Below are 122,410 nucleotides of genomic sequence, written 5' to 3' on the forward strand. Positions count from 1 at the left end.
CTTAACTAATAAAAAAACAAAACAAAACAAAAAATCAAGTGAATGGAGAAAATGTTGTTGATTAATATATTTACAGGCTATGTGGGCACTGCTTGTAAAAAAAAAAGAAAAAGGAGAGACTTCATATATTTTGTCAGTAGTATTGCAACTCTCGTTGATTTCTAAATGATAAAGAACCAAGCCTGGTAAAAGACTCCAACCTGAAAATGTGACCTCATTTGAAAAAAAAAGTGGGGGGAGGGGGCTCTTTGCAGATATAATCAAGTTAGGAATCTCGAGATAAAATCATTCTGGACTAGGGCAAGTGGGCCTTACACTCAGTGAGAAGTGTCCTCTGAAGAGAAGAGGAAATAACCTGGAGAAGACAGGGTGAAGATGGAAAAGGTATCCGTTACACTGCTCCAAGCCCAGGCAGGTGCGGAACCACCAGAAGATGGAAGAAGAAAGAAAGGTTTCCCCCCTGTGATTTTCAGAGGGAGTGGGACCCTGCCGATACCTTGATTTTGGACTTCTGGCATCCAAAACCATGAGAAAATAAATTTTCATTGTAGCTTTTTGTTATTGCAGCCCTAGGAAACAAACACAGGTGCCAATATTTCCCGTCTTCCTTTCTTTCTCAGAATGACCTGGAAGGGACAGGTGATGAGATGGAAAGGGTGGGACAAGAGGACTGGTTTAACCCACCCACCCCTCACGGGACACTAGTATTGTCCCACGGGCAGAGCCAATGGTGCCTAGGCCGGGGTTATAAAACCCTCCTGCCAAGTGAAGCATTTCAGAGATACAGTGGTCTCAGGCTCTTGTACATAAATGACTCTTGAGAGACTCTTTGGTTTTAATCAATGCCCTGATTTCCTGGTTTTCCCTGTTGGCCATCATGCAAACAGTCTCTAGTAAATCCCTCAGGAAAATGGTTTCACCTTTGCATTGTTTTATACATCTGCCCATCCCCTGCAGGACGCTGTCCACCTGACTTCAGGCATCTCCAGGCCAGATCACCAGAGAAGAAGGATTTCAGGGTAAGATCTGAGAATAGAGTTTTCCACTCCGGTTCTCTGAAGCAGCATCTACCACCCCAAAGGAACAGAAATCTCTTTTAAAGCAGCCATAAGCCATTCTACTTGAGATCTTCCTGCTCTTGCTGGCTGGCCTTGGGGGACTCTGGGCTCCTCTGGGAGCCCATCAGGAAGTGCTTCCCTCTAGGGAGACATGACAGGGGCCTCAGATGCATCTTCTCTGTGAGGCAGGAGAGCTAGATTAAGGTACCAGGCAACCTCTTCCCTCCCCTCTGTACAAAAGCAGGAAACAGGTTTGCAGGAAGCCAGAGACAAAAAAAAACAATCCTGTCCAGCCCAGCTAGGCACCCAGACTAAAGAATAACCTACAGCTAATTGTAATGCCATTATAATATCATTAGCATTGCAAATAGATCGGTATCCATAATGCCATGCCACTTCTGATCAAAACCAAATAAGGGGGGGAATCCCTCCTCCTGTTGTGAAGGAGGTGCTTTGCCTACCCTGCCCCAGCTCCACCCTGGACCGCCCAAACTTTGCACTTTGACAATGTTATCACCAATAAGGGTTTAATCTCCAACATTTATGGGGAACTCATACAACTTAACGAAAGGAAGATAAACAACCCATTCAAAAAATGGGCAAAGGACCTAAGTAGATACTTTTTGAAAGAAGACAGAAGGAAGGCCAAGTGACATATGAAAACATGCTCAAAGTCACTAATTATCCGAAAGATGCAAATCAAAACGACAATGATGTACCATCCAATACCTGTCAGAATAGCTATCATCAACAAATCAACAAATGACAAGTGCTGGCAAGGATGCAGAGAAAAAGGAACCCTCCTGCACTGCTGGTGGCAATGCAGACTGGTGCAGCCACTGTGGAAAACAGTATGGAGTTTCCTCAAAAAACTAAAAATGGAACTGCCATTTGACCCAGTGATCCCACTTCTAGGAATATATCCCAAGAAACTAGAAACACCAATCAGAAAGGATATATGCACCCCTATGTTCATAACAGCACAATTCACCATAGCTAAGATTTGGAAACAGCCTAAGTGCCCATCAGTAGATGAGTGGATTAGAAAACTGTGTTACATCTACACAATGGAATACTATGCTGTAGTAAAAAAGAAAGAGTTCTTACCATTTGCAACAGTATAAATGGAACTGGAGAGCATTATGCTAAGCGAAATAAGCCAGTCAGAGAAAGATGAGTATCACATGATTTCACTCATTTGTGGAATATAATGAACAACATAAACTGATGAACAAAAACAGATCCAGAGACAGAGAAGCATTGATCGGACCGTCAAACCTCAGAGGGAAGGTAGGGAAGGGTTGGGGGAAGGGGAGAGATCAACCAAGGGACATGTATGCATGCATATAGGCCTAACCAATAGACACAGACAACAGGGGGTGAGGGCATGAGCCGGGGTTAGGGGGGGTAATGTGGGGATAAGGACACATATGTAATCAATAAAGAAATTTTAAAAAAATATACGTGTTAAACAATGAAAAAAACAACAACACAAAAAACCTAGCCCCCAAACTCTGTGGGGCGGCACACTTCTGGAGTCCACCTGCATTCCCGCATCTGAATGTGTACTTTCGCCTTAATAAATGTCCTTGCTTTACTGAGTCTAGCTGCCTCACACTCAAATTCTTTCTTACATGATGACAAGAGCCTGGACACTGTCACTGGCTTGAAACATCCCCTGGCCTCCCCATTCCCTCTGGCATCATCAGCACCCTTGGGAGACTGCTTATAACTGGGGGCAGAACTGTCTTCTGCAGAACACAGATAAGGACAGAGGGTCAAAAGCCCTCTCCTCTAGTGGTGGTGGGGGTGGGTTTCGTTAGTTCAGAGCCTGCCTGTCCGGGAAGATGGGTTCCTCACTGAGAGCATGTGGCACACAGAGCCAAGTGTGGTGTGAGGGAATGAGAGTAATAATCCAGGTAATTAAGAGGCAGGACATCAGAGGATGTGGCTGGATGATGAAGCCAGGACTCCAAGGGGGAAGAGTGAGAGCAAGAGAAATAAAGTCATGTAGGAGAAAGGACTCCATGTACAGAACACGGAGGGAGACTGCTGTCCCAGCCCCAGCCTCCACGCCAGCCTCCGTGTCACAGTGGCCAGCCAGCGAGATTGCAGGCACCAGAGCAGAAGCCAATAGGAGCCTAAGGCCTTCACCTCCTTTCCACCTGAGCTACTGGCATAAGTGTCCAATGACAGGGGCTTGCTCCCCTGTAGTTCTCTGCTTGTCAGACCTTAACCAGACCAAATGTGAAGCTGACTCAGCCGGGAGTCCGTGTTCAGCTGCAGGGGCTGGTTGGAGCAGGCATGTAATTCATATCTTTCTTTGACCCCTTCAAGCCTCAGACTTCTCCAGTGGCAAACAGCACTTTCTCACTGCAAAACTGTTTTTCCCCTTTTTCTGGGAGGGCACTTCCAGCTACATCCCCTCACTTGTTACCTGCCCCTTGTCCTGTTCTTTCACTTTCTCTCCTTCCCTGTAGAAGTGCAAGTCTGTTTCACCTTGGTCTAGATCAGTGGTTCTCAACCTTCTGGCCCTTTAAATACAGTTCCTCATGTGACCCAACCATAAAATTATTTTCGTTGCTACTTCATCACTGTCATGTTGCTACTGTTATGAATCATAATGTAAATATCTGATATGCAGGATGGTCTTAGGCGACCCCTGTGAAAGGGTCCTTCGACCGCCAAAGGGGTCGCGACCCACAGGTTGAGAACCGCTGGTCTAGATCTTCACAGTCCTCTCCAGTAGATCTGAGCTCTACCATGAGAGGGAAGGGAGGAGGGAGGGAGGGAAGGGAGGAAAGAAAGGGAGGAAGGGGAGGAATTCACCTTCATGGGGCATCTCTTCTGGGCAAAGGGCTTTCCCATAGGCTGTCCTGTTGAAGCCTCATAGCAAGCTTGCGCGATAGCTGTTACCAGGATCCTTTCTACAAAGCAACTCGTCCAAAATCACACACGGCTTTGCGGCTCCTGTGCAGATGCTGCTACAATGGTGTGAGCCAGGTAGACACCAGTTTAGTGCTCAGCCCCAATCATGTGGCATGAGATAGGTTTGCTGTTAACAGCATTAATTCTGCTTTATTTCATTGCGTTCAAATGAAAGATTGCAGAACCATCTTCAGGGACAGTTCCTTGTGGACAAATATGCCCAAGGAACATTCTGAAGGCTGTTCTCTCTCCCAAAGCCACTGCTGAGAAGGAGAGACCGACCCCAGCAGGGTTTGACTCATTTCCTGCTCTGAGAGCTTCACTCCGGCTAGAGTCAGAGTTCCAGGGAAATTTTTCAGAGAGCAGAGCAGACGGGCTCCTACCATCTCGATCAATTACACTTAATGGGCTGACTCTTTCAGAGAATGACATGTTTCTCTTTAAATTTGTTTTCATTTTTCCAATTGCCTAACATAAAACAGGGAGCGGGGCGGGCAGCAGGATCAGCCAAAATATTATGTGATGTTGGATATGGAATGACAAGATAGTCCAAAGAGGCTCTCTCCTGAGCAGATGAAAATGACAAAAAATAAGCTCACACATCGCCTCCCTGTAAATCACCACCTCCCCCATTTTCCTTAGCTTCCTGCCACCCCTCCCAACAAGTGCTCATCACATCCAACCACAGTCACTCATGTACTGCCTGTCTGACACCTCCCAATCCTCAATCATTCTTTCTTTATTTTTCCTTTTATATCAACAATGCAACCATACTTCCTAGCCCATTTCATCTATTTCTGACCAAGTGCATAGTTACTGTGAAGAGGAAGAAAGTAGAAACTGTGTTTCAGGGTCTGGTGCCTCCTCCCCCATACTCTCTTTACCCTCCTGTCAGCTGGATACATATAAAGATGAGGCCCAAAGGGGTCCCTAAAGTTCAAACAGGGGACAGTTGCCTGCTACACCCCAAACTCTAATGTAAAGAAGAGACGTGCTTTTGTACTTACCATGTACTGGTTAATGTTACTCAGCCTCCTCAAACTCATAACAATAGAAACATGGGTTAGAGGTGAAATCTGTCACAAACAGCAATCTTCCTCACACCAACCAGGGTTTGTCTCCATGGAACCCGGTCACGCCGCTGGAATTCTAACCCATAACTCTCAGCTTCAGCACTCATTGGGCCCCATTCCAAGGTTTATACCATGGGGAGTTTGAATTTCACCCATGTTTGCAAAGAAGCCATTAAAGCATGTTATGCAGGGAAGTGACATGACCCGAGTCACATTTTAGAATGATCAAGAGCGCAAGACCCAAAGCAGGGAGCCCAGGTGGAATGCTGCTGCTGGCATCTAGGTCCCCGGCAGTGTAGACGGAAAGTAGCAGGTGGGAGCAGGCACTGCAGGTGTGTGTGAACAGGTGAGAGCTGGGTAAGGGACACTGAGCCTGTGACGGAGACTCAGAGAAGCAGGGAGAAAACACAAGGATGTTTTGTGCAAGAAAAGGAGTCCAGGAGAGAGACTTTCTGGAGGTGGGTTGTACATAAACTCATGTAACGCTTAAGGGCAAATGAGCTAAGTAGGAAAAGGTGTTCATCTGAGACAATAAGCAAGAAGCACACCACAAGGCAGTGGGGCAGGTGTGGGGAGCTAATCCGAATTTTTAAAGCTTGAAGAAGGGCTTGGCCAGTGTGGCTCAGTGGTAGAGCATTGACCTATGAACCTGGAGGTCATGGTTCAATTCCCTGACAGGGCACATGCCTGGGTTGCAGGCTTGATCTTCGGTGGGGGGTGTGCAGGAGTCAACCAGTCGGTGATTCTCTCTCATCATGGATGTTTCTTTCTCTATTCCCTTCTCCCTTCCTCTCTAAAATCAATAAAATATATATTAAAAACAAAAACAAAAAAAGCTTGAGGAAGGGATGCAGCATGAAGACGGACATTTTACAAAGCTCCATCTCAGGAGGGTGGTTGTGATAGGAGAGATAGGGAAGTGGTCAGAGGAAAACATGGGCTGAAGGAGGCTGTGTGTTTGTTTTGTTTTGTTTTACATGGGAGAGGCTTGTCCAGGCATCACTGGGAGGGAACACGCAGAGAGGAGGGAGAAGCATGCGGAGCAAGTCTCTGATGAAGACACAGGGGATGCAGGGGACGTGGGAAATGAACTGCTGGCAAGATAGGGAAGGGCTTTCATGGCACAAATGAAAAGGGAAAGAGAAATACAAATGGGATTAACTCATGTTTGGCAGATTAAACATAAATGGGTAATGGAAGCAAGGAAATTTATGTTTTCTGCAGGAAAGAAAGAGAAAACATCTATTAAGTCTATTAGGATTTCTATTAGTTGAAGGAAAAGCAAAATGGCCTGAGATAAGGGTGATTTAGAAAAGAAATACACATGAAAATGGCCTAGGCAGGATGCAGAGTAAAATTTTCAGAAACTGTGCGATCATATAATCTCATGAGGGAAAACATGAGCTTTGGGAAAAAAAACACACACCAAGTTTTGCATTCCAGTTTCATTATTTAATAACTATAAGAGCTTGTATGGCTTGCATGACCTTCTTAAGACTCGAATTCCTAGCCCCTGCCATGGGGTTATATACACAAAACAATGACCGCTAGGGTAGCACATTGTTAGTTATCCATATACTTTTAGCATCATCATCATCACCTGTGCAAAGCACTTAAGAAACTATGATCTTCATGAAACAAGCAGAGAAATGCAAGAGTCACGGGTAATGATGGAGAAATCAGTGGGATAGCCTCCCAGAATATTCAGGAAATAAACAGAGATTGCAACAATAAGAAAGTTGGTGAATATGGAGGACAGATATGAGTGATGGATGTTCCAGAGTGAAAGATCAAAGAGGAACAGAGGCTATACTCAAAGACATACAACCACTCATCTGCTGCCTTTGCAACATTCACACAGTATGCCTGCAGCCTTATAAACCACCCACTTTTGCTATACAATGCAAGATTTGTATTTTTTTTTTTTTTTACTTCTATGCTGAATCTGGTTGTAGTCAGCTCAGAGGCATGTGACAAATTTTACCCATGCATTTTTTTCAATGTTTAAGGTTAAAACACTGTTTTACCTTTAACAGTATTGTAATTTGTTAGAAAATTGTGTCTCAGACACATTTAGCCATCACTTGTAATTTGCAAAAATACACAGAACAAAACAAGAAAAAAACCTGGCAAACACTAGTACCCAATTCCCTTTTACTTTAGGAGTATTTTAGTCGAATGGCATAATGGTAGAGATTATAATTATCTACAGTATGTAATTACCAAGACTCATTATTGATATTAACAGCTTAATGCTTGAACTTTCCTTCCCATTAATAGAAGCACAGCAGTTTTCACATTAACATTAGGATAAAATGCGTGTGCTTCTGCCCACTAGCTAACACTTTGGAGCCGGTGACACTTGTGTGGCTAATTCTATCAGCACACTCTGACGACCCGGAGACACCTGTGTGGCACTGAAGCAGCTCCCTGCAATGCAGACAAGATCAGTGACAAGGGACCCATGCTAGACCTCATCCTGGCAGGTTTTCTAATTACATAAAGGAAAATCCTCTGAACTGTCGAGGTTTGAGGGGAATACAATGAATCAAACCTCTTCCCTGGTCCCCGCTTCTAGGTTGAGAAATCAGACAAAGTAGAAAGGCGGATGGAGGATGCAAGAGCCCTGCTGCTGGCTGCAGGCGGTAGCTCAGAGCTGGTGCCGAAGGGCTATCTGGACCACCTCCTCCGCTCACCGACTCTCAGGACAAAGACTAAACTTGCCAACCTGGCCACCAACAGACCTGGATGACCTTGTGGTTCCCCAGCACAGGTCGATGCTTTACCCATGGCTGAGGAAGAGAGACAGAATGTTCCAGATGGTAGAACGTCACACGCTGGGCACCTCGGCGCTCTTGCACATGACCTCTCCTCTCAGAAGACTAGCTTGGACTTCTCACATGCATCTCAGGGCTTCGGCAGGGAGGAAACAGAAAATGCCAGTCCTCCTAAAGGTCAACCCCAAACCTGGCACATCACTTCTATATGTGCTATTGTTCAAAGTGTTCAGGCCAGCCCAGAATCAAGTGAGTGGAGGAGTAGGCTCCTGGCTCAGTGGAGAAGGGGCGTGAGTGTGCAGAGAGGGACGTGATGGATGGCAGTCAAGCTAACACCCTCTCTGAGGGATCTGAGCTGCCTCCCAGTTGCCTCTGCAACCCAACTTCAAGCCCATCCACTGGTCTATGTGTTCCTATTGAGGGATGCTGCTCTGGGTATGAAATAGAGCCCTGGCGTGCACAAGATTAATAAAATTCTCCCCTGCTCTGGCTTCTTACTGCTCTTCTACTTAGAGAATAACTTATGAAGCTTGTTATGCTCTGCCTAGTCAATGAAAAATGAGTCTCATGAAAGGGGAATCAGTACAGCGTGAAGATTTATTTGTGGTAAGAGTTTCAAATTCTTAATGCTTGAAATAATTGCATGAGTTTGAAAAGATGGAGGAAAACCACCTTCATATATGTCATGAGTTCTTCATTCCTACATTTTAAAAAATTGTTTTCTCATTGAAACTCATCACAGATCTTTGAGATAAAGATATAAGACGTGTTGGCCCTGGAATAGAAATGTAGGTCTTCTCCCTTTAAAATATAACATTTTGTTTGTAAAAATAATAAATGTTCTTGTAGAAAATCTGGCCATTCAAAATGCTTTAAGGATTAAAAAAAAAAAAGTTCTCCATAAAAGCATATCTCAGAGATAAGCATTGTTACTCTTATGATGTAACTTCCAATATACCCTTACCCATTTCTCCTTAAAACCTTCAAAATCACATATGTTGTTTTTCAGCTTTAACCATATCATAAAACAACATCTAGGTATATCTTTCTTTCCTCTGTCATTAACCACTCTTCTAAAAATTCTTCAAAACAACTTGTAAATAATAGGGTTTTTAATCTGACCAAATAAACTGATACATCGTAAAATTTACACAAGTTACAGAGAATAGAAATTTATTTTAAAATTCTCCAAATGCCCACAACACACAGTTAACAATTGCTATATGTTTATTGTTTTTTTCTTCCAGAAATACAGGTCAAGGTATTGAAAGTGATGTATACATATCTATCTATATGTCTCTTTATGTGTGTATATATTCTTAACATATATATGTAGCATATATATACATACATACATACATATACATATGTATATGTGCATTTTATAGTTACAAAATTATGATCATTGTCCACATTGTTTTGTAATCTTCACTTTTCCTGAACAACATATGGTGAATATTTGCCCATGCTTTGTCTTCCACAAAACCATCTCATCCAACATGTTATTAGGACAAATTTCAAACATTCAGAAAAGTATAAAGATGGTGCATTGTATTGCTCAGGTGCCTACCACCTAATTCCACAATGGGTGACACCAGTTCTCATTGCTCTTTGTTTGAGGGTCATTCCTGGAACTGTCTCTGGCACTTCCAACCTGTGTGCAGCAGGGAGGGGTGGGTGCAGAGCACACTCCTGCAGACAGAAAAGACCCTCGGGTAACACAGGACCTCTCTTTAAGTGACGTTGGGGCAGGCAAGAAGGTCAGCTCAGAAAGAACTGATTCATGGTTCAATGGCCCCCAGTCAATGCTCTACTCATCATAGTTCTCCAAAGCCTTTCTCTGAGGTCTGTGTAGCTCTCTTAAGTTTTTAAAGGCAGTTACAGGGCAAAGGTTTGCTGGTTCCAATACCAGTCAGCGTGAGTCATCACTCCCTGACCTACCAGCACTCGTTGCACTGCAAAGAAACTCTTTGTTCTTGAAAATGGTTAGTATTGGTCTTTTAGCATTCACACATACAGTCAGACACCTTTGCTATTTGAGAATGTAATGATCCACTAAAAAGGACAGACATTTATATAAAAAAATATATACATACTGACCATAAAAATTTCAGCAGTTTGGGGAAAAAACACTGCCCTCAAATTTTATAAGAAATTGCTTCAGTGCCTGTGGTGTGAGTGGTACCTTGAAAGAGATGGAAACAGAAAGCTCAGCTGTCTCCTCGGCCATCACTTGCCAGCAAGTGTAACTAAGGGACTCCAGAAGAAGCTGTGCTATCGCTCAGATGGAGACATTCCACACACACTCACTGAGCAATAAAAAGGCCTTAACCGTCACCCCTTCAATCTCAACTCCTCTTTCTCAGGGGTAGGCTGCAGCAGGGAGGAACTTCGAGCTCTCATTGAGAAAAACAAGCAATAATTGTGAGCATTTGAAAATCACCTTCAGCCCAACTGCTGTGGCTCAGGGGTTGAGTGTTGACCCTAAAACTAAGAGGTTGCTAGTTTGATTCCCAGTCAGGGCACATGCCTGGGTTTCGGGCTCAATCCCCAGGAGGGGGTGTGCAGGAGGCAGCCCACCAGTGATGTTTCTCTCTCATGGATGTTTCTATCTCTCCATTTCCCTCCCTTCCTCTCTAAAAATCAATAAAAACATTTGGAACAATCACCTTAAACAGTACTGTCCCTGATCTCTGTCTCACCACTATGAATGTGATAATATGCTCACTCACTCCGCATATTGGAGATCAGGAGTCAGAGGCTCAGACAGGTACTCAAATCTAGGTCTTTTGACATCTAACCCACTGCTCCATCTACTCCGCCGCTCTCACCTCTGCTCACAAGCCTCTAGAAAACTGGTCAAGACAACGGGCTGAACAAAATAGAAGCAACGTGGATTTAGTCAGAAACTACTCTTTCCCAGCATTGATCGTCCCACAACATGGTGCCTACAAAATGTGCATCACCTTCAAGGAATTTGAGAAGCTCTGGCCTCCTCCTTTTCCTAGTACAACTCCCTGCAAATTGAAAGCTATTCTGATGAAATGATTGAAGGGCACTTACATCCAGGTCCCTTAACTCTCATTCTGCTAAAATGGAATTATGAGGTAACTGCCCACCTGAGAAACTGCAGACAAAGAAATGGGGCAGGGCCCGTTAATCAGCAGGGCATTTGTTTACCCCTGTCTGCTTCTGGCTCTCTGAGGATCTCCTTGTCCGCCTTTAGGCCACAAAAGAACTTCCATGATTTATAGTCATAAAAATGAAAAATCACTGCATGGGAGTGAAGTAAATGAATTCTGTGCAACCAATATCCGGGGGTTTTCCCCCTCCCACAAAGCACTCATATCAAAGAAAAGGATGGAATCATGACATTTCCATTGAGCTGGCTCTCACACAAATTCTTAGGCTGTGTCATTGATTTGACTCAGAACCCTATCCGTTGGCTGGGCCCTGCCTCTCATGTAGAGTTTCTATGAGTTCTATGAAAATGTTTGTCCAGAAGAACCAGGGATGTTACCATATTTGGCCAGATCCATTGTGAATCCCTTTTCTTTAACTGTCATTGTGTGAATTATCTCCAGAGTGGTGCACCATCTTGTTTTGAATATTAATTGGCTTCAGCCTCTGGAACTCAACAGTTACTCCTTCCAAGTGAGTGAAAAAAATATAATCATCAGACCACAAGTTAGAAGGTCAGAGAAGCAGACTTTGCAGGATCCAACTACCCTCCCAGCTCTAGGAAATGATTAACCTTTAGAAGTCCCAGTTTTTCAACCATTAAATGTCATGAAAGATTATTATTGGTTTTGTTGCTAAATGTAATAGCTGGGAAGTGTCAGTGTACTGCTATTATTAATATTTCATTTTTAAAATGTATTTCATTTAACAAATACTTATACAGTCCTTACTATATGTAGGAACCATTTTAAAGCCCTATAAATATTAACTTATTTAATGCTCAACCATATGAGGCAAAACATCCCCTTTACAGATGAGCAAACAGAGACACATAAGGGATAAGTAATTTTTTTCAAGTTCACACAACCAGCGAGTTGAAATTCAAACCCGGGTCTCTGACTCCAGATTCCTGTTCTTACCTATTACACTATGCTGCACCATGGAAAGTAAATTATGATTTTTTAAAAAGTTTCTTGACATTGTATAAGTTGGAAATTAAAGCACCAGCCCCAAAGCCAATAATCAAAAGGCGGAATGACTTCCCTCAACTCCTCTTGACTGCTGAATGGAGAACGTGTTTAATCCTCTTCTTTCTGAGTATTAATCTTTAGCAGGTGGATGCCTCCTAAAAATTCTAAGGGATAAACTAAAGTGGGTTTTACAGGCAAAGCCGTGTTTTAATTGCATTCTCTGCATCAGCGGAGTGGTGAGGACGCTGGGGCTACAGTTCCATCCCGTCCAGCTGGCTTCCTCCAGCTTGTCAGAGGCTGTTTGAGCAGAAGCTACACTCAACCCTATCAAAGTAAGGTGGCAATGGCTCCCATTTGGAGGGTATCTCTTTTATGTGGGCGGAAAAGAGCTCTGAAATCTACCATGTCTGTTTGTTTTCTTTGCTGACATTAACAAGAACTGCCCCTCGCTACCATGCTTGTCTGAGAGCCCCAAATCATAAGAACGAAACACAATAAGGCACCACGCCCATGACCCCTACACAGGCCAGGTAACTAGTCTTCTACAACAGCCAGGTGCGGGGGTCCATCCCACCTGAAAATAAGCCAAAGAGTACACCGAACACCTCGTCACTGGAGGTGGCTACCAGAGGCAGGACTGAAGAGCAGAGCCTCTATCTGTCATCAAAGGAGCTTCCAAATTGAGTCGACACCTTTAAAGAAGAAGCATGGAAGAGAGTTAAAGGATCCATGCTCTCTGCAGGAAGATCATCTCTCAGAAGAGTTCAGAGATGGAGAAGTAAACAGGTACCAATCTTGACTCTTTTCACAGAATAGAGAACAATTTCATATACCTTCACGTCCTTAGATTATCTAGATTATCTTTATGTTTGTCCATTGAGTTTAAGATTTCGGTCAACTAGGGGTGTGCCTGCTCCCTTGGGGCTATAGGGAAGAACTGCCCACCTTCATTAGCCTCTGCCCAAGCATCCACTGCTGCTCTTGTATCCTCATAAGACTGCTGATGGACAATATATAATCTGCCTCCATAAGGCTCAGAAATCAATTAATTAGGACAACCCAAGGTCGTTCCGTTCCTGAGACTACTAGTAAAAATTTGCTTTGTATTTCATTTCTCATGCCAAATTACGTCCAGTCAGCATATCAGAGGTTCTGCAATAAAAACAAGTGAATAAATTGCCAACCAGAGAGATACACCCTGAATTTGATTATTCAAACGTCTCCCTTAATCAAATTCCAGGGAGAAATTAAAGTTCAAAAGATTAACAACAGCCTTCCTTGTTAAAGTCCAAAATTTATTTTCTCTAATTTCATATTCTGCTCCTCTCAGCTAAAAGAATTGCCTTTAACCTTCACCCATAATGGCTCCCTGCCAAACTCCCCAGAGCAGTGTAGTGGGAGAGTCCTGTGGCTGACTCCTCTCCCTCCTGTCTCCCAGACCCCACAGAGCAGGGCTGAGGCCCAAGGTTCATTGGTTTGGATTGCCACTACAACAGGTTCTTAGGCTTTCTCATTTTTGGTGTCTCCCCTCCCCTTCCAACACCCAGTTTCCTCCTTCTTCATGACGCCAAACAATGGAGTTAGGATAGAGTGTGGAGGCACAGACGTGAAGCTGTCTCACTCACTGCTTCTGTGTCCCAGCCTTCGTTGGATACTCCCACTTGTTCAGAAAGAACTAGCAACCTGAACATCTGACACACAGGTTTTCTGTCACTAAATAAATATAAAACCCAAACGTTTCTCCTTTACTTTCTGAGAAGCATCGATCTCTACCGCCCATCCCTCTGCCAAGATGTGCCGATGTCTCCTAGCAAGAATCTACCCTCCAGCCTTCTGGGAACTTCTGAGCATTCAATGTGTGTGACCGTCTTTGCTCCACGCGTCATTATGAGAACCTTGGTAACACCGTCCTTAGGGACCATGCCACATAATGAGACCCACTAGGTTTGGGAACACAGCTTCATAAATAAGAAAAGTAGTTTAACTTACCTACAACTCTAATATCAATTTTTGTAATCATTACAACCATTTTTGATAAATAGCTTCTGACATTTAAAATACAGCTCTCAAATATCCCTTCTCATTAAAAAGAAAAATAAGCGGAAGATGTGGAAACAGCCGTTCCTCCTGGCCCTATTAATGGATGGTTGGCTTTTTAAATAAATGCTTTCACTATAAAACTAAAACATGCATATTATAAAACACTTGGAAAACCCAGAAAACTAGACAGAAGGAAAAAAGCACATTTAGCCTCATTACCCAAGAAAAGAACATAGTTAACATTTTAATGTTTTCATTTATGGCTTCTTCATGTATGCTTATGAAGTATTTCTTTGGATAGAAAATGGGTCAATTACCCTATTAAATTAAGCTATTCGTTTAATGTAATTCTAAATGGCTTTTTTTTTTTTTTACTAGAATGCAATTCTAATAAAAATTCCCATGGATTTAGTTTAGAACTAATTCACTCTAAGTTTAACCAAAAGTATAAATGGATCAGACTGCAAAAGAAAAAGTTTTGAAATGGCCAGAAAAGAAGCAACCTGGTAATATATATTAAAATTAAAAATGCATATAATCATTGACCTAACAATCCAACTTAAGGAAACTTTCTTTTAAAAGTATAACACTATGCCCTGGTCGGTGTGGCTCAGTTGTTTGGGCATGATCCTGTGCACTGAAAGGTGGCTGATTTGATTCCCAGTCAGGGCGCATGCCTGGATTGCAGACTCAACCCCTGGTAGGGGGCATGCAGGAGGCGGTTGATCAATGTTTCTCTCTCACATCAACATCCTCCTCTCTCTCTCCCTCTCCCTTCCTTTCTCTCTAAAAATTAATAACAATTTTTTTAAAAAATTACAAATATATTTTTTAAAAAATTTTAAAGACTAACACTAGAACACAGAGACATGTCAAAGGGTACATTGGAGTGGCTTGTTTGCTTGGTTTTGGCATTGCCAGTAAAGTGTGTTGAATTCATCACACTTTTCAATTCATGGAACATTAAGTGACATCATCCACACATGGAAGGACCATGTGTCGTGTTTGGTTTTCTTATTAGTGTGTTTCCTTTAGCTCTCCAACCCTCATTTCCTTCTTCCTCTGTCCCCAGTAATCACACACCATGTTATAATGATCCATGCTCTTAGGAAGGGCACCGAAATTGCCTCCTGGGCCTTTTTACCACAAACAATGCATAATGAACACCCCACACTCTTCCTTATGGATCTGTGTGAAGAAATGACAGCGCAAAGGCTGGGGGATGCATCTAAAGCAGGAGTTAAAGGGGAATTATATATATACTAGAAGCCCGATGCACGAAATTCATGCAAGGGGCTCAGCCCTCACAGCTGCCGTGGCTTGCCTCGGCCCTCACAGCCCCAGCTTCATCTGGAAGGTCTTCCGGAAGGACATCTGGAAGGTTGTTCAGATGTCCGGTCTAATTAGCATATTATGCTTATTATTATGCTAGAAGCCCGGTGCATGATATTTGTGCACTGGGGGGTGTAGGGGTCCCTCAGCCCGACCTGCAATCTCTCCAATTTGGGAGCCCTCAGGGGAGCCCTCTCCAATCCAGGAGTTTCTGTCTGTCTTTGCAATCATATGAGCGAATTGTCTGAGATCTCAACTCAGTTTGGTTTGTTGCTTACAGAATAATAGAGGCTTTTTCTTTGCTTCATTGGTGGAGATTTCCTGGAAGTTTTAGGATATCTTCCCTTTAATTTTTCCTAGAAACTCTGATTTTACTTATGTCTCTCATCTTTGCTTTCCCTCTATCCCCCACCACAACAGGAACTTGCTCCAGGCTCACTTTGCTCTAGTGTGTAGGAGATCCGCCTGCCACCAAAACTACTATTCCCAGAATTCCTGGTGCTCCCCGCGATCTTGGTTTTCCCTTCCTGCTCTGTCTCCGTCCCATGGCCTCCCACACTGCCAAGTCCTCCAAGCTGCCGGCTCTTCCTCTCTGCTCTCCATCTGGGGGCTTGGGGAGCCAATTTCCCCAAGCTGCTCCACTTTCTGCCAGCTCTCCTGCTCTGCTCTCTGCCTGGCACCTGTGTATGCAAATTAACCCACCATCTTTGTTGGGTCAATTTGCATACTCACTCCTGATTGGCTGGTCAGCGTAACAGAGGGATGGTCAATTTACATGTTTCTCTTTTATTATATAGGATGGATGTGTGTGTGTGTGTGTACTGACACACACACACACACACCCATATGAAGAAGAAAGTCTGAAAAAGCAATTATTAACTTTTTAACTTTTTATTTTTTTACTGTCCTAAATTATTAGGTAAACATTTTACAAACATATTAGCAGTAACAGTGGAGCTGGAGAGAATTGCACCTTTTCCAAGGTGCAGGGTGAGAATTGCCCATAGTGTGGTGAGACTAGTGGCCCTTCCCATGGCCATGGCTCTTGGGCCTGAGATGTCAGCCCTCACATCTCCCTCTGCTTGTGGACTGGTTTGGTGATCCACTGGGTGCCAGAATTTCTTCGGACAGCCTTATGGACTGGATCAATGAGCATAACCTCAGAGAATTTGTCCGTGGAATCTCCACCAACCCAGGAGGAATGCAGGACTCTCAGAGCCCACAGTGGCATCCAGCTCACTCCTTGGCAACAGAATGAAGACTTGAGCAAACGTTGGCTGGTTAACACCGTGATGGACAGGCTTGCCTTAGGTCGCCCCCTTAGGAACAGGGCATTTGCGGCCACCACAGTGCACACAAATCCGATATATGGCATAACCTTGCTTGGCCTCATATCCCAGCCTGCGCACTTTGTCGGGCTGGATGGGGCAGGGGCCCTGTGGAGTATAGAGATTTGGCGGTACTGCCAAGAGCACACCCTGAGAAGGAAACGCATTACATCAGCCTGCTCCTGGCTATACTTGTAAGCACCCATCTTGGTTTACCAGATGGCTGCAGCCATACAGGAACAAAAGTCCATTATTAACTCCTTAAGTTCCATCTCAACAAGCTAAAAACAAACAAATAGGGACACAAAATCAGCAAATCAGACCCAATGAATGAGAAGAGAAGAAATAAAAAAGAGCAAAAATCAATAAAACACAAAAAATACAATATAGGAGGTCAAGAAAGGTCAAAGGAGACCCCTGGCATCTCCTGCAGAGGAGGAAGGAGGAGGATGGAAGCCCTTCAGTAAAGTTTCTCCCTGGAAAATACGCCTCAGGGATACTCAGCAAGGCCTGGGGCGGACAGGACTGATCCGACTTGGAGAACAGAGAGGGGAGATGCGCCCCTGGGCTGGCAGGTGTCCCCTGCTTGCTTGTTCACCTTTCAGCTCTCAGCTTTCAGTGAGAGATATGGAGTGAGACTGGTGTACTAGAGAGACACAGGGTGGGTCTTACCGAATTGAGCACCATTTCTTTTGAAATGGTCTTGGTTGGGCTAAAGCCCGAGACCCCTCTGGATTTAGAAATGGCTCCAGGCCACATTGTTCTCTTCCCTTTGGTTACTTGAATCATCTAGGAACTCAGCTCTTTATCCACAAAAGAAAACAAAAGACTTCAGTACCTGAGTTTATGGAAATTTTTAGTCTGCTCAAAAAATTCTATTTCGATACGTCCTTAGGGGAGGAAAGGAACACATTTTCCATGAAACTCTTAAAAATTATTCTCTAGTCTCATTAAGAAATATAACGCAAAAATCCACTAAGGACAATGTTCCCTCTTTATACAAAAGGTTACTGTAGAAAATACCATAATAAGAATGTTGCAAACGAAAGAGAGATGGAGATTACCCTAATACATATTCTTGCAATAAAAACTGAACTGGTAGTTGATTGAAAGTGTAGAGGAAAATGAGTTGTTTTGAAAAATTACACAGACATTATCTCTCATAGAGGTCAACATCATAAAGAGGACATGTTCAAAGTAGTCTGTACTCAGCCTGACAGTTGGTAGTTTGTCTTAATTACCTTTGAGAATAGAGTTTTAAAGAAAACAATGCCTTTAATGGTTTGTTCTGATCTCGTTTTTGTTCTGGTCAATATTTCTGTTAATGACCGGGATGTGGATAGGAATAATATGCTGATCTAATAACCCTAACCAGAGATGATGGGGAGAGGGGTTAGGGAGGGCTCAAGGGTGGCTGCCCCAGCATGAGAAGCAGAGATCATTAATGGTTCAGAGGGCGGGGCCAGGGTCCCATATGGACCAGCCTGTCAGCCAGGAGCCGTCCTCTATCAGCCAGGCATGGGCTTATTTAGTTACAAGGTCAGGGGCAACCCACAATTCTTGCGTGGCATCTGGGACAGGGGAAGCCAGAGCCCCAGGGTATGCTGAGCCCATCATGGACTTGAGCTGCATGGCTCAGGATTTAGTTCTGGGTTCTACTCATGAAATCCTTAACGCAAGCGCACTGGTCCCAGTTCAGAGGAGGACAACTGAGATGGGTGAGGCATCAACATATTGTCACCAGGGAGCTAGTGAAGAAACAAATGGAGAGGAGCTGTATGGAAGACATAATGTGTGTCCTCAAATACTTGAAGGGGGTCACACAGTGACAGGACTAGACTGACTGCTATTGCCAAGGGCTGCTGGCTGCACATCGGTGCGAGGTAGAGGCACCTATGTAGGAAGGATGAGCCCACCGCTGAGGGTTCAAACAGAGGCATCCATTAGGGAGGACTGCGGGGCATTCTTGGGTTAGGAATAGTGGTGGCTGGGGATGGCCAAGGATTAGAAGACTGGCCCAGGTGACCTCCATGGTGACCTCCACACCACAATTCTAGGAGCTCCCAGTGAAGCAGGCTTGCTCTGGTGTACTCCTCCTTCCTCTCACCGTTCGTATGAAAGTTCTTTTTTCTGTGTGCTGCCTTCTTCAGCGAGTCCACACAAAGAGCTTTCCTCTCATGTGTTAAGATCCTTGACAGTGCTCCCCACATCCTGCCCCGTGCCAGGCTGCGTCATTAACGTGTCTTTCTTCCCATGCGACCATGAGCTCTGATAAAGTAGGACAGGCTCTGACTTCCTGTCAATCACACGCCCTTTGCCTTGCCATCATTGTAAACATCCTGTAAGCAACTTGGAAAATAGACAAACCTGCTTTTAAAAAAGGGGGTGAGAGACCTCAAGAACTCAGAGGACAAGCCAAGTCTGAAATGCTCCATTATGTAACTAATTCACGTTGTACTTACAGAAAAAAAGTTCATCACAACTGAAAAATATCTTTTACTCATTGTCAGCTATACGATGGCCCAGGGTTGGAAAGAAGAGGGATTCAGAAACTTCAGAAACACAGAGTCTCATTAAAGCATTTTTGGAAGCCCAGAGCTCTGATTACACCAACTCTCACGTGCAGGATGACCACGCCCCAAACTGACCATTGATTTTTCCAGAATCAGTAAATGGGCCATCCTATCTACCCATTCCCTGGATGTGCAAGTTGGTCTCCTGGTTCTCCTTCGCTGCGCCTAAGGCCCAGAGTTAACTTGCAAATTTGTGGTCTTCACTCTGCAGGGGTAAGTTATGAGCTAGGTCTTTTAGACTCCTCAGCACTGGGGGTGCTATCACCTTGCCCTCCCCCCCCCCCATCACTACATGGGTGGAAGCAAAGAAAAAGGCCACCTATTAAGTCAGAACAGATGTATTTGAGATCAATAATATATTTGAGATGGTCAGAAGTCAAGTTATTAGAATAGCTTCCTGTTGTGGCAAAATTAGGATATGCTTTGATAACATTGTTTAGAATTAAATTTTTCAATAATTTGTGTCAACATTTGTCCATGTGTGTGCTACTCATCGACATCACTTTCTACGAGTAAGGGTTCAAAACAGGCAGAATAAGAAATCATTAACCCCTGGGAGATCATGGCCTCTGTGGGGTCTGGGGTTTAAAACAGCTGATGTCAGGAAATAAGAGACAGAGAAGCCAGGAGAATTGTAATAAGGGGCTCTCTCCTGTGCAGGGCCTGTGCTGGGAAAGCCGGGAGCAGCAGAGGCAGGCTCTGTGAGGGTGCTCGGGGGCAATCCTGGGCTGAGGGCGCTCGGGGGCAATCCTGGGCTGAGGGCCTTAGAGAAAAGGTGCCAGGGCACAGACCAGAGTGCTGCACAAAAGAATCAAGGCTCCCAGGCCTGCCCCTTCCTTCCTTCCTTCCTTCCTTCCTTCCTTCCTTCCTTCCTTCCTTCCTTCCTTCCTTCCTTCCTTCCTTCCTTCCTTCCTTCCCTCCTTCCCTCCTTCCCTCCTTCCTTTCTTTCTTCATCACTCTATCACCTCACAGAAGAGAGGACTGTCTAAGAACTGCCTGAGATTATTACAGGTGAGTCCAATCACCACTCACCACCATCCATCTCCCTGAGAAGGGTGAGAAGATCCGGCCACCATAAGGCCAGGCCCCAGGGAGGCCAATGGGAGCACCAAAGATGTCATGTGATAGGTTCTTCTAAGGCAGCTGTTCTCCACGTTTCTCGCTTGGGCCACGTGTGTTGGCCAATGTTCACTTGCCCAACCTAAACCCATGGGTGTAACTCACCCTTGACAAACATAATTGGCACCCAATTATTTGGCATGACTTTTTTTTAGCATTTCAAATTATGAAAACAATAAAATTAGGCACTTATCTCAAAAAATTGTCCCTTGAAATGAAATGACAATAAAGATAGCCAGCCTCATTTTTTTAAAACTTTCTGGTTTTATTTTGTTTTGTTTTGTTTTTTTAAAGAGTACTGTTTGCTGCCTGTGGGCTTGGCTGAGATAGAGTAAATGGAAGACTTGCAATTCCAATTGTAATAGCTCAGACGCCCTCTCTCTCACTCAGAGTCCAAGTGCTAATGACAGACTGATCTCTCATCTATGTTATTATCTCTAATTGCTGATGAAATTAAAGGATTTGCACACTTTAATGCTGGAGGAGCAGCAATCCCCCTTCATTCATCACAGCAGCCACAGAGCTGACAAGTGTGGGTAATACGGGGTTCTGGAAGCTTATAGACTCTTCTGAAAACTCCCTAAATGAAAGTTTCTCTCAGGTGGAAACATTCTCACATCCAGAGTGCCTTCTCTTCATTCATGTCCCACTGTCCCTAAACATCCAAGAAAAGATAAGACCTTAATCCAGGAATAGGAAGAGGGGGGTGACAGGAGCCCAGTGGGAGAGATACCATCACAGAGAAGGAAAGCTGAGGAGCCTCTTTCTGTCTCTTTCTTGCTTTTCTTTCTTGCTTTTCTTCCTCCCTCCCTTCCTTCCTTCCTTCCTTCCTCCCTTCCTCCCTCCCTTCCTTCCTTCCTTCCTTCCTTCCTTCCTTCCTTCCTCCCTTTTTCACTCTGTCACCTCACAGAGGAGAGGACGGTCTGTGAATGGCCTGAGATTATTACAGATGAGTCCAGTTAACATGTGATAAAAGCACAATCTTGTTTTCTTCCCTACAAGCTTTGCTAGAAACCAAGGACCAGGTTCTTCTTTGCACACAATACTCCGTCCAACACATAACCCAGAAAATTGGGGACTTGTACCTCCCTGGTCCCTTGGTTATTTTCCAAGTAGAGGCAGAATTGTGCAGTGATTAAATACAAAGGCTTTAGCACAGGCCTGACAAGGTTCACATCATGGCCACACTGTTCACCAGCTGTGTCCTGTTGGGCCTCAGTTTTCTCATCTGCTAAGTAGGGGTGATAATAGTACTGCACTGAATTTGTAAAAAGAGACACTACTGTACCTAAACTGATTAGCACGGTACCTGACATGCAGGAGGCACTCACCTTAGGCCACTTGATACCTAACTATTAACAAAAGTGAGAAAAATGGTGGCAAGGTGTGTGGACCATGAAGTCAAATTGGGTCCATAACCTGGATTTAGGGTTTGTTTGTTTTTTTATGTGACATTAAGCAGGTTACTTAATTATCTATGGCTCTGTTTTCATGTCTGTAAAATCGAGATAAAAATAGCCCCTATTTACAGGATCGCTATGAACAGTAAATGTTTTAATCACAAAATGCTTAGAACACAGACCTCATGCATATCAGCTGTCAGTGTGTACTATTCAGCTGGGGAAAGAACCATTTCTACCCTCCCTCCACCAGTCCTATAGCTGGATTGGAAACCAACAAAGGCAGCTTGCTTGGGCTGATTCTAGGTGGCTATTTGGGCCTCTCCTGCCAACTGGTAGCTCATGGGTCCTCCCACTGGCAATGGCAATCCTCCCTAAGCCTTAGTAACTGTGAACTTCCCATCACAACTTTAAATACTCTGGACAGCTGTGAAGGACTCATGCTCTGGGACACTGCACATGAGATGCCTGTAAGGCACGCCTTTCCTGGCCTCATCTCATCCACTGGCCTGCTTACCCAAGACCCAGCCATGAGTTACCTGCTCAATAACTCTCACAGGTAGAGCTGACATTCCCTCCTCTGGGTGGCACAGCTCTTGTTCATAACTATTCTGGGACTTACCATGTGGCATTTGACTACTTGGTTATCATGTGACATCTTCCCAAATAGAAGGGAAGCTCTAGGGCAGTGTTCTCAACCTTCTGGCCCTTTAAATACAGTTCCTCATGTTGTGACCCAACCATAAAATTATTTTCGTTGCTACTTCATCACTGTAATGTTGCTACCGTTATGAATCGTCATGTAAATATCTGATATGCAGGATGGTCTTAGGTGACCCTTGTGAAGGGGTCGTTCGACCGCCAAAGGGGTCACGACCCACAGGTTGAGAACCGCTGCTCTAGGGTGATGACTGTTCCATTCATCCCTGCTTCCTCAAAGCTTTCCTGTGGCCACCACAAAGTATGTGTCTAATATATCTGTTAACCTAAAAACAGTAAACCTTTTGTTTAAAGAATAATTTATTGACTTTTTACAGAGAGGAAGGGAGAGGGATAGAGAGTTAGAAACATCGAGGAGAGAGAAACATCGATCAGCTGCCTCCTGCACACCCCCTACTGGGGATGTGCCCGCAACCAAGGTACATGCCCTTGACCAGAATTGAACCTGGGACCCTGCAGTCAGCAGGCAGACGCTCTACCCACTGAGCCAAACCGGTTAGGGCAAAACAGTAAATCTGTTCAGCAAGCCAGTTTATTATATTCTCAGCTTCTTTCAAGCTCACCCCACTGGCCTGAAGTCATACAGGGCTTGTTTTTTAAATCTCTGTAGCCCTAGGATAGCCAAGTATACAGTAGGTGTTTAATAATTATTTATGGAGTAAGTCAAAGGGAGAACTTGCAAACTGGTTTCTTTTTAACGTAATAACTTATTACCATATAGAGTGAACCAATCTTTCTTGAATCAGATAAATAATACAATGAGTCAAAATTAAAGGGAAATTAAAGATAAATAGTATAATTTAACCAAAACTAAGGTAGCATCTTGTAAGTAGAATGTTTCACCAACCTAATACATCGGCAATTGTTTTGAAATCCTAAGCCTTGCTCCTAAGGTAAACTATGGCAGTTCAAAATTCACTGAGTTTTTAGAATTTGCATTCTGAGATTTCATCCCATTTCTTTAATCAATCCATTAAAAAGGAGCTCAGACAGATGTTTTGCTGTTGTTTTCTTTTTCCACCTATCTCTAAGATTAATGAGAAACCAAGGTTGAGACCGTCCTGTTCCTCTAACTTACTGGCCCTGGGATCTTGAGCAAATTTTTCATTTCTCTAAGCCCCATTATCCTCACCCGCCAACTGAAGATAATTATCATGACTCCTTCGAAGGCCGAGTAATGTTTAAATGACACAATCCCACAAGAAGTGCTGAGCACAATACCTACAATGCTGAACGCATGGAATAAGCATTATTATTGTTTTATTAGCGATACAATTTTTGTTATTAGAGCATGTGCCACACTGCCACCCATGAGCCAGCACTGCCGCCATCTTAGCCCAATATCCTAACTCCAGGTTCCTGTCCTTTGTATCCAAATCATGGAAACTAGGCCACCCTGCCTGTCCTAACCTAACTTGTCAAGTAAGAGAGAGGCTGGCTGATAAGCATTCCAATCACCCTCCCTGCTGTCCGTCTCTGCTACTGAGATTCCAAATTTCCCCTCTATTTCTAAGAATTAAAGTAGGCAACTCTCAATGAGGTTGCTTGCTCCTGGGGGAAGAGAGAAAGGCAACAGAGAAAAATGCTCTAAGACAAAAACTTTCAAAATATTATCTATCCCCAAAGAGTGAAAAGGTATAGCTGGGAAAAACCTGCTAAGTGGGAAATTGTTTTGAAAGGTAATTTGGATTCATTCATTATTTCCCTTCTGTATGTCTCTGATGTCCTTAGAACTCTGATGTCCATTTCCGTTTCATTAAGAAGGAGCTAAGTGAGCACACTCTATGCAAATCACAGCACAAATGCAAACTCTTTAAGATAAATTTGGAAATCAATTTATGTATCAGTGGCAGGGAAAGCAAGGTAAATATAAGAAAAAGAAATGCTTACGTTAGGAAAAAATCCTTGAAGAAAATAGCCCAGGAACTCCTATATTCATCTACGAGGGTAGAGGTAATAGAAAAACAGAAACAGAGTTTTAGGGTTGAGAAAACACCAATAGAATGTTTTCAGTGGCGACCGCATGGATACAAAGTCTACTGGGCACCCCACCTTCCATTGATTATCAAAGGCAACCTTCCCAATGAGGGAAGGGGACACACTGAGGGGACACACTGTTATCCCAGGATTACAGGTGAGGAGGGGGTGCTGCCTGACTGGTACTGGGGTGACTCCTCTAAACATGAAATTAATTGGTGAAAGAATTGCTTCATCTTCTTCATAATCAGAGTCCAACCCTTATCCTAAATATGCTACACATATTAAGCTGTACTAACACAACTATTTGTCTTCTCATAATTGGACAGTCAGTTGACATCCTGTTTTGCCTCCTAACTCTAAGATCGCCATAAAAATATCCAGTTGGATAAAGGAGATGGTTATTATGTGTCACTCCCTCAGTTGGGTAGAGATAAAAATGGAAGGACAGTGATCAGAGCATGGGCTCGAAGACGCGGAACGATAATGCGGGAATTATTGCAAACATCTAAGCAGACAGAAAGAAGCAAAAGGAAGGACCAAGTTAGCTCCATCCAGGAGCCGCCTCTCTTTACTCAGCTCTGTGTGAGTCTCTTAGCAGACATCTCCCCTCCAGCCGTGGATTTCCATGTGAAGCACGTCTTAGTCCTGAAGCCAGGACGCTGATGATGTTCATAATAAGGCACTTTGTGAAGCTGTTATCGCAATCGCTGTTCTAACAGAATGCACGTGTCTGTGGCCTGGTCATCTTCCTGGCTGTGTGTTTAAAGGTTTGATGAGGCATTGTTTCCATTTCAAAAAGTCTTATATAGACAAAGAAAACACAACTACAATTGTTCCTTTTAAAAGACGTAAATTATTTCCCTGTTGAAGTTTTCTTGGCACACAAACTTCTCAGAAACAAAGTGGATATCTATCTCCAAAATGTAGTTATGGTCTCTTTTCCTTTTCAGTTCTAGACCTGATTAGAGAATTCTTCTGCCATCTGGCTCAGTCCTGAGAATCCCAAAACACTGGAATTATGAATTGGAAAAAAAAATCTTTCTATTCGTATCTTCTATTTATGTGTTAGCATAGTGACTGTATGACCAGAAGTATTTCCATGTGTGTGAAAGCTCCACCCTGCTCCCTCCCCGCCCTCTCTGTTCCAGGAAGGATCCTAGACACCAGACTACAAATGCAAGATACAGTGGACTCTATGTTCCAATAGGATTCGGAGAGCATATGTTGCCCTTCCAATTCCTAAATGTCTTAAAATAGGTGCTAAGTACATATGTACCATTTGACTTCTCTTCCAAAAAGTCTTTTTATTGTAAGGAGAAAATTGAGGCAATATGGATCTAGAGAATGGTCACACATGGTTAACAATTAAAGTCCCATTAAATAGATAAAAAATGGGGAGTGGGGAGTTCCATTAGCGTAAATAACTAGAAAACAAGAGGAGATTATTGAATTCTTATCCAAGTAACATATGGTATTTAACTACAACAGATATATGATTGTGTTCTATGTTTAATAATTTGTAGCTCTTCAAAATGTTCTAAGCAGCTCAAATGTTTGACATGTATTATTAAAACACATTCCATCTTTTGTTTCACAATATATATATATATATATATATATATATATATATATATATATATATATATATATATATATATATTTTTACTTGGAGATTTAACTGATGTGGATAATCAAATATGGATAAATATCCTTTTAGTTTGGTTGGTTTATTTCTTTCAAGTCTTGCCTGTCTTACTTTCCATAGAACTCCTTATATGTCCTGATCTGTGTTATACATCAATTCCTCTATTTTTTAATTTTCTAAAGAAAACTATGGAGCTGAGAAATGAGGCTCACCCATGACTCCCACTTTCTCCTGAAATTTTCCAATTTACTCCCTATTTATCAATGATGATGATGATGATGGTGATGATGATGAAACCTTCTATTTTATTGACTCAAATGGCATTCAATAGGAGAGGCCATATAGCCAATGAAACAGAAAATAGAAGTGGAAGGTACTAGAGGGGGTTTCTAGGTAAGCTCCTTTAAAAAGATCTGAGTCCCTGTAGGAAATACAAGGCGAAACTTATAGGATTCCAATGATAATATGAAACATAAACAAACTTGTCGGAGTCTTTGAAAAAAGCATGTGGACAACAACTGGTAGGTCAGGAAATTGAGGTTCTATAGACTACAGTAAAATTAATAAGGGTGCCTGACACCTTGGCATATGAAAGCATTTGTGTGTGTGATTAGTTAATCATCTTGTAAAGGGAATTCCATGGTTTTCTAAAAAGAATTATATGAAAATTTTAAAATATTTCAAAATACAGATCTTGACTTCAAAACATAATTCAAGAAATAAATACGAATATGAAATTGCATTGGATTGAATACAAATATCAACATTTGGAAATCATCCATAAGTACTTCTTTGGTCCAAGAAGAAATCAAAACACACATGACAATATATTGAAGGACATAACGAAAAAAAGAATACTATGTATCGGAATCTAAATGACATTGCTAAAAATATATTCAGAGGAAAATTCATTGCCTTAACCATGAACGAATGGAAGTACACATTAAGCACTTAGTCTAAGAGGTCATATAAAGGACAGCAAACTAAGACAAGGGGGGAAAAAAAGGAATAGATAAGCAACAGCAGCAGCAACCATACCTCAAGAAAATCTTTTGAGGAAATGACCAGATCAGTGCTCAGAGATGAATGTTCAATGCTTGGTGTTTGAAAAACCAGGCAACTTAAATCTCAGTTACATGGGGATGATTGAATAAAGTGTGGCAACATTACCTAAAAGCATTATAGAGAGACACGAGAAATAACCATTCTATTTTTTGATGTAAAAACCTACAATATATGAACTTAAAAAACAGAATGCAAAACCGAGTGCATAATCTATCTCATTCGGGGACTGAGGAGTAAGTTAGCAGTTAATATAACTTCTGTCTTTGCATGTTCAGGTGGTTACTTAGAGTAGGCAAGTTTTACTGTTAAAATTAGAACAATGCAATTCTAAAAGCACGGACCGCTAAATCATATTTCTTCTTGTGTCCTCTCTAAAATGGAACACTGAATTTCATTTCTTTCGGGAATATACCTCATATATCACCGAAACACGTGTAACCCCTTGTACCTAGTAGAGCAAGCAATTACCAGATGTAATACTGCACTTAGCTTTTCTCCAGGGTTCCAAGGATTTCTCTCTGCCTTCGAAGCCGTGTTCTCTCATAGGCTACTGTTATTTCACACTAATGATTTAGTGTCCTCCCACCACATCAGAAAGCAGGGCAACAATAAAGGGACCACGGAAAGTTAACGGGCATGGAAGTCAATGATTGTTTCTAATTGTGTTTCTCTAATTGAGAAGTTCTCCTTTACCAACACCTCTCTGCACCTTTAACACAGGGAATCCTGCTTCCATTTTAAACGAATATTCTGGGAATTAAATGCAGTGACTGCTGTCAAGCACCCCTTCCCTCTCTCCCATATTCCTTCCTACTTTCACCTGCATAATTAACACTCCTCTAACCAACCCATATCTACACTGATTCTCAAAGCGACACAGAGCAGTCCAGGTGCAGCAGCTGCGATGTATCTGACTCAGGCACCACGGGAGACGCGATGGCTAGCAGGAGCCTAGGCTGCCAGCTGGTTCCTTTGAGCGAGAACTCATGGGTGGAGTGTCGATTACCACCTGAGAGTTCATCTCTACAGGCAGTGGCGACGCCTGGGGTCTGAAGGGCAAATCGCCCAGAGAAGTTTGGCTTCCTGTGTCCTAAACCCACCCTCCCTCACCATTCTCCACGTGGCGTGCTTCGTTCAAAGGTATCCAAAGCACCAAACCTGCACTTGAACTTCAAAACAACTACGATCTGTGCCCCCTCTGATCTGAGAATGTGAATTCTCTTGGCGACTCACTCAGAGATGAATCACACTCAGCAGCCGGAGCCACCTGTGGCTTTTGTGATTTAACCTGGAACGATTTAACCTGGAACATGTCTCTGTTCTCTCCAAACCACCCAACATCATCCAGTCCTCCACAGCACCTGCTTAAATAGGTGTGTTTTTTTACAGCCACCAACACCATGTACATTTCAGTTCAGTACAACAGGAATCTGTGAACAGGGTGGCGGTGTCCACAAAGCACTTGGGCCTCTGGGCTGTTTGCAAGAATCGTTGCGAGGGGAGGAAAGGCACCGTCACAGCACGGGGAGGGGCACCATGAGTCTGAGCCGAGCCACATGGGGAACCATGGCTCGTGGCAGTAAGCTGTTCCCAACACAAAGAAATGGTTCACTGCTCTGTGCTCCGGGACCACAGGGCTAAGGGTCCATGTTGTCAGAGGACACACACAAGAAAAGGGGAAGCACCTGCCCATCAGGAATTTTGAGACTCAAGGAAGAGCCCAGAACAATTGGCACATGTTCCTAACACAGTCATCACTCTAAGGAGAAGGGAAGGGAGGGCTTTGACAGTAATGGGCAGGCATTCATCATGCCATCATGCCCGCCCCCCCAGGCCAGGAAGGCAGAATGAGCTCCAGAACCAACCCAAGAGCATTGCCTGTCCGACGAGGGCTGGGCCCTCGTCACCCACACTCCCTCCCTTACCTGGAAGCCTCCCTCCAGGCTCTGGCAGGTGGATGGTGTTTGAGGAAGGCAGCATCCTGAAAGGTGATCCAATGGGTTGTCTGGAAGGCTCCAAACCCGAGGTTAACTACGGCGTCCTGATGCTGAGAGAGAGCAGCAAGCCTATTGGCCCCAAAATAAAGAAATGGGAAAGTTCCCTCCCACTCTGCTTGCTGAGACTACGCATGCCCAGTGACTCAAACTGGGTCCTGAGAAAGGAATGCCCAGGACGATGCGGGGCTCCCTGTGGGTCCTGGAGGGCCAGGAGCAGCCCTCGGGGCTGGCAGTGGCCCCAGAAGGAAGTCCACAGGCAGACAGCAGACATGGCAGCCTGGAAGTAGTGACCTTGAGACTGCTGTTCTCCAAGACAGGGGTTCTCGTCCCCGGATGTTCATTAGAATCACCTGGGGAGCTTCAAAACCTCCCAGTGGCCAGGCTGCCTCCCAGCAGACCCTAGTCCGAACCTTTGGGGCTGAGACCCCAGCACCAGTATTCTCTAGAAGCACAGCAGGGTATTCTAGCCACGGACAAGACAAGAAGGCTGGACCTGGGGAGCAGTAGCCTGTCCTACGCAGGACTCTGAGAGCCCCAGTTTCTAGAGGGAACGCAGAGATCAGAGACCTTGAAGTGAACGACGTTAGCAAGTGTGAAAACAGAACAGACAAGCAAAACCTGCACAAGTAACAGTAAAGTGTAAGCCCATTCCAGGCACTACTCACCTAAGGGTTTCTTAGCTTTCATTTTATATAAATGAAATCAAACACCACACATTCTTTTGTGTCTAACTCTTTTATCATTCAAAATTTATGACTGAGAGATTCTACAGACCATTCGTCCTCATCAGTGTATGTTTTGCATCATGTGGACATGCCACACATTTACCTGCTTCACTGTGAATGAGCACTTCAGAGCGTCCAGCTGGGGGCATTTCCAAGCAGAAGTGCTCTGTTCATCTGGCAGCGAAGCTGCTGTATCGTAGAATATGGATATGCTCAGCCTTAGGTAATGCTGCCAAGACATTCTCCAAAGCACGCGTGCCAACTGACATCACAGCAGCCGTGTATGACAGGCCTCCTCCTACATGTCCTCACCAGCACACCGTGTCTCCCCGGCCTCTCTCATGACTTCACTCTATGTCCTGTGACACATCAATGCCCCCCTCATTTTTGCGGGATTTCTAGGGATGAATTCAGGTGAGGAGCTAGATGCCACGTGCATTATTTGCGGTTCTCAAGAGAAACATAACCAATAGGCTGGATGGCTGGATGGCTGGATGGATGGCTGGATGGATGGATGGATGGATGGCTGGATGGATGGCTGGATGGCTGGATGGATGGATGGATGGATGGATGGATGGATGGATGGATGGATGGATGGCTGGCTGGATGGATGGCTGGCTGGCTGGCTGGCTGGCTGGCTGGCTGGCTGGATGGATGGATGGATGGATGGATGGATGGCTGGCTGGATGGATGGATGGCTGGATGGATGGCTGGATGGCTGGATGGCTGGAGGGATGGATGGATGGATGGATGGATGGCTGGCTGGATGGATGGATGGATGGCTGGATGGCTGGCTGGATGGCTGGCTGGATGGATGGATGGATGGCTGGATGGCTGGATGGATGGATGGATGGATGGATGGCTGGCTGGATGGATGGATGGCTGGATGGATGGCTGGATGGCTGGATGGCTGGAGGGATGGATGGATGGATGGATGGATGGCTGGCTGGATGGATGGATGGATGGCTGGATGGCTGGCTGGATGGCTGGCTGGATGGATGGATGGATGGCTGGATGGCTGGATGGATGGATGGATGGATGGATGGATGGCTGGATGGCTGGATGGCTGGCTGGATGGCTGGCTGGATGGCTGGATGGCTGGCTGGCTGGATGGATGGATGGATGGATGGATGGATGGATGGATGGATGGATGGCTGGATGGCTGGATGGCTGGATGGATGGATGGTTGGATGGCTGGCTGGATGGCTGGATGGCTGGATGGATGGCTGGATGGATGGCTGGATGGCTGGCTGGATGGATGGATGGATGGATGGCTGGCTGGCTGGCTGGATGGATGGATGGATGGATGGATGGATGGATGGATGGCTGGATGGATGGATGGATGGATGGATGGCTGGATGGATGGATGGATGGCTGGATGGATGGATGGATGGATGGATGGATGGCTGGATGGCTGGCTGGATGGCTGGATGGCTGGCTGGATGGCTGGATGGCTGGATGGATGGATGATAGTTAGATAGATGATAGATCTCACCCAGAAACATCCTCAGGGACACACAGAGAATAATCTCTGAGCAGATGTTCAGGCACCTTGCTGCCCAGTCAAGTTGATACATAAAGTAACTGCCACATTATGTTAATTTGCCATCTTGTCTGCAACCCTTCCTTTTAACTGCTGCATAGTATTCCACCATGAACAGGTATGAAAATATATATGTACTAGTGGCCCAGTGCACGAAATTCATGCGGGGGGGGGGGGGTTCGGGGAGGGGGTGTCCCTCAGCCTGGCCTGCACCCTCTCCAATCTGGGACCCCTTGGGGGATGTCCGACTTGCCCCTAACTGCTTCTGCCTGCCAGCCTGATCACCCCTAACCACTCCCCTGCCAGCCTGATTGATGCCTAACTGCTCCCTTGCCGGCCCAATCACCCCCAATTACCCTCCCCTGCTGGCCTGATCACCCCCAACTGCCCTCCCCTTCTGCGACCCGCCTCCTCCGAGCAAGGCTGTGAGACACCGGGAACAGCTTCCTCCGCATTGCACAGAGCCACAGGACCCCCAGGTCTCAACGTGTGGAGAGGCCGCCGGGCCCCCCCTCTGCTGTGCGCATGGCCACCTTGTGGCGGTCATCTTGTGATGACATCACACACGAAGGCCACCTAGGCTTTATTAGTATAGATGTTTGTGTGTATATACATATATATACACATATATAGTGATACTTTATATCAATGAAAAATATGGATTATTTTATTTAATATTACATTTATGAGTTTTAGCTATCATGTTATATTTGCTGCAGATCATTCTTCTCACACTATTTCATTGTGTGACCACATGGGAATGTCTTCATCCAGCCTACTACTGATGGGCATGTGGGCAGTTTCCAGCTGGGAGCGTCTTGTTGATACTGTCACCATAAATATTTGAGTTGCTTCTGATTTGTTTCTGAACCATGGATGTTACAAAGGCAAATATCTGTGTGTCTCCTTGTACATAGACATACATGTTTCTCTTGGGCAGCCACATGTCAAGAAGTGACCATATGGACCATAGGTTGGAAGAAAACCACCCATTCAGGAAGCTCTCTCTCCACCTATTCCCTGTCCATGGCATCTACCAGGTCCTCTCTCTCCACCCTTATCACAAAATGACTTAACCAGCGTCTGTCCTCTCCCAGAAGTGACTCACAGATTTTGTTTACAAATTTGTATTGAAGTAAATCATACCTACAAAAAAGGCACTCACATTTTCAGCGTGTGGTGCAATGCATCTTTCTAAATTGTACATAAGTGACCCAGGTAAAGAGATGGGAATTACCATCACTGAGAATGGAATGATGCATTCCTATAGAACAGGTAATTTCATCTTTACCAATCCTGCCAAACTGCTCTGCAAAGGGACCATGGAACTAACTCTCACACCAGAAGGGAAAAAGTGTGCCCATTTCTTGTCATCTTTGTCAACCTCGGTGGGGTCACACCCTTGCTTTGCTACACGGATAGGTGGGAATTCTGCCCTGTTGTTTTAAGTTGCTTTCCCTCAATTTGTAATATTATTAGGCATCTTTTCCCGTTCATTTGCCAGTGGGACTATTTTTTGCTCATTTCGCTATCTGCTGCTTTGACCCTTTCCCTTAAGAGCCTACAGCTCACACGTTTAGCTGCATAACTCCCTCCTCTTTGCTGCCCCTTCATTGTAGACTTAACATCTTATCTCTAACACACCATATGCGTCCTGAGGCCCTGGGTTATCCTAAAGCTTCCCCAGGAGCCCTCATGAGGGCTCCAGTCTCTTATGATCATCGCGCCTGCCGCCTCTTACCGGGTGGCATTGGCCCCTGGTTGTGGGCATTTGGCTCACCGCGTGTTTTCTGTGTAAGTGGCCAGGATGATGCTTGGTTGCTATCATATGTCCTATTGTTTCCCAGCTGGCCTGCCACCCTTACTCAGGGTAACTTCAAGCCAGGATTTGGTGCAACTCAGTGTGTGTTATAGTAAAAGCAGCCCTGTCCAGGAATTTTGGAAGACACGGGCTAGCATCTCATTTCCATCCCCAGCTGTGGGGTCCTGGACAAGTCACTCCACCTCTCAGACTTTCCTGGTGTAAAATGACAACATACAGACGCACGTGCTGCCTGCCGCACAGAGTGGTTGCATATCAATGAAAGAACGCTGAGGCGTTGAGAGGACCTCGCAGGCACCAATCCCAGTCATCACCAGGGATGTGGCTTGTTGACAAACACAGACCCAGGCTTTCCAGAGAGCTGCCCTGTGCAAGCCGGGGTGGGGGGGAAGGGTGGGTGTGAGAGACAAACGTGCGCTTGTTTACTGAAATGACGTGCAGGCTGCGGAGGGAATGGCTGGGTGACGATTGTAAATCAGAAGGCAACCTCAGCTGAAGCAAATGCATAATTACGATTGGATTTCAGAAGGGCAAACATGATCTGAATTAATCAACCTGTGATCAGTCTAACTTCCTCTGTGGCTAAAATTGTTGCAAAAGGGTGTGGGGGAGGGGTCCCTTCTGGGGGGAAAGCACACCTGGGCAGGGAGGCCTGTCCGGGGAGCCGTTCCAGGGTCCAGGCCTGGCCCTGGGTGGGCTGTAGGAGCTGAGGCTGGCAGCTCCCTCCCTGATCGTGGCTGCTGAGAGAGCAGCACGTGGATACGCCCTGCCGTCAGCCAGCTCTTCAATGAGGGCTCGGAGGGCTCTGCGCCTCTGCTCAGCACAGCTCCCGCCAGAGCCTGGGAGGCCGCGGAGGTGCGGCTGCTGCCGGCTCTCAGGAGGACCTGGACTCTCTTCCTTGGCTCTGGGCCCCCGAGCCATGCCAGCCAACCTCACAGAGGGCAGCCCCAACTCCAGCGGGACCCCGCAGACCCCGGATTCTCACACGGTCGTCTGCTTCCCCACAACTCCCACGGAAGTGATGGAAGAAGAGGAGTGGGGCTCCTTCTACTCCTCCTTCAAGGTGAGTGTCCTGCCCTCCACCCTCCACGCTGATGGGGAAGAAGGGACAAGCGGAGGTCAGGAGACCCCCGTGGAAATAGCCGGTGTGGCAGTTCCTTCTCTTTACTTAAAAGAATGAGAGATACCAAACTGATGAGCTACAGCCACAGTTTCTATAGACACTTCGAGGACCTGTATTGTCGTTTTTGATGAATAGGGCTCTTTCTTTTCCCTGCGGCTGCTGAAAATGCGGGATTTGAGTGGGTGATTTTTAAAAGTTTTCTCTTCTTTCCTCGGGAGAAAGTCCATTTAATGAATCCTTTAGTTGTGCTTGAAATGTGTGTCTTGTAAGGGTCGGTGCCGTGAGTGTTTCGCTGGGAACAGCAGAGGGGTGACCGCACCTTCCCCCCGGGACAGGAAGTGCAGGAGGGAAGGCAGGCCCGCACTCCACTGAGCCTTTGCCCTGAGCAGCAGGAAGAATAGATGCCTGCCTGCAGTGGGTGCTGGGACTCTGAGCAACAGGTGTCCTCAGAACGAGCAAAGGAATGCGAGTTTGGTGAGTTTCCTCTTGAAAGCACCCAGGGGCCGGTGAGGACGTGATTCTCATGAAGCTCACCCTGGTCCCCCTTCGACAACACGCTGCGGTCCGGGCCCCCCGGGGCGTCTGGAAAACCGGTCTCCGGCTTCCTGGGCAGGATGCCTGGGGTGTCAGGTTATTTCACCCGCTGCCCGTTGGCGCGTTCGGCCACGACACTAATTCCCGTGCCTCAAACTGGTCCTTTGTGCCCCAAAGGAAAACACTCCACGAAAAGTTCAGCAGTTTATTGGAAAACCCCCTTGGTGTTCTGGAAATGAGGTGGTTTTACACAACCAGGCAGCATGACTGGAGCATCCCCCCTCCCACGGGAGCTTTGCTTCTGCGCCGACCCCCAGAATAAAACCTTCCGCAGGAGCTGTCCCTAGAGCCAGCCTCGCTCCTCGGGGACCGGGCTGCGAGGCACAGCAGAGCCCATAAGCCACCGAGGCAGGCTGCCCGGGCCCAGGCCCTGCAACCACCTCGTAGAGCAGGTGCACGCACAGCCAGCCGGCTGCCGGCTCCACAACAGAAAGCAATGCACGCTGAAAGGGGCTGTGTTGCCAGTGACCGAGGACCGAGCAGGCCCCTCCCTCCGTGAAATCCGCGCTGACCCAGAGCTGCTGCTGGAGAGGCAGGCACTGTGCCCCGGGAAGCCCCGGGCCGCATCCGCCGCCGCTTTGATAGTTACAGAGCGTGACAGCCAACAGCGGAGAGAGACTGGCCTTTGCAAAAGGGATAATAGCAGCGAGGCGGCCGTTCTGAGACAGGTAATCATCGCTCTCACCGGCCCTGGCCGGGGGCTCAGCAGTTAGCGTCGCCCTGTAGGCCAAGGTTGCAGGGTTGATCAGGGCTCATACCAGAATCAACCAGGGAACGCATAAGTAAGTGGGACCGCAGAGTGACGTTTCTCCCTCACAGTCACTCTCGGCTGAAAGCCTGCGTGCCAGGTGAGTCAACACAGCTCCTGGAGGGGTCTGTTGGCGACAAGGACAAACCCATCGCTGCTCGATCTCCGCTAGTGTTTGTGCAGCCTCGTCCCTGAGCACTAATAGGAATCTCCTGGTTTTTGTCTCATTCCTATTGACATGTTTGCCCTCACACAGCTAGACTATCGGCCGAGGGGAGAAGCAGAGAGAGAGCAGGCCCAGAGCTTACCACGTTCCACGTCGGCTTCTGAGAGATGCAGGCGCTGACTAAAGGCAGTGATTTTCCATTCGACGTGGTCCGAGGTGGTGTTTCTGGGAGCCCAGCTCAGCGTAACTTTCTTCTGTGACCCCCGTGGAGCATGAGCAGTTTGGAGGCACTGCTGATGCAGAAAGAGTTCTGATAAAATAAAATTAAAAAACCCTCGATCACTGGGTTGCTTTGATCCCACAGGCGTCTCAAGAAGGAAGTCAGAATTGTGCTTGCTTACAATCTTCCAAGCGTGTGCTTTTAAACCCCATTGCCTTTACCAAAAGCAGGAAAAATGTCATAAAAATAAAAAAATCAGCAGAATAACAACATCCATACCCATCTACCTCATTTGCTGTGGGCTCCCTTGATGACGGGACTCCTTCTGAGTGACTTCTGTGAAGTATCTCATTTAATTCTCACAGTTCATGGGGTATCCTCCCATCTGGAATTGCTTTCCATCTTCATCTTTGTTTAAGGGTCCTGTTGGGTTGCTTCCACCATGAAGCCCCCCTTGACTTATTCCTCCTCTGAATTCCAATGGTATCCTGGGAATACACAATGAACATTTCCTGCAGAAATGAAGTGTGAGGTTCTGTTTCTGTCAGTTGCCTACATGTTGTCAGGCTGGGCAGCAGAAAACTTGCTTTCTCCATGACGGCGGTGGGGGTCTGTTAAACATGACTCCACGTGTCAGCCCTGCCCTGCCTGGCCTCTGCCAGCCTGACGCACTGCAGCCTTCTCTGCAGGCACATTCCGTGCATATTTATCCCATTTCTAAGCCAACGTGACCAAAGTACATTATAGATTCCGGCGGGTGGGGTATGGAATTCGTTGTGGCATCATGGACTGGGACCCTGGTCCCTGGGTGAGCTGGGGAACTGTACCCACTGCCTTGCAGCCATTCCTAGACTCAGCTGTCTTGCCTCAGCTACATGCCTGGTCTTCTAACTTAGTCTCCTACCGAGCACTCTAGTTCTCCTCTGCACCCCTCAGCTCTCTTGGCAGAAGACAGGGTTTCCCTGTCGAGATCTTACTGGCCCTTGCCTTTTCCCCTTTCCCGTCGCCACCCCCAAGTTCCTGCCCTGCTCCCCACGCTGCTCTAACCTACTCACCACTCCAGGAGTGGGTCAGGAGTGAGCTCACCACCCTCTTCCTCTATCACAGGGGTGGGCAACGTCCATCCCACGGAATCATTTGGTCTGGCCCTGCCAAGGCTTTAGGGGCGAGTTCACTAAACATTTGACCAAGCAGAGCAGCTGATGTGTAAGCCAGTCATTTCGTATGGCCCGTGAATGATGTTATAAATATCCGAAGAGCCCTTGGTAGAAAAAAGGTTCCACATCCCTGCTCGTGAACTTCAAGTGACTAACACTGTGTGGCCCTGGGTTCAAGGTCCTCCGCTCGGGCCCTTCCCAGCTTCCAGTTTCTCCTACTTTCGAGGTCCCGTCCAGCTCACTTCCTCAAGCCCCAAACCCCAGCCTTAGGGATTATCTGGGCTTCACGAATCCACCAGACGTTTGCAAGGAGGATGGGACCTGTCTCGTGAGAAAGGAACCCGGGGACCTGAATAGAAAGCCGTCAGAGAGGAAGACAGAGATGGAATAGTGGCCTCTTCATAACAGCCTTTAACTTTGCGGGGGAGCCCGCCAGCAGTGCTTCCCAAATCTCTGATTCTTAATGATGAGAAAATTAACTCAAAGCAACTGGGAGGGAAACTCGACGCGGTGAGTAAATTGCCGAAGTTATAAAATAATGCAAATGAGCTCAGTTTTATGGCTGGTTCTTAGCTGAGGGGAGAAGCCTGAACCAAGGCTGCTGGGTCTCCAGATACTACCTGATGGCCATCTCTCATGAGTCTCCTTTAGTGAGTAGTTACAGACGCACACAATTAGTCCAACTATTGTTTGTATGCAAATGACGGCTCCCAAGTGTTTGGCAGTGATTGGCCACAGTGCCGTCCCCTCCTTTGCTTGTTCTCCGGGTCTGTGGACCTACTGTCCACTTTCCTAACATGTTCTTCCTCCATTAATGTCACCAAAGCAAATTCCAGTTCAACCCATGCACCAATTATCTCACACTGGGCTTACAGCAAGAGCTCAATTTAAGAAGCTTAAGGATACTGTGCTGTTTGTTGTCATTGTATTTAGTAGTAGGTTTCTGACTTGTTTGTAAGAACTCACTCTCCCTACTGAGTGCCAGTGGTTTCACCTTCAGGGACGGCCACGCCCGCTCCTCCCTGCCCACTTCCTGCTTCCCGGAACCCTCCTCCATGACTTGCTTGTCTCCCTTCCTGCGCTGGACACAGGACGACGTCAGTGATGCCTGCCTGGAGCCCAGGAGCCCTTGGTCCCCTTGGCTTCCCGTGTACCTGCTGCCGGTTATAACCAGGGGTCTTGCATGCACATCATGCGCTTTTACCCTCTTCTGATTCGTTCCCCTCGGTCTGTTCATTCTGAGTTTCTCCCGCTGAATCCTGCCGATGTTCATCAGGAAATTACTACTCGCCGCGCTCAGTGAAAATCATTATTCAAGGTCTGCTCTTTACTGCCTGTTCCTGCTGCACAGACCTGACAGTCCCCTTCGAATCCTCTACACTAGGCAAGCTCCACCCTGTCCACTTTGGCTCCGTGTCACAGAGAAAGGCACAGGGGTGCTGGCTGGCCCCCCAAGATGCCATGCGGTTCCCAAGTCGCACACTCCAGTCGTGAGAAAGGAAAACTTTATCAACTATGTTTCTCTTTGCGTGACTAACGCATCTGGTGGCAAGACACATAATCTTAGTGAATCCACAGCACACTCGGTCGTTACACAGTTTTTCGGCCTGTGTGTGTGTGGGGGGGGGAGGGGCGGAGGTTCCCCGTTGTCTGACTCTAGGGGGGGCGTGGAAGCTGTAAGGGGTGCGCCTCTGCAGTGTGGGCCCGTGTGAGGCAGGGGTGAGGGAGGGGTCAGAGCACGTGGGCATCAGCTGAGAGGAAGAGTGCTGCTGGCCTCAGAAGTGGGCGTCCCGGTCCCCACCTTGTGTGGGTCCCCACCTTGTGTGGGTCCCCATCTGGCCCAGGCCAGGCTTGCACTGCCTTCTCCTACAGCATCCCTGTCATTCTCCCTCCAGGGACACAGATGGTCACAGCTCCTTCCTGCCCTGTCTCATCGTGGCTACGTCGTAGTGTCCTTACTGGGAATGTGAAATTTCACTTCTTCACTCCTGATTCTGGGCGGCAGAAAACCGAGTGGGTTGTCTTCTCGTTCCTTCTCTACCCATGTGGCCATCATAGTCAGACAACTCTCACACCAGACAGCTGGGAAAACCCCCAGGGCTGCCATTCCCTGCTATCTATTCATCACCCCCCTTCTCGTCCTGAACCCCAAATCCAGCAGGTGTCGTCTCTTCCTCTCTCAGTGTTCTAACCTTGGAGGTGGCAATATGAAGTCCTCTCACCAGTGCCTCTTCTCCTGACATCTGCCCCACCGCTGTGCCCTCCCACGCTCCTGTGTCCCTTAGCTTCTTTCTCTCATGGGGAAACTGACACACTGCTCTCCCACACTTCTGACTCCAGGCTGTCTGTTCTGAATGGGCAAGGACACGACCTCTCGAGGGAGAAAGCCGATTCTCTTCCCGCTGTTAGAACGTCCTCCGAGGGGCGTTGGAAAGACTGAGCTGACTCCTTTCTCTCCTGCACCGAGTGGGGGATTTCTCACTGAGGGCACATGGGGTTCAGCTCTCTGGCTGCCTGGCTCGGGGAGGCTTTCTCTAGGGGATGGGAGAGAGGGCATCCATGAAAGCTTCAAAACACCACCCTGACATTCTCAGAATGTTCCCAGCCATGAACTCGAGTGGACAAGATTGTAACTGTATTTTTCAGAACTTATTTTGGCTTCTCTCTGGGCCTCTCAGTCTCCCTGACTGTAGAAAATGTAGCCCAGTCATCTCCAGGCGTAAACTCAGACAGTTATGCAAACGGAGTCCCAGGCACTGGACTCTGGTTGAAAGGGGCAGTTAGGCAATGGAAATTAACATCGCCCATTGAACTTGAACGGGGACCCATGGTGGCAATGCTGAAATACTCCAGACCTGATGCTCCTAACCCTTTCTGCTCAGAGTAGAGAGAGCGGATGAAGTCGCTTCGTATGTCCTGGAGGCGAACCTGGGAGAGAATTGCTAGGCAGCTAATGACTTCCCAGTTCAGCCCCAGTCTGAAGGAGGTAAAGCTGTTGCCTCCTGTCACCTGTGACCCTGGCGTTGACAGGTAGGGCAAAGGCCACTCTGGCCATTAAGACAATTGAAGAAAATGCAGATGGCAAAGAATCTTTCCTCTTGGTAGCAAGTTCTTTGAGCTCAGGACAAAGAGCCGGGTGGACTTTGCCCCGTTTTTGAAATAGCTGGTTTACAGGACACTGGCCCAAGTTCTCACTTACATACCCGGCTTGCCCAGCTCCGTGACCACATCTGAGGATCAGGTACGGTCCCCTCTGTCCTCTGCATTCACTCGCACCTTTGCCAGGTGCCCTGCTTCTCTGCTTGGCTACTTCTACTCACTTTTTCTGACTCAACTCACATATTAATTCCTCCAGAATCTACCTTTGGACCAGCCATAACCAGCCTCTTCTCAAATTCTCCATTATAACAGGTCACATTGAAAATGTTTGTCTCCATATATGCCTCTACCATCAGACTGTGAGCTCCTGTCTTAGCCTTCCTTTCATCCCCAAAGTATTTTGAATTTGCTACTAGATTCTCAACAAATACTTGTTGAATTATGCAGAATGCAAACCAGTATAATCATGTTCACAGGACATGGTTTCCAGAACAGTTCCCTTCCCCACCCCCCACCTGAGTATCACCTCTGCTCCACGGATATATGCCAAGGCGCTCTGCTCAGGCTAAGTCTCTCCCCCCGTCCCCCAGCACTTCATGGGAATTCACAGAATGACTTGGTCCATGACTATCTGGGACCATCTTGGTCCACAGCCCTGCTGTCCACCTTGACAGAGCCAGGCTCTGAGAGTACCTCCACCCCATTCATGATCTCTGTTCTTCACGCAGGAGCCCCAGTCTGCTAGTCCCACCAGCCCCGGCCAGAGGCTGCCACCTACACCCCTGTTCTGCATGCCTGTAACGATAGGAAAAGCCTTACCAAAATAGAAAACTTGCATTCACATCCCCATGTAATGTTGCTTTACATCATTTTTTAAATTTTTTTGTAATAGTAATCCATCAAAATGTCTTGTTATCTATTTTTTACACTTGAATATTAGAAATAAAGACTACCCTGGGTAATTCAAGATAGAATTCCCATAGCTCTCAGTGAAACTGTTAGAAAAGGTGAATGCCGAGAGGAGGGTGTGAGGACAGTCATTCAACTGTATGCACAAGGTTGTCTGTCTCCCAGCTGGGTTCCTGGGGAGGGTGGTGAAGAGGCAGATGTTCGAAAGGGGCCTCACTGGGAGGAGGTGGCTGTGGGAAGAAGCCAGGCGAGCCCTCCGAGCAAGCCCAGTCCTCCCCCGGCCGCCTGCATGGCTGTTCCCGGTTGTTGCCACCGGGCCGCGTCTTCTGAAGCAGCGGGTGGGCGAGACACGGAGCCGTCAGAGTGCCCACCTGCTCAGACATATCACCTCCCAGGGGGCTCCGGGCCTCTGCCTGGATCACACACCCTGGTCTAATCACGGAACCAGAGCTCTGCATCCACTCCTGCCGGGCTCGCTTTACACCGTGGCTGCCTGTGTTACCCGGTGACTCATCTTCAGTGGAATCAGATGCTTTCAGACCTTTGCTCTTGGTATTTCCAACCCACCTCTGTGAATCAATGAGGCTTTGAGCCGCCTCAGAGGCCGGTGCTGTGAGTCACAGGTGGCACTGGGTCCCAGTGCCAAGGCAGCACAGCTGCTCTGCCCGCTCGCTGAGGACGGAGGCTGAATTGTAACCTTCCTGAGACTTCATTTCCTCTCTTGGGAAGGAAATACATTTGCTCTCTCCTGTGTTTGAGATGCTCATCTTCAGCCTCACAGGAATAACACTAATCATTAAAGGAACCATGGAAGTGTAAGGCGTATGGAAGGCGCTATGATTCCCTGGGCCAGATGGCGTCACTGCATCTCGTGTGACATGCAGGATGCTGTGGTGTGGAAGCCACATGCGGGTCCAGGGTCAGTCCCTTCAAACACATATTGAGCATCGCCCTCTTGCTCAGCCAGTGGTGGGGGTGGGGTGGGGGGAATTGGGGAACAGTCACAAAACTGACCTAGTTCCAGAGGCCCAGCTTCAGACAAGTTTGGAGTCAGAATAACAATGATGATCATTGAAAGCAAATGAGGCAACTTCACTATCTCCGGCCCCAAATTGTAAGTAGGGCATGGACTTTCCAGTTAAGCAAAATAATATTCCAGTTTCAGCTGCACCCCTTATAAACCATGTGTACCCACCAGCTTAGGAACCCCTCTGAGCCCCAGTCCCTCTCCGTACGATTGAGGACAGTGACGTCTCACCGGCCAGGTTGTGAGGATGAAGTGAGCAGTAAGTAAGGCGTCTCAAACAATGCGCAGCACAGGACAGTCAATCAGCAACACACACTTATTGATCACCTACTATACAGTGCGAACTGAATAACTCGGGTGCTAGATTAATGGAGTCGCTCAAATAAGGTGGGTTCCCAACCACCGTACGATTGTTAAAGATCCTTCAGACCTTTTTTTCTCCCAGTTTCCAGGACTCCGCTGGGAAAGAAGATCATTATTCCTTGGGTTTGGGGAAATCATGTCTTCCTCTCCAGACAAGTCTGACTATCCAGTTCCAACTAGAGTCACCCGACTGAATGTCCTGTGTTTCCTGAGATCATTCCCATTTGAAATAACCTTGTCGAGGATACTTCTCAGTACCCTTGCACTTGTCATTGACCATGTAGCCTTCCTGCAGGTGTTTACTTAGCACCTGCTACAGGAAGTGGCGACGCAGACCCAATGCCTTCCCTCATGGACATCACACATCTCCCAAGTAGCAGAGCATCTGATCCAAGTCAGGATGGTGACAAAGCCTCCCCACTTGTATAGCAAATTGCTCACCTGACTGTAGTGCACAAACGCCGCTGCACTTGTTTCCTCAGTTCCCAGAGTTTTCCAATCCTCATATTACCGTGGGCTTTGTGTGTGTGTGTATGCGCATGTGTGCATGGGTAAGAGTGCTAGGCCGAATTCACAGGGCTTGCTCAGCCTGCCCTGTGGACATTGCTCCGTTTCAAGAACAGAGCTTCTCACAGAGTCACCGTCGGCTCCTGGGGAAAAGGCTGGGTCAGGCCAGCACAGAACGGGTCAGGCCTCCTGAGGCCTGGCTCCCCATTCACCGACACAGCCACCAGGCTGATTAGATTTGCAGTGTCTGCCACTGTGTGCCCAGCAGAGCCCACCCGAGCCCTGAGCCTCCTTTGGAGAGACTGGAGGCCTGGGTAGGGATTGCTCGGTCAAGGGATTAGAGACGGCAGCCATTCCATGCCCACTGGGGGCCACAGGGCTCATCCATTCAAGAGAACCCTGATTTCTTGGAATCTGAATGTGGGTACCTGCATAGTCACCAATGCAGCCTGCGGGACACACACACACACACACACACACACGCACACTCTCTCAATAAAGTAGTTACCTTCTATGGTGTTATTTTCTGGAAATGTGGCCTAAAACCAAACCACAGGCAGTTAGTGAAAGAACAGCATGGAGAGAGAACAATCTGGGGTGAAAAAAACGTAGCTTCTAGTTCAAAAGTACCTGAGTTTATTTGATCATGTCTCCTCTTTCCAATTCTCATCCAAAAGGCCTTCAGAGCCATTTTATTTGAAAACAATTTTCCGTGAGAAATAGAAAATAGGTGAGATCGGACACCCTCCCCCCCCCTCCGCCCACCACCTGCTGGAAAATTGAAAGACCATAGAAGGTGCGGGTCCGGAGGGTCTGAGTGCAGGGCGGACAGACGCGCTTGCTGTGAAGTTTTAATGTGAAGAGTGTCCCTGAGCATCTTCGAGGGGAGGCTGGTGCAGGGGCCCCGCTCTGCAGTGCAGGGAGCAGATTTCTGCTGCAGGTGCACCGGGGCCGGTTGCTTTCCCCCGGCGGAGGGATGTGAGCGCCGGGCAAGGCCAGGGACGGTGCTGGAGAAGACGGAGTCAGGAAGGAAAACAGTGTCTAACTTCGTCCCTTCTTCCTCTGAGCGGAAAGAGTCCCGCAGAGATTGGCTCAGTGCTGGGCAGTGTGGAAGCAAACCACTCCCGCACCACTGCCCCGGCGGAGAAAACGTGTGGACGTGACACAGTGCTCTGTGATTTGAAAAAATAAATGGATGTAAAGCATCGAAATGCTTCTTCCTATGAAACAGGTTCCCTGCAGGCCCGCACCTGCCACACTACAGCTCCTTCACCCTGTCCTGGACCAGAGACGAGGCCCCCCACCCCGGTACCCTCCTCTTCCCGGGGAGCAAACAGTCTTGGTCTTTGGCCTCTTGCGAGTAGAGCTCTGACGGTGGGGACATGAGAGCAGAAGGAAGACCTTCCAGCAGGAAGCCTGAGCCCCGTGCTCTGCAGGGCACCCTGGTCCTCACAGGCCGCTCCGTGTCGCTTGCTTTCCACAGACCGAGCAGCTGATAACACTGTGGGTCCTCTTCGTTTTCACCATCGTGGGGAACTCCACGGTGCTGTTCTCCACGTGGAGGCGGAAGAGGAAGTCAAGAATGACCTTCTTTGTGACCCAACTGGCCATCACAGGTAAGTGACTATGCAGGTGGGAGAGGAATAAGCTATGTGCAAGGTTCCTAAGGCTTCTTCCTTTCAGTTATTTTGCCAATAGAAATGGGAGGCTCTCTATCCAACGGCATCAGCCAATTCGGGAGTAATTGCTATGAGGATATAAAACCCATATTTGAATGTTTCTTCCAGCAAATTTAACACATTGAAATATCCATAAGATTCCACTCTAAAAATAACTCACTATACAACGAAGTGGAAAGTGCCAATATCAGTGCCACCAAAGGGTTCTAGAGGGTTGCGCTCCCTCTACACACAGCAGCCTCCGCAGTTCACTAAGGTGGTAATGTCATATCATACCATATCATGAGCTTAAAGAAGAGAGCCCAGAAAATGGACCAGAATTATCTCTAGTCAATAACACATGTGAAGTCTCAAGTACTTTGCAGATGTAAGTCCGAGGGCATTGCCTTTGAAATGTAAGGGACATGCGACACCACTGCTGGGTGTGGTAGAAGGTCCTAAGATAACAACCAGGTCTGGACATTTAAATGTGGGTTTGGGGACAGGCCAGTGCAATTGAAGTGCGAACACGTCATGCCTCAAGTTCAGCTCTTGGTAAAGACGGCTCTTGGGTCAAGGCGGCTGCTGGAACTCCGGCCATCAGGCCCAAATTCCAGCCAAACTCCAGGGAAGGAAGAGGGGAGGGAGAATAAGAGAGGCCCATACCAGCTACCTGTCCTCCTCTGAGCTGGCATTCCTGGCACTCCAACCCATTCATTTTTGCTTGCATTTCACTTGGCATCTCTAACAGAAGGAAAAGCTGTTTGTTCGCCTGCGTGCTTGTTTGTTTGTTTTTGACCTGGGCCCGTTGGTCAGAATACAGTCCCAGGGAAGAATGAGAGAGCAGAGGTAAGCAGCAGCCTCTGGCATAGTGTGTCCTTCATACTCCCACTGAGAAAGACGTTTAGACAAAGCGTGTCTATCGGACCACCCATCGCCCAGCTCTGAGGGTGCTCCCTCCAGAGAGCCGGGCTCTCTTCCCCTGGCCCCTTATCTCGGCAGGCTGGCACCGACCCACTCTCCGTACACGGAGTAACCCCTAGGTAATTGCCTCTTTATGTGGGTAAATTATTGTTGGCTTTTTATCTTTTCCCAAAACAATTTCCAAAATAAACTTCTCTCTGAGTAACTTTCAAATATACAATATAGTGCTGTTACTATAGTCACTGTGTTATACTTTATATTGTTGGCCATTTATAGTTTTCCAAAATAAAATTGGCTATTATACAAAAATCTACGATGAATATTCTCTCATAGTTAAATCTTGTGAGCATTATTTTTTATTTAGGGAAATTTATAGAAGTGGACTTGCTGCATCAAAGAAAGACACTTTTGTGGCTTTCAAATTGGCCGATGCCCTTTCAGGTCCCCCAGGACTCACAGATGGTGGAAAATGTCATGACAAATGCTCTGGAAGCCACCAACAGAGCTCCACACTGGGCCTTGTTTTAAAGCCTGTGGAATCCTAGCCAGTTGCTTCAGGCAGGGATTCTCCTGCTCACCCGTGAGTGATACTTGCACACACACTCAAGTACAAGTAGCTCATTTTAAAAGGAGCGTCCTCTCCCACGGCTGCCAGGGCACCAGAGAAGAGTCCAAACCTAATTTGTCTTTTTTTTTGTCTCACAGTGATTATAGCGGTGCTCACGTGCTTGTGAAAACAAAGACCACATCACCTACCAGAACATTTGAGTGGAGGAGTGGTTCAATTTTGCATCTGTTTTAACTCATTTCCTCTTCACATTTCTGACCCATTCAAAACACACACACACACACACACACACACACACACACCATAACTGATTCTTCTCTACATCCATTAGGGATTTTAGTTGTAGGATTACTCTTAAGAATAGAAGGAAACCAGAAGATCTTGGTTATTTCTGCAACTTTAGCACTTTCGATTCTAACAGTTTTCTGGATGAATTTAATGACTGTTTGTATGTATAAGCTAAAGAGCCAATTAAAATTTATTAGTCATTTATCATCTTCAAGACGGCTTCTCTGTTTTACCCAAATGCAATAAAGAAGGGGAGCTAATGAGAGTAACTCCCACTGAGCATTGAAAGACAGGATACATATTTGGGGGCACACATCCAGACAACTTCCTTCTTCTGAAAGGGCCAATCTTCTCCTATTAGTAAAAGAAATCAGCTTTGCCTCAGAGCACTTTCTGGAGCTGAATTGACTAATGAACTAAGGAATTCTTCACCCTCAGCCCTCCTGTTAGTGATGTGAAAACAGAGAGGAGAGGCTCAGCTAGGGAGGTAAGACTGAGCGTCGGGGTGTCCAAGGCCCTGGGTGGAGTCCAATACCGCTTTTCTCTGCTGATGTCACTCTTTCCTTGAGTTTTGGAATTGCATACTTCATCCTTTTATTTGTTTTAACTTTGCTCATTCAGTTTTTCATTTTTCTATTTTTTTACCTTCATGGAGATAAAGCTGACAGAACATGTGTAGGCTTAAGGTGTCCAAAGCACTATGTATTATATTGAAAATTGATTACCATAACAATTTTAGTATCCACCCCCTCACACAGTTGTAATTTATGTGTGTTAAGAACTTTTTAAAACTCTCTGAGCAACTTTTAAATATCCAACCTAGTACTGTGTACTGTAGTCACTGTGTTATACTTTATAACTTATTGATCTTATAAATAGAAGTCTGTACCCTCTGACCAGCTTCATCCATTTCCCCTAACCCCCACCTCTGGCAACCACTAATCTATTCTGTGTTTCTATGAGTTCGGAGGTGTTTTGTTTTTAACATTTCATATACAAGTTGAAATCACACAATATTTGTCTTCCTCTGATTTGACTTGATATAGTGCACTCAAGATTTATCTGTGTTGTCATAAATGGGAGAGTTTTCTTTTTTATGACTGAGTAATATTCCATTGTACATTATACCAACTAGTCTTTATCCATTCATCTGTCGATGGACACTTAGGTTGTTTTCATGTCTTGGCTACTGTGCATAATGCTGCCGCACAGGGGGATGCAGATTTCTCCTGAAAATGGAGATTTCATTTTCTTCAGCTATATACCAAAATGTGAAACTGTTGGATCGTATGGTAGTTCTATTCTCCATCTTTTGAGGAACTTCCATGCTGTTTTTCCATAGTGGCTGCACCAATTTACAATCCCACCAACACTGTATAAGACTTCCTTCCTAACATTGTTTCCTCTCATCTTTTTGTTAATAGTCATTCTGTCATATGTGAAACGAGGTCTCGTTATGGTTTTGATGTGCATTTCCTGGTGTTAGTGATGTTGAGCACCTTTCCATGTACCTATTGGCCATTTGAATATCTTCTTTGGAAAAATGCCTATTAAGGCCTTAGGACAGTTTAAATGGGTTATTTATTTTTGGCTATTGAGTTGTGTGAATTTGTTATATTTTTTGGATATCGATTCCTTATCAAATAGGTGGTTTGTAAATATTTCCTTCTATTTTATAGTTGCCTCTTCATTTTGTTGGTCATTTCTTTGGCTCTGCAGAAGCTTTGTAGTTTGATGCAGTCTCACTTGTTGATTTCATTTTTGTTATTTGTGCTTTGGATGTCATATCCATAAAAGCATTGCCGAGACCAGTGTCAAGGAGATTGTCCCCTATGTATTCTCCTAGGAGTCTTCTAGTGTCAGGTCTTACCTTTGTCTTTAATCTATTTTGACTTAATTTTTAGTGCAATGTAAGATAAGGGCCCAGTTTCCTTCTTTTGCATGTGAATATCCAGCTTTCCTAGCACCATTTACTGAATATACCAAATAGTCTTTATCCATCGAGTATTCTTCGATCTCTTGTCACATATTGGTTGGTTGTATGTGCATAGGTATATTGAGCTCACAACTCAAACTTCCACTGATGTTGCTGCCATGGCTCTGGAATTTTATGCTACAAAGGGGAGTTCTAAAGTCAGCCTGGGATTTCTTTCTTGATAGGCTATCAAGTTTTGTCTTTTGTCTTTTGTTTCTTTTTTTTTTCTTTCTTTCTTTTTTTTTTTTTTATTGCTTAAAGTATTACAAAGGGTATTACATATGTATCCATTTTATCCCCCCGCCCTAGACAGTCCCCTAGCCTCCCCTATCACCCAGTGTCTTATGTCCATTGGTTATGCTTATATGCATGCATACAAGTCCTTTAGTTGATCTCTTACCCCCCTACCTCCTGCCCCCCAACCCTCCCCGGCCTTCCCGCTGCAGTTTGACAATCTGTTTGAGGCAGCGCTGCCTCTGTATCTATTATTGTTCAAAAGTTTATAATGGTCTCTATTGTCCATGAATGAGTGAGATCATGTGGTATTTTTCCTTTATTGACTGGCTTATTTCACTTAGCATAATGCTCTCCAGTTCCATCCATGACGTTGCAAATGGTAAGAGTTCCTTCCTTTTTACAGCAGCATAGTATTCCATCGTGTAGATGTACCACAGTTTTCTAATCCATTCATCTACTGAGGGGCACTTAGGCTGTTTCCAGATCTTAGCTATGGTGAATTGTGCTGCTATGAACATAGGGGTGCATATATCCTTTCTGATTGGTGTTTCTGGTTTCTTGGGATATATTCCTAGAAGTGGGATCACAGGGTCAAATGGGAGTTCCATTTTCAGTTTTTTAAGGAAACTCCATACTGTCTTCCATAGTGGCTGCACCAGTCTGCATTCCCACCAGCAGTGCACAAGTGTTCCTTTTTCTCCACATCCTCTCCAGCACTTGTCGTTTGTTGATTTGTTGATGATAGCCAGTCTGACAGGTGTGAGATGGTACCTCATTGCTGTTTTGATTTGCATCTCTCGGATGATTAGTGACTTTGAGCATGTTTTCATATGTCTCTTGGCTTTCTGAATGTCCTCTTTTGAAAGGTGTCTATTTAGGTCCTTTGCCCATTTTTTGATTGGATTGTTTATCTTCCTTTTGTTAAGTTGTATGAGTTCCCTATAAATTTTGGAGATTAGGCCCTTATCAGATATGTCATTGGCAAATATGTTTTCCCACACAGTGGGTTTTCTCGTTGTTTTGTTGATGGTTTCTTTTGCTGTGCAGAAGCTTTTTATTTTGATGTAGTCCCATTTGTTCATTTTTTCTTTAGTTTCAAGTGCCCTAGGAGCTGTATCAGTGAAGAAATTGCTTCGGCATATGTCTGAGATTTTCTTGCCTTTGGATTCTTCTAGAATTTTTATGGTATCCTGTCGTACATTTAAGTCCTTTATCCATTTTGAGTTTATTTTTGTGTATGGTGTAAGTTGGTGGTCTAGTTTCATTTTCTTGCATATATCTGTCCAATTTTCCCAACACCATTTATTGAAGAGACTATCTTGGCTCCATTGTATGTTCTTGCCTCCTTTGTCAAATATTAATTGAGCATATTGGTTCGGGCCGATTTCTGGGCTCTCTATTCTATTCCATTGATCTATATGCCTATTCTTGTGCCAGTACCAGGCAGTTTTGAGAACAGTGGCTTTGTAATACAACTTGATATCTGGTATTGAGATCCCACCTACTTTGTTCTTTTTCAGGATTGCTGCAGCTATTCGGGGTCTTTTTTTATTCCAGATGAATTTTTGGAAAGTTCGTTCTAGATCTCTGAAGTATGCTGTTGGTATTTTAATGGGAAGTGCGTTGAATTTATAGATTGCTTTGGGTAGTATGGACATTTTAATGATGTTGATTCTACCAATCCATGAACACGGTATGTTCTTCCATCTGTTTATGTCTTCCTCTATATCTTTTTTCAACGTCCTGTAGTTTTCTGAGTAGAGGTCTTTTACCTCTTTAGTTAAGTTTATTCCTAGGTAGCTTAGTTTTTTCGGTGCAATGGTAAACGGGATTGTTTTTATAATCTCTCTTTCTGAAAGTTCACTATTGGTGTATAGAAATGCCTCAGATTTCTTGGGGTTAATTTTGTATCCTGCTACATTGCCAAATTCATGTATTAAGTCTAGTAGCTTTTTGATGGAATCTCTAGGGTTTTGTATGTATAATATCATGTCGTCTGCAAATAAGGACAGTTTTACTTCCTCTTTTCCAATTTGGATGCCTTTTATTTCTTCTTCTTGCCGAATTGCAATGGCTAACACTTCCAGTACTAAGTTGAACAGGAGTGGTGAGAGGGGGCATCCCTGTCTTGTTCCTGTTCTTAGGGGAAATGGTATTAGTTTTTGTCCGTTGAGTATGATGTTGGCTGTGGGCCTGTCATATATGGCTTTTATTATGTTGAGGTATGATCCTTCTACTCCCACCTTGCTGAGAGTTTTTATCAAAAATGGGTGTTGAATTTTGTCAAATGCTTTTTCTGCATCAATTGATATGACCATGTGGTTTTTTTCTTTCAATTTGTTTATGTGATGTATCACGTTTATTGATTTGCGGATATTGTACCATCCTTGCATCCCTGGGATAAATCCTACTTGGTCATGGTGTATGATCTTTCTGATGTACTGCTGGATCCGATTTGCTAAGATTTTGTTGAGGATTTTGGCATCTATGTTCATGAGGGATATTGGCCTGTAATTCTCTTTCATTGTGTTGTCTTTACCTGGTTTTGGTATTAGGGTGATGCTGGCTTCATAGAATGAGCTTGGAAGTGTTCCTTCCTCTTGAATTTTTTGTAGTAGTCTGAGGAGGATAGGCTTTAGTTCTTCCTTGAATGTTTGGTAAAACTCCCCTGTGAAGCCATCTGGTCCTGGGCTTTTGTTTGATGGAAGCTTTTTGATGACTGCTTCAATTTCTTCCATAGTTATTGGCCTGTTGAGATTTTTAGATTCTTCCTGATTGAGTTTTGGAATGTTGTATTTTTCTAGGAATTTGTCCATTTCCTCCAGGTTGTCTAGTTTGTTGGAGTAAAGCTGTCCATAGTATTTTTTAATAATCATTTGTATTTCTGTGGGGTCTGTTGTTATTTCGCCTCTATCATTTCTGATTTTATTTATTTGGGTCCTGTCTCTCTGCTTCTTGGTGAGTCTGGCTAGAGGTTTATCAATCTTGTTTATCCTTTCAAAGAACCAGCTCTTGGTTTCATTGATTTTCTGTATTGTTTTTTTGGTCTCTATGTCATTTATTTCTGCTCTAAGCTTTATTATCTCCTTCCTTCTGCTCACTCTGGAGTTTTCTTGTTGCTCTCTTTCTAATTCTTTGAGTTGTAGAGTTAGATGATTTACTACCATTTTTTCTTGTTTTTTGAGATAGGCCTGTAGAGCTATAAACTTCCCTCTCAGGACTGCTTTCAATGTGTCCCATAGGTTTTGGATTGTTGTGTTTTCATTGTCATTAGTTTCCAGGATGTTTTTAATTTCTTCTTTGATCTCATTGGTAACCCAATCAATATTTAATAGCATGCTATTCAGCTTCCAGGTGTTTGAGTATTTTGGGTTGTTTTTATTGTAGTTTATTTCTAATATTATGCCATCGTGGTCTGCGAAGACGCTTTTTATGATTTCAATCTTCTTGAATTTGGGGATACTTTGCTTGTGACCCAATATGTGGTCTATTTTTGAAGATGTCCCATGAGCACCTGAGAAGAACGTATATTCTCTGGCTTTGGGGTGAAGTGTTCTGAAGATGTCTATTAAGTCCATCTGATCTAGTGAGTCATTTAGGATTGCTGTATCTTTGCTGATTGTTTGTCTATAGGACTTATCCAGTGCTGTCAATGGTGTATTAAAGTCCCCTACTATGATTGTATTGTTGTCGATCTCTCCTTTGATATTTTCCAGGAGTTTTTTTATGAATTTGGGTGCTCCTACATTGGGTGCATATATGTTTACCAGGGTTATATCTTCTTGTTGTATTGATCCCTTTAGTATTATGAAGTGGCCTTCCTTATCTCTTGTTAAGGTCTTCACTTTGAGGTCTATTTTGTCTGATATAAGTATTGCTACCCCAGCTTTCTTTTCCTTTCCATTTGCCTGAAAGATATTTTTCCATCCTTTCACTTTCAGTCTGTGTGAGTCCCTTCTAATGAGGTGGGTTTCTTGTAGACAGCAGATGTATGGGTCATGTTTTTTTATCCATTCAGCCACTCGATGTCTTTTGGTTGGAGCATTTAGTCCGTTTACGTTTAAAGTTATTATTGAAAGGTACTTGTTTGTAGCCATTTCTTTTTTTGTGTGGCTGTTTTCTTTCTGAGCTTTTTATTTCTTATTTTTATACCAGTCCCTTTAGCATTTCTTGCATTGCTGGCTTGGTGGTGACAAACTCCCTTAGCCTTTTTTTGTCTGTGAAGCTTCTTATTTCCCCTTCAAGTTTGAATGATAGCCTTGCTGGATAGAGTATTCTTGGATTCAGTCCTTTGCTTTGCATCACTTTGTAAATTTCAGTCCATTCTTTTCTGGCCTGATGTGTTTCTGTTGAGAAGTCATTTGACAATCTAATGGGAGATCCCTTGTATGTTACTTTCCGTCTCTCTCTTGCAGCCTGTAAGATTCTCTCTTTGTCCTGAACATTTGCCATGGTGATTATGATGTGTCTTGGTGTGGGTCTTTTCGGGTTCACCTTGTTTGGGACTCTCTGGGCTTGTGTGACTTTTTTCTTCCCCATCTCAGGAAAGTTTTCTGATATTATTTCTTCGAGTAGGTTTTCTAATCCTTGTTCATCCTTCTGTTGTTCTGGTACTCCTATTATTCGTATGTTGTTTCGTTTCATGTTGTCCCAAAGCTCCCTTAGGCTCTCCTCCTGTCTTTTAATTTTTTTCTCCAATTGCAGTACATTTTGGGTGTGTTTTGCTTCCTTGTCTTCTAATTCACTAATTCGGTCCTCCGCTTCTCCTAGTCTACTGTTGATACTTTCAATGGAGTTTTTCATTGCAGCTATATCACTCTTCATTTCTTCTTGGGTCTTACTTAGGTTGTTGATTTTTTCATCTGTTTCTTCTAGCTTCTTCCATATGTTATCGATTTTTTCATCTGTTTCTTCTTGCTTCTTGCAGAGGTTGTCGATTTTTTCCTCCATCCGGTTTATGCACTCTAGGATCCTTATTCTGAATTCTTTATCTGTCATGTTGCATGCCTCTGTATTACTTAGCTGCTTTTCTGGAGAGTCCTCCTTCTCTTTCCTTTGGGGGTTTCTTTGTCTACCCATGTTTGATCTCACTGACATATCTAGACGTTGAGTTGTTCAGTGGTTGCTCCCTTGGTGGCAGTGACTCCTTGGTCTGTGGTTGCTCTTCGGGCGGTTGCAGTAGCAGCTGTTCTTCAGTTGGCAGCAGCTCCTCTGGTGGGTGCTGTTCACAGCTGTGGTGGCTCTTCTGGCTGGTGGGGCGAGGTTTCACATACAGCTGCTGTTCCTCAGCAGAGGATGTGGTGCTCAGGAGGTTGCTGTTGCTTGGATCTGCTGCGTTGATTTAAAGGCACAAAATACAACACAACAAGGCACCACGTACCAGGCACTATACACAAATATATTCACGATATTAATAACCCCAATTAAAGGTGACCACCTGAATTAAGAGAATTAGGGGATAAGGAAGAAGGAAGAGAAAAAGATAAAAGAGAAAAAGGAAAAGAGAAGTAGGGACCAAAAAAAGGGAGTGCAAAAATGAAATTGGGAAAAAGGAAGGGGGAAAATAAAAGCGAGAAAAGAAAAGAAACGAAAAAAAAAAGAGTGAAAAGAGAGAATGAAGTGGAAGAGGGAAGAGACTTTTTATATGAGGAGAATACTCCTATAGAACAGCCATTAATCCCAACAAATTCCAGCAACAGCTCCCTGGATATGAATGCAAACTAGAAACAACCAATAATATATCGATGAAAATAGAATGGTGAACACTAATCCCAAAATAAAATAAAGAAAAAATAAAATGGCACTTTAAAAAATGGTAAAATGGTAGCAGTAATAATACTGGTTAAAAATAAGAAGGTAGTAATTAAAAGGGTAAAATCAGGTGATGGAAAAAGAAGAAAAGAAAGAAAGAAAAAATAGAACAGAAGAAAAATTGGTTTCTTAGTTAAAAAGTGAAAAAAGAAAAAAAATTGCAGTAGTGAAGGTCCTTCGTTTCTTCTATTCTTCAGTGTGGCTCGCCTTAGACCTTCCAGGTATTCAGGAGAGTGTTGAGTTTCCCTGCGATATACTGTTCCTCTGTGTTGTAAACCACAGTCCTTATTTTAAAGCATGCCGCATTTATTTCCCAGACTGCCTTATTTTGTGTTTAGCAAAGAGTCAGTTTGTGGGTCAGCCTCTGGGTGGCAGTGTTCTGGGGTTGGCCTCTGAGGCTATAGGGCCTCTCTGTCCAGTGGAAGTTCACTGCCCAGAGCTGACTGCGTAATAGTTAGTTACCGGCGCTATGTTGTTGCTGGGATTGAAAATCCCCCTATAGGCCAGACCCTGTTAACTCCCAGGGACTGATCAGGTTATCTTAATCCTTGATCTCGTACAGGCTGGAATCTGGGTGTGGCTGTGCTCCTTGCCTGGGGGCTGGGGGGAGGAGACTCACTCTCAGGAGAGGGTGGCTGCCCCAGTCCTGGGCTCAGGGGAGTCTCAGCACTCAATTCACTACCACCTCTCCCGGCTCCCCCTCTTTCCCCAGTCTCTCCCCAGATTCCACTCCTCAGCACACTCTCCCTCTCTTCAGCACAGGTGAGTGTCTGTATCCGAAATGTCCCATGAACAGGATTCAGTGAAAACAAAGAAACAAATGCCGGCCGCGGAAACGGGGAAGGCTTGGTTTCTGTAAGCTTCTTCTCTTACCGGGACTGCATGGTCAGGTCAGCCCTTCAGGCTGCCCCCTTTAGGCTCAGTCCTCCGTGATCACAGAACCCAGCTCTCAATTTCCCTGGCGGCGCCAGGAATCCCGCGGTTCTCCTTTCCCCCGTCAGGGGCTGTGCCTGTCCCAAGGGACGCGGCTGTCTGCCACGCGGTCTCCCTCCGACTCTCTGGGCTCAGAGGTCTGGCAAACTTTCCTGCCCAAATCCCTGGTTTTTTTTTTACCTTTCCAGGGGAGTTCTGCTCTTCCCGGCTGCAAACCCTCTCACCAGCTGTGCAATTTCGCCAATTCGGTGTGAGTGTTACTAGCTTCAGCTGCTCGCTCCATTTGCTCCGGGACACGACCTGGGACACGTCTGCCTATATCGCCGCCATCTTCTAACATTCTCGTCTTTTGTTTCTTGATTTCTTTTTTCTTTGAGGATTTATACTGTTACCTGGTTGTATCTATTTATTGGTCTGTTCTATTGGTTCTGCTATTTGCCAAGTGAGCTCTTTTAATCTGCAGATTAAAGTGATTTCTTAGCTCATTTTATTTATGTCTGAATATTTATTATCTTCCATTTGTTCTGATCTTGTATTCAGGGGCACTAACTATTCGCACATCAGTAATGCTGGTGTTTCTCTGTCATTATTTGAATATCTTGGTCTTATTGCTCGATACTTGGAAGAATTATTTAAGCTTTTCCTAATCGTTTATTTTATTTTAGTTCCATTATTATCAGCAATATTAACCCTACTCTTATTATTTCTAAAATATCTTCAAAGTTGCTGTTCCTGTAATCATTTCAAAACATTCATCCTTTATATTATCTAGCACCTTTTTCATTCTGTCAGTTTCTCAGTATTTCTTTTCACAACTGTCTAATGTCTTATTATCTTATCTTTCACTTTTTATTCCATAAACTGTAAAAAGAACAGAAAACATACTTGTTAAAATTTGAGCATGTGGGGTGTATATTCTTTTTCTGATTTTTGTGTGCTCTCTTCTATTTACTTAATGCTACAAAATCCTCTACCACATGACTCATTCTTTCCACCAAACATTGTTTAATTGGCTAACACCTGAGTTCCTGCACACGCCTTTCATTTATATCATCACAGTGGCTGCACACTGCCATCATTGTCCCCAGCTCCAAGGAGAGATGTGTGTGTTCAGAAAGGAAACCCATTGTTCTCCAGCAGGAAAAAACGGTATTGTCCCATCGCTGTCGGAATAACTTAACAGAAAGGAATGAACTAGTCTCCCAGAAAAGCTTTTCCTTTTGGAGAGAAATTGGGTTTCATTTTGTTCTCTGCCTTGATCCTCCATTAGTAACCGTGTGACCGGGGAAAGGCACTTACCTTTTCACTAAGCCCTTGTTTTCTCATCTCTAAAATGAAGGTGTGGGAGGCTCTCTTTCTGGGTCATGCCCTGCACCCTCTCCCCACCCTCTTCCCTGAGCTGTCCTAAGTCTCTAATTCCCTGTATCCAAAAACCCTTGCTACTTGGACGACCTAGAAAGGCCACTTTCTGACAAGTGCAGTAGGTTTGTAGGTGAAGGACTACTCCTAGTCCTTTTGGCCCTCTCCTCAAGATCCTGGACTAATTATACAATGTCCTCCCTTCCAGGAGAGGAGAGAGAGCCGAGGAAGTGGGGAAGAAATCCTCTGCTAGTGAATTACCTGTTTCTAGATTCCACTGGTCATGACTCAACTGCCCTTTGTACTTCCTACACCAAAGTCTCAATGGCCGAGAACAGAAAGAACCTCCACCCAATAAGACAAGGAACTTTCTATTTGGCCTGATAATGGGTCACTGAGAAGCTCTCCTTGGTCTGTGAACAGATTCAATGGGGAAGCATTCATTTGGGGTCTACTGCACACAAGGCCCTCTTCTAGGCCTGGCAGGGAAGAGTGACAGTAGAAAATAATCTCTCACCTGGGGCTTCCCTGTCGCGGGGAGAAATCAAAGTTGTTCATTGAACTGACATAAGACAGAGGAAAATGTCAGGAGAAAAAAAATTCTTCAAGGCAAGAGCTAAGAGAGTTTCAAAGAAGGTGAAATTATATTCTCTAGAGAAGTCCAAAGGCCATCCTAATTTATATCCTCATAGATAACTCAGAAAGGCCATTCTAGATTATATTCTCATAGAGAACTCAGAAAGGCCATTCTAGATTATATTCTCATAGAGAACTCAGAAAGGCCATTCTAGATTATATTCTCATAGAGAACTCAGAAAGGCCATTCTAGATTATATTCTCATAGATAACTCAGAAAGGCTATCCTAGACTATATTCTCATAGAGAACTCAGGCCATTCTAAAAAAAGATAGATCTTCAATGATGGGTAGATTTCCCAAAAACAGATGGGCTTAGGAAACAGAATGCCAAGAGGAATGTATATATTTCAAAAATATTAATTAAGTATCTGAGACCACAGGTACCTGTCTGAAACTCTCCAATTTCCCCAGTATACTTTTCCACTTACATTCCTTGCCATATTTTTTATTGTTGTTGCTTCGATTTTATGTCCTTTCTTTACACTGTAGCCAAAGTGATCTTTTCAAAACTCAAATCCATCATTAAAGTTGGTGGTAGGTATCATAGTCCATAGAAAATTAACACACATGCTGATCATAACCCTCTATCTATTTTGTGTATGTGAGAAGCTGGCCAGAACTTGTAAATGTCCCAGGGATTCAGAAGTCCACCCAAGCTTAAGAACCAGTGCTCTAGGGGTAGGCTGAGGCCAGGCTGTAGAAGCCTCCCAGGACCAGGAGTTGGAGTGTAATAAACTAGGGCACTGGGTCATCACTGAAGTCTTGGAGCAGAGGCACAATTCAAACAGATGTGTTTGAATGCCTAAGCCAAATACAGTGTGTGGATATGAGGAGACTTAATTACTTATGAGAGAATATTTATTCATTCCTCAGAAGACTTACATAATTATCTTCATTCTGTTTCCAATTTCCTTCCTTCCATAATTATTTTTTCTCCGTGCACTTGTCCCGATAGCCTTAGACTCATTTTAGTATCTGTCAAAGGTCACATTTCAGTATATTAATTCTCTTGCTGAATGTTACAGCTTGAATTCCCATCTGCCAGTTTTGTTAAAATCCAAGAGGGGAAAAAAAATCCCTCTATGTTGTCTGGGTGAGCCGTGTGAGCAGTCTGGCCCCATTAGCTGTAGTCTGAGGTGGAGGTGGATTCTGAGAGGGTCTGATCCGAAGGACACAGCCCTCCGGAGGTTATCAGAGAGAAGCAAAGGGTGTGAAGGTCCCGCCTCGTCAGTAGTTACCATTGCCAGTCCCCATAGCAACAGCATGCCAACATTCAGATCCATTCTGGTGGAACAATGGGACTCAACTGTGAATTTAGTAATCTACAACAGGATTTCATGTATCTGCCTGAATTTGCATCTTTTCATGGAGTGAGCATGTTCATGGTTTTGCTAGTACAGTCTTGTGATGTAGGGGGTCAAATACCCAAAAATAGTCTAGAAAGAAAGTAGGGAATTTAAGTTAAAAAGTCCAATGGAGCAACTTCTGGAATCCCTCTCCCCCTTTGCATGTCATCCTCACCCCCACTTCACATTATAACTTCTAGAAGAAAAAGAAAAATTGAAAACAATAATTGCCTGGCTGGTGTGGCTCAGGAGTTGAGTGTTGACCTATGAACCAGGAGGTCATGGTTCTATTCCTGGTCAGGGCACATGCCCAGGTTGCAGCTTGGTCCCCAGTAAGGGAGTATGCAGGAGGCAGCCAATCAATGATGCTCTCTCATCACTGATGTTTCTATCTCTCTCTCCTTATCCCTACCTCTCTGAAATCAATAAAGATATTTTAAATAAAAATAAAACAATAATAATGAACAGCTTAGCTCAAAGGGAGAAAGCTGAACCTCCAGCTGCCAGAAATAAAGAGCAAACACTTAGGCAGGCTGTGGGCGCAGAACATAGTGGGGCAACATTTAGGGGCTATGTTTTCATATCTCTGTGGGGAGGTCCATGCATCAGGACTAGAGCAGGGAACTGCTCTCGGGAAAACAGCTGGAACTGGGGGGCTGCCCAGTCCATGACTGGAAAATGGAAAATCTCCCCACTGGCTAGAAGCCAGCCATCTGCCCCAGGCCTTGTCCCAAGTCCCTCCACATAGAGGAACCCCAAGAAATAGGATCGCAAACTCACTGTGCACACGTGCCAGGCCCCACATCCATGGACAACTCAGAGGAACATTATTCACATAAACAAGTCTCCCTCTTCTGGTCATTGATTGCTATGTAACAGTCCCAGATGCTAGGGACTTAAAATATTGGTCGATTTCCCCTCATGTTTCTGAGGATCTGGGAATCAAACAGGGTACAATGAGGCAGCTCCTCTTTGTACCACGATGTCGGGGACTCAGCAGGGAATGGCCTGAGTGGCGTGGCTGGCGTGTTGACTCTGGTGACTGCTGGGAGCTTGGCAAGGACTAAGGTTCCTCAGTTGCTCTTCACGTGGGTCTTCCCAGGGCTTCCTGGGAGGGTGGCAGCTGGGATACAAGAGCATGAGGCAGAAGCTTCCAGGGTTCCATGGCCCAGGGTTAGAAATTACACAGCATCACTTCTGCCCCTTTCCATTGGTCAAGCATGAATTAGAGCCCAGCCGGGATTCAAGAGGAGGAGACCACCCATGAAACATAACAACATGAAACATGGCTCATGGGTGGGGAGGGTGTCTTTGGAGACTAGTGACCACACTGCTGGACTGGGGCCACCTGCCAGTACTTGGCTGTGGTTGTAGAAATCCCAGTATGAATGGAAACACGGTTCAGAGCATGACAAGCTGATGGTGCCCTTCAGAAGCAACCACAGAGCTGTTCTCTAGAAGGACCTCCATGCATTGGAGTGCCCACAGGATTCCCTCAGAGTTCCCAACGATCATAGGTCCCTGGAAGATGAACTCAGAGGGACGGTGGGCACCCACTTAGCAGAACTGGGGTGTGAACGCAAAGGCTGACCAAGTGGGGTCCATGGGGCTCCCCATCCAAGACCCAGTCATGAAGCAGAGCGGGGGCAGGGCTGGATGGGTAGGAGGACAGGAATAAATGCAACCGATGAGTCCTCTGCCCCGACAGAGTACCGGGAGACACAAAGCGATGCCCATACTTGAACCTAGGTTTGCTTGACCTCAAAGACCATGCTTTCCCAGCCCTGTTGGCTTGGCAAGAAGGCACAAGGGTCACAGGGGTCAGAGAGAGGTAGAGGATGGAGTGTGTTCTGGAAGTTTATCCAGAGCCCAAGGCATGTGGTAACTGCCAGGAGTGTGTGAACCTAAGAAGTGCATTGCATGGGGAGGTCTATGCAATGAGTAGCTGGTTACAGAGGGCTGGCAGGGAGGAGATGCCCCCCCCCCCCGTATACAAACCCCCACCCATGCACCGATGCTGGCAGAATCCATGGCAAAGCGGTTTCTCTGTCAGGACGGAGTTAGGAGAATGGAATCACATGGTTAGTGTGTTAGGTTGTTCAGAGCCCTTGAAGCAGCAGGTGGCCCAGAAAAGATCCGCCCTAAGAAAAACCAATAACACGCTGTCCCTGGATCAGGGTGACATCCGGTCTCTATGTGCAGAGAAGACATTTCGGGAATGTTATGGGGAAACAATATTATGACCTAATAAATGTCTGTTTCATGCCTGATTCTTTAACGAGGATTAAACATGCATCCTCAGCCTGCTGCCACCAAATGTTCCTCAGTCACAGATTGTTTCCATCTCTTATGCAACAAATCTCTCTGGACTTCCAGTTCAAGCCTGTGCCTGGCTCACAGCCCTCAGTGCCACCTGCCCCGTTTTCTCACTTTAAAAATATGGGGGGAAATGGCAACTCCTGTTACTACTGAAAACCACCACTGACAGACAGTCAGAAGCAGGGAGGAATTAACACTCCCTGGAGGGCAGATGGAGTTACACTGAGCAGCCAAGGAGCCCTTCTATGCCACGCCTAGATTAGATTCCAAGTCTCCGTTTTTAGGCAAAATAATTGAAAAGATGCTTCAGCCCCACCTCCCCCACCCTCTAGTCACTTCTTAGCGAAGCCTTTTTGTTTACTCATACTTATTTGCTGTGCCAGGCACTGCCATTATAGAGGTTAAAGGAAAAGTCCCAACGTTTAAGGTAGAACAAAATGGTTTACTCACAATACCCACAGTGACTTGAGGTTTCTTTGCCAAACCAAGTACGGGAACATTGTGAGGAGTCACCTGTAGTCTTAAGGGGATTGTTTGTGGCCCAGGATCCCATAGGCTGCCAAGGGGCCTTCTGTGCGCGAAGGTAACAAAACGGCCTATGCAGATATGCCAGGGTTTAAAAACCATGGCACTGATAGTGAAAGTTTAAATATATATTTACGTGTATTCTACAAGCTCAAGCAGAATTAAAGGCCTAAGATGGAAGAAGTAATTGTATAGAAGTCCTGAAGTAATTAAAATACAGATCAGCATATGCAATTGGCACATGTGGTTGTAAACTAGAAATATAAACATCAAATATTGTACGAGGAAAAGGATAGATGTAAATGTGCAGACTCTTAACTCAACAATACTATTAGTAGAAAAATTTCCCCACAGATTATTTAAGGATGAGTATAGTGATTTTTAAACAAGGATATAATTTACAATGTTGGTTATAAAGTTGAAAAGTTAAAATAAGAATAAAAGAGTGGTGGCATTGGTTAAATAAGCAATAATTTATACCTATAATGCAATACAATAGAAGTGTATAGATAAAATCCATTTGTGGGGTAATCAGGGTAATATTTGTGATATGTTGCCATTAAAAAACAGTGAAGTTAAAACCAGTATTTACAGTATAATTCTACTTTGGGGAAAATATATATGCATGTAAATAGAAAATAAAGTCTGGAAATTTCTACAGTTTAATGTTAATAGTTGTTGTATCTGGATGGCAAGATTTGGCATGTTTGTTATTTTCTGTTTTGTATGTTGGCTCATCTGGATTTCCTAGATTTTCTGCAAGTTACATGGAAGAAATGTAAACAATGCTGTGACATAATTTGATTTTCAAGGGTAGAGACAGGACTGCAGGGTCAGGAGAGACATGGTAATTGAAGCAAATCAGGTGAAGGGTGGTGGCAGCTGGAAGCCAGACAGTGGCTGTGGATGGGTGCAAGTGGGCCGACGAGTGAGCCCAAAGACAGGAACTGATGAGGCTGGAGGTGAGGGAGTGAGGCTGCAGCTAATTACTGAGTTGTAAACTATAAGGAAGAGCCAGCCAGGTGGAGAGAGGGGAAGGCTGTTTCAACCAGATGTGTTACTTGACCTGTCTCACGGTGGCTTTTCCCAGCCAAACTGCAAGCACGCTCACCACATTTAAATCATCATTTTCAGAGGGAGAGGCAATTACAATTTCCTCTGGGAGCTCTGAGCATGTTAGTCAGAGCGATCCATCCATCCTGGCTATAGCCGTCGGTCCCCAGACAACGCGGCCCAAGGCAGCCTTGCAGAGGGGTATTCTCCGCTGAGTGCCTCATTAACTCCCGAGTGGAGAACTCCTGGAATCATGGAGCAGCCAAGCATGGCACAGTGACTGTTTCTAGGAAATTACCATTTGACTCCAATGACTTACAATAGCAGAGCAATGTCCCATGGCCCAGCCGTAATCTCTGTGACCTTCATTGGGAACGAGTGTCCCTTCCCCAAGGACCTGCTCCAAACCACTGTCTAGCCGGTTGAGCACCTGTCCGAACGTGGAGATTCATCACACTGACAGGTTCTCCCTGAGGATTTGATCACAGCATCCTTGTATATGAAGGACGAAGGGGCAAATGTTTCTCTGTGGCACAGAATGAGGTGGCCTATGACGACCTACTTTTAGCAGAAGTTTGAAGTAGGAACAGTCATTGGGATTTCCATTTCAAATCTTCATTGAAGATCTTTATCAAAAGACTTCCTTTTCACTTGATCTACTCAACATTTCTCACCAGTGATAATTTATAGCAATAATAACGATAAAATAATATGAACATTTGTTAGTTTGCCAGACCCTGTTATGAACATATCTCATTTTATCTTTACATCCCACTAAGAAAGTAACCCAATTTCCCCAGTTGTCAGAGAGAGAAGTTATCCATTTGGTTGAACAAAAAAACCATCTACTTCCCAGACTGAGGAGTCAGGCTTTTATTTTAAAGAATATGCTCTTATCCAGAAAGAGCCATTATACTTTCACATTGACCCTTGCCCTCACAGTTTTCCAATCTGAATTACTAGCTGGTTTCTCCAACAAATATAATGAATGTGGACTTTCTTTTCCAGAGCTGGGAAAATGGTGTAGCTAGCATAAAGTAAACAAGCAGAGCTATGTTACCACAGAAACAGATTCAGAAAAATAAGCCTGGAAACACTACAGAAAGAAAGACTATTATACAAGCTTCTCCCCTACAGTTTGCAGCCTCTGTTTACAGTTGGCTGTAACTCATTCAGCTCTACCAGGAAGCCCACGCGGCCACACTTCCCCGCCTCTGTTCTCTCCTCCCGGGCCTGGGAGGTTTCTTTCTTCTGATAAAGTGTAAAACGCTTGTGGGATAAGGTGTGTTTAGAAAGGGGGACCAGAACGCTGGATGTTTTTAACCACCCTCTCAACGTTATTCTCCCTCAGGTGGTTTGGGACAATGATTTAGACCAGTGGTACTCAACCTTCCTAATGCCGCGACCCTTTAATACAGTTCCTCATGCTGTGGTGACCCCCCAACCATAAAATTATTTTCGTTGCTACTTTATAACTGTAATTTTGCTACTGTTGTGAATCGTCATGTAAATATCTGATATGCAGGATGTATTTTCATTGTTACAAATTGAGCATAATTAAAGCATAGTGATTAATCACAAAAACAATATGTAATTATATATGTGTTTTCCGATGGTCTTAGGTGACCCCTGTGAAAGGGTCGTTTGACCCCCAAAGGGGTCGCGACCCACAGGTTGAGAACCGCTGGTTTAGACTCTGGAGTGGAGGATTCAGGGGCCGCGAGCACATGGTGGCTATGAACATGGAGTCATAGGGTTTGGACTCAAACCCCAGCTCTAGAGGACTATGACAAGTCAATTAACTAAGTCTCGATTTTCCATTTACTAAGTGGGGATGATAATATATAAAAAGTAATGGGATGATGTACAGATGCAACGTGCTTAGTTAGCATAGTGTCTGGATTACAGAAGGCAATCAATAAATGAAAGTAATTATCATCATTATTAGATTATATGCAAAGCACAAATCAGAGAGTGCTATATGCAGTCTGCAGCAAAGCCTCATTTTAGGGGACAGAAGAGACTAAACACTGATCCCCAACTGTCTGTTGTCCATGGGGTCAGATGAGAGACATCTGACAGTATTGACAACACGTGGTACCAAGCCACCCAAATGGATGAGCCATGTAAACTCCACTTCAAAAAGGAGTAATAAAGGGAAGGGAAGGGACCGCCAAAACCTCTTCAGCACAAAGAACAGAGATCTCAGAACAGTCGACTGCCCACTGGCCTGCCACAAGATGATCGCAGATACAATTTTCATAACCATTCCCGAAATCACTCATATTCTAAAGAGAGAAAATACTTGTAAGACTAAAAAGTTACTAATTAAGACCCTAAGGCCAAAAGGGGACACCCCAGGATCATGCATGGTAACACTTTCCGAGAGCTGCTACCATCAATGGGGCAGGGCGTGAGGTACCACGGCACAGATGGATCGTGAGGTCCCAGCAGAGGTTTTCCATGTGGGCAGAGGAGGAGACGGCTGTAGGCCGAAGAGGAGAACAGGCAGAGAGAGGACGGCATGGGGCAGGACAGTGTCCTAACAAAACAAGCGACACCTTGAATTCTTACTCCCCAGAATCCACAACAGGCTCTAAACGTTTGTCCTGTAACAGAGCTCAGTTTACCTCCCTGGTTAGTTTTTGGTGAAATTTGCAAAGCAAGGGTCAGTGAAAGGAACTCACTTCTCCAGTCTGTCACCCTGGGACCGGGCAGGAGTGCATCCTCCCGCGGCTCACCTTCCTTATCCACTAAGGGATAGGCAGGTTTCTCGGTGGGCGGGAAGGAAGTGGTGGCGGCAAGAGGAGGACTGCTTGGGCACCAGGGTAGCTTTTGGACTGCTCTGTCTATTCCTAGCAGAACCCCAGGGTCGCTTTAGAACTCTTCTGGTACCCACACCAGACGCCCTGACATTTTATTAATTTTAATTTTACGGAGGCTCTATTTGAAGCATCCATTCCCGTGAGTACATCTTCTTTTTTCATTTTTTTTAAAGTAGCTTTCCCCCCCTTTTTAAAAAAATATATTTTATTGATTTTTTACAGAGAGGAAGGGAGAAGGATAGAGGTAGAAACATCGATGAGAGAGAAACATCGATCAGCTGCCTCCTGCACACCCCCTACTGGGAATGTGCCTGCAACCAAGGTACATGCCCTTGACTGGAATTGAACCTTAGTCCCCAGGCTGATGCTCTATCCAGTGAGCCAAACTAGCTAGGGCAGTACATCTTCTTGAAAACTCATGTCCACCGGCAGTGTGCTCTGTCATCTCCTGCTGGCCTCAGGCCGCTCTCTGCCCGTTTAGTGGTTGTATTTTTCTCTGAAATGGCATGATCTCTCCACAGGGACCCCAGCAGCATTGGGCTTCCATTATCCGTAGAGCTAGTAACCAGTCACTATGGCCATTGGGGAGACAATTCTGATTGTCAAGGCCTGGGTCATGAGTTCACTCTAGGTGGGGGTAGATTAGGACTTGGTTAGGGAAGGATAATTGAGATACCATCAAGAAGAAGTATATGTGGGAGAAGCAGAAACAACAGGTGACCAGTAAAATTTCAGTGGGTCTTCAATTGTCCATTCCCCTGAGACTCACCATGGCTGTGTGCACACCAGCAGTGATCCATGGAGTGGTGGTCCCTTCCCAGTCTCCTTGCACAGCCACGTGTGGAGGCAGAGATGGCCCAGGTTCATGGGGAGGCTCTGGGGGTTGCAGAGAAAAGACCACCCAGGAAGTAAATTCTAAAAAGAAGGCCAACTTATGCCATTCACGGCAGGGCCATTCCTCTTATTTCTCATCCCAGAGCCCTGTTCCTCACCTCTGTTTTGCTGACTTTGATAAATGAATAAGTGAATGAATGAACAAATACGTTCCCCGCAAACCCCGCGTCAGCCTTCATTCTCTCTCTAAAATATAAAGTGAATGTTTATGGGACTATAAGAGCTGAAAAAGTGACAGCTCTCTACCTAGGATCCAGAGAAAACAGAACAGGCTGTGAAAAGTGCTGCTTAATGAGTTGATTTCCGAAAGCACAGACAGAGCTTTAAAAATGTTCATTTCTTTGAAATAGTCGTTAAGGTTTTTAAAATCTACCCTGAGGACGTCATCTAAAACTGCTGGTAAAGTTTTTTTGCAAAGATTTTCATCACAGGGCTATTTATAACAGCAGAAAATTGTAAACAATTTAAATAGCCCACATTGACTGAACAGTTCAATGACATACGCTACATCCCCTCAAAGCATATAATGTACCATTAAAAATAATGTTAATAATAAACTTGTAATAATATAGAAAACAATATCATAAAGGAAATGAAAAGCCAGATAGGAAGGTATATTGCACAATGGACTCCAGCTAAATAAAAATGTAAATGCCATAGCCACTTCTAATTAATCTTTCTTACCTCCTCAATTCCCTCTCCCCTGCCTCTCTTTATCAGCAAAACCACAGCCGTGGCAAAATCTCCTTTTCCATTCCTTTGCCATCTCTAGGTAAAGCAGGCTGGAAAAACAAAACCACATGGTGGGGCTCTCCTTAGTTTAGTAACTCAGAACTCGCATGAGCCATTATGCCCATTCCCCTCTGGTTCCCTGAATTCTCCAAATAAAAATGTCATGTATCTACCAAAGACTGCAGTGGGATTTAATAAAATATTTGCACTTTTTCATAGGATGAGAAAGCTGTATCTCATACTAGCTACATCTCTCAGTCTCCTAAACGATCCCTTACCTTCTCTCTCCTCTAACTTCCAGCATCTTCTCTCCCATCTCCCCTCTCACCAAATGACTTTGCTTCCTGCTCCACTCAGAAAACTGAAGCAGCGGCAGGACACTTCCTCCTTGTTCTCCTGCAGCCCGTACCCTTCCGCCAACGTCACCCTCCATAGCTGCTGTCTTCCCACCTGGGAATGTGGGAAAGTCTCCGTGCACCCAAGCCTAGCCCATCTGCTCCTGCTTTAGACACCACTTCACGACTCCAGTTCGTTCGTCCAGAAAATCTCTTCCACCCTGATTGTTTTCCCCTCTCTGCTAGATAGTACCACCAACATTTAACATGCTGTTGTTACACACACACACACACACACACACGCACGCACACACAAAGACAAAAAGTTATATTCATCTCATGTGTTCTTCCAGCTACCACTCTGTTTCCGTAAATATCCTTTTATAGGAATATTTCTTGAAGTCGTTGTCTGTGCTCATTGTAACCAACTCCTCTCCTCCCCTTCCCACTCAAACCCATGCCAGTCAGGCTTTTGCCCCTACCATACCCATAAAACTGCTTAGGTTAAGTCTCTTCAATGACCGTCATATTCTAAACCTAGGGGCCGGTTATCAAGCTTCAACTTATTTGAACTTACAGTAGTATTTGACACAACTGACCATTCCCATTTCCTGAAAATACTTTTGTACTTGGCTTCTAGCCACCCATATCTCCTGGTTCTGTATCTGTCCTACAGCCTGCTCCTTCTCAGTCTCTTGTGTTGGTTCCTTCTCTTATTTCTGACCTCACTTCCATAGAATGTCTTCAGCTCTGAGGTCAATGATTTGGACTGCACTTGGTGGCATCATCCTGCCTCATGGCTTTGAAAACATCTCTATGCCAATGATGCCCAAGGAGTTCTCTCTGGAGCTCAAGTTTCCTAATAAGTTCCTCACATGCTATGTTTATTGTCTATAGCCCAGCACTGGAGTGTAAACGTCATCAGAACATTTTTATCTATTTTATTTACTACACCTAGAAGAATTCCTGGCACATGGTAGGCATTTAATAAATATTTGTTGAGTGAATGAATTAGTAATGTCACACTAACTCTCTTTTGCATGGATTAATTTTTACTTCCTCTTAGTTTAATTCTATTTGTGTCTTTGAATCTAAAGTGAGTCTTTTTGACATAGAAGCATAGAACAGACTGTGGAATCTCAGAGGAAAGGGAGGGTAGGGTGGGTGGGTGGGGAGAGATCAACCAAATAACTTATATGCGTACTTGTATATGCATAACCCATGAACACAGACAATAGAGTGTTGAAGGCCTGGGGCGGGGTGGGCTAGAAGAGGTCAATGGGGGCACAGGGAAGAGGACATATGTAATACTTTCAACAACAAAGATTTTTAAAAATAAAATAAAACTAGTCTCTTTAAATAGGATATAGTTGGATAATACTTTGCTCAATTCTTTGTCTTTTAATTGGAGAGTTTAATCCATTTACATTTAAAGTAATTACTGACAAGGAAAGATTTATGTTTGCCATTTTGCTATTTTTTTTTCTGTTTATAGCTTTTTTAGTCTGCAATTACCGTTTTGACATCCAGCAGAGTAGGAGTTTATACTAGCAATTAATTTCAGTTTTAGGAGATGAAACATATTTTTCTTGCACAACTGCAAACAAAAGTGTAACGCGTGCTTACATTCTAGGATCCCTTCGCTGGTGCGACAGGTGGGGGAAGGCGAAGAGGGGGGAAGGAAAGGGATCTGGGTTCCACCACCTCACTGCTTTCTCTCTTTGGGGACCACATCTCAAATGAGGCTCACTGTGGCTATAGGCATTTTACTGCCCAGTTCTGCTCAGCAAGGCTCTCAGCCAGAGAGCATAATTGATGTGCACAGAGCCTGGACCCTTGCCAGCTCCTGGAGCAAGGGCCTCTAATTCAGAGAAAAGGGAATTGGGCCTCTGCCAGTCATGTGCCTTTTATGCTTTCATATGGCCATCAGTTAGACCCTGATTTCAGTTTGACAAATCAGGGAAAATAAAACTGTCAGCATCCAGGCATGTTCTTTACCGGGACTGTTAGCTCAGTAATGGAAGGGAATGTTATTGCTCTAGGCATTTGCATAATATCTATTGATCAGGCTTCCTACTACTTTTCATGCTCAGCTCTGGCGGTAAGGGAGGACGGTTCAGGTCTCGCATCACAGCCTCCTCACACGCAGGCTGGGCCACAGTCACTAACACAGCTGAGAGTGAGGCAGACAGTCACCAGTGGGAGCCAACAAGCAGCTGCCTCAGGCCAGGCAATTGTGTGAGACGGGCAGTTGGGGCAGCTGGGCTTTATTCACAGCTCTGCCACCACCTTGCTGTGTGACCTTGGGCAAGTTGCCAACCCATTCTGTTCCTCTCTCTCTGCATTTCACACTTCCTGGAATTTTTCCATTAGAGAGGCTCTCCAGGCCAAGGTTTGATGCCCTCATTAAAATAAAAATGCTGTTGAGAGAATAAGTGGCTTTAGCCATTAGCCCTGGAGAATTAGGACTAATTTTCAGTCACTAATTTACGTTTATTTACAATGAGAGATCTTTGGTTTTGGAGGGCTGACCTGGGGGGTGGGCGCAGGTGTAGTGTTGGGATCTTCTGCCTGGCAGTGGGGTGGTGACCCAGGAAAGGAACCTACTGAGCCTCCATTATAGAACCCTGGAGGGAGAATCTGTGAGACTTAGCTTGGGTCACTGCATCCATCTCCCCTGGTGCCTGAATCCCTAAAAAATAGACTAAGGATTTTTATATAATTCCTTCTAGGAATGGGATAATTGCCTCCCCCTAAGGCAGGGGTGGGAACCTTTTTTTTTTCTTTTTGCCAAGGGCCATTTGAATATTTGTAACATCACTAGAGGCCTGGTGCATGAAATTTGTATACTTGGGGAAAGGGTCCCTCAGCCCAGGAGCCCTTGGGGGATGTATGACTGGCGGCTTAGGCTGCCACGGAGAGGCTCCTGCCACCGCTGCTGCACTCGCCAGCCGTGAGCATCTGCCCCCGGTGGTCAGTGCATGTCATAACGACTGGTTGTTCCACCATTCAGTCGATGTGCATATTAGCCTTTCATTATATAGGATTTGAGCCATACAAAATTCTCAATTTAAAAATCAACCTGCTATATTTGTTCAAACATTTAATTCACTCACCCCTAATGCCTTGGCGGGCCAGACCAAATGATCTCATGGGCCTTATACAGCCTGCGGGCTGGACGTTCCCCACCCCTGCTAAAGCAAGCCACTTGGAGGCACCAAGATATTACTGAGAAAAGACCCTGAGCCCAGTCCCATCTTAGTCTGGTGTCTAATGTTTCTCCCAAGTGACAGCTCTTAAGGGAATATACGCTAAGGTCAAGAGTGTGACCTTGATTCTTCTTCCAGATAAATATGTCCTATCATTTCTCTGTCACATGGGCAACCTCAACAAAGCTGAGCCCCCTTGTGGCCAGTCTCAGCCTAATGTTGTGCCCCAAACATCCAGCTTCAGCCTCAACAAAATCTCTCAGAGGCCATGGCATTTATCAGGGGCGATAAACTGCACGAAACACAGCAAAATGTCTTAAAATTCCTCTCTATCTATCCCTTTACCTCTCCCTGAGTCTCCAAGGGATACTCAGAATCTCTCCAGTTCTCTGTCTCATAGGCTCTCTTCCCCAAAAAATTCTTCTTAAACCTTCTAAGGAAAGAGGGAAGGGGTGGAAAGGGAAGTGAGGAGAACAGAGGGAGGAAAGCTTACATTGTTGAGAGCCTGTTATGTTCCAAACACTTAAATGACGTGTAATCTTTTTTTCTTTAATATATATTTTTACTGATTTCAGAGAGGAAGGGAGAGGGAGAGAGAATCATTGATCAGCTGCCTCTTGCATGCCCCACACTGGGGATTGAGCCCGCAACCAGGGCATGTGCCCTGACCAGGAATCAAACCATGACCTCCTGGTTCACAGGTCAACGCTCAACCACTGAGCCACACTGCCAGGCCAAATGACTTGTAATCTTGACATAGTAAGTATACGCACCTCAAGTTTATAAGGCTGCCACTCTCTTTACTGAAGGGTCTTCCATTGCATGGACATACCACAGCTGATTTCCCCCTTCTGCTGGTCATGGGCATGTGAGTAATTTCCAGTTTAAAGCCATTACGAGCAGTGCTGCACTGAACTTTCAGGACACATTGTTTCATGAGACAAGTATTTGAATTGTTGGCACTACTTGAATTTTGTGCTAGTATCACTTTAAAAAAAAAAAACTGTTTTCAAAACACCTTCCAGAGCTTTTTAATTGGGATCTAAGATTTAGCTCCCTCCCTGCTGACAATTAGGCAGAAAAAGTAATAATAGTTAACATTTACTGAATGCTCACTCAGCCAATCCTTGGCAAAACAAACAAAAATATTTTCACATATATCTTCTCATTTAATCCGACAAATTACCCAAGCAATAGATTCATCCATTCCTCCCATTTAGACCTATGGAAACTGAGCTGGAGAGAAGTTGAAATCACTTGCCCAAAATCCAACAGCAAGTAGAGAGCCGCGGTGCAACCACAGGTCCTGACTCTATAGTTGCATTCAACTCTCAACATCACAGCCTCCACTAGAGAGGGAGCAGGGGGTCGGCAGGGGGGCGGGGGGGGATAGGGGAGCTTGTCCAAATGGGAGGAGGAGCTGGACCCACAGCAGCTCAGACTGCCAGCTCAGCCCAGCCCAGCAGCCTGGATTGTTCTTTCTTCCCTTCATGTCCTAATTAATCAAATCCTGAACATGAAGGAGAGAGAGATTGCATTTTTGTTAAGATGAGAGGGGGAATCTGTTCCCATCTGGTCCCTTCAAAGTTCTCCTGTGTGAGCCAGCAGGGAGGACATCAGTGCAACCTGCATGGAATTTAATGATTTCTTAGGAGAGCCAGAGGCTTTGGCGAGGTCACCAGGAGTCTGGACCCACCAGCACGCGGGCATAATGGAAAGGTCAGGGTCCGAGGTCCCGAGCAGGGAGCAGCCAGCTTTTCTGCAAAGGGCCAGATATTAAACATGTTAGGCTTTGAGGGACATCTGGTCGCCAGCTCTGCCACTGGAGCATGAAGGCAGCATGGACTAAACGTGAGCAAGTGGCATGGCTGTGTGCCAGCAACACTTCATTTGTCGATCCTGAAATTTGAATTTCATAAACTTTCCGTGTGCCACAAAGTGTTTTTCTCCTTTTGATTTCTTTCAATCATTACAACATTATAAAAACCATTCTTCATTTAAAAACTGCACAAAAACAAGTGGTGGAGTCTGGCGACCAGGGTTTGAATCTGGGCTCTACTACTGCGTCTGTGGCTTTTGGCACATTACTCATATTTTTCCAGCTCCGTTTCTCTCCTGGGGGAGTGAGCAGAGTAGGGGCCGTGCACCGGGGCCTGCTTCTGGCTTATATGCTTCGCTTAATTTAATCCTCATCGTCACCCCCAAGATGTAGAAATTTTATCTACATCTACAGGTCAAGTCTCCTTCCATCCCCATGCATTCCCCCTGCACCCTCTTCCACCTTCCCCACCCCCTTTCCCTCTGGCAATCACCACACTGTTGTCTGTGTCTGAGCTGTTGTTTTCTTAACCCCTTCAGCTTTTTCACCAGTCGCCCTGAGAACATCTTTCAGAGCAAAAGAAACCCAGGGTCATGTATTGTGCTCTGTCCTCATGTATCTTCAGTCGTATCTGGAATAGTGTCTCAGTCTTTCTTTGTGTTTTACGACATTGTAGAACTAGTACAGGACACATTTGCGTGAAAGGGCCACAGGCATAATCATGACAAGGTGAGAGGTAGGACTGTTCTGGGGGTGCCAGGCTATATTCTCAATCTAATCCCCAAATGTCCTTCCATACTTTGGTGATTCTCGTGGACTCAGTCCTGGGGCCTTTGGAGTTATCCCACAGCCCAAGGACGCTGACTTTCCCACGACACACAGGACAGTCTCGCCTAAGAATCGCCCACAGACAGCATCCCTGCCAGCAAACAGTGGTCCAGTCCCTGGACCACTCAGCACAGCCCGTCTTCCTTGGGTTCTGTTCACTCAAGTTCTGGCTGGGTTCTCTTCGCCCTGACAGCCAATCAGTTCATGTAACCACCACCGTCTTCTTAGTCGATGTCAAACCTGTTAAATTAACTAGCATGCAATATAGCAGATAAAATAACCCATCTTTACTACCGATCTGATTTAAACAAAGCCTCAACTTTTCATTTATAATTTTTTTGTTCAGAAAACTATCTTCCAGCACATTGGCTAAGAGCTGAGGACTTACGGTGAGACTCACCCTCTCATTCCAGTCCCTGTGGCTCTCTGTTCGTTCAGCTGTTCCTGACATCAGCACCAAGATGTACCAAGGGCTTATGTGCCAAGCGTTTCACTAAGAACTTCACGTGTGCTATCTCATTTAACCTTCGCAACGGCCCTACAGAGCCGGTACTCTCACCACCACATTTTTACAAAGAGCCTGACTCCATGTGGTTAGTAACATGCCCAGGATTGCACAGTGATTCTGTGGCAGAACCAGCACCCTGTAGTCGGGCCCCAAGATGCATGCTGCCCTCGCTGTTTGGACGTGGGAGATCACACCCAGCAAAATGAAAAACACAAGGTAAGAGGGTCATAGAAAATAGTCAACTCTAACTGGAGGGACCCACAGTGAGGCTCTGAGGCTCTAGCAAGTTACCGCAGCTGAGTACGTTTCATTCTGTGCTTTCCACTGGCCGAAACTAAGGGCAAAACTCATCAGATACGATTCATTCTGGCCTGGAGGAAGATGCCCAGCAAGAGGTTTCCTGATCAAGAGCATCGATTCTGTGGAGCTTTCTATATAGGCCTTTGATATCCCCATCCCTACAATGAGCGAGTCCGAGATTCTCACAGACCTACACTAGGAGCCAACCTGATGGTGCCCAAGTACAGGCAGGTTGGCTGCGTGACGGATGGGCTCTGAGCCTAGAAGCCTTTATCCGCAGTAGCTTCCACATCCTGGTAGCGTTCACCGTGCCTTTATTTTTGAGCAAATGGGATTTTTGCTAAGATCTTTGATTAGGCAGAGGCAGCCTTCAGCCCATCCTCAGACAGTGCCTGACCTGTGTCCCTTTCCGCCTTACCTCCAATGGCGTGGTGAGCTTTTGGGGACACAGATGCTGAAGCAGACCTAGCCATGCAAAACTTGGGGGAAATTAACACCTCAGGCATCAAATCCTCCTCCTTTTACTTTATAACGTATATCTCAAAGCTGCACCCTTCTCTCTATCGCTCTATCCTGTTTGATTCACTCGGTAGGAATTCTCTCGTTCTGGAATGTCTGCAGTTTCCTCACAAGCACAATGGTAATGTCACAAACGGACACACACAGCCCGTAACTAAATGAATCCCTTCAAAGCATGTGTTTGAACACACAGACATTCCACAGCCCCCGACAGCGCACAGGGAAAATGCAGGCGCCTTTCATGGGCACACGAGACCCTAAAAGGCCGGGGTCCTCGTCTCTCCAGTGCCGTTTCTCACCGCTCCACGCTCCTATGTGAGGCTTCAGCAGCACCCTGGTTGCTTCATGACCACGAGGTTCTCGTCTCACCTTTTCTCACCCCCAGAGCTTTCCTCATGCGGTGGCCTGTGCCTAGAATCAATGTCCTTCGCTCCCTTTCCCCTGACCTGGCCTTACTGACCCTTTAGGGTTCCCCTGGGGAGCCACTTCTCTCTTCACTTCCCCCACCCCACCTGTATTCCTGCTCACCTGGGCACCCACATGCACGTTTCCCAGAAACTGCATCAAAGGAACGATGAAGCCTGCTGCCTGCCTCTTTGGGCTTCTCTGACTCTTCCAGCTTCCTAGGATCTTCCACTGAATACATTTTCAAACACAGGAGTAATGACACAGAAGCGGTTAAGCCTTTAGAGTTTAGAGTGTACCCTTTGTTCCCAGATCCCGTTAATTACCTTTTAGGAAAGGGTTATTTGCAACATGCTTAATAACCTAGGTAACTGAACAGCTTCCATTGATCAGGTAGAGCAGCATTTGCTTAAAAGCAAATAACAAAATGCTTATTTCTACTTCGAGTCTCCTCCCAGGTGTGGGTTTATTTCAGGTTGAGCTCCAGGGAGAAAAATTTTACTGGAGCGCATGACAATTGTTCATATAGCCAGAGAAACGTGAGCTTAGCACACCCAACCCCCATTATTTTACATTAAGTACAAAGGACACCCAGAGAGAATATCCAAGCCATTCCAGTGTCCATTCTGCTCATTCACCCAGTCCAGTCCTGCAGGAAAACTTCATGAAGTTCCCACGCGATCACGTCACAACCCAGAACTCTCAGACCCTGCGCAGGTCTGAGCTTCTCCGGAGAACTCTGACTCCCCAGAGTTGCCCTGGGTTTCTTCCCCAAACGTTGACACTTTTCTGTAGTCCCCATGGGCACCACAGAGAAACAAAGAGGAAGAGACACGCAGGCAAAGACTGGGAGGGCCACGTGCCCTGGTGGGGAGACCATGCAATGTGAATGGTCAAGGGACGCTCTGGAGAGGGGACGTGACAGTAGATATTGACAGGTAAATAAGAATTCCATCAACTGATCCATGGAGGGAGCCCATTCCAAGCAGAGGGGACGGGTATCTGAATACACAAATCTGTGATCAACGTGGTGTCCCATCTGACAATGCCAGGTGGAGATTTGGGAAGGCCAGATGGTGGAGAAGGCATTTATACTAACCTGGGTGGGGAGAGGCTCGGACTTCATCCTGTTCACAGTGAAGATTGAGAAGGGAAGACTTACCTCTCCAGTTCTCTAAAGGAATAACAGCAACTTTTGTGGGTAGAGTAGCCCTATAAATAGACCAAAAGAAAAATCCGGGCAGCCAGGGAGGCATAAGGGGGTGGGAGGAAGACTTACGCCTGCACTTTACTCTAGGGCAGGGGTGGGGAACCTTTTTTCTGCCAAGGGCCATTTGGATATTGATTACATCACTCACAGGAGGTCACCAGGCCCAAGCTATAAGATAGTGGGTGCAGAAGAGAGAATTTTGAGGGGCTTCTCGAAGACAAATCTCTTCCTGTTCTCGATTTTGCCTTTGATTAATCCTCATGCAGTCCTTGTTTTAGCACAGGTCTAAACCCCCTTAAAACTTCTCTTCTGTGTCTTAAAAGGTCAACGGTATGATTAGCACAATTCCTCTTCAGTCATTACCTAGTCCTCCCGCGATGGCTACATCCAAGTGGCAACAAGCTCCAGTAATAAGAGTCCAGGGACTCCTGTATCGCCTCCCTTTTTCCTCAATAGCCTCCTGATGAATCAGGAAAACAACAAACCTCCCGGGAATTCATGTCTGCGGCGGCACCTGGCTGCAAATTTGAAAGACACGGAAATTAATCATCGTGTTGTTGTTAGACTCTTTCACAGGACTGGTGAACATCTTGACAGACATTATCTGGCGATTCACTGGGGACTTCATGGCGCCGGATCTGGTGTGTCGTGTGGTCCGCTACCTGCAGGTATGTAGCACCTTCCCAACCGGATGAGTCAAACTGACAGCAAAATCAGCTCTGGGATCTTCCTGGGAAATCACACAAACTCTCGCTCCCACACAGCACACTGCGCCCCTCCTGCTAGTTGCCAGGACAGGCAACATTGGTGAGATGTTTAAAACGTATTTCTTTTGCTAAAAATAAGACCTATAAAAAGAAAACCCAATAAATGGTCAAGATTAAACCCTTATCGGTGATAACATTGGCAAATATGTTCTCCCAGGCAGTGGGTTTTCTTGTTGTTTTGTTGATGGTTTCTTTTGCTGTGCAGAAGCTTTTTATTTTGATGTAGGTCCATTTGTTTATTTTCTCCTTAGTTTCTTTCCATGGTCCTACGAGCTGTATCGGTAAAGATATTGCTATGACATATATCTGATATTTTGCTGCCAATTGAGTCTTCTAAGATTTTTATGGTTTCCCGTCTTATGTTTAAGTCCTTTATCCATTTTGAGTTTATTTTTGTGGATGGTGTAAGTTGGTGGTCTAGTTTCAATTTTTTGCATGTATCTGTCCAATTTTCCCAACACCATTTATTGAAGAGACTCTCTTGACTCCATTGTATGCTCTTGCCTCTTTTGTCAAATATTAATTGAGTATCATGGCTTGGGTCGATTTCTGGGTTCTCTGTTCTGTTCCATTGGTCTATATGTCTGCTCTTGTGCCAGTACCAAGCAGTTTTGAGAACAGCGGCTTTGTAATACAGCTTGATATCTGGTATTGTGATCCCTCAAACTTCATTCTTCTTTCTCAGGATTGCTGTGGCTATTCGGGGTCTTTTTTTATTCCCTATGAATTTTTGGAGAGTTTGTTCTAGGAGTGTGAAATATTTTATAAGGGTTTAATCTCCAAAATTTATAGGAAACTCATATAACTTAACAAAAGGAAGATAAACAATCCAATCAAAAGATGGGCAAAGGACTTCAATAGACACTTTTTGAAAGAGGACCTACAGAAGGCCAAGAGACATATGAAAACATGCTCCAAGCCACTAACCATCCGAGAGATGCAAATCAAAATGGTAATGAGATACCATCTCACACCTGTCAGATTGGCTATAATCAACAAATCAACAAACGACAAGTGCTTGTGAGGATGCGGAAAAAAAGGAACCTTCGTGCACTGCTGGTGGGAATGCAGACTGGTGCAACCACTGTGGAAATCAGTATGGAGTTTCCTCAAAAAATTAAAAATGGAACTCCCATTTGAACCAGTAATCCCACTTCTAGGAATATATATTCCAAGAAATCAGAAAGGGCATATGCACCCCTATGTTCATAGCAGCACAATTTACAATAACTAAGATTTGGAAACAGCCTAAGTGCCCATCAGCAGATGAGTGGATTAGAAAACTGTGGCACATCTACACAATGGAATATTATGCTGCTGTAAAAAGCAAGGAACTCTTACCATTCACAACAGCATGGATGGACATGGAGAGCATTATGCTAACGAAATAAAACCCAAGTAAGCAATAATAAAACTATCAACATTCATATTTAAAGCATTAAATAAAATTTCCAGGTCAATGGTAAAGCTTTTAACATAGTCTGGCAGTCTCCATCCATCCAGGGTGTTGTAACAAAAATATTACAGAGCAGGTGGCTTATAAGCAAACATTTAAAAAAATTAATATGTTGTTATTGATTTTAGAGAGAGATGGAGAGAGAGAGAGAGAAACACCAGTGAGAGGGAAATATCCATCAGTTGCCCCCATATGTACCCCATCTGGGGATGGAACCCACAACCTGAGTATGAGCCCTGACAGGAATTAAACCAATGATCTTTGGGTGCACAGGATGAAGCTCATCTAACTGAGCCACACCCGCCTGGACAAACAACAAACATTTATTTCTCACAGTTCTGGAGGCTAGAAGTCTGAGGTCAGTGCGCCAGCATGGCCCAGTGGGGGCCCTCTTTCAGGCTGCAGACCTCTCATTATGTCTTCATATGGTGGAAAGGGCAGGGGAGCTCTAAGGTCTGTTTTATAAGGGCACTAATCCCATTCATAAGGGCCCCACCCTCATAACCTAATCACATCTCAAAAGCCCCACCTACTAATACCATCAAGTTGGGCTTTAGGATTCCAACTTGTGAATTTGGGGAAGATACAAACATTCAGAGTATACATAGCACTAGTTAAATAATCTCAAGAAATTTTTTCAATTTCTTTTTGCTTTTTTCTCCCCAAACTAACCCAACACTGGCTACTGTTGTTTTTGAAAAATATTGGCAGTTTGTTAGAAAATAGATATTCTCTCCAGTTGTTTTAACTTGTATTTCTTGTATTACTACCCAAATTCAACCTTTTACAATATCTATTGGCATTTGAATTTCTTCTCTAAATTGCTTATTATCCTTTTTTAAATTCTTTTTATAACCAGCATACTTATTTTCTCGGTTATTGCTAGTATCTATTTTTAGATTAAAGACATTTACACTTTGCCTGTCAAATATGCTTCAATATAAAATATAATTGTAAAAATATATATATTGGGTGTGAAATATTACCTATGTACCATATATATTTAATTATTAATACACCATCCATGTATGTAACATAGATCGAGACACAGCAATAAACGCAATTGAACTTAGTATGGAAAGAATGGACCATTTTATAACTGGTGTTAGGATTGATGTGTTCTATTCCTGAGTTCTTAAAATGATTTCCCATTAATGTATTTTATTTTTGTTGCCAGTACTTCAGGTCTAAATTATTGTAGCTTTACAGAGGTATAAGACATTTCTGGGAAATGTTAATCCTGTTAGATTCCATTTGTTAGTATGATGGGTTTTTTTTTTAAGAATCTTTGCATCTATATTCATAAGTGAGATTATGATTTTCAGTTGTTCTATCATTTTCAGATCTTGGTAATGGAATTATTCCATCTTCAGAAAATAGAAAGTCATTACAATTAAAAAATCTCCTTTTGTGTTCTGCGCCTAACCTTGAGAGTTTAGATGTGAAAGAGCCCCTATTACTCTCTGAGGCTGGTATTTTCTCAGGGGAAATATTTAAAACATAGTTCTTCTTAAGGATTTTTGCTTCCATATTTCTTCTTGAGGATTGATAGAGTAAGCAGATAAATATTTTCAACTGCTTACTCTATCAATTGCTGAGAAACAAACCACATCAATACTTAGGGGCCTAAAACAACAAACATTTAATATCTCACAGTTTCCATTAGTGGAGAATTCGGGAATAGCTTGGCCTGGCAGACCCGCTAAAGGTTTATCACAGAGCTCCATCAGCTCTTGCCCAGGACTGCCGTCATTGGGAGGTCTGATCTGTATTACACAGTTAACTTTCAAGGTGGCTCACTCACGTGGCTGGCAAGTTGGTGCTAGATTTTGACAGAAGATTCAGGTCCTCTCCACAAACATTCCTTAGTGGCCTCACGATCTAGCAGCCAGCTTTCCTGAGAATCAGCTAGCCAAGGGAGCCTGGTAGAGGCACATGTTTTATGAACTCGTCTCAGAAATTATACATCATCACCTCCACATTATTCCATGGGTCACACGGTCAGCCCTGATTCAGAATGGAAATAAAAGACCCACAAAGGAGGCAAGGATCACTGGGGATAACTTGGAGACTTGCTGCCACACTTTACTTCACATTTTTCAAATACATGGTAACCTATGTCTTTTCAAATCGCTAACTGAAAAATGTCCTTTTGACCCTGAGTTATTCATGTCAATAATATTCCTTCTAATAGTATCCTATATAATAAAATCCCAGTGACCCTTACGGCGGAATGACCAGAACGACTGGTCACTATGATGCTCACTGACCACCAGGGGGCAGACACTCAACACAGGAGCTTCCGCCTGGTGGTCAGTGCTCTCCCAGCAGTGGGAGTGCTGCTCAGTCAGAAGCCAGGCTCATGGCTGGCAAGCGCAGCCGCGGTGGCGGTGGCCTCTCCTGCCTCTGCACAGGGCTAAGGAGCTGTGAGCCAAGCAGTAAGGAGTGAGCAGGCGGGCAGTTAGGAGCTAGCAGGTGGGCGTTTAAGAGCAAGGGGTCCCAAATTGTGAGAGGGATGTACCGGATTGTGAGAGAGTGCAGGCTGAGCTGAGAGGCCACGCCCCCCCATGCACAAATTTCATGCATCGCGCCTCTAGTGAAAATATATTTTAAAAAAATAAACATAAGCTTACTTGACTTTGGGTGGTGAACACACAATGCAATATGCAGATGGTGTGTTATAGAATTGTACACCTGAAGCCTATGTAATTGTATTAACCAAGGTTACCTCAATAAACTTAATAAAATTTTAAAAAGAAATATAAATTATATTTTTTTAAAATAAGCTGAATAATGGGATATTCATAGGGGTTTAGAAAACCTCTGACCGAGCCCTGAGAATCTAGAAGACCAAGGGCACGCTCAGGACGGTGCCCATGCTAAGGAAGAAAGAGAGAAGGCCCTGACCTCTCGCCTTTGGCTGACCTTAAAGCTTTGTGCAAGCAGGAAGTGGAGGCAAAGGCAGAGCCGCCATTGTCTGGCTGTGTCACAACTATGCCCGACATTCACACAGAGACTCCCTGCGATGACTGGAAGACACGCCGGTTCCAGGCATCTGTCCATTGATTGCGACACTCCTATGAGGGGTTTTGAGAATGAGGGAGGCTGTGCCAAGTGAGGGCTGTGAGTTTATGGGAAGTATCCGTACCTGCCACTCAGTTTGGCTGTGAACTTAAAACAACTCTAAAAGATGTGTGTTTTTAAATATATTTTATTGATTTTTTACAGAGAGGAAGGGAGAGGGATAGAGAGTTAGAAACATCGATGAGAGAGAAACATCGATCAGCTGCCTCCTGCACACCCCCTGCTGGGGATGTACCCACAACCAAGGTACATGCTTTTGACCTGAATTGAACCTGGGACCCTTCAGTCCGCGGGCCGACGTTCTATCCACTGAGCCAAACCGGTCAGGGCGATGTGTATTTTTTTAAAAAATGGAATAAAATATCCAAGAACTGCGGGACAATTACAAAATGTGCAAAAAAATTTAATGTAACCCATTACATCAAAAAGGTAAAGAAAATGTATATGATCTTATCAATAGAAACAGAACAGTACTTGACAAAATTCAACACGCATTTATGACTTTTTTTAAAACTCTCAGAAAACTGCATAGTTGGAAACTTCCTCAACTTGATAAAGAATATCTACAAAAATACTTATAAAATAACCTCATACTTAATGGTGAGAAACCAGAAACTTTCCTCTTAAGACCAAGAACCAGGCAAGGATGCTCCCTCTCGCCATTCCTACTTAGCACTGCACTGAAAGTGCCAACTAATTCAATGGGACAAGGAAAGCAAATAAAATTCCAAACAGATTGGAATAAAAATAACTTTGTTCACAAACAAGACTGTTTATATAAGCAATCCAAAAGAATAGGAGGAAAACCCTATAGGACTATTAAATGGAAATGGTAAGGTTACAGAATACAAAGTTAATACATAAAGGCAATTGTGTGTTTTCTTTTCCTGTATCAGCAATAAAAATTTTGGATTTAAAATTAAAACCACAATAGCATTTTTGTAGCACCAAACTATGAAATACTAAGGTGTAAATTTAACAAAATACATGCAAAATAAATATTTTAAAACCACAAAACTCTAATGAGAGAAATCAAAGAATATCTAAATAAGTGGATAGATATTCCATGTTCATAGACAGGAACACTCACTATTGTTCAGATGTCAATTCTGCCCAATGTAATGTACAAATTCAATGCATTCCCAATCAAAATCCCGCCATGTTATTTTATAGATACAGACAAACTAAAGTTTATATGGACAGGCACGAGACACAGAATAGCCAACACAATACTGAAGAAGAACAAGTTTAGAAGAGCAATCTGATTTCAAGACTTATAATAAAGCTACAGTGATTAAGGCAGCATGGAATTGGTGAAAGAATCAACAAGTAGATCAATGGAACAGAACAGAGGCCAGAAACATGTTCCCACAATCAACCTGTACCATCTTCTCAATTTTTTTCTGTAAATCTAAAATTGTTCTATAGAAATAAAGTACACTAAATATTTTTTAAGTTCGTCTAGGAATCTTCCTTTAAATGAATCTGGTCTGGCATCTTTAAAAATAAAATTCCTCTAAATTTCCTCTATTGAAGTCTCACATCTCCACAAGATTTTATTTGGTTTCGTATTTCCTAGGTCATTTTTGTCAGAATTGAGGGGTGGGGTAGTGAGAATTCAAACATATGTCCTCAAACTGCCGTCTGTTCTCCAAATGGTATCCCATATGTTGTTGATGTGTAGAATTTTCGTTGTTGACATTTATGAATTGACTATAATTGTATTTCAATTTCCTTCTTGACTCGAGTTAATTATAAGGGCGTTTACATTTCCAAGTGGTATTAAAAAACATAATACTAATGTCAGCTTTTATTGCTTGTAAATTGGCACAACTGCCACTTTTTGGAATCTATTGAGGGTTGTTTTTTTTTCATAGTTTCATTTATGACCAATTTTTGAAATGTTCCCTTGATATTTTACAATAATGTGTATTATTCTTAAATTTTGTTTTTTCCTATCTATGTATAATTGTATCTGTTCCTCTGTAAAGCTCTGAGCATTTTAGTAGTTTATATTTAGTTTTATGTTATCAATAAGTTTATTAATATTTTCTTGCCATGATGTTTTGTATCTTTTACTAATAGAAATAACCCCTTTGTCACATGAACTGCTATTTGCCTTACATTTAATTTGTCGAATAGTAGTATTGTAATGAATGCCTCCTTCTCGTTTTTAGTTGCTTGACATTCCTATCTGTCATTCCATTTGTAAACTTTGATAGCCATTTGGTTTTAGAGGTTTCTCTTCTAAACAGGACACAGTTGGATTCGGGGAGAGTTGTGTGACCAGTCCTTGTTTGTTTCAGTGAAGGGGCTCAAGCCATTTCTATTGATCGTGACAAGTCGTGTTTGGTGTTATTTCAGGCACCTCATTTAATGTTTCCGTCTTAACCTTTCTTCCTATTTGCTTGTGTTTTCCTTCCTATTTGGTTACTAATTATGGTAGGCTAAAAGCGGCCCTCAAAAAATACCCAGTTCCTAATCTCCAAAGCCTATGCATGTTTACTCTATGTGGCAAAAAAAAAAAAGAAAGAAAGAAAAGAAAGAAAAGAAAAGAAAAGAAAAGAAAAGAAAAGAAAAGAAAAGAAAAGAAAAGAAAAGAAAAGAAAAGAAAAGAAAAGAAGAGAAAAGAAGAGAAAAGAAGAGAAAAGAAGAGAAAAGAAGAGAAAAGAAGAGAAAAGAAGAGAAAAGAAAAAAGAAACCGTAGAAAACTTTGCAGATGTGATTAAACTAAGGATCTTGAAGTGGGGAGATGACTCTGCATTATCCTAGTGGGTCTGCTACAATCACCTGTACCCTTATAAGGGGAGAGTTGACTCAGAGACAGAGGAGGCATGGTAACCAGGGACTGGACTCGGAGGTGGGATGGGTGTGGTCAAAGGATGCTGGCGGCCACCTGCAGCTGGAGAGGAGGTCCTGATCCTCCTCAGCACCTCCAAGGCAAGGGGGGTCCTGGAACACCTTGATTTTGAGCCTCTATAACTGATTTCGGACCGCTGGTCTACAAAAATGAAAGAATACATTCATGCTGGTTTAAGCCACAAAGTTTGTGGTAATTTGTTCCAGTAGCCATAGGAAACTAATAAGATAATTTTCTCCATTATTATTTCACTCTATGTAGGTTATCTTTAATTTTAAATTTAATATCAAAGTAAAAAGCAAAAGAGACGCCTGAATGCCTAAATGGAAATGTAACATGACTTCTTTCCTTCTACCCTCTTTTCTCACTCAACTTCCCAGATTTTTTTCTGAAAAATTTCATAACTATATTCATAGTTGTTTGTAAACATTTTGTGTTTTTCTGACTCATTGCATACCTTAGCGATTATTATTCAATCTCTTCCCTCTTCTTTAGTTCTTCATTTTGAAACAATTCCCAATTGGCAGAAATATTTCCTCAAGGAAGATTTTTCAGGAAGGAGAAGTGCTGTTATATTTTCTCCATATATATATATATGAATAATTCTGTGCCTTGGCATAAAAATATATTTATAAAGTCCTTGGATCATACTTTTTCTTTCAAAACTGTGAACATGTTTTTATACTCTTTTTCATTTATCTTTGTGAAGAAAAGCATGACCATCTGAGATGCATTTTTTAAGGTAACCTTTAATATTTTTTTACCCCTGCCTAGATGTTCCAAGAGCCCTGAAATTAAATACTCTCTTTGACTGTGTCTCCAAATAGATGGCTTTTATTAACGTTGCCTGTTTCTCCGGGCGCTCTTCACCGTGACCTTTCTTCCTGCTCTGATTCGGAGCTGGTGTCAGCCACCTCACTCAGCAGTCTCCGATGGCGCAGATTCTGATGATCTTTTCACCATGCACCATTCCACCTCCCAGGGTTTTGCCCCGGGGAGCTCTCTTTCCCATCCCCTCTCTGAGGTCACCCCCTCAACAGCCCTAACAATTATGAATTCATGGACCACACATAGAAATCCCAACTTTCTCTAGGGAATCGATTGTCTGATGTTTTGGTTAAAGTTGGCCATCATTTTCCTTCCTATCCCAGTATCACCTTTTTAGCAAGAGGAGAACTTCCCCTTAAATTCCTCATGGAGCCCTCAATCTCTGATCAGTCCTCAGAACCCCCACCTGGCGACACCTTTCGAAATATTAGTGCTGGGCTGTCTTGTGGTCGTGCTACAAAAATAAAGATAATAAAGTGCAGCAATGTAGTTGCTTGGGATTTGTCTGAGCCAGGGGGAAAAACAAAAAGGCACAAATTCAGACAAAGGTCATTGTCAAAGTCATGTTATTTCCTTTTCATTTTAGAAAAATTCAGACAGTCACCCTTCAACTCCAGTCTTTGCATTCCTCCTCTACGTGCTCTGGATTTGACCTGACGGTTCTAGGGCAGAGGGATGCTACATTCCGAGTAGAAAAGAGGCTCAGAGTTAGCTGAGGATTTTTCTCCTTGCTCCTCCTTTCAGAGCTATTTCCTGTCATTACAGTTTGAGTGTGCTCTTCACATGAGGGATACTAAGGTCTCATATCCCAATTTCCTTCTCGCAAAGTATGCAAATAGCACTGCACACAGGGTAATTACAGGGCTGGACAAGGTTAATAAAAGAGAGGGTGGGGAGCAGGAAGGGGAGACCCGAGGACCTACTGTAGGGAGGAGTTCTACTGGGGAAGTAAAGGAAGGGGAGCTCTGAGTGTCTGCTCCCAGGATGACGAATGACTTAAACCAGCCTGTTTCAACCCAAACCCTTCTTTCATCATCTCTCAACAACTCACGCAGATAAAAGGCAAGTGGACGTTTTGTTTCTAATTATTCTGGAATGTCCATGGTGACAGAGAAAATTAGATTTAGCTTTAAAAGTCAAGCACCAACAAATGTACCCTGAAAATGTCCGAAGAGAGACTGATTCTGAAATGCGGAGTCTCCAGGAAACCAAGCGAGTGAGTGAGCCAGAGAGAGCTGGGACCATCTCAACTGTCACCACTAGCAGTGCCAGTTCCGGCATCAAGAACAGCAATCTGCTTCCTAGACTGGGAGCCAGCCTTCCCCCCCTAACCCAACCCCACCTCCCCCAGGGTTCAGTGCCCCGGTTTCCAAACAGCACAAAGCACCCCTCTTTCCACTGGGCACCTTCCCTCACCTCTGTGATGTCACACAGCTCCTCTCACTTCTGCCTCCAGGTTGTGCTGCTCTATGCCTCCAGCTATGTCCTGGTGTCCCTCAGCATAGACAGATACCATGCCATCGTCTACCCCATGAAGTTCCTGCAAGGAGGTGAGCTGCCTCAACCAACTGCTATTTTGTAGGCCTGCTATACAATCTTGACTACAAGGTATAGTCAAATGTCATTAAAAATGTGACAAAAGCCCAACTTCTGGAAAATAGATAATGTCTTTAAAATACCATTCTGCAAAATTTACACCCAAGGCAGCAAAATTAATAGAGCAAGCAGAACTTTAGACTAAATAGAATTAATGTCATCAGATACTACTGAATACATACTATTGGAGCAGATACTTTGGCAACTTAACCATATCTAATGAATTGTAGCCCTTGACATAGAAATTCTACTTCTTGGCATCTTCTCTGGGTGCATGTATACATGTGCTGTGTCTTGTAGCATTGCTTAGAATAGCAGGAATTCATTGCTACCCTCGGTGTCCCTCAGTGGAGGAATGGCCAGTTGTCCTGTAGAAGTTTTAGTAGCTTAGGTGCATTGATTGCATGCTATGTGCCATCCATGACTCTAAGTTCTTTACATATGTTAAACATTTTAATCCTCACAACAGCTCTGTGAGGTAGGCTCTAGTATTATCTGCATCTTCCAGTCTAGGCAATTACAATTCAGAAAGTAAAAGTAACTTGCCCAAGGTCATGCAGCTAGTAGGTGCAGGGGCTGGATTTGAACTCAGATGGTGTGGGTCTAGCTCAGCTGCCTGTGACATACCCTGTCTCTCTCAATGAGGATGTGGTAGAGCCATGGGCAGTAATGTGCATTGACATAAAAATGTTCAGTGATACGACAGCATGCAGAGTAACCCATGCAGTATGATAAGATTAATATAAAGAAAAAGTCAAAGCAATGCTAGGTATTGTTGAGAAAGGCAGAGGAGAGAATGCAAGAAAAATACAGTTGCCTGCAAGGACGCCCACCACCTAGTCCTCACTTCTGGGAATGAGAGCTGGGCAAGCCAGAGTGACCACATGCAAAAAGGTAATTTTAACCTGAAACATATCAATTTATTGTGTGCAGTTCAAAGTAATTTAATTTACCTGTTTCATAGGCTTTATCTAAGGTGTGTGTGTGTGTGTGTGTGTGTGTGTGTGTGTGTGTGTGTGTGTGGTGTGTGTGTGTGTCCAACGCCAAGCTTTTGAGCACGCCATGCCCTGGGGATTATGATAGAGAAGGAAGCGGGGAATAGGATGAGGGGAAATGGGAGAGACAGTCTATGATACATGTATACAAAGGTGTGATACACTTATTCATCCATTTGCTTATGCCCAGCAGGCTCCAGGAAGGAGTGAATGTGGTCTATAAAAAGACACCTCCACCAGCGTATTTTAAGTTGAAGAAATAGGAGAGAAGGGAAAGTACGTATCAGGAAGCATGCGGGGGTGTCTCAGGACACCTGCTGGAGGTGGAGGGCCTGGGGTCTATAGCCAGGAGGGAAGCATGGTCAGTGACATGTCTCCCCATACTCACCGGGTTAAAAAACCCCACTGTTTAGCTCAGCGCAAATATGACGAGTTCTGGAAGACACTGTGCAGTATTCTGAACAGCATCCTCAATTACAGGAAAGGCAGCGATGAATATCATAGTGTTCTTTTAAATATGTAGAGCCATGTATTTCCTCACTATGAAATTAATGAGGCCCAGCCCTTCCTCTGTTTTCTCGGAGCAGAAAAGCAAGCCAAGGTGCTCATCGCCACTGCCTGGGGCCTCTCCTTCCTGTTCGCCATCCCCACCCTCATCATATTCGGGAAAAGGAGGCTCTCCAACGGCGAGGTGCAGTGCTGGGCCCGGTGGCCCGATGAGTCCTACTGGACCCCGTACATGACCATCGTGGCCTTTCTGGTGTACTTCATCCCTCTGGCCATCATCAGGTGAGAGGCCCGCAGGCCAGACCCCGAGGGAGCTTTCCTGGTTTGTCAACTGCCTCTCTCCTCCCCTACAGCCCACTCACTGTTCCTCATGTTCTTGGGGGAAGTGGCTGGGCCACACACTTGTATCTAAAGCTTGTGCTAAGCCCAACTCCTCCAAGTAGACGCAGTGGTTCTCAACCTTCTGGCCCTTTAAATACAGTTCCTCATGTTGTGACCCAACCATAAAATTATTTTCGTTGCTACTTCATAACTGTCATGTTGCTACTGTTATGGATCACACTGTAAATATCTGATATGCAGGGTGGTCTTAGGCGACCCCTGTGAAAGGGTCGTTCGACCGCCAAAGGGGTCACGACCCACAGGTTGAGAACCGCTGAAGTAGAGCAAGGGGCAGGGCACTAACATTTGCTGAGTGTGTGCTATGAGACAGGCACTGGGCTAAGTGGCTAACAGTTACCCCATTAGTCATGCTTCAACTCTATGAAAGAACTACTGCTGTCCCCATTTAATAAATGATGACACTCAAGCTCAGAGAGGTTAGGTAACTTACCCAACATCTCACAGGATTTGAACCCAGGTCTGATTTCACACCTTGCTCTTTGTCCAGCCTTTCAAGTATAAGACATAAGACATAGTACCAGTTCCAGAGATCTTATCACTGAAAAGATAGTTGAAACAAAACTGAGCAAAAACAACAATAACACAAAACATAAGTCGAGTGTGTGTGCTAGAGGTCAGGTAATGGCAGGGAGCATTTCCCGGAACCCACATTGAAGGATAGAAGAACTCAGACAGGAGAAGGGGAAAGCAGAGGGGCAGTTGGCTCCCTGGTGACCGGAGGTCAGAGTGAGTGTGGCAACAGGAAAGGACAGGCAGGCAGAGCCAGTGGGAGAGAAGTTGGCAGTAAGCTCTTTCTGGTTGGGGTGAAGCTCGACTGGGAAGGGCCTTAGAAACCACCCTTTGTCCTGTGGCCAATGGTGGGCCAGAGCTAGTCTTTCAGCAAAGAAGACCACAGCCACCTGGACAGGACAGGCCCCACCTGGTCATGTGGCAGGGCCACCTCTGGAAGGGTGAGTGCATGGGTGGGGCTGCAGGGAGTTATCTGGGTGTTCAGTGTGGATACAGGGCATGCCGATCCTGCGATCCTGCACCCTTTGAGTGTCCCCAAGCCTGCCATGGGGTTTCACATACTTTGTCCTTGGCAAAGGAAATCAGGCTTTGGTAGGATAATCTATATATATATAAAAGCCAAGCGACTGGAACGACCAGAATGACCAGAACAACTGGTTGCTATGACGCACACTGCAGCCGGCCAACCCGCCTGATGGGAGCGGGGCCAGCTGGCCAACCTCCCTGCTCCCAATAGGCTGGGATCAGGGCGGGCCAGCCAGACCTCATCCATGCACAAATTCATGCACCGGGCCTCTAGTGCTATGATAAAAACCCATGTCCTTAAAAAAAATCACTTGAGTCTCTGATCAGTTCCTCCAAAGTCCTTCTTGTGGAATTGCTAGATCAAAGATGATGCTCACTTTAAGACTGATGCATAGTTATCAACTGTCCTCTGGGAAAAAGGGTTCCTGCCAACAGCAAATAAGAACTCTGGTTTTTCTCCCCCCGACCCAATGGGAGGTGGTACCATTTTTTTTATTAAATCACTAGTGTCCCGGTGCATGGATTTGTGCACAGAAGGAAATTAATTAGAAGAATTATTTTTATATTGCTATTCGCCCTCTCTCTATAAGTGTCAACCAAATTCACAATCAACAATGACTGATGGAAACACAGTCATGCATTTGGCGCCAGCGAGAGCTTTATATGTATTGCGCATGCGTGAGTCAACCTAGCCTTTTATAGATCTAGAATAAACTTGCTTAATTAGACCTGCTTCCTGATTTAGCTAAACTTTTTCCAGCCCAGTGAAGCACCCCAACTTCTCTTTCAGGTAATTGTCAGCAACACAGCAGTAAATACGAACACGAAGCAGATTATTATTGTAGATCATGCAGGGAGAACAGACGGTAAAATATTTAACTGCAACAGTGTTTGATTATATTTGTGCAGTGAGAACACCTGAAGTCATTTTCAAGGTCCACCATTTCTTCTTTTCAGTTGGGTCAAGTTTCTAAGCTTTCTAAATCTCCATTTTCCAGCTAATAAAAAGAAAATAGGATTCTACCAAGTCTCCTATCTACCTATTCCAGGACTCTGTGAGGATCAAATGAGATGAGGCATGGGAAAATGCTTCACAATCATTTGGTTAAAGTGTGAAATGTTTGCACCTGGCTATGAAGCAAGTCATGTTCCTGGGCTGAAGAAACTGCAAGGAGGCTAGTCGCTAGGGAGAGGAAGCCAGGCATTGCTATATGATGTCATTACCCAGATGGTCGGACACTTAGCATATTAGCCTTTTATATATATATATATATAGATTGCCAGTCATAGAATTTAATGAAAAGCTATGTCATTGTTTCAATATGCATTTCTTTGATCATTAAGTGGTTGTGTATTTTCCAAGTGTTTTCTGATATTATGGGAATCACTTGTTCTTCCTCTTTGCTCACATTTAGTCTCAGAAAAAAATAACTAAAGCTGAATTTTGTACAAAAACAGACTTAGGGCTGAAAGGAACGAAATGGCTTGCTCCCCATTAGAGGTCAAACTGGGCAGAGTGGTCCCCACAAGCCAGCCCAGTAGCCTGGCTGAGATTACAGATTGTCCCGTCATTCTGTTCAATCGATACATTCGCCTCTGCAGTTCATTTCAACTTACTATGCTCCTCCCCACCAAGTTGAATTTGGGAGGAATCTTGAAGGAGAGAAGAAGGTTATTTAGACAACCATAGAAACATTATCAGGGGCACGTGGGTGAGGAGAGAGGCCTGTCCCAGCCCCAGGAAAGTATTTGGGAGGAAATGGCTCAGGCTGTCATGAGCAACTGACTGATCAATTTCAGTGACAGCCGCAGGTCCTGGCTTCTCTCCTGATTGATTTCCTATCAGCTCATGAAATCAGTCAAAACCCTTGCTCAGCAGGGCGGATGCCTGCGTGAACCAGGGGCTCCCCCTGTGCTGTCTAGCCAGATCTGCCATGTGGGTCTTTCACTGTCTGGTGTCCCCCATTCATTTGAGCTGCTTCTTTCCACCAGGGCTTCTCATCAAACTTGCCTACAACCCAACTTGGGTGTTTTTGTGTTGTCCTTGGAAATAGCATACCCCCTGCATATACACCCAACACAGACATTTCTGGCTATTTACTGCCTAGATCCATTTCTGGCATATGGTCAATCCTCCATAAATATCTGTGATGGAAAGAAGAAGGGGAGAAAAGAGAGAGGAAGAGAGGAGTCGTACTGTCTGTGGCAAGCTCATGAGAGAGCTGAGTCTGAATAAAGATGTAGCTGTTCTGTCATTAGTTCAATCAGGCTCCTAGGACTTGAAATCCTAGTGAGGGACATTAAAGGCAATACAGTGTTTTTCTGGGTCAACACAACTTCTGTTATTTTCAAATTCACGTGTCATACCTGTCTTACTGCCGCTGGGGAGGTTGTCAGCCCTACTGCGGTGCTTTGCATTAGCTGTGGTTATTTGCTTGCACCTAATTGATACCTCATTCTTCTTCATTTTCATCTCCGTGAGATCAGGGTAGAGGCAGAAAAGACCCACGGCCGACAACTGTGAAGGAGTAAGTGGGTAAAAGCACGTTTGTCATGGAGCACTGATTTGTGGTCTGTGAAACAAATCCATTGGTTTTGCATGGGGCATGGGGATCAGACTGGGAAGCCTGCGGAGGCTGGCATATTCTCACCCCCTTAACTTTAGGCCACACTGTGTATTCATTTCACCAAGACTTGGAATAAAATTCAAGGACAATTGAGGCGGTATACACTCCCAGGGTTATTACAATCTTTCATTCTGTCCAGCGCAATAGCTTCCTATCTATCCTTACCCCTTTTACGTCCCTATTCCTTATGACAGTCAGAGCCATTATTTTGTGTGGAAAATTGCTAAGCATGCAATAGAGTATGAAATGAAAGAGAAAAATGTTCCCCCCACATCCCCTTTGTCCTACTCCTGAGGCAGTGCTGTTAGGAACATCTGGTATACCTTTCCAGGACTGTTCAGTTTAGACACCAGCTTCTGCACCTGTATAGAAACAACACACCCACACTGATAAAAGGTCTGATATTCAAAAAACTGTCAAGCAACCATTGTTTCATGATAATGCTCAAGACCTCTAACCCTGTGTACAAGGACCCCCTCATCTTGGGCCACACACACACACACACACACACACACACACACACACTGCCCACACACAGTTCTTCAATTGTGCCATGCTCCCTCCTGTCTCTGAGCCTTTGCACATACTGTTCCCTCTGCCTGAGGGATCATCTCCCTCTGCATTTAAATCACCATTTTTTCTCCAGATCTTAGCTGAATGGTCACCTCCTCTGGGAAGGTGTCCCTAACCCCCAGGGCAAGTCAAGACCCCTATTGTATATGGGTATATCACCCTACGTCAGTGATGGCAAACCTATGACACACGTGTCAGAGGTGACATGCGAACTCATTTTTTTGGTTGATTTTTCTTTGTTAAATGGCATTTAAATATATAAAATTAATGTCAAAAATATAAGTCTTTGTTTTACTATGGTTGCAAATATCAAAAAATTTCTATATGCGACAGGGCACCAGAGTTAAGTTAGGGTTTTTCAAAATGCTGACACGCCGAGCTCAAAAGGTTCGCCATCACTGCCCTACATTATATCTTCACAGCATTTGCTCCTTCATACTCATATACAATGTATTATATAATATTTATTGCTGTATTATAGACTATGTGTGTCACTTATGCTTATGTGGAGGATGGTAATGATCAAGGTGAGGAAGGCTGAGGAAGACGAGGGGAGGCTTCGGGTGCTCCACGTAAGACACTGGGTATCATCTTGTAGGAAAGAGGGGGCCCTGGAGGGCTTTGGAGCCAGGGGACAGTTCTCTGCCCGGGAGCACCAGCTCCCATGGTGGGGTGAACATCTGACATGGTAGCAGAGTGGAGATCTTAGAAGACTGAGGCAGTAATCGGCAGGAGACTAGAAGGGGTGCTCACCTCGGCAGCAAGCACACTAAGATTGGAGTGATGCAGGGAGGATAGTGTGGCCTCTGGGTAAGAATAGCACATCAATTCACGAAGCTTTCCATGTTTCTGTGGTTAATGGAGACAGAGCTGCCGTTTGAGAAGATGAAAATGTTCTGGAAATGGACGGTGGTGACGGTTGCACAACAATGTAAGTGTACTTAATGCCACTGAACTGCACACCTAAAAACGGTAAAAATGATACATGCTATGTTCTGTGTATTTGATCACAGTGAAAACCCACCAACACACATAAACAGAGATGGTAAGGGTCCTGAAGAGCAGGGATGGTGAGGCAGGGGCAGGTAATGGGGACACTTTGCAGGGACAAACCACACAACTTGCTGATGACTTCAAAGAAAGAAATGAGGAAGAAAGAGGAGACAGAGCTCATTCTGAGGTCTCTCTGATGTGTGACTGTTACACCCCGAGAAGTGGCCTGATTTGGGTAATAAATTAAAGGGGTGTCCTCCTTACGAGACATTTTCCCGGCTAACAGTAAAGCTGGTGCTGGCTTTCTACTTGCCTCACTGGTCCTTTAGAGATGGGGGGCCGGGGGGGGGGGGGGCCTGGCTGGCATGGCTCAGTGGTTGAGCATCAACCTATGAACCAGGAGGTCACGGTTCAATTCCTGGTCAGGGCACAGGCCCGGGTTGCAGGCTCATTCCCCAGTGTGGAGTGTGTAGGAGGCAGCTGATAGATGATTCTCTCTCACCACTGATGTTTCTATTTCTCTCTCCCTCTCCCTTCTTCTCTGAAATCAATAAAAATATATTTTAAAAAAACAAAGATGAGGTGGAGGTGACTTAGGCCCACACCCCTAACACATAAGACCTTTATTCATTCCCACCATGTATGTGGTTGGTGGTCAATAAATATTTGAATTATTGCTCAATTGTTAGTAAATATTTGAATTAGTGATCAATTAAGTACCGGACTTGCAATTATAATATACAGTACCTCGTGTGGCTGTAAGCTTTCCTTGGATTTCATTTCCTTGGGGAAAAGTTTCCCTGCTCTAACAAATGCTCGAGTTAGAGTAAAGAATAGACTCGCTAGTAATTTTTGTTCTCATTTGTTTCTTTAATGTAGACATGCAAATTCCAGAAAAATCCCTGGGCAGCTATCTGAGGAGAAGGGGGGGTGCTCCAAAAAGGCCTCTAGCTTTCTTAGAGCACTCTGAGGGGTTGGCTGAACAAGACAGCAAAAGCATTAAGAAGCAGAGCATTTTAACAAGTCATTAATTAAGTTATATTCTAAAGATCATTAAAAGCAATTAGTGCCTTCTCAGCCGCTGCAGACTAGAGCTCCGATTTCTCTCTTACCCAGTGGTTCTCAAGAGGGAAGCTGGTAGGGTTTTAAAACAACGCAGTGCTTTCCCCCCAAGTTTTCAGTGGAGATACTTAATATATTGGAAATGTCAAATGACATGAAAGAAGGCTATTGATTTTTATATTTACCAAAAGGGACATGGGATAGAAATTTTGTCGCTGCTTTTGAGTCATTAACATGTTGATTTCCTGTTAGGCACATATTATATTGCATAAGAGGAGCTGTGATATTATGTGAAAAATGGGGAAGAGAGAAGGACAGAAAATGACATTTATTGAGTCTCAGCTAATTTTCCAGCACGGTGGCTGGCCCTTTAAATGTTGTCACATTTGATCCCAGAAATCTCTGAAGAGGTTTGTATTGTTAACTCCATTTTCCAGTTTCAACCAGGGCTCACTGTCTTTGTTTGGGCTACAACAAAATACCACAGGCTATACACAACAGAAATGCATTTCTCACAGTCCTGGAGGCTGTGAGTCTGAGGTCAGGTACCAGCGGAGTTCAGTGAGGTTCCTCTTTCAGGCTGCAGGCTTCTGTCTGCACGTGGTGGAATGGCGAGGGTCTCTTTCTAGAAGGGCACTAATCTCATTCATGAGGGCTCCACCCTCATGACCTAAGCATCTCCCAAAGACCCCACCTTCAGATACCATCACATCAGGCATTAACATGTCCACATTTGAGTTTTGGAGGGACATATACATTCAGGCTAAATTACTCTAATTGCTATGTTATCTATTGTTTGATAACAAATGATCATGAACCTGATGACTTAAAACAGCACACTTTATTATCTCATAGTTCCTGTGAGTTAGGAGTCTGTTCATGGCTTATCTGGGTCATCTGCTGAGGCAAGGCATCCACCAAGGTGTCAGCCAGGGCTGGGCTGCCCATCAGAGAAGGATCTTTCCCCACCTCTCACAAGTTCTTGGCAGAATTAATTCCCTGGGGTTGGAGGACTCATGATTCTGCAGCCCCAGGATGATTCTTCAAAGCCAGCAATGGAGGCAGATACTAGCAAGACAGATGCTACACTCCCATGTAATCATGAGCATCTCATCACCTTCATCCCATGCATCGATTAGAAGCAAGTCACAGGTCCCGTCACACCCAATGGAGAGGATCACACAGAGGCCTGAACACTGGAGGCAGGAACCATGGGGCCATAGTAAAGACTAACGTCCAGGTCATACAACCAGCAAGCAGCAGAGCCGATTACAAATCTGAATCTTTCTCACCCTAAGCCCTGTGTCTGAATTCTAATCTCAACTATACCTCTAACCACTGGGGTGACCTTAGAGAAATTTAAGGCCACCAGCCTTACCCTCCTCACTTCAAAAAGTAGCTGCGTCCAGCTGATCTTTCTGGTGGCTTTCGGCTGCAATCGGCTCTGAGTCTATAATGAGCAAATACAGAGCACCCCTCCCTCCATACCGCACACTCAGGAAGTGGAAGCCGCCCTCCTGTGTCCTTCTGGTGGGCACCCAGCAGCCATTTATTACCTTTGCTCCTTTCCACAGCGTCATCTACACCATTGTGATCCGAACCATTTGGATTAAAAGCAAAGCCCAGGAGACGGTGATTTCCAACTGCTCAGGTAAGCCTCTGATCCGAAGTACCCAACTCCTGGCAAACTTTGCCTCTGCCGAGGTTTCTCTAGCAAATAGGAGCTTGGGCTCTGGATACAGCAAGCCTGCACTGTTGTGCCAGGGCCCAGCAGGCAGATCAGACCCCCTTCGAAGTCCCCCCTTCTTTTCCCTGTCCCAGGCAGGCCCTGCCTCCTCCACCTGGCCTCCCTGGAAATGGGGAGGGAGACGGGGGGACTGCGAGCCTGGCCAAGCTATACCAGCCAAGGGACCTGCTACGCAGCCTTTGAGCCAGAATTCGGGGTGACCCCAGTCTCTCGGGCCTGGTCAGGAGGAGGATACTGGGGTGAAAAGAGAGGACTGTCCGAGAAAACACCGTCCATTCACCAAACCCCAGAGCAGACATTCCTATTGATCTGAGTTCACAGGCTGAGAAAGCGGCCTTTGATCCACAGAACAATCCTGGACCCTAAGCCAGTGGAACAGGGCCCATGCCTTCCCTGTCCCAACACACCAGCCCCCAGCAGGCTGAGCCTGAGGTGGCCACGGTAACCTCCCCCAACTCCCTTTCAGTAAAACTTCACTCAGAACAACCACAGGGTATGCACGGAGGTGGTTTATATGATCCAGGCCTGGTTCTAGTGTACAAAGATTCTTCCCATGTTCCCATAGGCCGAACTTAGTCACATGACTACACCCTGCCGAAAGGGAGGCTGGGAAATGTAGTCTAGCTGTGGGCCCCAGGGGAAAGGATCTGATGAAAGCTAATTTGTTTCTGCCACGGTGATTTCAGGCCTATCACGGGTCCTGGGTCTGCCTGAGCTAAGGAGCTGAGGAACAGAAAAGGCTGTGAGTTAGGTGAGCTAGGTCATACCTCCTCCTAGCTAACCACAACCTCTGGTTTGCCAGAAGGTCAAAAAAAGAGAAAGAAAAAACCCTCAGGACGGAAGTGGCCAGAGTTTCACAGTTAAGCAGGTGAGACATAATGCACTAAAAACATGTAACATGCGGATTGGGTTATATTTGTAGCTAAAGAGGCCATCAATGGTCAGAAATCAAAAACAAATTTCAACTTTTACAAATTGTAGAAATCGGACATACCTTCTTAACATGTTTAATTATTTAAATGAACCTGAAGTATATAAACTTCCAAACACATGAAAAAATATTTATCCTAAAATATTACTAGGTAGATTCCTTGTTAACAAATCACCTGCACTCATTATAGGTCCACAGATAGCTCCCCTTCCCAGCCACGAATAAATTCTGCCTCATTTTAAAATCCCAGGAGAACAAGGGCCCCTGGCCTGTCCTCTCCCCTCCCCCCTTCCGGTGTTCAACCCACAGGAACGGATTCCCAGTGGCTCCAAAAGGGGCATGACGTGCGGGGAAGGTGAGGAGCAGGAACTGGCCACTTGGAGACTAATTCCCAGCGTGGGCCCCCGCAAGGGACTCATGCTTGAGCTGAAACAGCCTACGGCGGTTTGCAGAATCTAATGAGCCTGCTGCCTTGAGCCTTCCCCAGCTATTAATGCACAGTGACAGCTGAATGTAACTGCTTTTCACTCCCGTTCAGGGCCAGGGCTGGTAGAATTAATCCTTTTATCTCCCAATAAAGGAGAATTACGGCGCTTTGTAGCCTGGCGGTGTTTGAAGAGCCGGCCTTAGGCGCTGGAGGCTTTGCATCTCCCAGGGCAGCCGGACTAAAGGTGCTTCTGGCTGGTCTCCCTGGGAGAGTGAAGGGCAGGTAGCTGCTGACACTGCCGCCCAGCTGCTCTGTGCAAATGGGCACGTTTCCAGTTTAAGCAGATCTCAGAGCGAGTGTCATTCTGGGAACTTTTCTGAAAAACCAGCTCGGTCAGCCTGGGAGTCTGCCGCTTCCCCAGCAAACAGGATACTTGGGAAGGAGGCAATTGGGTCGGCTGGCTTTTTGACCTGCCTCCCGTGGGTCTACTCCCCCCGGTAATTTTGGGGTGTACAGACTTCCTATACACAGGTAACAACACTGTATAAGAAACTGTCTAAATGCAGTAATACCTCTGCTCGCTTCCATAAAGGCAGCTCACAGTCCTCCGGAAACACTATTAAAATTGACATGCTCAGCATAGGGCTTGGCACCTTGACTTCATTATTTTACTTGAATCCTCAACATAACTGAGAATTTGGTGTTTCACGTCTCATTTTTAAAATTGGGAAACGGAGGCTGGGAGCAGTAGGCAACTTGCCTCTGGTTACACAGCTGGTCATTGGTACAGCCGGGGTCTGACTCTGAAGCCTGTATCTTCCCAAGACACCTCCTTAGCAACCAGGGTTTGTCAGCCTTGGCACCAACAGTGTTTGGGTAACTCTGTGGGCAGGGGAGGCATCCTGTGCATTGACGGGTGTTCAGCGGCACCCCTGGCTCTGACCCACGAGGTGCTAGGAGTAACTTCCCACCCGTGTGACAACCAAAAATGTGTCCAGATGTTGCCCCAATTGGAAACCACTGTAAATGCTAGTGAAGCATTTGCCTGCTTAGCCCACTGAAATGTGGTTGGTTCTGTGAAATGCACAGAATGGCTTGAAGGCCTAAGAGTGGTCTCACAGGGTACACATCAAGAAATAAAAAAATCCATTATAATTAGCATTTCAGCTCATCGCACATATAAAGCCCCTTGTTCTTGTCGTTCCTGAGGCGGGGCGGCTGTCTTCTCATCCAGACCTGGTTCTGGTCTCTCACATTGTCCAGCTCTCTGGGGCGTGTGCGATCCTTCAGGCTGGACTGAAGGCTCCTGGAGACCGGGAACTCTGCCTTTTAGCCCTTTTTGTTCCGTTCTTGTCCCTTAGCAGATGTGCTAGGCTTGCTGGGTTTGGCTGGATGGGACTGGAGAGGGGTCAGAATCAACAGTGCAAAGGTAACCGTGCCAGCTCCCAAGGAGATGAAAGTAAATGTTAAATGTAAAATCTGAACAAGGTAATGAGGACAGGGGTTGGCCTCGAACGGGCTGCCCTGCCCCGTATGACGTAGGTGCCCTGGGAGGACCCCTGACCAGAGGCAGGGCATCCTTCCCAATTCTCACAAAGGTGCGTGTGGGCTGACCGGAGCCCCACAGTAAAAGCTCTTCCACAACATCCAGAGACTCGTATCCAACATCTCCATCCCCAAATTTGCCAGCTAAGAGCTACTGTGCTGCGTTCTGCCCATCGCCAGCCTTTATTTTACCACTGCTCAACGAGAGAGAGAGGCTTGTATTAATTTGTTCAACAAATGCTAAGTGGGGTTGGAGGACTCATGTCCCCACTAAGTTCCGAGGACAAAGGAGTGGAAAATACGAAGTTCCTGTCTCCATCAAGCTGACATTCCAGTGGATTCTCATATCCTTCAGGGTTGTTTTTTCTTTTTTAATATCCCTGGTTTGAGCCTTTGTCGAGAGTGGAGTTGCTGAGTTAGATGAATGAGTTCGCCTGGGGTATCCATTCTAAGAAAATGGCTTTGCCCTGGATTGCCAAGGCAATCAGATGATGGGTGTCTCAGCATCGCCCCTTGTGGTCACATCGCTCATTCCAGCTTCTTCGGCTGATTCCAGGCCTCCAGCCAAGCCTCCTGAGAGAGCCTGGAGGTCCCAGTACGTTTGTATCTTATGGTAAGCTGCAAACTGAGCCGTTTCCAACATCCAGCCCAGAGCCATCTCTACTCTAAAAATGTCCAAGAGGTCCCCCTGGGTATGGGAGAGCAGGATAATCGTGGCCCGGTGACAGCGGTGGGACTAACCGGCCATGTTCCTATTGGCAGGAACAGCACTTCATTTGACCACTCCCTCTTTGAATCTGCAGATGGAAAGCTGTGCACCAGGTACAACCGAGGGCTCTTCTCAAAGGCAAAAATCAAGGCCATCAAGTACAGCATGGTCATCATTCTTGGTAAGCAACGTCCCTGCTTGGGCTGCAGCTCTGCGCGGACTTTCCAAGAGCAAGCTGGTACCTGGCACGCGGTGGTGGAGAGAAGGGGTTGTCTGCAGACACGCCCACCTCTGTCTGGTTGGGCGAGGAATGTGTGAAACTGATCAGTCTACCTGTAGCTCCTCCAAAGGGGACCTTGGGGTCCTGATCTCTCTCTTCATTAATCTAGCTGTGCACTGAGGTCCTGGGGTGCACAGTTTGGAGAAAATCTGATCACTAGCTGAAGCGGGCGCTCACCAGCACCCACCTGACCCAGTTGCTTTCTTGAATGCATACTCGCCCCCGGGCTGAGGTTGATGAGCAAGAGGAAGACAGATGTAGCAGTTAGTTTCTTCTGGATGATTAATTTCAAGGTCACTATAAATTCCTCCCTAACGGATGCCCATCTTGTCTTCTTCCCTTTTCTTTCCCTCGTCCTCTACTCGGAAGACCCATAAAGCCACCTCACCTCAGGACAAAAAGGGGTATCTCTGGAGCACCTAATCTGTGTCAGATTGGTCTGTGCTCTTTGTGATCCGCAAACCTTCAAAACGTCCTCTTCCTGAGGCCCTCTCTGCTAATGACCTTGATTCCTATTTCCCTGAGAAATACTACCAAGCAGAATGGAACTTCCTCCCTCCCCTGCCCTCGCATGCACTGGGGGGAAGAACCTCTATCATGTGCCTCTGTCTTCTCTCCATTGCTGTGGATAAACTGGCACTGCTTCCTGCAGTGCCCAACACGTCCTCTTGAGCCTGCAGCCCTCCCCTTCCTGCCCACTCAAGAATGTGTGTCTCCCATTATCTCCTCCTCCCCACAGATTTCCCTCCACTGGGTCGCAGGCACATGAACATACGCTGATAGCTGCCTGGATGGCCTCTGTAGGAACAGCCCCACTTCACCACACTCCTGCCAGCCCCACTTCTCCACTCTTTACCTCTCATTCCCGGAGCATGTTTCTGTTCGCTTTCTTTGCTATTTCTCCAGGAAAACCACCCTTATCAAGGTCACCACAAACTCCAAATGCCAATGTCCGTTGTCAATCTTCATCTTACTTGACTGCTAAGCAACATTTGATTAGTTTCTCCTCCACTTCCTTTGCCTGGAAGTTATATCTATTATTTCTACTTCAGCGCTCTATTTGTATTTCTAATAAGCTTATCATAGGAAACACGGCAAGCGGGAAGTCTTGGCGCGCTCTCCTACCCCCTGCAAAGTAATTTTCCCCCTGGTGTCCTTGTGGGGGAGGAACAAACTTTCCTCTACCCTCAAGGTTCTTCTGGCTGGTCCCATAGACAAATAGACATGAGAAGATTAGCAAGAGACAAGAACCAAATTTAACACATACATATGTAAGGGACTCCCGCATATGTGAGACAGATGCTGCGTGCAGAGAGGTTGTGAGACAGAAAGGGGACACGTGTGTGTCAGACATCCTGAGCTAGGGATGAAGCCAGGTGTCCTGGGGCTTCCAAAGGTCATTGCAGGCTGGAAAGAGCAGACCTTCAGGAAATGGAGGTTTGTCCTGCCCTGTAGGTAGGTCAAAAGATAGGTTTCTCCACTAGGCTGATTATAAGCAGGGTTCTCTGCTATGTGAGGGTCCAGCTGGGTATTCAAAGGATATAAGGGACATGGTGGGCCTGCCCTGCTCCAGGCAGCAGGGTTGGCATCCCTGGGAAGCCAGAACCAGACACCCAACACCCACCCCCTTACACACAACAGCACACACATGGACAAAGGGCTCCGGAAGGCAACCTCACCCCTGCATGCCCAGAGTTCCCAGGCTTTCAGCAAGGAGTCCCGACAGCGGTCCAACCAGATGCTCTTTACAGAAAGAGAAGCTCCAGGCATATCTGCGGGGGGGGGGGTGTGTGTGTGTGTATGTGTGTGTGTGTGAGAGAGTGTGTGTGTACGTGTGTGTGCACATGTGTGTATGTGTGTGTGAGAGAGTGTGTACGTGTGTGTGCATGTGTGTGAAAGTGTGTGTACGTGCATACACGTGTGTGTATATGTGTGTGTGCATGTGTGTGTGTGAGAGTGTGTGTGTGTGAGAGTGTGTGTGTGTGAGAGAGAGAGAGAGAGAGAGAGAGTGTGTGTGTGTGTGTGTGTGTGTGTGTGTGTGTGTGTGTTGAAGGGAACATGACATTAAGGTTCACGCACACAACGGTTTTGCATGTTTCTGAGAGACCCCAGGCGCTAAGGACCATCCCTGGGCTGGGGCCTTGAGGGGTGCTAATGGCTCGCTCCTCCCCAGCCTTCATCTGCTGCTGGAGCCCCTACTTCCTCTTCGACATGCTGGACAACTTCAGCCTCCTTCCCGACACCGAGCAGCGCTTCTACGCGTCTGTGATCATCCAGAACCTGCCGGCCTTGAACAGCGCCATCAACCCCCTGGTCTACTTCACCTTCAGCAGCTCCGTCTGCTTCCCCCTCCGGTAAGGGGTGCCCGGCCACTTCACCAGCGGGACAGAGTGAACGCAGGCCCAGGCCATGGCCCGTGCTCTTTGCCTGAGACCACAAACCCTCTACAGTGAACAGCTGCCCCGGGTCACACAGAGTCCACCCTTCCGTGTGCCAAGCATGTCCACAGGAAGCGCCCAGACACGGAAGGACACGGAGCGCCACGACCACTTCACAGATAAGCGCACAGAGGCCCGCCCAGTCAAGTGGCATTGCTGAGCTTAGCGGAGTGACTAGTAGCAGAGCTCCCACAACTCCATTCATTTTGCTGTTTTTCAGCTGTTTTCCTGCACAAACTACAGGGAATAGGAGGGGACATTCTTAGGAAATAGAATAACAGGATGCTTTAAGGCTGGGTTGGATCCCAGTGGCTGAGGTTCAAATCCTGCCATTGTGGATTCATAGCTACCTGTGACCTTGGGCGAGTTATGTAACGTCCATAAACCTCAGCTTGCTCACCTGTAAAACGGGGCTAACAACAGTGCCTACCTCTTGGCCAGTGATGTCGCTCATGGGCTCTGGTGTTGACCTGAGGGAAGGAGGGCTGTAATTGGTGGGGAAGGAAGAGCAGGGGTGTGACAGGGAACGTGCTTAGCACAGTGCCTGATCCCTAATATATTCTTCATAGCTATTCTCTCTTAAAGTCCCCACTCCCCTTTCCATTAAGTCCAATTATTTTCCCTTTCTGCTTTATCCTTTCTCTAGGGAGCAGAGATCACGGGATTCCAGAACCACCTGTCGGGAGAGGGTTGAGAGGCACGAAATGCAGGCTGTGTCCAAGCCATAATTCATCTAGACCCCAGGGCAGCGGCAGGGCTGTGCCCCACCAGCTCTCCTGGGTCCCCGTCACCCCCCGGGCATGTGCATGGAGCCTGGGCCGATTCCTGCGGCTTTTCCATGCGCAATGTGTCTGCAAGCTCTTCATCGTTTCTGCATGTCGCTGGCTGCTATTGTCTACCTAGCACCTCGGCCAGGAAGCGCTGGTGGGTTTATTTTGACAAGTCTGGAGATTGGTATTTATAAGCATCATCCAAGCGAAATATGACTAAATGTTTTCTAGTCGATTTTTACCATTGGATTTTTCCATAAGTGGAAAAGGAAGGATTTAATTTGATTATATATACATCTCCGCCCACAGCTCTGGGATGCGCGTGAGCCTCTTATTTTTAGCCTCTCATACATTCTTGACATTAAAATCTCCTTGGCAGAATCCTCCTTCCCAGAATGACTCTGGGCTCAACTTTTTTACTTTCTTTTTTTCCTTCTGCTGGTGGAGTCATTAACATGTGCGGTATATGTTAATAGCACTCCATTCCTCATTATGGGGCGCACCCCGAGATGGCGTGTTTAAGGTCACAGTGGCATTTTTTCCATACATTTCTCTTCTCAGTTCCATGTGGCCCCAGGGAAAATCTCTCTTTAGGCAGAAATCAGATTCCTCCATCGCTATCTTCCTGAGAATTATTTTCTGAATCTGAGAGCCTGGATAACTCATCTGATATAGAGTCGTGAAGGCCGCCTCCCTCTCCACTGACCTCAGTGTGAGCAGCCCGGGAAGCCTGGAGAGGCCGAGAAGTACTCTTTAACATTTCACTTTCAATCAGGATGAGCCCCAGGAGACCCGGAATCGCTGCTAAACTAGCTGCCTGCATGGGCGCCAATTAACAGAGCGAAACAGGAGGCCTGGGGTCTCCTGACAGTTTTCATCTCCGTCAAGCCCGGGTCTGCCTACCTCATCCACCAGTCGGTTCTGAAAGTGAAGGGGAGTGGGAAGGGCTTTGTGCTCTTTGGAGGCCCTGAACGTGACGCTGTGGTTGTCGTGCTGCCTCTCCCTGCCCCCCACCCCCCCACCCCCACCCCACCCTGAAGACGGCAGCTCAGGCAGACCATGGTGCGGGTGGTGCAGAATGAGCTGCCGTTCCAATGAAGCCTGCTTCATGTCGGGGTGGACCCTGGAATCCTCACATCCGTGGACTTGCTGAGCTGGGCGAAGCATGATTTAAACGTGACGAGAACCTGGCCATGGCCAGTCCTTACGACTTCGCACACATCCATCACCAAATGTTTCTGGGCATCAATAGTCTCATCGGTCAGACGGAGGCAGGACAGTAAGAAACTGGGGAGATTCCTTGGCAAGTGGGATGGGGAAACTGAGGCAGACAGCTGAGCAAACTGGCCAAGGAATGTACAGCAGATGCAGAAGGCCACCAGGAGGGACAGCCCCGGTGTCTAACCAGGGATAAATCTGGTGCCAGGCCTCGCCCCCAGGTGCCTTTCCTCCCCTGGCATGTCCCTGGCCATGTGGGTTAGACCCCTGACCTTCCATATCACTAGTGATGAAATGTAGACCCCCAGACCTTTCCTCCTTAGAGACAACATCTAGGCCCCAGGTGTTTTTCAGCTCCAGGCCCAGAAAAGCAGGAAACCCAGGCGGGGGACCCCAGGACCAGCTGCAATGACTAATGACCCCCTGACCTGGTGCCAACCAATCACTAGAGGCCAAAACCCATCCTCCCCTAAGACCTCCTTGAACCCCCAGACTTCAAAACCCTAAGACCCAGCTCACAGGCTCCCTCCTGGGAGCATGCCCACCCCTTTCCCTTCCCTCTCCTTCCCCCACAGGTGTGCATCTCCTAAACTCTAAGGGACCCCACAAGACGGGCACCAGGGAGCCGTGGGCAGCAGCAGCTCGTCCCCAGCAAAGCCCCTGAACCTGTCTCCAAGGCCCCCTTTCCTCTGACTCTCCAGGGAGCTACGCAGCCCCGCCTACGCTCTGCTGTTGCTTCTTCTACCCGAGGCCTGTCCTTGTTTCCCTGGCCCCGCTTTAATAAATGTGCTCTCAAAATCTCTTGGACTCGCATTGTGAAATCTTTCCTGCATGAAAGCAAGAGCCCACACAGTATCGGCCGCCCCAGCAGACCGCGCAGGGCCAGCCCCCTTTCCGGTAACAAGACGAGAACAGAAGAAGGCTGGAGCAGAAGGTAGAGTGTGTCTTTTACAGACACGGGTTCTGAGATTGAAATGAGTTACAGTGAGCTACATCATATCCTGCGAGAGCTTCTGGAATTCTTTCCCGGGGACCTCAGTGACTGGATGACTCGGCCCTGACTCATTCGCCCTTTGGAACATATAACTTCCTATCATCTATCATCACTATGATGTCAGAGAGACATGGTTTCCCAGGCAGGAAACCATGGGAAGCTTATGCTGCTATGTCACTATCTGTAGGCTTGGGGACCTAGTGGAGTCCAGGTCAGAGGGTGTAAAATAAAGAGGCTTACTTCCCACACCGAGATAAGAGAGAAATCTCCGTTACATTAACACATGGCCTCAGGCGCAGCCACCCCGTAGAAAAGAAGTGTTTCCACTCTACTGGACTAAGTTAAAGATGAATGGTTACAACTTCTCTGCTTTTGGGGCTTGTGGAAAGCATAATTTAAGTTTAATCTCACCGAGCAACATCTTCACCTATTTTCCCCACCTTTTTAACGGCTTTAACTTGTGATTAATCATGAAGGCTGGAAAAGGTAACCGTTTTAAACGGAACGGACATGCGGTTTAAACTGCCTTCCTCACTTGAGTCAGGCAACTGTCCACACATAGAGAATGGCTTTGCCTCCTTCCGCATCCACAGTGTGGAGAGGGGCCACACGCCCGTGTCTGCTGAGGAAGCACAAGCAGATTTAGCAGGAAATAAAGTCATTCTACTCTTGTAGGATCATCACAGGTGAGCCACGGAGCTGCTGGCAACTAAGCTATAGAATGGAAAACATTTGCAGCACATATAATTGTCCAAGATTCAGTATTTAGAATATCTAGAAATTCAAGCAAATCAATAAGAAACCACAATAGCAGACTAATAGAAACGTGGGCAAAACTTTAGATCAGAAAAGAGGTTATCCAAATGGCCAATAGACATATGAAAAGGTGTTTAATCTCATTAAAAGTCAGGGGAAAGTAGATTAAACCACAATAAGATACTAGTTTGCACCCACTAGATTGCCAAAAATGATGTGTTAACAATATCCATTGATTATGAGGAGGTAGCTCATCAGAAATTCTCATTGTTATAGTGGGTAAATAATTAGTACCACGATTCTGGAAGATTATGGTCTTTTCACGAGTAAAATTAAGGCTACGTATACCACCTGACCTTGCAATTCTGTTCCTGAATGCGCATACTACAGAAGAGTACAATTGTGTGTATATGTGTGAAAGAATATTCGTAACAGCATTGGTTATAAGACCCCCAGCTAGAGGCAAAACAAATGCCCACCAACTGTAGAATAGATAAACAGATTATGGTATATTTCATACAGTGGACTACTTTACACCAACAAAAATGGAAAATAAAACAACACAGCCACTTGCCACAATATGCAAGACATCTTTAACAACACACGGTAAAAGAAGATAGATATCAAAAGATACTACATGGCTTCATTTATATAACTTCAAAATCAGCCCAAATTAAACGGTTGTGTTGGGGGATGCACACATAGGTGATAAAATTCTAAATCACAGCAACGAAATTCCTCTTTATGCCTCCAGGACCTGGGTCCTTTGTGCAGAGGAGGAGAGCGGTTTGGCAGGGGACATGCAGGTTGTAGTCCTTGCTCCGGGTGGCAGTTACCAGGGTGCTCAATCTCTAATTACTTGTTAATCTCTATATACTTATGTTTTGTGCATTTGATGAATGTGTTCTATGTCACAATGAAAAGTGTTTCTATAACATTTTTTAAAGCCTTTTGGAACGATTACTCTGGAAGGAGTGTAGAAAAGGGAGCCAGACTGGAAACAGGAAGGTCATGAGCAGGGTCTCAGTTACAAACACGAAACAGCAGTGACGGCTGATAGGTCCCCTGAGTCCCGCCTCCGCATCATTAGCATCCAGCGCCAGGGATAGTGATGCCAACATTTTTCAAAATCTGCAGACACATCTTGGCTGACTCTTTGCCTTGAGAGTCAGGTTAGCAGAAATCAATATCGTCCTGTTCTCTTGCTTGTCTAGGAGACTTGGGGTCCTTAAGTTCTTGCTACCAGTCCCCTACTTTCATGTCCTTCCAAAAGCTCCCCCCATCCTTGTCCCCATCCTTTCTGCCCTTCCTCATGACTCAGGGTGGAGCAAGAATATAATACACCTGCTAAGATGTCACTTCCAGAACCCACCTAAACACAGCAATCTTTGGGAGAAGGTCTACATGTAAGTAGGGAACACTGGAGATGGTGCTGCCTACACCCCAAAGAACTAATCATCAAAGGTAGGGACTTTGGGGCTGCGGTAGGCAGCTGGGAGAAATACTTCAGGCCAACAGCATGCAACTCACTCATCCCCATAACTACCTGACAGATTTCAAGCCGGTTGACCAAACAGTCCTAAACCTGGCTGCATTGCAGATGACCCAAGGAGTTTTTTAAAATTTCTAGCTCCCCAGCCCCAGAGATGTGACTAGTTGGGTTCTGAGCAGAGCATGGAAACCTGTACGTATATAAGCCACTCGGGTGATTCTGAGGCAGCTCTTCCATGGGCTCGTGTATGAGAGCCAGTGACCAGCAGCATGCCGGTGGTTAAAGCCCAAATTTCTCAGGGCCAGCGATGGGCAGGCTCCCTGTGCTCACTTCCACCCAGGTGTCCTGGGTCCAACATGAGGACGAATATGTTCTCCTAAGAGCCCGCTTGGCTGCCTTGCAGCTGTCCAGATATCTGTCAGGTACACCCAGGACAACTCTAATTTCATCTTCTTCCCACTCTGGATTAAATGCACCTCTTTCTGCATTAAAATAGACCTTAATCTAAAGTAGTTCCGCATGTCTATAGGTACCCAAGAGAGAGTCAGGTGGGGAAATCTGGCCACGTGTGTCTGCGATGTCTGGGAACAAGGAAGGATGCCCTCAGCAGGTGTTTGGCGCCTGTAACAACATGTGGAGGTGACATGATGTCAAAGCCCTCGAGAGCAGCCTTGCTTAAACCTTTCGGTCTCAGGACCCTTTCTGTTTGTTAATGTGGATCATATCCATTGATATTTACTACATTAAAATAAAAACTGGAAAAATGTGTAATATTTATGAAGTTATTTATGAATCACAACAATGAACTCATTGCATATTAACATAAATATCTTCTCCATGGAAAATAACTATACTTCTCTAAAAATAATCTGGCAAGAAGAGAAACGGTTTGAACTTTTTTGCAAAACTCTTCAAGTTCAGCTTCACAGACAGCTGGATTTTCCTGTCTTCTGCACGCAATCTGTTGCAATATGTTGTTTTGATGGAAATATATAAAGAAAATCAGGCTTCATGCAAATACGTAGTTAGAAGAAAAGGAGTATTTTAATCTGATTCTGCAGTCAATCTGTTGAGCATGTAACCTCTGGAAAATTCCACCGTAGATATGAGAGAATGAAAAAGAGAAAGGCAAATAACATCCTCATGCTGCTGTGAAAATAGCTTTGACCTCACAGACTCCCCCTCTCAAAGTCACGGCCCTCCACCCACCAGGTTCGGGGCCACATTGAGGGCTGCCGCCTTAAGACAAAACTGCTCGTTTGTTTGCCAATAGCATTGGCCACTGCTGGAACACTGCCCTCTTGGACGCAAAGCTCAGGCAGGGCAAGGTGGGCAGGCTAAGGCACCCTTTGCACCTGTTTGCAAAGCTGGCTGCGGCACTAACTACAGACAATTCTGACTGAGGCTTTGCTCCAAGACAGCCCCTGTTCAGGTGACCCTGGTGATGAAACCTGCCTCCATGGGCACCAGAGCCCATGGTCCTACTCAGACAAGCCACTCAGGCATGTCCAGTGACTGGACTGATGAACAGAATGATCAACATTCACCTCTGCTGGACCCAGGGCAACTGGATGGAGGTAAGCAAAGGGGTCTGCTAAGGTTCTGAGTAGCGCCCCTCATTTGCTCCAATGCACTTGCTAAGTGAGGCTCCCAGACCAGACCACACTGCTCAGCCCTGCAGCTGTCAACCCAGCAGTCCCAATCCCCTCAGCACTAGCATTTATCATCTTCCAATGTGGTATACAACATATTTATTGGTTGTGTTATTTATTTATTGCTCATATATCTCATCAGACAAGGACCTCTGTCTGTTTTGTTCACGGCTGTAGCTCCAGGACCAACACAATGCCTGGAATATAGATGAATGCCAATAAATGTTAGTTTTCTGAATGAAAGGGTAAGATTGATGCACGGAGGGGCAGAGGAGAACATCAGCTTCCTGCAGGCAGCCTGCCCCACCCTGCCCCCGCCCCAGGGAAAGGAAAGGCCTTGATCTGCATGCCCAGTTTATGCTCCCCAAACTCATGACACAAATAGAAGTTGGGCATGGACATCTCCACATGGAAGGAAACTTCAGGAATGGAGAAGAATCACCCACCATGACTCCCCCATTGTTTGTTCTCAACCCATTTGTGCCTGTGGTCAGCAGAGTGGTCCTCGGAGGAGGAGAGCAGTTCTATCAAGATCTTGCACTCCTCCTTCACCAGGCACTCCCCCAATGCCATCCACTGCATCTAGGTCCTTCAAGTCCCCACTGTTTCCAGCTCAGAGCCCACCCTTAGACTCCACTCTTGACACTGGGGCTGGGAACTCTGACAACCACATCCCCCAGACTCCTTGACTGTTGGTTTCTACTGGGTAGGGTCTGCCAAAGGGAGACAAGCAGGAGGTTGGAAGGACAGACACAACTTGAAGAGTATGGGGGGCTTCCTTCCTGTTCTCCAAGCACCAGCCTTGCCATCTACTCAGTTACAAGCAGTGGCCAGGCCTCACCTCTTCTCAATTGAATGGAACCTGCCCTGGGAATCCCAGCATCCACCCTGGGGCTTTCCTCTGAACTCCTGGGATAACTCCACCTCTTTCCATTTGCCCCCTCCCCCCCAGTCATATCAATGCTAATAGCTTCCTGTTGTCATTAATCTGTATGCTACTCTTCCTTTTTGCTCTCTCAGCCCCCCAACACCTGTACTGAATTGTACCCAATTCCCTGCATTCATTGAGTCCCCCCTGTCTGAAATACAGTGGGGCCTTGACTTATGAGTGTCCCGACTAACGAGTTTTTCAAGATACGAGCCGTCTCTCGGCCGATTTTTTGTTTTGAGTTGCGAGCTAAAATTCAGGTTACGAGCCAGCTTCAGATACCCCACCGCTAGTTGGCGCAGCGAACATCACAGTGAACACCACAACATCAGCCCAGCATCACGTGTCTCACTCGTTCACTTTAAGATTTGACATACGAGTAATTTGAGTTACGAGCTCCATCACGGAACGAATTAAACTTGTAAGTCAAGGCCCCACTGTACCTACTATGGTTCCTCTTTCCCTGACTGGATGGCCCCTTACTGGTACAGCTTCTTTGTGGATCCACCTGGGACCGCTGGTAGACAAGTTAGAATTGATGCCTGAAGGGCTTTTATGTGGGTCAGAAATTTTTTGTTAATTACATTCATTACTAGAAATTCATTTATTCCATTTATTTTTTCTAATTATGTCCTTCCACATTGCCCAATAAAGCTAGACAACCATACATTCCAATTCACCCAAAATAGACCAGGTTTATGTCTGTTGTCCCAGCATTATTAATAGGGCCTCCTTTCTCTCTCAAACTATCCTAGTTTAAACAATAAATTATATGGCCACTCTAAATATAGACCTTTATATGTTCTACAATAGAATTAAATGATGTTAAGATATTCCAGCAATAAAATACCAATTACAAAATGTTCCAAATTTGAATATAAACCCCTTCTCATCATTAATTTTCTGGGAAGAAATTAAGTTTGATGATTAAAGTCAACAATTAAGTCCAAAGATTATTCAAGTCCAAAGGATTTGAAGTCCAAAAATGTATTCTTTTTCCCTTGTGATTTAGAGTTCAAAGAAAATTGGAGTCCAGATCTCCTCCCAATTTGTTATTCAACTCCTATGTTTTACTTCTCACTGTTTCAAGGCCAAGCATCAATTGTTGGAGTTGAGGAGTCCAAAATAGCCTTTCTCTTTCCCATGAGAGCTTTGAACAGATCTATATATATATAAAACCCTAATATGCAAATAGACCGAATGGCAGAACAACCAAACAACTGAACAACCAGTTGCTATGACGTGCACTGACCACCAGGGGGCACATGTGGAACATGGTGGGCGTCGACCAAGGCGGGATGGTGGAGCAGGTGAGTGGGGGTGCCAAACCAAGGTGGAGCGCTAGTTGCTGTTATTGGGGTGAGCATCTGGTAGTTACTGAAAATTCTTTGCTCCCGCATGCCACAGTCCTGCCCAGTGCTCATACCTGCTGCCGGTGCCTGGCACCAGCTCTGATCGCTTGGCACTGTCAGCAGGTGCGAGCAATGGCTGCTGGCCCCAATTGCCCCTCAGGTCTTCTCCAACTCCCCCTGCTCCTGAGGGGCAACCGGGGCAAGCAGCCATTGCTCGCACCCTCTGCCGGTGCTGGCCCCACTTGTATCTGCAGCCGGCGCTGGAGCTGCCGCTCATACCCACTGCTGGTGCCTGGCACTGGCCCCAATCACTTGGCGCTGTCAGCAGGTCTGAACAGTGGCTACCAGCTCTGATCGCCCCTGAGGGCTTCTCCACTTCCCCCTGCTCCTGTGGGGCGATCAGGGCAGCAGCCACCACACACCGCTGACTGCGCAGGCCCCAATCACTCCTTACTGTCAGCAGACAGGGGACCGGAGGCCACGGTGGAAGGGACCAGGCAGGGGCACAGAGGATGGGCTGAGACCCACCCCTGTGCCCACCACAGCCTCAAGGCCCAAAATTCCTTTCAAGGTGCATGAATTTGTGCACTGGGCCCCTAGTTATAAAATAAAACAAAGAATGACAGAAGAGAGAAATAACACCCTTATTACTAATAAATGTGGCTTGTACTTATAGGCAAGAGAGCTTACTAATAATGAGCTCTGGAATTAGGACCCCTGCTACTCACCAATATCTGAATTCACCTCTTCCCCTGGCACAGCTGCTCTACGTATTTCTCAGCCTCTCTGACAGTTAACTCTAGTCACATAGTTTTGGCCAGTGGATTGTGAGATATGTTCTGTGCCCCCTCCTAGCACGATCCATGACAACTTCTCATGAGTGTTCCTCATGACACCCTTCCCCTCGCCCCCAGCCCCTCTGCAAGCTGAATGGGGAGGACTCTGAAGGTTTAGAAACAGGTGAGGCTACTGATTTTCTGGAAATTGCTTCTGCAGCAGGTAGCCTGCCCATCGAGTTCTTGGAAGCACCATCCCAGGACAGGGAGTTAGCTGCTCCAGTGAGACAATGAAAAGCAGAAAAGTTCTTCCCCCCGGGGACAGCTCAGGCCCAAGAGAGAGAGGGTGAGGCTGCGCTGAGCATGCTCCGAACAGTCTTCCCACCTTCAAACCAAACAGACGAAGCCCCACCCTGTAGGAGTGAGGGAGCCTCTTTCCAGAGACTAGGACCCAGTGATGGCCAACCTTTTGAGCTCGGCGTGTCGGCATTTTGAAAAACCCTAACTTAACTCTGGTGCCGTGTCACACGCAGAAATATTTTGATCTTTGCAACCACAGTAAAACAAAGACTTACATTTTTGATATTTATTTTATATATTTAAATGCCATTTAACAAAGAAAAATCAACCAAAAAAATGAGTTCGTGTGTCACCTCTGACACGCGTGTCATAGGTTCGCCATCACTGGACTAGGTGATCACACCTCCACCTGGAAGGAAATATCTCACCACCAAAAATGTGTTTTCTCCTTGTGCAGCCCTTGTTGGCCAAGGTTGGGTTTCATGTGATCTAGCACCTCCTGGCCAAAGCAGATGAGACCACGGTCGACCCTCCAACCCATGGGGACTCATGCACACGTTGGTCAGAAAACTATAGCCCAGAGTTAGCGGGAATAGAAACCCGAAGTTCATGACACAGAATTCCAACAGGAGAGGTCCCAATGGACGATCTGAAGCCCATGAGGCAGCAGGACCCATGACTAACAGAGGAAGTTGACGGACAGAGAAAGAACCATGGTGCAGCTGTGCAGAGAAATGCAAATGGGAAGAGGGAGAGACGAGGGGGAGAGAACACAGTGGAGGACCACCCACAGAGGTATCGTGGGTCCGGACAGTTGCCCACTTCTTTCCATGTCTGTCTGCCCTCACCGTCACTCCCTTCTTCCTTGCCCTGCTTGCGGGCATCACTGAGCCTGTCTGAGGAAGGCTCCACTTCCACCTTGTGTATCAGTCACAACATCAAGCCTGCTCGTGGGAAGCTGTGGCTCTACCTGGGGCTGAGACCAGCGTCTCCCAACGAACTAGAAAGGTGGCACACACATAGCTCACTCGGCTTAGCATTTAGGGTCCAGGTTCTGAGGAAATGAGTCCTATTATGACCAGCGGTTCTCAAGCTGTGGGTCACGTCCCCTTTGGGGGTCGAACGACCCTTTCACAGGGGTCGCCTAAGACCATCAGAAAACACATATATAATTTCATATTGTTTTTGTGATTAATCACTATGCTTTAATTATGTTCAATTTGTAACAATGAAATTGGGGGTCACCACAACATGAGGAACTGTATTAAAGGGTCGCGGCATTAGGAAGGTTGAGAACCACTGTCTTATGACCATGGGAGGACAATGCTCCATCCTTCCTTCCTCCCGACACAAGCCTGACAATGTGGTAGCAGGCGGAAGTGCCCCTGCGGGACACCCTCTGGAACCCTGGGGAGAAAGTGTCCTTCATTACCAGGTGAAGGCAAAATCAGTGACACAGGGACTGGACAATAAAGCAATTCAAGTGGAACAATAAAACAACTCAAGGGCAGAAAACACAGGCCCATTCATGCATTCACAGTGATGATTCTAAGATGCAGATTGGGTGACATCAGATCCTGTTTAGCTTCGCTGCCTTCTCTCCATTTCCACGCCACCTTGGCTCAGACCATAATTCATGAGGTGCTGCCGGGGCATTGCAGTAACCCTCCAACTGCCACAGCCTTTCCTCACCCCTCCCCTTACTGCTCTGGGAATCACACCAGGAACCCCTCTTGGGGGGCAAGGCTCTCAGGGCTGGGAAAGGGGTGTGTTAGGCGACAGGTAACAGAAGGCAACGTCTTTCTGAACTGGAAGTCGTGTTTTCGTGCGCCGCGTGTTGCACCAGGTACTTTCCTGTGCTGTGTTTCATTTAAGTTCATTGTCACGTGCCCCCCTAGGCAAATGTCAGAATCAGAGACTCAGAACTGACAGGAGGATGAGACTCTGGAAGGGCAGGCAGCATGCCTAAGCCACGTGTCCTAAGTGGGGAGGGGTTTGAATCGGCCTTCCTGACGTCCCATCTCAGGGGTGGGCCAGGGGTGACATTTTTCTGCCCTCCCCCGTCCTCTTCCTTCTCTCCTCGCCTCAAAGCCCGGCGCCACATCCCTCTTGATCCGCCGTGGTCGCTGACCTAACTCACCCCCACTGTCACCTTCAGTCCCACCTGCCCTTTGCCCCTTCTTCTCCCTGTCCCCAGCGGCCCTCCCAGGCCCTGCGGGGTCTGCTAGAGCTTCCCCTCCTTTTCCTTGAGGAGAGAAGATGGGACGGGGCGTGTCGGAGGCCCACAGCATTTCTGAGGAAGGTGGCGGGGCCGCCGGGGCTGTGTGGACAGTGGCTGTGGCGGCAGGACTGTCTGGGCCAGAGTGGACGTGTGCACACAAAGCCTGGCATTCTGCCTCTCAGTCAGCCCCTGGCCTATGTGCGGGCTCCTGCCATTGAAATCCTACAACATCCGCCCCCCTCGCCCCCCCTCCCCCCCTCGTCCCCCCGAATAAAGAGCCACTGTGCTCCTTTCCCCAGGATCCTAAGGTCAGATGGGGCCTGGTCCTTGAGTCCACACGGGCAGTGCCACTGTCCCCACTGTCCCCACGGTCCTCATTCTTCCCCAACAATAGCAGCCGGGCCTGCCAAGAGCAGGAGCCAGCGCAGCTGGAGGCCCCAGGAAGCTCTGGGGCTTGATCTCTTACCTTAGCCTCGGGGGTCTCCAGGCCAGTGGGGTGGAGGACGGGGTGATGGGGCTGCAGGCCAGGGCCCCTGTCCGGGCCGCTCAGTGGCTCGCCTGCTGCAGCGGCCTCTGCTCTCGGCCTGAGTCAGGGCCTGAGTGCCGGCACCGGGCAGCCCTGCCGGTGGGAGCCCTCCCCAGACGGGCGCTCACACCGCAGCGAGCATCGGCATCACCTGGGCTGGGAACGCCGGCTGGACTCAGCCGGAGACGCTGCATTTCTGGAAAGCTCCAAGGCGAGGCCAGTGTTGGGGCTCCGGGACCAGGTTTCTACTAACAAGGGCTGAGAGACTCGCTCAGCCCCCCCGCTAGGGTCAGAGCTGACCTCCTGAGGGGCTGTGTGAGGCTGTGAGGAAGCGCCCAGCAAGGCCCAGCCCTCAGGGAAGAGCGGGAGGGGGTGAAAGAAATCATCTGAGATGCCTACACCTAAACACAGAGGCCTGTGGATCTGGGGACGAGCAGTCAGAACAGGGGTGGGGAACCCTCTCTGCCCAGGGCCATTTGGGTATTTATGACATCTTTCATTCACGGGCCACACAACATTACCAACTTACAGATCAGCTGCTGTATTTGGCCAGATAGTTAATTAACTCGCCCCTAGTGCCTGGGCAGGGCCAGACCAGATGATTTCGTGGGCCTTACACGGCCTGAGGGCCAGATGCTCCCCACCCCTGAGTCAAAAGGTGAAAAACAGGTGTGGGCAGGCGCTGGGTCAAATCACTGCCTGGCGGCCACAGGTCCTCGCCGCTTGCTTCCATAGATCTTTCTTCTCTCCCCGAGTTCTCTCGCGGCTCCAGGAGGCCAGCTGGGAGGTGCCCGCAAGGAGAATGCCGGGTAGAAACTCGGCCCCGGGCCTTCCCGGCTCCCCTGCTCCCACCCACGCTGCCGTGGCCCTGGGCCCGCGCCCCTTCCAACAGCTCCGAGGGCACCCAGACACGGAACATTCCCTAACATTTCTCCCCACAGAGAGCCCAGGTGTGCCCGCACCTGGACCTCTGCCCACTGATACCGGCTTCAGACTCGGGCCTCCAGCACCTGGGAGGATCAGCTTCTGCTGCCTGAAGGCACTGAGTCCGGGCATTTGCTGCTGCGGCCTCGGGAAGTGAGTGCAGAGGGGAAAGATGCCTTCCACTGACGCTAAAGCAGCGGTTCTCAACGTGTGGGTCGCGACCCCTTTGGCGGTTGAACGACCCTTTCACAGGGGTCGCCTAAGACCATCCTGCAGATCAGATATTTACATGACGATTCATAACAGTAGCAACATGACAGTTATGAAGTAGCAACGAAAATAATGTTATGGTTGGGTCACGACATGAGGAACTGTATTTAAAGGGCCAGAAGGTTGAGAACCACTGCTCTAGAGCAAACGCAGCCTCCGGTTTGGTGCTCCTCGCACTGCAGGGGCCCGAGCTGCCCCGTCTCCTCAGGGCCCCGGTCTCCACCTGATTAGCGAGCCGGTGAGGCTGGAAGAACCGGCATGCTGGTCAGTACCTCGTTTCACGTGAGGCAAATGGGACCCAGGGATGTCATTTCACTTGATCAAGAGCAGTTACCTACGTCCTAATGAGTAAAGCTGCTTAGGTGGTCTCTAGTCCTAGTCCACAGCACTGCCTCCCTCCCCCCCCCACACACACACTATGCACACACACACATCCACACACTACACACACACTACACACACACTCACATCCACACACTACACACACACTACACATACACTCACACACACACACTACACACACACACACTACACACACACTACACACACACATACACTCACTACACACACACACTACACACACTCACATACACTACACACACATACACACACACACTACACACACACATACACACACTACACACACACATACACTCACATACACACTACACACACACTACACACATACACTCACACACTACACACACACATACACACACTACACACACACTACACACACATACACACACACACTACGCACACTCACATCCACACACTACACACACACTACACACACATACACTCACACACACACTACACATACACACACTACACACACATATACACTCACACACACACATATACTCACACACACTACACTCACACATACACACACTACACACACGCTACACACACATACACTCACACACACACTACACACACACACACACTACACACACATACACACACACACTACACACACACTACACACATACACTCACACACACTACACACACACATACACACACTACACACACACTACACACACATACACACACACACTACGCACACTCACATCCACACACTACACACACACTACACACACATACACTCACACACACACTACACATACACACACTACACACACATATACACTCACACACACACATATACTCACACACACTACACTCACACATACACACACTACACACACGCTACACACACATACACTCACACACACACTACACACACACACACTACACACACATACACACACACACTACACACACACATACACAAACTACACACACACTACACACACATATACACTCACACACACATATATACTCACACACACACTACACACACATACACACACACTACACACACTCACATACACACTACACACACTACACACACACATACACACACATACACACACTACACACACTCACATACACACTACACACACACACACATACACACACATACTCACACGCTACACACACTACACACACGCTACACACACCACACACACATACACTCACACTACACACTACACACAGATACACACACACTACACACACACTCACATACACACTACACACACACTCACAGTCACACACAGACATACACTCACACTGAAATAATGATAAAAACATGAAAAAGAAGCAGGATCTGCAGAAAATATGATTAAAAGTAAAAGATCAAAGCAAAATAAATTATTAAAATACACAGAGCCCCAGAGCCAACAGAATATCTATGGCTAAGCTTCAAAATAGATGGAAGGAAAGGAAGGAATACATTTGCTCAGGAAGCGGAGGAAGATCTTTCAAGGAATCTTCAGTTCATTCATTCATTTTAAAGAACTGAAGGTGGTATTGAGAAAGATGGGGTGGGGTTGGGAGAATGGAGGTGCAGAGGATAGTGGGGGAGCATATAAAAGAACTGCCCAGCAGCTGGGAGGGTCCCGCTGAGGCCCGAGGCCGGGCCCCTCTGCAGTGCGGTCTGTGCTCAGTGGTTTGGGGCCTGACTCCATGCTGGTGGGGGGAACAGGCTCCAGCTGCCAGGCCACCTGAGCACCCGGGAGAGGCTCGAGGACTGAGGCCTCCCCAGCTGTTTCTCTGCCTTGTTCTCTCTCTCTGCAATTGTCGCTTCCCGCCCCTCATGGCTACCCACAGCTTCTGCTTCCCCCACAGCTTGACCCACAGCCCCATTCTCTCAGAGCCCCACACGCTACTCCCGACCTGCCCAGTTTTTATTGTCCATTTTCTTCTCACTATGGGCCATTTTTTTTGCCTATCTGGTAATCTTTGGTTAGATGCTAACCATTGTGAATGTTATCCTGTGTTGTGCTGAATGAGACATCCAGAGAGTGCAGGACATCTGTTGAGATGAACATATATAGGAGAACAATGTCCTTAATAAGCAGCTAACAAAAGTTAAGCTCAGATCCTGCCTAGGTAGCTTGGTACATTTCAAACATGGCTAGTAACCAAATAACTATTGGAAATCACCAGGGCAAAGACAGGCATCTGTCCAGAGCAGTGGTTCTCAACCTTCCTAATGCCGCGACCCTTTAATACAGTTCCTCATGTTGTGGTGACCCCCAACCATAAAATTACTTTCATTGCTACTTCATATATATTTCTCTCATTTGCCCAAGACCACACAGTGTGTGAGTGCCAGAGCGGAGACCAACACCTAAGTCTTGGGGAACAAGTCCGCTGTTCTTTCCTGAGCTTTCACCCAGAAACCTTGGGATGCTTGAAACTTCCTTAGGAATTTTCTCTCCTTACCAAACCCATCTCACAGCCTACAACCCTGCCTTTCACTTGCAAGTTTTGTTCTAGGCCAGGGGTGGGCAACCCCTGGCATGCGTGCCAAACATGGCACGCCGGTAAATTTTGCTGGCACACAAAACCCTCTCTTATAATCTTCCATTTACAGTTTTTTTCTTAATATCGACTTTTTTATTTTTCAGATAAATTCAGTGTAGGTGCATCTTAGATAAATAATTTTACATAACAATATACATTAAAAAATAAATGTATTTTTCATCATCATATACTGTGTTTTTGTTGCTCGATTGAATTTTATTATTTCTTTAAGGTTCTTCACATACGTACATCTTAAGAGATATCAAGTAGCCGTAACATGTTCTCAAAAAATTAGGGTTGGCACGCAGAAGAATTTTGAGTCAGAGATTTTGCTGGTTTTGGCACACACTCACAAAAAGGTCGCCCACCCCTGTTCTAGGCTAAAACTCCAAGACCCTTGGAACCCGTGGCCACCTGGGCATTTGGACAGGCACCAGACCTGCAGATCACACAGGAGCCTGGGCAGGGAGAGAAAGCGCATTGTGAAAACGCCACCGGGAAAGACAATGCTGTGCATAGAGGTGGCGATTCTACTGGGAATTGGCAGCCACTCCTCTGTCATCACTTAGTCACTTTCCCGGTCAGCTCCGAAGCAGCCCTGGCTCTGCTGTGCTGAGCAGAGCCCCCGCCCAGCCCGGCCGGCCAGCCGCCTGAAGCAAAGGCTGAGTGAAGGGGACAGATGTGGAGACAGACTATTTTGACAGGGGACTGGTTTTCTCCCTCCTGGTCCCAAAGCCTTTTTTCTCTCCTTATGTTTGGATGAATCATTCCTATTCACAATGAGCCGCCATGGGGAACAGCAAGAAATTACCCCGGAGGGGATGCAGAGACACCTGGGAACACCCCCCCCCACACACACACACACACACACACTCACACCTCAGAGGTCAGCATTAGACATGGTTAGTGCTCAGATCCATGTTCATTGGCTCATCTGCCTGGGCACTAGGATTCAGGAAGGGGAAAGGGAGGGAGACGCTGCTTTTGCAAAGCTGCTTGCTATTTAAGTTTGATGGAGAATTCATTTCAGAGCGAGTCCTGGTCCCCGGGTGGGGAAATAAGCTAGCAGACATGTCTGATTATGACTGGGAAGCCCCCTGCGAGTGGATCACCTAGATGAGGTTAGACAAAAGCCCTGAAATCAGGGTCTCCAGGCGCTTCCGCACCCCCATGTTCCCGGCATTCACAACAGGCAAAATCATGCCTTCCTGGGGTTCATGCTCTACTGTCAGTTCTTGGAAATGCCCTACATGCTAGGACAGAATGAGTCTTCTTTGTTGTTCGGTGCAGCTTTCCTATATGTGACCCTTATTTCAGGGTTGGACGTTCTGTCCATGACCATTAACTCGGGGCTGCTTATTTTATTACTCAAATCACACATATCCTTACTGATTGCTTGCCTGCTTATGCTATTGGTTTCCACGGGAGGTATGTTAAAATCTCCCGCTGTGTTTGTGCAGGTCTATTTCTCTCATTTTTAATTACCACCCTAGGAGGCGTATCCTTTTGAAAGATAAGAAAACGGATTCGCAAATTAAGAAACACATTTCATCTCACAAAGCTTGTGAAGGATGGATTCAGGATTCCAATGCAGTTGTCTCAGTGTTGACGATTTAATTGTATGACCGCTGCCATCCTGTGTCTAACAGCCTCATCTAGCAACACGCCGGTCTCTCCCATCCTTTGGGAATGCCCCTCTCCCAGACTTGAACCAGATTCTTACCCCTAGTTCCCTGCTTCCTGGTCGGTGGAGGATGGGTCCAGGACTGGCCATCACAGTTCCCTGGGCCACACAGCCCTAACCAGGCCAATGAGACTCCTCCCCCTAGACCAGCGGTTCTCAACCTGTGGGTCGCGACCCCTTTGGGGGTCGAACGACCCTTTCACAGGGGTCGCCTAAGACCATCGGAAAACAGATATATAATTACATATTGTTTTAGTGATTAATCACTATGCTTTAATTATGTTCAATTTGTAACAATGAAAATACATCCTGCATATCAGATATTTACATGATGATTCATAACAGTAGCAACATTACAGTTATGAAGTAGCAATGAAAATAATGTTTTGGTTGGGGGTC

General features: G+C 45.9%; 1 protein-coding gene and 1 pseudogene across 2 annotated transcripts; one reads left to right on the forward strand and one right to left on the reverse strand.

Annotated features, from left to right (window-relative positions):
• Positions 1–16,376: 16,376 nt before the first annotated feature.
• On the reverse strand, positions 16,377–16,893 carry LOC132211538 (large ribosomal subunit protein eL15-like; annotated as a pseudogene).
• Positions 16,894–34,195: 17,302 nt separating this feature from the next.
• NPSR1 (neuropeptide S receptor 1) lies at positions 34,196–104,004 on the forward strand. Of its 2 annotated transcripts, XM_059656177.1 has the most exons (9): positions 34,196–34,339; positions 44,673–44,805; positions 76,972–77,075; positions 86,859–86,952; positions 88,581–88,782; positions 96,767–96,843; positions 100,646–100,732; positions 103,005–103,185; positions 103,916–104,004. In XM_059656177.1, the coding sequence occupies exons 1-9, from the start codon at positions 34,196–34,198 to the stop codon at positions 103,995–103,997; spliced, it is 1,104 nt and encodes a 367-aa protein (XP_059512160.1). In that variant the 3' UTR covers positions 103,998–104,004. The 2 variants fall into 2 exon arrangements, with proteins under 2 accessions (XP_059512160.1, XP_059512161.1); XM_059656178.1 differs by lacking the exons at positions 76,972–77,075; positions 86,859–86,952.
• Positions 104,005–122,410: the final 18,406 nt, after the last annotated feature.

The sequence above is a fragment of the Myotis daubentonii genome, chromosome 10, assembly GCF_963259705.1.
Source record: "Myotis daubentonii chromosome 10, mMyoDau2.1, whole genome shotgun sequence".
NCBI lineage: Eukaryota > Metazoa > Chordata > Mammalia > Chiroptera > Vespertilionidae > Myotis > Myotis daubentonii.

Coding starts and splice junctions, on each gene's coding strand:
- NPSR1 (XM_059656177.1), top strand. CDS start 34,196: ATGCCAGCCAACCTCACAGAGGGCAGCCCCAACTCCAGCGGGACCCCG. Junction 77,076..86,858: donor GTGTGGTCCGCTACCTGCAG/GTATGTAGCACC, acceptor TTCTGCCTCCAG/GTTGTGCTGCTCTATGCCTC. Junction 86,953..88,580: donor CATGAAGTTCCTGCAAGGAG/GTGAGCTGCCTC, acceptor TTCTCGGAGCAG/AAAAGCAAGCCAAGGTGCTC.